The sequence below is a fragment of the Dromiciops gliroides genome, chromosome 2 (genome assembly GCF_019393635.1).
Source record: "Dromiciops gliroides isolate mDroGli1 chromosome 2, mDroGli1.pri, whole genome shotgun sequence".
Lineage (NCBI taxonomy): Eukaryota > Metazoa > Chordata > Mammalia > Microbiotheria > Microbiotheriidae > Dromiciops > Dromiciops gliroides.
This window is the reverse complement of record NC_057862.1, coordinates 395,832,992-395,976,510: the sequence shown is the minus strand read 5'-3', so window position 1 is coordinate 395,976,510 and position 143,519 is coordinate 395,832,992. Positions and strand designations below refer to the sequence as shown.

Sequence of the window (143,519 nt, the reverse complement as noted above, 5' to 3'; positions counted from 1 at the left end):
CCTAAAGTTCTTTGTTCTAAGGTTTTTTCCAGAACTGATGTTTTACATTCTGATCTAATGTTCTATATTCTAAATTTCAAGATTGCTTCCAATGTTAACTTTCTGTGTTCTATATTCTATGTTCTAAGGTTCCCAGGATAGAAGAGCCTAGGACAGGGCACTGAAGTTGGGAGCCAAAAGTCTTAAGTTAGAATTCCAGCTCTGGGGGCAGCTAGGTGACTCAGTGGATAAAGCACTGGCCCTGGATTCAGGAGGACCTGAGTTCAAATCCAGTCTGACACATGATACTTACTAGCTGTGTGACCCTGGACAAGTCACTTAACTCTCATTGCCCCTCCCCTCCCCCCAAAATAGAATTCCAGCTCTGCTACTCATTTGCTTTTGGGATCATGGGCAAATCAGTCTCTTCCAGCCTGTTTCCCCATCTTCAAAACGAGTATAATAGATAATCATTATCCTTGCTTTACAGAGCTGTTGTGGGGAGAGGGCCTTATAAACCGTAATGTGCTATAGCAATGTGAATTGATAGTAATGATGATCCTTTCTGCTCTGATATCCTGAAAAATGGAGACAATAATACCCATCCACTATAATGGAAAAACCACTGGATTTTGATCCAGAAAGTCTGGATTCAAATCCTGGCTCTACCATTTGTTACCTTTGCATCCTTAACCTGAGCCTCAGTTTCCTCATCTGTTAAAAATGAGGAAATTGTATTGGATGATCTCTGGGGTTTGCTTCCAACTCTAATAGTCCTATCTGAATCATAGGATTTATAAGGTCTTCTCTCTCCCTCCATTCTTCCTAGATCCCTTAAATATATCCCTCCCCTGGTCAGTATGTGTGTGAAGAAGGCAATGAAGGTTTAAATGGCTGAGTTAGGCTGATTGAGTTTCTACCAGGTCCCATAGGAATTTGTATAGGACCAGATGAAGAATCCCAATAGGAGAAAACCCCAAAGCAGAGCAGAATCAGGACTACCCCCGCAATTCACCCTCCCCCCCCCCATCCCACTCTGCCCTAGACTGGTTCTATTGTGGGTAAAGCCAGCAGACTTTTTTGTGCCTCAGTTTTCTCAACTGCAAAATGAGTGTCAGACTGGCTGGTGTCTAAGGTCCTTTCCAGCTCTGAAATTTTATGAAAATATGAATCAATGAAACATAGGAAATAGGGCTTTCAGAGGCTGGGAGACAGGGTAGGGACAGCTCCCTGGCCCTGTGCCAACCCAGCCCCAAAACCAGAGGAAAGAATTATAAAAAGAAACTGTCAAATCTCTCAACCCTCCCTACTCTTTTCCTTCCCCCTCCCCACAAAATGAAGCAGGGGACTGGGGTCAAAAGCTCAACAACAGGCTTAGGAAAGGAAGGATCCTGGAAATGGGAAAGGACAGCAGGGAGCTGAGCTGGACTGGGCTGGGGTTGGGGGCGGGGGAGGGGAGGAGCTCAGCCAGGTTTGAGGGACGAGTTAACAGCTCAATTGTTACTTCAATTACACGGATTATTTGAAAACAATGTTATGAATTTCATCACTGACAGTCCCAGGAAACGGCTGCCATGGCAACAGGGGAAAATAACAGGGTCTGGATGGCCAATCAGAAGTTCCCTCCTCAACCCTACCAGGGACTCAGTTTGTAGAAAGTCCTTTAGCATCCATGCCCCCCTCCTTGGGAAAAGCAAGGGTGGGGAGGGGAGAAGGGAGGGGAACATGACCGATATAAGAGAGAAAGAAGAAGGAGGTAAGAGGGAGGCAGGTGATAGATGGGAGGGCTCAGAAGACTTGTGTTTTAAATTCTAGCTCTGACATTGACTTTCTCTGTTAGCTCAGGCAAGTCACTTCCTCTGTCTGAACCTCAGTTTCTCTCCTCTGTAAAATAAGGAAATTTTGCTAGAGAGACCTTGAAGGGAACTTTCAGTTCTAATAATAGCAGAAAGAATGTTAGTCTGTTTTCAGAAAACACAGTTTTTGCCACTTGTTTCCTGTATGACCTTGGACAGCTCACTTACCTCTGATTCTCAGGTGCCTCATATAGGCAAGATGAAAAGGTTGAAACAGATAACTTCCAAAGGTCTCTTCTAGCTCTATTATAAGATTCTATGACCATCCATCCTAAGGTATTTTCCAGCTCTGACATCTTATGTGCTAAATTTTAAGATCCCTTCTAGTTCTTTTTAGAGGAAAAGCTTTGGGAGAGATCCCTGTCGACTGGAATGATCTAGGAAGTCTTCCTTAGGGAAGATTGGCCTTGAACTGGGCCCAGCTACATGGGAAGGATTCTTTGGCAAGGCCAAGGGTGTGGGGGAGAGGAAACTTGGGGCAGGGGTTAAGCAAAGGTGAAAGAACAGGAGTGACCCTAGGAGCATACTGACCTGGACGAAGTGCATACTGTAGACATTTAATAAACATTTACTGAATGAATGGCTGGAGCAGAGGATACGTGTTGAAAGCAGTGGGAGATTAAGTTGGAAAAGAGGAATAGATCTGATGTGGGAAACCATAGGGAGCCATTGCTGGCAGGGGAATCTCTTTCCTCTCCCTTCCACTCTAAACATCCTCTTCCCTCTTTTTCTCACTCACTGCGGTGCAATTTCCCAAAGCATTTTTCCTAATTTGTGATTGTTTTTAACCCAGCGGCAGGCAGCATTTCTGGCATCTCACAGCCCACGAGTGCCACCAACGCGTCCAGTCTCTCTTCCTACAGAGCTCCCCCAGAGTGACAGAATATCAGAGTTGGAAGGGCCCTCAAAGCATAATGTATAGAATGTTACAGTTGGAAGAGACCCCTTTGAAGAGGCTATCTACTCCAACCCCCATCCCTCCTGTTTTTATAAATGGAGAAACAAAGGACAAGAGAAGGGGATCCAAGGTCACATAGTAAGTCAGAGGCATAGACAGGGCACTCAGTTACCATCTCATCACCCGCCATTGTGTTTCCCACCCCCAACCTCGGATGGGTGAACATGGTACCTCACTGTGCCCTGTGTGGAGGACCAAGAGACTGTGTGTGCTCATGGCAGAATGAAAAGAACAATGAATTTAGAGCCAGAGGACTTGGGTTTGAATCCTAGCTCTGCTTCTTATTACCTGTGTGAACTTAGCTAAGTCACACTCTGATCTTCATCTGTGAAATAAGGGATTGGTTAGAGGATCTCTAAGGTCCCCTTTAGTTGTAAATTCTATGCTCCTATGCCTTTGATGCATGTCTTATCCCTACCTGTCTTAGTATACTAATAAAATTGGAAGGAGTCTTTTAAATCTTGGTGTTTGCCAGCTTGAAATCCTAAACCAATGGGCAAGAGTGTGAAGCTAACCACTTATGAAGGGTACTGGAGTCTGCCAGATAGGAGGGGGCAGGGCATGTGTAAGAAGGGGTAGTAAGGGGCATGCATGGGTTCCAACAGAGAAGACAGAAGAGAGAGGAAGAGCAATAGAGTCCCAGGTTTTGTAGGGGAAGGAATTAGATGGCTAGAGACTGGGCAAAAAGATATCTCAACTGTCTGCCTAAATAAAATGAGGGATATTGGAGTACATTATCTCTAGATCCTTTCTAGGACTGCTTCTTTTGACTAAATCAGGGGGAAAGTGGGCAACCTCTTCTACTTTCTGAACCTTATTTTCTCCATCTATAAAAAGGAATGGGGGCAGCTAGATGGCGCAGTGGATAAAGCACTGGCCCTGGATTCAGGAGTACCTGAGTTCAAATCTGGCCTCAGACACTTAACACTTACTAGCTGTGTGACCCTGGGCAAGTCACTTAACCCCCATTGCCTCACCAAAAAAATTTAAAAATTAAAAAAAAAAGGAATGGAAGACAGTGAAAAGAGACTCTGAAGTCAGAAGATCTATGTTCAAATGCTACCTGACATTTCCTCCCTGTTAAACTTTGGGCAAGTCACATAACTTCCCTTGGCCTCAATTACCTCATCTGTAATATGACAGGCCTAGACTGGATGACCTCTGAGACCCCTCTTCCAGCTCTGAATCTAGAATCCTAAGACTATGGATCTCTTGCAGCTCTGGCATTCTATGGTTTTTCTTTTTTCATATATTCAAATTAGGAGTTTCCCTCTCAATTAAGAGTCTTACCCCCAAAGAGGTTTCCTCAAAGGGCTCCCAGCAGACTCACTCAGATCCTCACAGGGACCTGGGCTTACCCCCCTCATCACCCACCCCCCTAGAGGCTCAAGGCCAACTAAGGCTGGGGATCTGGCTGCTCTACTGCTCATTAGCCAAGTTCATTAAGGAAGACAAATGACCCGTGTCCAGCCTCCACGCATCAGCAGCTCCACCTGAGGGTGCGAGGGGGGAGGGATAGGCTGCTTGTAGGAAGTGCTGGAGGCTCTAAATGCCTATGCCTATGTGTGGGCCTGGGATTGGCAGGGGAGAGGACCCCTGGTTCTTTGAACAGAACTCAGTGGCTTGAAACAACAAGGGCAGTATAGACACTGCTATTCAAGTTTGAAAGAAGTAACACTGGGCAGGCTGGAGACAGCTCTCCCAAGTCCTATTAATTTCCACTCCCCTGAGCTGACAACAGGAGGAGCAGTGCCAGGAATTAAGCCAGCTCTTCATAAGTGCCAATAGTCCTCTTCTTTCCTGGCTGGGCTGCTGCCTCCAGGAAGCCCCCCATAATCTGGATGGTCATGTCTGAGGGATGAGCTTTTGGTTGAATCTTAAAAATGCTGTCAGACATAGCTTTAAGCTAGAATGGGCTCCTACCCATCCTGTAGCCCTAGAGACAGAGGAAAGGGAGGAAGAAGGGGTAGGAGAAAGAGGGAGAAGGAAGGAGGAAGAAAGAATAAGAGAAGAGAAAAAGAGAAAAGAAGAAGGAGAAATAAGGGCTGGTGACAGAAAAGGAAGAATGGGCATAAAGTAGGATGGGGAAGGGGAAGGAAAGGGAATAGATCTGGGGTTTCTCAAAGGCATTTTCTTGTTGTTCAGCTATGTCTGATTCTTCATGAGCCCATTTGGGGTTTTCTTGACAAAGAGAAGGAATGGTTTGCCATTTCCTTCTCCAGTTCATTTTACAGATGAGGAAACTGAGACAAACAGGGTTAGGTGACTTGCCCAGGGTCACATAGCTAGCAAGTATCTCAGGTCAGATTTGAATTCAAGAAGATGTCTTCCTGACTACAAACCCAGCACCTCATCTACTGTGCCACCTCGATGCCCTTATCAAAGGCATAAGCCTACCCCTAGAACCTCGCCCTGCAGCACCATGATAGCACCCCTCAGTGTACTTCCAGGATCCATCCTGGGAATAGAGTCTTCATACTCCAGGGTGGGGCTCTCCTCAAAAAGAAGGGATGGAGGGGAAAACATGGCACAGGGAAGAGGGACTTAGGTAGAGAGACAGGAAGCAGAGAGGAAGTCCCCACCCCTCATTTTACAGATGGGGAAACTGAAGTCAAGATAGGTGAAATAATTTGCCCAAGGTTACATAGGCAATAAGTGACAGAGCCAGGACTCTCACTCATAACTCCCAATTTTCTCCTGCTCCTGAAAAAAGGAGATAATAATACTTGCATTACATAGCTTTCAGGTTGTTAGGAGGAAAGGAATTTGTAACCATTATAGGCATGAGTTGTGCCTTTGAGGGCATTTGGGATCATGGGCGACTGGGGATTCTAGGCGATATATACATGGAACACGGGCTGTCTGGTTCTCTTCAAGCAGAGAAATACATATATTCAGATAAGGAACACAAGACAAATCCATTCAATTCTACTAATATTGACTGTGTAAGTCTCAGCAATGGAGACAAAGATGCTTGACAGTCTCTGCCACCAAGATGCCATCCTGCCTTTCTTCCTTCTTTCCTTCCCTCCTTTCCTTTTTCTTCCCTTTCAATCTCTGCTTCTGTCTCTCTGTCTCTGAATCTATCTCTGTAATAATAAGAATAGCATTAAATAGTGCCTACTGTATGCAAAGCATTTTATAAATATTATCTCATTTGCTCCTCACAACAATCATGGAAGGTAGGTATTATTTTTAGCCCCATTTTACAGTTAAGGAAACTGAGGCAGAAGTTAAGAGGTTAAGCTGTCACATAGCTAGTGTCTGGACCTGGATTTGAACTCAGTTCTTCCTGATTCCAGACCCAGTGCTCTATCCACTTCACCACCTAGCTGCCCTGTCTCTTTCTGTCTCTCTGTATCTGTATCTATTTCTATCTATGTATCCATCTCCCCCTTCTTTCCCTCCCTCTCTTTCCCCAGCCCGGGGAAAAACAACTATATCTAACAGCCTTCCCTCATAGATCCACAATTCTCCTATGAAAGGAAAGAGATAGGCAATCTCTTTTCTATAGATGCTCTCTAAGCTTAGGGGTGACATCAACTCCTTCCTCACTTCACCCCACCCCCATCCTCCTTCTTTGACCACGAGTGATGATGTCCATTGTGCAGATTAGAAAACTGAGACCTAGAAGCCTCAGCCAGTAGTCCTCTGATGAGAACGTTCCAGGCTTTCTCAGGAAAACAACACCAACAAGAAGATCCAAAACCAAAAAAAGGGATCCATATATAGACTATCTTACAAATGTTCTGGGTAGCCTAGTGGGATGTGAATAATTGTTTCAGAACCAAGCACTCTCCCTTTCTGGAGGTGGCAGGGGCCAATGGACTAAACTCATGTGAATTTTCTGCTCAGATCTTCTTCTTGCTTCCTGCTTCCCAATTTCCTTTCAAAGCCCCAAATCAGCCCTCTCTGACTCCCCAGCTGTCTGTCGCCCTGAGAGAGCTTTGAGTTCCCAGCCCCGGGGCTGGCATCCCTATGGAGTCATGCTCTCAACAGCACCTGCCAGCCCAACTCCATCATCAATCCCCTCTCCCTGGCCCCAGCTCTGCGTCTGCTGCTGCCTGAGTTATATAAACAGGAATCAGTGACTCTCGGAATACCTGAGGCTGCATTTCTGAAAGGAGCTTCCTGACCAAAACCAAAAAAACAACAACAACAACAACAAAAAACCACAACACATCAGAAAGAGAAAGGAAAGGAATTTAATTGGCCAAGTCCCCTTGCCCATGTGGTAAACAAAGGAGCTCTAAACTTTGCTAACTCTTCTTTTCCATTTTGGAGAAGTGAGCTCTTCCAGAGCCTCTCCCAGCATCCATCTCTCTCAGGGCTTTCAACCAGAACTGGTGGGAGGAAGGGAGAAACGAAAAACCCTAGCTACCATCTCCTGTCGGTCCAGAAGTTATTTCTTCCAATCCCCTGTCTCCACAGTGTGACTGAGTGGAGAGAATGAGGGCCAAAGGGGCTAGGCTTGAGTCCCAGGTCTGCCTTTCATTAGCTGTGTGAGACCTTGGCCAAGCCATAACTCTCTTTAGGCAGCAGTTTCCTTGGCTGGCAAATGAGGAGGTGAGACTGGATTATCTCTAAGGTCCCTCCCAGCTCTTGGATACTATGATTCTCTTTTATGTACCTAAGTAACCAACCACGCCAAACACATCCCCACACATAACCAATCTGGTGTAGTCTTAGTTACGGTTCTCAAGAAGGAAACAAGTATTTATTAAGCACCAGTTATCATGTGCCAGGCACTAGAAGCACTGTTATTAATCCACATTTTACAGTTGAAGAAACTGAGGCAGACGAAGGTAAAGTAACTTGCCCAGGCACACAGTATGTGTCTGAGGCTGGATCTGATCTCAGGTCTTCCTATCTCCAGGCCCAGCACTTTTCCCAATGCACCACCAAACTGCCTCAGATAATAATCACATCGTCCCCATCCATCATTGTCCAACTGCCAGCTAGCCACGGTCAGGTTATTCTTTGTGTCTAACTCAAAATTCCCCTGCTGCAATTCCTCCATGTGGAGAAAAAATATTCCTTTATTAAATCTATTTCAAAAAAGAGAACTACAGGACCTGAGGCAAGAATCAGGAACAGGGCTTCAGTTTGGAATTGCCTAGCCACTGGTCTCTTCTCCCATGGTATTAATGGAAAGTGTTGAATCTGGAATAGAGATCCTGAGTTCAAAACCTAGTTCTCTCATTACAATCTGTGTGACCTTGGGCAAGTCATATTCCCTCCCTGAGTTTATTTCCTCCTCTTTAGCAGAAGGGAATTCAATTAGATGATCTCTAAGGTGCCTTCCAGCTCTAAAGGTCTGGGCCCATGGACTCCACCAGTTCAGCATGCCAGGTGAGAGGGCTAAACTTGAGGCTGTCTCTGGGGCCAGCCTGCAGGAAGGTGCTGAAGCTGCTTGGCCCGAGCCTGTAGTTGGTGGGCAAGCAGCCAAGCTGAGGCTGCTGATAGAGGATCTGTCCCTGCTTTTCACACTCAGCTCGATGGCCCAGGCCCCAGCTTCTGATCCTGAGAGGCCCCTGGGGGCCAGCGTTTGAACTTCTCTAATGGACTTTCTTTCACATTACTAAGGGCAACGAGTCCTCCTGCTCCCCAAAGCAGGACGAATTGAAGAGTCTGCAGGGAAATTTCACATGAAAGGAGGAAGGAGGGCAATAGAGACTGGGAGCAGTAACTAAGGGAAAGGCAAAGGAGCATGGAGGTAGGGCAGAAGTGGGTCAGTGTTAGGGGTAAGGGGTAAATAATGTAGGGAGCATAAGGTAACCACGACCAAAAATGTGACAGTGACTGATAAAGGAAGGATCAGAATGGGATATTAGGGGATGAGTTATACATGTGGGGCTAGAGAAGGAGATTGGTTGTTGGGAGTGGAAGGGTGTTCATTAAAGTGTAGGATGAAGGGAGACTGGTGATAGGTGGAGGTAGTGAAAAGTGTGGGGATAGAAGTGGATGGAGTGATTGCTGGGAGCCAGTGGTTTCAGGACCAAGAGTCCAGAGGGAGGCAGGCAGGCAGGCTCTGAAAGGCTGGAAGTCCTATGAGGCTTCCTTGCTGGGGGAAAAAACCTGGCAGCATCTCCAGATAGACTGGAGAGTGAAAGACCCTAGTGAGGCCAGGTGGAGCTAAGGAGGGGAGGTACTCAGATCCCAAGGGTTTCTCTTCTCTGCCAGAGAAAAGGTGTGCTAGGGAGTCTAGAGTTTAGTACCTGCCTGGCACCAACCCACCTGGGTTTTTGTGGCTATTGATCTAGTCCTTTCTCCATTCTGATTTTGTTCCCTCTTCACTTAATTCTGACCCCATAGAGAGCAAAAGTGTCTCCAAATCAAAGGAGAACACTTGGCCCTCCTCCCTGCAGGTATGGAGTAACACCTAGGCAAACCACTGAGAAGAACGAAAGGCCTGCCCAAAGTCTGGCCTTAGGCCCCTTCCATGGTAGACATTTCCTCACCCCACACTTTTGCAGTCCTGGGGGGAATCAATGGAGATTTGGGGGGGGTTGTGACAAGAAGTTTTGTAGCCATCCTTCCTTTGCCTCCCAGGAAAGGCCACAGCGCCATTCATTGCGTGATATAAGCGGCTTCCCCCAGACAGCTTTGGCCATTTCTGTAGGAAGCCTCCCTCCCTGCATCCCCAACCCCAGACTCTGCCCCAGACCCAACAGTTTTGTCTGTGGGTCAGACAGGCTGAGAACAGGCCGGGCAGGAGAGGGGCAGCACAGGGTCTCTGGGGGCGTCCTTCAGGCGGCAGCTCCAGCCTTAGTTAGTATGAGGGCGTCCTGGCCAGCCTAGACTTGGGGTGTGATGGGCGGGGGCGTGGAGTGGGAGCGGGCTGAGCTGGCAGAGTGCAGGCAGGGCCCAGGGAGCCGGCGATTGCAGCGTTGCAGAGCTGTGGCTGTTAATATTGCTTCCCGTCCCACAGGGCAAAACACAATAACACACACGCACACACACACGCACACACGCCCAGCATTTCCTGGGAACATCTAGCCCCTGCGCTGGCTGTCACCCGACCCCGCCTCTTGAGAGGTTTCCCCATAGCCCGGAGCCCCGGAACCCCAGGTAGCTCGGCGCAGCCACCACCCCCAACCCCCTACTCCCCACCACACACACACCCCGGAAAGGCAACGGGTTTCCAGCCAAGGAGTCCCTTGGATAACCATCCCCTCCTGCCCCGCCTGGGGATGCACCCCCTCCCATCGGGCTCCGGGATGCTTCGCTCTCCCGCCCCCAGCTGTGCAGCGCCCCAAGGCAGCTGGGCTGTGCCGTCCGGTCTCTGCAATTAGGGAGCACTCGTTTCCGTCCGCTTCTCCTTCGGAGCTGGGCGGGGAAAGCATGTTCCCGACCCGGAGAAGGAGGAGGAAGAGGACGAGGCGGAGACTGACGAGCCCCAGGTCGGCTTTGCGCTCTCCGGGAAACGGGGAGCAAAGGAGCAGGGGAAAGTTTGAACCGGGAAAACTCCCTCCCCACTAACGCGGGAGGGCGAAGCGGGAAGGGGGGAGGGGGGAGACAATGGCAGGAGGCTCCCCTTGCCTTGAGATCCCGGGGAGCGGGGGGTTGGATGCGGGGAGATAGACCCGGGAAAGCCGTGTTCCCAGCCCCTCCCCCTGCTAGGAGGTGGCTGCACAGACCACCAGCTCCCTCTGCGCCCCAAACCCTGTCTTTGCCAGCTTTTGCCTTCCAGTCTCTGGTGCCCGCCCCGTCCCGCCCCGTCCCGTCCCATCCCCCCTTTCCCCCGGGGGAGCCCCGAAGTGCTGCAGCTCCTACCTCGGGTGAGAGACCTCGGGACTCCCCCAGTCCTGCAACGCACGAGTTCTACTCTCCCTTCGGATTATCCACTGCCGCGGATCCCCCCCTCCAGCCCCGGCCTGGCTCTCTGCAACTCAGGGCCAGGGAGCTCCGTGCCCTGGGAAACAGAACCTGGCAGGAGAGCGGGCAGCAGAGGCACAGCCTGGCACATGGGATCCCCAGATGGGAGGAGGAGGCTCCAGCCAGACTCTGGAGCCGAGCGCCGGCCGCACCGAGAATACGGAGGGAGAGAGGGAGGGACGGACACTCTGTGTGTGTGTGTGTGTGTGTGTGTGTGTGTGTGTGTGTGTGTGTGTGTGTATGTGTGTGTGTGTGGAGAGAGAGAGAGAGAGAGAGAGAGAGAGAGAGAGAGAGAGAGAGAGAGAGAGAGAGAGGGAGGGAGGGAGGGGGAGAAAGAAAGAGAGAGAGAGAGAGAGAGAGAGAGAGAGAGAGAGAGAGAGAGAGAGAGAGAGTGTGCGTGTCTGACTAGGGGGGATGTGTGTAAGGGACAGATACCTTCCTCCCACCAGCCTCTGCTGGAGACTGTGAGAATACACAGGCAGGTTGGAGTGGCAAACTGGGAGGCGAATGGTACTGACCCCAGGGCCTGTGCTTCTTATGGAATTTAGTACTGGAAGGACTTTAGAGATCATCCAGTGATGTGAACTAGATTCTAGTCCAACCCACTCATTAGATGGAACTAAGAGGCCAAAGAGCAGAAGAGACTTGGCCAGGCTCAAAAAAAGGAGTTAGTTAATGGCAGAACTAGAACTAGAACTAGAACCCAGGTCTTCTTATGCAAAATCCAGGCTCTTTCCACTACATGCTTTGTCTGGCCCCTGTACCCCAAACCTGGTGACACTGGTAACTATCTTCTGAGATCCAGGGTCTAGAGAGAAAACCTAGGTGTACCCCTTGATTCACCCAGCTTTACCTTTCTAAAATGATCCATTTTCCTGACCCTTGAGTATTGAGGGAAGTATGTGGCGGGGACAAGAGGGGATGAGGGAGAGAAGCCCACAGGAGGCTGCATTCTGTTTCAGACCTCCAGCACAGAGCAATCTAATGGGGGAGGGGGTGTGCCACATGAACAGGACAGAAGACCTAGAACAGGGCCCTCTGGACTCCAAAGCATTAGATATCTTCATTGAGTGATTGATAAGGTCTTCACCCTCCCATTCTACAAGAGGACTCTTCTCTGAATGAAGATATTAGAGTGGCAAAGAATGGGTAGACTACTAGAGGGTAACCCTACTCCCCGAGGCTTTGGAACACAGATTAAGAAATCTATGAAAGAAACCCCTTATCCCTATTGATCTAGCCTTCTCCCCCCCCCCCCAAGAATTAGCGATGAGGGTCAGGAGGAGTATGAAAGTCCTAAACCCTACATAGGAGGAGTCTGTATGGTCTCAAGTGGCAATTCCTGCCCCATTCAAGGGAAAAGGTAGAGGAGAGAAAAAAAAAGGCCTAGGAGTTGCTTTAGCAATAAAGAAGCAGGATCAGAGAGGTTAAGTGATTTACCTACAATCATCCAGTTGGCAAAGCTGAGAATATAAACCTAAGTCTTCTGACTACAAATAAGTACTCATGTAGTTTCCTTACACAGCAACATTCATTTATTCATTTAATCTTCCCACAAGTATTTACTGAGTGCTTACTGTGTACAATCCCAGTGCTAGGTAGAGAGGACTCCACCTGTGTGAATCTTTTTCATTTGCAAACTGAGGATAATACTCTCTATCCTGACAATGTCACTGAAGTACTCTGAGGAACCAATGAGATAATAATGTGTTTGGAAGCACTTTATAAAGTGCCATAGAAATAACCAAGGAATTATCATCAGTATGGAAACAAGTCAAAGAAGTGAGGGCTGAGCCTTTAGCTGCTCAGAAACTCTGCTTTAGTGCCATAATGCCTGAAGTATATAGACCATAACCAGAAACACGCATTACCCCCATCCCACCATTTAGTCACCTCTTACAATCTCAGGAACCTTCCACAGGGGTAGATACCAAGGTCTGGGGAACATCTTGACTTCAGGGCATACTTCCCTGAAGACTGATTTCTTTCCACTAGGCCCAGTTTCTTTTTCCTATCCTAGTCCCAGTCTGTATGACTGGTGGAATTGAATCCACAGCCTAGCCTCCCTCTGGAGAGTCTCTGCAGGGAAGAAGACTTTTTGTCTGCCCATAACAGTCTTACATATAATAGTCTTACACAGTAGGATAGCAGGTGCTGAGAAAAATAAGAAATTTCTTTGTTGTTCATTCGTGTCTCAGTCGTGGGGTTTTCTTGGGAAAGATACTGGAGTTGTTTGCCATTTCCTTCTCCAGCTCATTTTACCGATAGGGAAACAGACAAATAGAGTTAAGTGACTTGCCCAGAGTCATAGCTAGTGTCTGAGGCTGGATTTGAACTCACCAGGCTCTGCGCTCTTTCCACTGCGCCACCTAGCTGTCTAATTAAGAATTACTCGCATTTAGATAATATTTTATCAGCTTCTCATTTGATCTTCATAATTGCCCTGGGATATAGTGTATTACCCCCATTTTGCATATGGGGAAACTGAGGCATGCAAAAAAAATAGCTTGCTCAAGAGGTCACATAACAACTTAGGTGATGTACCAGCACTTGAACCTAGATTTCCTGACCCAGTCTTTCCCATCCTCTCCTGCCTTGTCCCCAAAGCTTTCAGCCAATTTATCTCCCCTCATTTTGCCATTCCCCCCCAGGGATGGGAATTTCCTCCCCACCCCACCTTGGCCCCTAAGCTCCCAAGCACACTCCCCACTTTGTTTATTTGCAAGTGGATTCTCTGTCACTGAGGCTCCGTCCTGTCCCCATCCCCTCCCTTGGAGCCCCAATGGGCTCATTCCTTTTCATTGATCTCACCCGCCCTTCTCTTTGTATTTCCCCTCCTTCTGTCAGTCTTTCTCCTCCCTGCTTTTCTCTATTCTTAGCCCTACTCTTTATGCTTGCAGGGACCCGCAGTTCCAGGCTCCACTGGCCCTCCCCCTCCCTCGCTTTCTTCTTCTCCCCAACCCCCACAAACTTACTTGTGCAATTTTCTGACTGCTGTTTCCTCAGTTCTTTCTGGGTCTCTGTCCCTCTGGATCTTTCTCCCTAACTCCACCCCCATCTCCTGAGATCGTTTACTTAGGTGCGCGCTCTCTCTCTCTCTCTCTCTCTCTCTCTCTCTCTCTCTCTCTCTCTCCTCCCCCCTTCCTCTCCCCTTTCTCCTCCTCCTCCTCCCCCTCCAATCTTCTCCCTTTCCTGGGCTCCTGGGTACCCTTTTCTCCAGCCCCTGCCTCTGGTCCCTCTTGCTACGTTTCCGTTTCCTTGGGTCTCTGTCCCTCTAGGATCTCTGTCTCTCCCCCTCTCTCTCCCAATCACTCCCTCCCTCTCTCTCTTTTTCTCTTTCTCCCCTTCCTCCTCTCTTCCATTCCTCTTCCTCTCCTTCCCTCCTCCCTCTCTCCATCTCCCCCTCCCCCTCGTGTCTCCCCATCCCTCTCACATCTCCGCCCCCTCCCTCCCCGTTCCCAGCCATCCCTCCTCTTCCCGAGCCCCCCTCTCTCCCTCCCGCTGCCCATCGCCCCCCCGCGTTGCCTTTGTCTGTAGGAGTTGAAAGTTAAAAGCTTTCCCAAGTTGATCGGGAGTAGCTTTTCCCGGCGCCTTTCATCTCCACAGCACATTTGTAAAACGGCACAGACGGAGGGGCCGTGACATGAACAGCTAAGACACCTCCGAGCCTCGCTGGACCGGGGAAGGGAAGCGCGAGCGCCCACGGCGTCCCGGTCTATTTGAAAATGAACCCCGCCCCCCACCCTCAATAGCCCCCGGGTTCCCACCTTCCCCCCAGCACCCCCAAATCGCTGGAAACTGGGCGTCCACCGCTCCCCGGATCCTGGCCGCCCTCGCGGCCCTAGGGCGCCCCCTGCAGGCCAGAGGTGGCATCCGCCTGTTCGGGGGCGCTCCGGACCTCCCTCCGCCTCCTCTCCACTGGGTAAGCGGCTCCTCCCGGGAGAAGCAATTAGCAGCCTCCTCCCCGGGAGAGCGGACCCGTCACGGAGCTGGTGGGAGGGAGCCAGGCGGGAGCGAAGGAGGCGGAGGAGGGGCTGGGGACAGGGGCTCAGAACAGCAGCTGGGGGCGGGGAGAGAACTAAGATCATCAAACGCCCGGGCTGGGGGAGCCCCCGGATCAGTGAATGTTAGAAAACAGAACATTCGAGCTGGGCGAGCCCTTGGAACCGGGAGTGTTAGAACACAGAATGCCAGAGCGGGGGGAGCCCTTGGAACACGGGAACACAGAACACAGAGCATTAGAGCTGGCAAAGCCTTTGGACCGTGGAGTGTTAGAACACAGAACGCCAGAGCTGAGAGAACCCCTGGAACAATGGAATGTTAGAGCTGGGAGAGCCCTGGGAACCTGAAGTTAGAAAACAGAACATTGGAGCTGGGGGAAGCCTTGGAACGTGGAATGTTAGAACATAGAGTAGGGGGGGCAGCTAGGTGGTGCAGTGGATAGAGCAACGGCCCTGGATTCAGGAGGACCTTAATTCAAATCCGGCCTCAGACACTTAACACTTACTAGCTGTGTGACCCTGGGCAAGTCACTTAACAGCAATTGCCTCACTAAAAAAAAAGAAAAGAAAAAGAACATAGAGTAGAAGACATGCTATCTAATACAAACACCTGGTTCTAGACCTTCCAACTCTCGACACCTAGTGCCGTGAGACCCTAGTCATTCCCCCTCTATGACTGTTCCCTTATCTGGCTTAACAGGCATCTTTGCATTGCCTACTTCAGTGAATTATTGTGGAGAGATGCATTTGTAAATGGTAATAAATAACCGAATGAATGAATGAATGAAGCAAGGTACTTTAGTCTAACCCCCTCATTTTAAAAAAGTTTGATCACTGCCTTTTTGCTTTTAAATCACACTTATTTCTGACCCCTCCTTTTACCCTAACCCAGCTAGGCAGCACAGGATAGAATGCTAGAGATGGACTCAGGAAGATCTGAGTTTGAATCCTACCTCAAACACTTACCAGCTACCAGTACAACCGGGGCAAATAACTGAAATTATCTGCCTCAGAACTGTCATCTGTCAAATGAAGAAAATAATGATGCCTACCTCATAAGGCTGTTAGGAGGATAAGATGAGATAATATGTGTATTATTATTCTTAATCCAACAAGCCTTTTCTTATTAAAAAAAGATTAAAAAACAAATATCTACTATGCTTAATTTAGTAATCCATCTGCCTATCAAAGTCAACCAATGTTTGGTCCTTGTCTGATAGAATATATGCTATTCCACACCTATGAGTCCCATCCACCTCTTTAACAAAAGGAGGGAGAAGCATTTCCTCATTTTGTCTTCTAGGACATGCTTGGTTACTTTACTACTATCATTATAGTATTCATTTTCATTTCAGTCAGTCAGTCAATAAACATTTACCAAGCACCTACTATGTGCCGGGTACTGTGCCTTTAAGCACTGGGCTTAAAAAGACAGGTAAAAGAGAGTCCCTGCTCTCAAGGACCTCAGAGTCTAAATGGGAGAGACCATATGCAAACAGACGATCCACAGAATAAACTGGAAACAAAGGACAAAGGGAAGGCACTAGAATTAAGGGGGATTGGTAAAGGCTTCCTAGGAAAGGGGCGAGGGACTGTTGGAGTCACTGCATACCTTGTTTTTGTGGTTCGGTCTACTTTGCTCTGTGTCAGTTCATAGCAGTCTTCACATTTCTCTGAATTCCTCACGTTTTTGGTGTTGTGTGCATGTTTTACCTGTACTTTAATTTGCCATAATTTTCAAAGATGGCATTTTATAGATAATGAAACTAACAATAACAGCTAACTTCATGTGGCACTTAATGTGTACCAAGCAAGCACTGATGGAAATGCTTAACTCCAGGCCTAGTGCTCTGCATACAATAGCACCACCTAGAGACAAATAGTGACTTACCCAAAGTCACACAGACAGGGATAGCAGAGTCGGAATTCTAACCCAGACTCTCCAGCTCCTAGCCTAGAATTCTTTCCATCCTAGTGGGCAGTGGCTCAAGATCCATGTGAGCCGGAAGGCAGCAGGGTAAAGGGCAAAGAATACAGCTCAGCCATTTACTGCAAGGTGCGACTTTGTAGAAGCTTTGGATGGTGCAATGGATAGAGCACCAGACCTAAAGTCAGGAAGACCTGAGTTCAAATTCAGCCTCTGACATTTCCTAACTGTGTGACCCTGGGCAAGTTACTTACCCTCTGTCTTTAATTTAATAATAATAATAGCACCTACCTCACAGGGTTGTTGTGAGGATCAAATGAGATATATGTAAAGAGCCTGGCACATAGTAGGTGCTTAATAAATATTCGTTCCCTTTCTACTTAGTTTCTCTGGGCTTCAGTTTCCTCATCTGTAATTAGAGGGTTGGCCTAGGTGACCTTTAAGGTCCCTTCCAAATCTATGATTCGGTTATTATTAGAATATAGAAGGTCAGAGATCTTAGAGAAGAGTCTTTAGAAGTCAGGTGACCCTCCTCAATTTCCATTTTACAGTTATGAAAACTTCATGAGGCCCAAAGAAGGGAGATTCCCAAATTAAATCAATGTCAAAGATAGGTCTAGAACCTAAGACTGCAAATTAAATCCTTGGTGGTGGGGGGTGGCTGAGAGATACAATAATGATAGTTCTTGGGCAGATGAAGAAATGTAAGTAGATTCTGGTTCTAATAAATGGGGCTAGGAGGGCAAATAAGTGAGATTTGCACAAAGGAGAAAGGATAGGTTGAAGAGATCATGGGCAGCCAAGTCCCCCTTTCAATGAGGAGAGAAAAGCAGCCTTGAACTCCCATCCCCAACATAGTTGGACAGGAGATCCTACAAACCCTTGGGGATATCACAGGAAGCTGAATCCTTAGCCAAAAACAGTCTCCTCTCCCAACTCCACTCCCCCCAAACCCCAATCTATTCAAGACTGGACTAGTAAGATGGACAGGCCTAGGCTGTATTGGATCCCTCCCCATTTCATTGTCTAGTCTCTGTCTGATCAGCAATCAGGCTGACAGCCAGCCCTTCCAGCTCTGGACTTCCTTGACCTCCAGAAATAATATAATGATTCACATTCCTATAGCACTTCATCCTTTAGAGAGCTCACAACAATTCTATGAGGTGGGTAATGCAAGCAGTCAACCTCATTTCACAGAGAAGAAAACTGAGGTTCAGAGAAGCAACATTATAAATGTCAACTGAAAGAAACCTTAAAACATAGGATGTCACAGCAGAATAGACTTTAGAACACAGGCTGTTCATAGCTGGAAGGCTTCTTAGAACACAGGATGTCACATCTGGAAGGGGTCTTAGAACACAGGATGTCATAGCTAGAGGGCTTCTTAGAATACAGGATGTCAGGGCAGCTAGGTAGCACAGTGGATAGAACACTGGCCCTGGAGTCCGGAGGACCTGAGTTCAGATCTGACCTCAGACACTTGACAACTTACTAGCTGTGTGACCCTGGGCAAATCACTTAACCCCAATTGCCTCACCAAAAAACAAACAAAAAAACAAGAATACAGGATGTCACCACTGGAAGGGTTCTGGAAGGGTTGTTAGAACATAGGATGTCAGAGCCAGAACACCCTTTAGAACATAGGATGTCACAGCTGGAAGAGGCTTTAGAATACAGAATGTCAGCATAAGGAATGTCCTTAGAACACAGGATTTCAGAGCTGGGAAAGTCCCCCCTTCTCCCTTTGTAGATTAGGAAAATGAAACACAGATGGCTAAGGTAACTAAATAAGAGGCTGAGATCACACAGCTAATGAGTGACAGCTGAGTCTTGACCCCAAGTCTATGGTCTTGGCATCCATCACTACATTGTTTTGCTCCAACCATTCATTTTACAAGTGTTTATTAAGCATGAACACAGCCCCGTTTCCCATCTCTTCTTTCTCTGCCCAATTTGGTCCTTTGATCTAGAAGTCATAGGAGTCTCAGTGTGCCCAGAGCCATAACTAGGAATTTTGTGTTGGGGACAAGATAGAAGGGGTTGAGGCAACTAAGGTCTAGGAGGAAGTCAAAGTGAGGAAGGAATGAGGAAGTACATATAAAACTGAATTATAGATGCCCTCTCAATTTAGGTGAGGCTTCACCTCATCTTGCCCATAAGAAGACCTTCATGCTACTTCCCAGCCATCTCTACTCTTTTCCTTTTTATATCCTTTTATCATCACCCCGCCCCCTCCAGCTCCCTTTTCTATGTCATCTTCCTTCATTAGGATGTAAACTCCTGGAAGCAGCTATGTGGCTCAGTGCGTAAAGCATCAGCCCTAGATTCAGGAGGATCTTAGTTCAAATCCAGCCTCAGACACTTGACTCTTACTAGCTGTGTGACTCTGAGCAAGTCACTTAACCCTCATTGCCCCACTCCCCCCAAGAATGTAAACTCCTTGAGGGTACTATTTTGTTTTGTTTGTTTTTCTACCCCTACGGCTTATCACAGTGCCTCAAATACGTGCCCCGCCTCCATATGTGTGTGTGTGTGTGTGTGTATGTGTGTATGTATATATGTATATATGTATATATTTCAGCTTCCTAAACCAAAGCCCTGCTTGCCCTGCCCTAGTTTCAGTTTGGAGTAGGACCTTGGGCAATTGACTCCATTACTCTGGGTCTCAGTTTCCTCATCTATGAAAGGAAGAAGTAGAACTAGGTGGTCTTTAAGATCCCTTTCAGTTCTAAGTCCCATGATCCTGTGATAAGCCAGGAGTTTAGTTTCCCTGAGACTAGGAAGTCACTGGAAAAAATGCTCCAGAGGATCCCTGAGGCTGCCTTCCCCTCTCCCCCATCTGGCCTTTAGCTGAGTTCACCACCTGCCTCCCCTACCTCAATAGATATCGCTGTGGTCGGGGGTCTGTAGACACTGGAACAGAGGTTGGGGGACAGACATGCAGCTTTCTGAGGAAAGTGTCATCACCCCCAGTGAAATGTACTAGAGGTAAGACCAAGCTAGTGATTAACTCCCCCTGCCCCAAGTGGGGTGAGAAGGGTCAAGAGAAGCAGGAAAGAGCAGAGGCAGCCATGTTGTCCCCCATCCCCTTCTCCCCTACCCGGGACTTCAAACACTACACTAGAGCTGAATTATTCACCTGTGGTCCCCAGAGCAGTGGGAAGAGAGCCCTGCTCAGGTGCTGAGAAAAGGAAAAGCAGGCCCATTAAATTTAAACACCTCAGAGAATTGTCAGATGTGAGCTTCTATTCCGAGCGAGGAAGGAGGTGGAGAGAGAGCCTGCCTGAGGGGGTGTTAGGGATTAGGGGGAGAGGGAGGGAGGATCATAAGATTAGAGCTAAATGGGGTCTTATAGATCCACTGTTAGAACCCTTCACTTTACTGAAGGGGAAACTGAGGTACAAAGAAATTAAATGATTTGCCCAAGGTCACACAGTGAGTTAGTTGACAGAGTAGGAAATTGAACGCAGATCCTCTGGCCCCAGTTCCAGGACTCTCTTCTTTATATATGTTGAATTTTTGCAGTGGTTGTTTAGTTGATGACTTGTGTCCAGCTCTTTGTGACCCCATTTGGGGTTTCCTTGGCAGAGATACTGGAGTGGCTTGCCATTTCCTTCTCCAGTTCATTTTATGGGTGAGGAAACTGAGGCAAACAGGGTTAAGTGACTTGCCCAGGGTCATTGAAGTCAGGTTTTTCCTGACTCCAGGTTCACTCAGCAAGCACCCCACTATGCCACCTAATTGCCCATATGTCGAATTAAAGGACAAAAAATCAAGGTGAGAAGCAGGAATGGAGGCAGCAATAGGAACACTAAGGTCTCCCAGAGAGCCCTGCTTTTTTCTCCTAAGAGGCAACTCAAGTAAGCGGCTCTTCAGAGACCCTGGCTTAGTCGGTTAGCAGGAGAATCCCTTCCTCCAGTGGGCTGCTCAAATCAGGCTCATAGAATATCAGAGCTGGGGATTCCGGGGGTCTCAGAGCTTGGCCCATATTAGACCAGACTCTGCAACATTCCTGCCATGATCCAGGCTCTACCAGGAGACTTCCAATAATGGATAGCTGGCTACTTTTCAAGGCCACCAATGCACTTTAGGATGACAACACTGATCATTAGGAAGTATGTCTACGTGGCTTGCCCAAAGTCAGGCAAACTTGTTAATTGCAGAACCCAGGTCTAAGGACTGCCCGTCCAGCATCCTTCCCACAGCCTAGAGCTGCCCTTATATATAGACAAGCAGTGGCATTTCAGGACTTGTCCCCCTGCTCCTTTCTTCCAACCTGTTCACTGAAGCCTGAAATTTCTCTAACAGGGGTGTGAAGTACTTTCTACATTGTCAACCAAATGTCTTCAGGAAGTGTCCAACACTGGGCAAAGCACCAGATTTTCCATATGGAAGCAGTGCCAAGGACTTGCCCTCAACCCCCAAGGCTCCCACCATTTTCAAAACTACAAGTAGGCCCTTTAAAAAAAATGTTTGTTGAATTGTTTAGGATCAAGGGGCATTTTATGGAGCAGATGAGAAAAATTAAGGCCAGAAAGGGCCTTGTTCAGTTGGATTTGCTCAAGGTCACATTAGTCGAAACTAGAAATGCCCAGTCCTCTGACTGTAAATTCTGTGCTTTTTCCATCACATCATCCTCAGCTCCCTGAATTCAGAAATCCATTGTACCTCTACCTGTGCCCAGCTCCTGCCACTGGAAGGAGTTCTTTCCCAGCATTTACCTCCCTCCTTCCCCACTGCGCTGTCCCATCCTATCTCCAAATACTTCAGGTCCCCGAAGAGTTTTTCCCAAGATTTGTTTGCAAAGACGAAGAGAAGATACAAATTCAAACGCAATCCACCAGGGTACAAACTACATATTAAAGAAATCTATCCACTCCTGGACTGTGACTCCTAAGTTTTCCAAACTAAACCTTAATTAAAGTTCCTCAGACCTAGCCTGGGGCTCTAGAATGGCCACTTGCCTGTGATCCAATTCCCATGTGACCCCAGATCAGAAGGGTGCCCTTTCTCCCAGAACCTGTCTCTTACAGGTATCATCCACTGGGACACACTGAAAGAAGGTTGATTCATTTGTTCTGCCATCCCAGGTTTCATCTCAACCAATCAGAAGGTACCCCCATTGCACCAACTCGAACTCATTTGCCTAATTCTACAATCACTCATTAGTTAGGAAGTTGTGCTCATAATCATGTTATCTCTTCCATGAAGCCTTTTCTATTCTTCTTGGTTGGCAAGGATATTCCCCCTTGGACCTCACAGATGATTTTGTTTGCACCTCTCTGATGTATTTAATACAATACAATACCATCATATAATAAATATTATATAATTGATATATTCTATATGATTATATAATAATGTAATATCCTAAACTATCATATCCTTTATGTACAACATAACATACATATACATGTATATACCATATATCATTTGTTATACTTATGTTCTTCCATCATTCCCCTATAATACAACATATATACATATATTTGTGCATGTTATATTATAGATAAATTATATGTAATATATACATATATGTGAATATACACATTCATGTCTACATATACATATATCACATATCATGCTATACTTGCTTATTGCCCTCCATGAGGGCAGGGACCCTGTCTTACCAAAACTTTGTGTCTCCCCTCGTGCCTAATCTAGTGCTCTGCCCACAGTAGGTTCTTAAGGACTGTTTGCTAAATATATAAATATATAAATGAATGAATGAATGAATGAAGCTGGTTTTCCCACTACTTAAAAAAAAAACTCAGAACAATTCAAAGAGAAACACAGGCCACTCCCAAAGGTTCAGTCAAATATCCCCATTACTTGAAGGGGACAAAGTACTTACAACAGCAGAGCTCAGGGAGGGAACTAGTGACCACCATTCACCTTGAGTAGTCAGGTATCTTAGAGCCTTGCTCAGAACAGGCTCGGATTGGGGAGAAGAGGAGGCACTAGAGCCTAGGGAAGGGCACTAGGTTTAATGAGAACAAACTAAAAAGAGGGTGAGGGAGGTTATGGAAAGTATGCTGCACTTAGAATCAAGTGGCCCAACTTCAGAGTCTTCTTCTGCCACTTCCTACCTATGTGAACTTTAGTTTTCTCACCTGTAAAATGAGAAAGTTGGGACAGGTAATTTCTAAAATCCTATGATTCCCACAGTATCTGGTGGAGAAGAGCAGATGTAGGACTCAGGGAAAACCTTGCTTTTAATAATTCTCTATCAGTAAAAACAAAGAACTTTGAAAGCCTTAAGAACTCTACTCGAGGAAATGACCAATTGTGATTCCAGAAATGGTAGAACAAGCCACTTACCTCCTGACAGAAAGGTGATGGATTCAAGATGAAGAATGAGACCTATTTGGGGGCATAGCCGGTGCCAGAATTTGTTTTGCTTGACTGTGCATATTTGCTGCAATGATTTTGTTTTTCTGTTTTTACCCCCAATGGAAGGAGGGTAGGAGGGAGAGAAAAATCTATTTTTATTCATTGAAAGAAAATAAAATTTAATTTAAAATTCAGCATCACTTTCATAACAAAGCACTTTTCTCACAGATGGTGCCGTGAAGACTTTAAAATTTTATCCCCATTTTTTTAAAGAGGCCCAGAGAGAAGTAACTTTGCCCATGATCGTCACATAACTAGTCAGAGCTGCAACTTGAACTTGAAACAAATCACACTGGAGGAACCTAGACTCAGAGTTGGATGGTACCTTAGAGAGATCATCTAGTCCAATCTCCTCATTTAACAGTTGATAAGGATGATAATAAAACTAGTAACAATCATCATAACAACCAGCATTTATATAATACTTTCATATTTGCTTAACATATGTTATCTCATAGGATCCTTAAAACAACCCTGAAGGGGAGATATTGTTATTATTCCCATTTTACAAATGAGGAAACTGAGGTTTAATGACTTGCCCAGGATCACCAAGCTAGTAAGTGTATAAGCCAAGATTCAAATTCAGGTCTTCCTGATTCCACCTCCCACATTCTGTCTACAGATAAGAAAAGGAATTACTGAGAGATTGTCACTCACCCAAGGTCCCAGTGGCAGATGTGGGGTTTTAACCTAAATCTTGCATTTTTTTTTTTTTTTGCTCCACTATGCTTGTCTCTCTTTGCACTATGTAGAATGTATGTTCTTTGAGGGTTGTTGTTTTGTGTCTGACTCTTCATGATCTCATTTGGGGTTTTCTTGGTAAAGACACTGCCATTCCATTCTCCAGCTCATTTTACAGATGAGGACACTGAGGCAAACATGATTAAGTGACTTGCCCAGGGTCACAGAGCCAGTAAGTGTCTGAGACTGGATTTGAACTCATGAAGATGTCTTCCTGATTCAAGCCCAGCACTCTATCCGCCCCTGAACCATCCAGTACTGTGCCACCTAGCTGTTTTTCACTTTTCTCTTTTTCTCCCCAGTCCTTAGGATAATGCTTTACCCATTCTAGGTGTTTGATAAGTTCTCATTGGATTACTGACCTAAATATCACTCCATGTCAAATGCTCTTTCCGAGCATGGGGCTCTAGCCCTTCTGTAGCCCTGAGACTCCACAAGGAGGAAGAACAACCACCCAAAGCACGGAGATTGTGAAGAGGGTTCAGAGAGGGTGGAGACATTACTGTGGGCTAGAAGAGTCCGAGAAGGATTTCTGGAGGAGGTGCCCACTGTGAATTAATTATTGGGTCCTTGAGTGTTATGGTCAAAGATAGTATGATGGGAAGAGGGCAAGCCTAGGATTCAGGACACCTGGGGTGCTATAGGAGATCTGGAGTCCTCCCACATCCTCTTACTGTGCCCTTGGGCTAATCACTTCTGGGGAAATAGGCAGCTAGGGTTAGGGTTAGGACTTGGAGTCGGAAAGACCTAAGTTCTTCCTCAGACACTTATTAGTTGTGTGACCCTGGGCAGATCACTTCACCTCTGTTTGCCTCGGTCTCCTCACATATAAAATGGGAAGAATAATAGCACCTACCTCCTAGGGTCATTGTGAGGATCACCACAAATAAGGTAACAAGTGTAAAGTGCTTTACAAAAATTATATAGAGATGCTAGCCTATTATCTGGGGCCTCCGTTTTTCATCTATAAAATGGGGATAACAATGCCAGCCTTTGCCTAGAGTCATGAAGGTCAGAGGAGATCCAGGTAAATCCAAAGCAGAATGCCACTTTGAGATCTTATTAGTCTGCCCAGGTCCAGCCTTGTCCTCTTTCCAGGACACTATGTTCCAGTCCTTTTCTCTCCCCGCCCCTCCGAATCGTGCTTTTGTAAGAATGACAGAACCGTAGGATTTCAAAATGCTGCAGACTTCAGAAATCACCTGGTCAGAGAATCATAGATTTCGAGCAGGAAGAAATCTCAGAGGTCACATATTCCAACCCCCTCCCTTATTTTACAGATGAGAAAGCTCAGACCCAGAGAGGGGAAGCCACTTCTGCAAGGTCACACAGGCATAGCAAGGAGCAGTGCCAGGGTCTAGACCCTGCTCTGTGCCCTTTTCACCACCCAGCTGCCGCTCCCATGAGTCTGGGGGAGGGATCCAGGAAGCTCCGAGGGGCATCTCTTGTCTCGCTTCTCCAGGCCCTCCCCAGTTTCCCAGACTCTGCTGGGGCCAGACGCAGGACGCAGGCGTGTGCTGCCAGCTTTTTGATCAGCAATTTATCTCCGGGTGCCACAAGCTTCCTGGAGCCGGGCGCTTCCTCCCTGCTCAGTCGGTCTCCCCAGAGCCGCAGAGACAGGTGTGAGGAATTAGCTACAGGGACGAATGCCTTGACAGGAACCGGCAACAAAAGAAGGGGACAGAGTGTAATGTTTATTACGTTTGAAGGAAAACAAACACGCGGCCTATTTATGTATCTATAGAGAATTAATTGGTGAGCGCCAGCAAGAAGCAGATTATAAATTAGAATCATTTTCACCAACTGAAACCCATTCATCTTGTTTCCGAATGGGCCTGTCACCTCCTCCTGACTAATTTTTTGAAAATGGTCTTTCCTTTGCTCTTGTTCCCCTAGCTTGGACCCTCAAACCCTCTCCCAGCTTTGAGGAAGGACCCTTGGTTTCCCAGCCCGGGCCCCCTCCCCACCCCCATTCCCACCCCCAGCACTGGACTCTGGGCTATGTGGTTTTATTTTGTCACTCTCCAAGGGCTCCCTCCCTCCTAACTCATTGTCTCTCTCTCTGAAACCTTCTGGTCGCCACCCTGCTAAGCCTGGAGGTCAAGAAACAGAACTGGGGACCTTCAGCCAATCTTCAGCAAGGTCTTTTTCCCTTTTCCCCTCTCCCAGCAGGTAACCCCTCTCCTCACAAGCTCAAGCTCATTGTTCCCATTCCATTCTTTCCCCACCCCCGATCCCCATCCCCATGCCCATCCCATCCCCTTGGCCTCTTTTCCCCACCACACTCGTGATCGCTTGTTCTCCCACATTCCATCTTCTCCCCCCTGCACCAGCATTCCTGGTCCCCTCTCCCTCCTACAACATCCCTGCTCTCTTCTCCACACCCCCAACCATATGCTGATGCCTTCTTTCCACATCCCAGCCCTTTCTCAACCCATATCTCTGGTCCCTTCTCCTCCAATATCCTACTCCCCTTTCCCCCTTCCCAATTCCTTACTCCTCTCTCTCTCTCTCTCTCTCTCTCTCTCTCTCTCTCTCTCTCTCTCTCTCTCTCTCTCTCTCCCCCTCTTTCCCTCCCCCTGCTCCTTTGTCCCTCTCCTCACTTGTTGATCCCTTCTTTCTCCATATCCTGTCCCCTTCTCTTCTCACATTCCTGTTCCCATCTCCCCTGACATCCCTAATCCCTTCTCTTTTCCTCCCATATCCTTCTCCTTTATCCTCCCTATGCCCTTAAGCCCTCTTCTCCCCACATGAGCTCTCTTCCTCCTATATCCAGCTCCCTTCTCCCCATCCCATCCCATCCCATCCCATCCCATCCCATCCCATCCCATCCCATCCCATCCCACCTTGCCTGCTTGTCACATTTCTTTCTGGTCCCAGGGAGCCTGGGCTAGAGGGAGAAGGAGGCAGTAGCCTGAGGCTATGCAGTCCTGGGGCCCTGGAACTCACTGACTGTACTGCTTTGATTGTGGGCATCTGAGCCAAGGTATCAAAGGGAGGCCTTGTGAGCAGTTCCCTGTGGGCTGGGCTCCCGCTTGGCTGCTGCTTGGCTTCCATCTCACCTGGAGTCCAAAGAGATGAAAGGCAGAGGCAGGTGCAGGAAACTGTCTAAACACAGTGGATTGGGCTCTGTGCCCACCTGAAGCCTGAGGCCCAGGTTAACTCTTTGTTCACTCGAAGCCGTTAAGTGGCTCTCTCTCCTTTCTGGAACTGGTCTTGAAAGGCCCCTGATAATCTGGCTCCAACCTGTCCACGCAGTCTTATCATGTACTACTCTCCTCTGCATAGAAGCCAAACTGGATGATTCTCCAGCCCCCTGTTCTCATCCTGTCCTCTTCTTCCTCCATGCCTCTTTTCATACCATCCCACTATGCCTGGAATAGACCTCTCCTTGTCCTCCACATTCAAATCTATATGTCCATCTGTTGAAGTCCCTTCCTTCTTTTGAGACTCAGTCCAGATGCCACCTACTCCGTGAAGTCTTCCCTGATAGTCCCATCCACCACCCAGGTGAAAATGATCTTAGGGACATAAAACTAGAGCTGGAAATGGACCTTAGAGGCCCTCTAAGTCCAACCCCCTCATTATACAGAGGAGGAAATTGAGAACCATAGAGGTTAGGTAACTTGCCTAAGGTCATACAAGTTGATCAGAAGCTGAATTTGAACTCAGGTGCCAGGACCCCAAATTCTGCATTCTTTCCACTTTGTCATACTGCTTCGTCTTTCCCTCCTCAAATGCTTATATCATACTTTTCTTGGATCTTTCTTTGCCTTTATCCCATTGATGATCACAAATCTGTGATGCACCGGAAGAAATCACTAGGCTTACAGTCAGAATCAGAGAATTTCAGAATTGGAGGAGAGGGGCAGCTAGGTGGCGCAGTGGATAGAGCACCGGCCCTGGATTCAGGAGGACCTGAGTTCAAATCTTGCCTCAGACACTTAACACTTACTAGCTGTGTGACCCTGGGCAAGTCACTTAACCCCAATTGCCTCACTAAAAATTTTAAAAAATTAAATTTTAAAAAAAATTAAAAAAAAGAATTGGAGGAGACTGCTGACCCCAAGTTGCCGAACCCATATCTGAGCAATCCTCCTCAGTACAACCTACTCAACAAGTGGTCATTCAGCCAATTGAAGATCTCAAAGGAGGGGACCTCAGTATTTCCCAGGGCAGGCAACTCTCCTTCCAGACAGTCTAGTTGTCAAGTTATTTCCTGACACCAAACGGAAATTTGACCCTTTGCAACTTTGATTCATTGCTCCTGCTTCCATCTCCTGAAGCCAACCAGAATAGGCTAATTCCTCCTTTCCTGGACAGCCATCCTGTCCCCAGTAATTCTCTTCTCCAGGCTAAACATTCCCAGTTCCCTCAACCATTGCTCACACAGAATGTTCTTGAGGCCTTTCTGCTTGCTTTCTAGAGACTCTCCAGCTTGTCAGGACTGAAATACTAAAATACCATCAACACCCTTCCTAAAAGATGATAATCAGGATTGAACACATTATTTCAGAGGTGGTCTGACCAGGGCAGAACACAATGGGAATATGCCACCTCCCTGCTTCTGGACAACATGCCTCTCATAACACAGACTATCAGTGAAGCTAGGTGGTGCAGTGGATAGAATGCTGGTCCTGGAGTCAGGGAGACCCGAGTTCAAATCTAACCTCAGATACTTAATAGCTGAGTGACCCTGGGTAAGTCATTTAGCCCTGGTTGCCTCAGTTTCCTCATCTGGAAAATGAATTAGGGAAGGAAATGGCAAACCACTCCAGTGTCTTTGCCCAGAAAACCTCAAATGGGGTCATGAAGAGTTGGACATGACTGAACAACAATAAGTCCACATCAACTTTTTGGCTGCCCCACCACACTGTCAACTCATAATTGAGTTTGCCAAAAATCCCAGATGTTTTTGCAGATGAACTCTGTCTAGCTGTGCCTGCCTGACTTCCAACAAGGGGAGCATTCACTCTTTCAAAGAGGAACCCAGTTCCACTGTTGGACAGCTCTAGTTGTTGAGAAGGAATAGAAAGGCTAGGTTATAAAAAGCTTTAAATGTACTCTTGAAGCTCTAAATATACTAGTGAAGGTGGTTTTTTGAACCCAAGTATAAGACTTTGTATTTATTTCTAGAAGATTATATCTTTTTTTTTGCAAGGCAATGAAGGTTAAGTGACTTGCCCAGGGTCACACAGCTAGTAAGTGTCAAGTGTCTGAGGTGGGATTTGACTTAGGTCCTCCTGAATTCAGGTCCAGTGCTTTATCCACTGCACCACCTAGCTGCCCCTAGAAGATTATATCTTATTGGATTCTGCCCAACATTCTAACCTAGTAAGAGCTTTCTTTGGGCATCAAGATGGTACAGTAGATAGAGTACCAGGCCTGGAGTCAGGAAGACCTGAGTTCAAATTCTGCCTCAAACACTAGCTGTGTGACCCTGGCAAAGTCACTTAACCCTATTTGCCTCAGTTTCTGCATCTGTAAAATGAACTAGAGAAAGAAATAGCAAACAACTTGTTATCTTTGCCAAGCAAACCCCAAATGGTGTCTTGAAGAGTCGGAAATGACTTCAAACAACTCCACAACAAAAAGATCTTTGCAGATCCCAACTCAGTCATCCAATATTATTGATCTCTCCTAGCTTTGTGCCATTAGCAAATTTTACCAGTATTCCCTCTGTACTCCAAATCATTGTTAAAGATGTTAGTTATCACAAGGCCAAGCACAGGTCCCTGGGGGTGGGGTGGGGGATCCACTAGAGACCCCCTCACCTGCACTTGAAACTCAATTTTGCTATTCATTACCTGTGTGACCTTGGGCAAAAGACTGAACTGCTCTGGGCTTCATTTTCCTCACACATAAAATGAAAGGGTTAGACAAGGTGATCCCCAAGTTCTGCAGTTATAAATCTTATGATCTTACCTTGCATGATACTTGTTTTCATTTTATGTCCCCCCTGCTAGAGTGCAAGCTCCCCAAGGGCAGGGACTATGACATTTTTCATCCTTGTATCCCCAGAAGACATATATAATAGGCACTTAATAAAGGTTAATTGAATTGAATTGAATTGACTGGCTGGACTTATCCATCACTCTTGGAGAACCTCTTCAGGAAAGTCAGTCTGGCAGGGTCTCACTGGGGGAAATGAAGCTCATATTTGGCCTCTTGGGCAGAGATTGACCAGCTCAAGAGAATGCAGTCCATCCTGTTTGGGTCATTTTTTCCAACTCCCCCAGGATTAAATCCCATTTACTGAGCCTGGCATTCAAGGCCCTTTACAATCTGGCCTTCATTTCTTTTCTTTACTTTATCTCCTACTACTTTCTGAATGATCCTCAAGTGCTATCCAGGCCAATTTCCTCACTGTCCCCTCTGCCTAAACCATTCTCCCTCTACATAAGGCATTTCAACTGACTTCCCCCCTCCCCTAAAAGATTTCTCTGTCCATCTCTGTCCACAGGGATCTTCCTCCCCTTGTCTGTGCCATTCCCAGGAAACAGGAATTGGGTGTCTGGGATTATGAAATCCTGAATCCAGGACTTCCAATTGCTCCTCTGCCATTTTCTCCACCTCCCCAAGATGTGGCTGCTTGGGCATTGCCAACTAACTCACTGTGTGATCTGGGACAAGTCACTTCAGTTTCCTCCTCTCCAAAATAAGAGGTTTGGGACAGATGAACTTTAAGGGCCCTCTCAGGTCTAATGTTCTGTGATTTTTGTGACTGACTCAGGCAATAGCTGATTTGGAAGGAGAAAAAGGAACCGGAGGACTCAGCTAAAGCAAGTGCCCATTCTTGGCAAAATAATGTCCAGGACTGTGGTAATATTCACCCACCCTTACTTTTTGGTCACCAGTTTCTTCCCCTTGTCAGTTTTTTCTGTTCTCCCTGGGAAATGCTAGGGACTGAATTTGCCCCCCACTCCTCACCCCAGGGCTAACTGCATTTTGTTTGTTTTCGGGGCAATAAGGGTTAAGTGACTTGCCCAGGGTCACACAACTAGCAAGTGTCAATTGTCTGAGGCTGGATTTGAACTCAGGCCTCCTGAATCCAGGGCCAGTGCTTTATCCACTGCGCCACCTAGCTGCCCCCAACTGCATTTTAATAGCAATGCAAGGGGAAGGGAATGCTTAACCCGAAGCACTAATGTACTAATGGGGAAATTTAAAAACCAGTTGGAGAGATATCTTTGGGCATGGGAAATGATCCCCAAACTGACATTCACTAGAGAAAGCCCAGGTGAATCATCACAATTATGGTTCACATCTTCAGAGCTTAGCATAGTGTCTGGGATACAGTATGTGCTCAATAAATGCTTATCAACCACTCTAGCAACTTATTCTTTGCAAAGCTCTTTCCCTCCCAACAGTGCAGTGCAGTCAGTAGTGCAAGTGGTGTCAGTTATTCTAATCTGACAGATGAGGAAGCTGAGGGTTAGAGAGTGACTTGCCCAAGATCACACACATGGTCAGTTTGTGAGTTCCAGCCAATGAAAGCGGAAAAGAGAACTGGGCCAGGAGGCAGGAGATCTGGGTTTGAGGGCCAGTTTTGCCAAGTAGCTGTGTGACCCATGAACAAATCATGTTACCTCCCTATATCTCAATTTCCTTGTCTGTAAAATGAGGGAATTGAACTAGATGCTCTCCAAGGTACCTTCTGGCTCTAAATCTATGATGTGATGATCTAAAAAATCCCATAGAGAATTCTGTGTTCTATAACTCTGGCTCCTCAGTCCAGGACTTTTTCCTTGACTTTCTGTAGAACTCTCTCAGCCCTCCCCCCTTCCCATTCCTCTCAAGCACCATCTAGGCAATTTGGGTGGGCACCATGAGTTTAGCCCAAAGGCTTTTCAGTCGTTGATTTTTTTAGCTTTCCACAGTCTGGGTAGAAATTCTTCTCCCTAGCAATATGGGGAAAAGAAGAAGGAAACAGGCTTACTAATTAACAGCATGAGAGAACTTAAAGCATTTGTTTTATGAGTTCCTCAGAGGCTGAGTGGCCTCAGTAGGAAACTTCCCACCCCACCCACCCACCCACTGTCACTAGGAGGCAAGGGAGCAGTCAGGAGGGAGGAATTCAGAGAAAAAACTAACAAGAGACTGAGGGAGAAGGAGAAGGTGGGAGGGAAAGAGCCAAATAAAATGAAATTTAAAGTGGATGAATTATTTACTGCAAGAAACAATCCTGGACTCACTTACTCTCACTGTGAACATCCTAAACTGTAATCTACAGCATTTTTCACGTCTCCCCGGCGTCCTGCCTGATATTCTTTGTGATTGGATACAAGAGACTAGGTAATCTTATAAGGTTCCAAAGCAGATTGGGTTAGTATCGATCCCACCCTGCAACAGGAGTCTACCACCTCCTGCCACCCCTGGACATCAGGCCTCTCTGTCATTATTCCCCAGTAGCCCCCACTTTTGTCCTCAAGCCTGGGCTAAGTTGGCTCTTGGGTAGCCTGCAGGCAGAGCTGGTGGAGCAGAAAGGACCCAGATCAGGTCTCAGGAGGTGTGGGTTCTAGCCCCAGCTCTGTTCCTTGTGATCTGTGGGACCTGGAACAACGAAGTCACTGAACCTTCTCTAAGGCACAGTTTCTCCACTCCCAGTTAAGACACTACCTAAAAAAAAAAAAGACACTACCTGATGCTCTCTAAATTCCTCCTCCATCTAGCATGTTACATCTCCCATTCTAAGGTTCCTCTGACATTCTGTATTCTCTAACCCAACATACTAGGTCCTATGCTCTTGAGATGCCTGTGGTCTAGATGAAAGGAGCCTTGGTGCCAAGAAAACCTGGGCTTAGACCCTGCTTCTGACAGCAATTAGCTGGCCATGGGCAAGCCTCTTAACCTCTCAAAGTCTTCATTTCCTCACCGATAAAAATGGGTATAATGATGATGGTGGTGGTGATGATGATAATCAGTGTAGAACTCACGGGGTTGTCATCATGAAGCTCAAGCGAGATGATTTAGGTAAAGTGCTCTGTAAGATGTAAAGCCCTGGGTAAATGTTAGATATTATCATGCTTAGGTCCCATCCAAATATCAATTCTTAAGGGTCCTAAGGGTGGTTTGTCCATATGTTTTATCCAGGGTTCCAGAAAGTCCCTCTGTCCCCAAGTCCCTCTCCTATCTCCCCATCACAGTGTCTGAAATTCACCATTAGGGATCCAGGACACTGTTCTCTCTGAGATCCTCTTGCAAAGTGAGTTTCTCCCTTCAGGACGAACTTTAAATGCCTGACTCCTCAGTGTCAGAGACATTTTCAAGAACTTTTCTCTCTGATTAGAGGGAGCAGGGAAGAGAAGACCCTGTCTGGGGAAGAAATCCCCACAAAGCAAAGAGATTACCAGAGAGTCTGCAGCAGGGGAGAGAGGTATAAGAAAGCGTTTGTGCCAAGCAGGCACAGGGTTAAGCAATCGGGACAACAAAGGCTATCTCTGAGTACCACTCGCTCAGAGAAAAGTGACTTGTCCAAGGTCACAGGGCAGCCCAGGAGGTGGCCAGAGAACTATTTCAGCACCACCCTTCCCTCCACCCCCACCCTCAGTGATTCATTCCTCCACCTGCAGGCAGGCTTCACCTATGTCTACCTGGACTAACTCAGTACCAGTGTCACTCTTAAAGGTCACCAAAAAAAGGAAACCCATTAACTCCCCCTCATATGTTTCAGTGCTTTTCTATCTGTGGGAAGCTAGAATCAGGAAGCGCCTGAGATCATACAAACCCCCTATTTTACGGAGGGAGAAACCAAGGTCTGGAGAAGGGGAAGTGATCTGCTCTAGATCACCCAGTCAGTCAGTGATAGCACTGAAGCTAGGACCCCAGTATCCCGGCTCCCAGCACAGGCTTCTTTCCACTGCCCTGATCTGGCTCAAGAGGAAGCCATTCAGGCTCACAGCCCCAAGTCAGGCTGGGAATGCTCAGGAAGTGCTCGGCTAGCAGAGCCTTGGAACAGCTGGGGGTGAGGATCAGAGCAGGCTGAGCCCATGAGCTGATGAAGGGGCCAGAGGAATTGACTTACAAGGGGAGATTAAAGCAGCTCAAGCTATTCAAGCAAGCTGGGCGATGGAGGAGCCAGGTGATAACATGTTCAGCACTCTAAGCGCCAGGGGCATTATCTTGCAAAGGGAGAGGAATTATTAAGAATGTCCATATATAGGATGGGGGTAGAAGGAGGGAATGAGGCTGGAGAGAGGGAGGGGGCAGCACAGAGGAAGAATAATAGCTCTTTAAAGTTTACAATGCCCTTTTCTACCCAGCTGCCCACAAGGGAGGCGATACAAGAGTTATCATCTCCATTTTACAGAAGAGGAAATATAGGCTCAGGACAGAAGTGATTTATCTGAGCTAACATTGCCAGTTAAGGATCAGAGCCAGGACTGGAACCAAGGCCTTCTATCTCTATGACCAAGGTTCTGTCCACTATTATGTGCTGTCTGGGACAGGCTGAGAATCTGAGAGCTAAACCTTCCTGAAAGCTGGATAACTCCCCTGGAGGAGATGCATGGTGTGACAAGGGCAGTGGCTAGGAGCTTCCCTCTGAAAGGAAGCTTGGTGTTGTCCTACTTGGGAAACCAGGGAGATAGGTCTTGGAGGGGTCTGGAAGAAGTGGGGTAAGGTTCTATGGGGCTCCCTTGGGCTGTCCCCAGGATCTAGAATTATGGGATATGAAATGAGAAGGGATCTAGTCTTCCCCTCACCCTCTTCATTTTACATACTAGGAAACTGAGGTCTAGAGAAGAAAGGTGACTTGTCCCAGGTCACCTGGGTAGATGAGAGCTAGAATTCAAACCCAGGCCCCTTGACACCACATCTTTTTCCTTCCTCTTTAATTCAGTCCCATAGCCACAGATAAGAAAACTCTACACATTTACCTGGGGATTAACAAGCAGTGATGTGGGGCCTAACCAGCAAATGGGCTTTTAATAATGAATGAACATTTATTGAAATGCAATAATGGGTTTATTGGTCCCCAGAGCCTTGAAGGCCCAGGGCTCCTGGCCCCCTGGTCCCCTAGGAAGCCATTCTACAGCTGAAGATATCGGAAAGTCTGGGGTGGGGGTAGGGGAACAGTAGAGGATCTGGGAGAAGGCTCCAAGTCTAGGCCTCCCCTCTTCCAATACACACACATACACACACACACACAGAGGGTCCCAGGGCTCTCCTCCAATGCTCTCTTAAAGGATCAACTGAGTCTGTAGAGTGTAAAGAAAGTGAATCCAAATATCCCTCAGGAGGAAGTGGTATCCCTACACACAAGGATTGTGTCATTCCAAAACAGGGGTACCCTCCCCTCTTCCTGGATGCAGCAAACACTTAGCTGGTTCAGTGTCTCCCCTGGGCTCCCTTGTCTGTTTCCATCTGATAGCCCCTGGCTACTGTGTGTGTGCTCAGTGATGTCAGGCTAGGAGACTCGTATGATTACACACCTATTACTGTTATTTTCTGTAGACCCAAGCTGTTGGCCAGAGAACCACAGAACATAGAACAGCTGAGCTACAAGGGACCTCCACACATCAACTGTTAGAGCTGTAAAGCACATTAGGGACTCACTGTGCTGCCCACCCCCAGCCCTGTTTTACGTCTCATGAAACTGAGGCTTGACAAGGATTCACGATGGCACCAGCCCTCTCCCCACCCACAGCAGACTCTCCCCTGACCTTTCCCAAAGTTGGGGGAAGCAGCCTTTCAAGGCAACAGCTCTGGGGCAGGGACTGGCCCGACAGCCCAGCAAGGGTTAAGGGAAGGAGTAGGCGGCATAATGGTGAGTTAATGCTGGCCGGCTTTTTATTACAGCCGAGGCATGAAATGCATGAAATTGATGGTTGGTACCAAAGGCCAGAAGTGTCACCTCTCAACAAGATGAAATCTATGTCTTGGGCGGACAGGGGGAAGCCATGAGATTTATCAAAGCCCTGGCAAAATTAACATTTGGACGGGAGTGTGGGGGAATAGGCGCCATGGACTGCCCCCAGCTGCCTCTGGACGGTATCTTGAGGCATTTATTTGGGTTTCTGGCAGCTGGACAAGACCGTTAACAAGGGCAGAAATCTGACCCTGGGCCTTCCTGCCGAACTCTTCAGCCCAGAAGGCCAAGGCCCGGGCCAAAGCTGAGAGGTAGAAGGACAAACAGATACCGGGACGGGGTGAAATATAGGCAAGGAGACCGAGGGTAAGCACAGAGACTGAAAGGCAGAGACAGGGAGACACACAGAGAGAGACAGCTTCACCTTGGCTGGCAGAAAGAGCCCTGGGCTAGAACTCAGGAGACCTGAATTTTGGTCCCAGCTTTGCTGCCAATGAGTGTGTGGCCTATACCAAGTTGCCTTCCCTCTCTGGGTCTCAGTTTCCTTCTTTGTAAAATGAGGAGGTTGGAATAAATGGTCTCTAGGGGCCCTCCCAGTTCTAAGCTCCCATGTAAGGAAGGAAGGAATAGTGGGACAGGGAAAGAGTGACACAGAGATAGTATGAAGTAGACAGAAAAAAAAAGACAAAGAGAGACACAGATAATCAGAGAGCAGCCACTGACAGGGATTTGGGGCTAGAGTTTGGGTCAAGGGCTCCGAAATAGCCAGGGCTAGGAAACAGGGAGGCCAGGGAGACTGACAGCAGGAACGGGCAGTCTAACAGTCCAGGGACAGAGGGGCAGCAATGGAGCACTGGGCTTTGAGTCAGGACCACCAAAGTTCAAATCCTGCCTCAGACACTTACTCGTTCATCATATGACCTTGAACAAATTACTTCAGCTCTCTGGGCCTCACTTTTTCTCATCTGTAAAATGGGGGTGTTGGACAACAGCTTCTAAGGCCCTTTCCAGCTCTAAATCTTGTGAGTGGGACAAACCCGGCATTATGGAGAGTGTCCATTCAGATGGCCAGGTCCCTACTTTTCCCGGAAGGCCTGAGGTCAAGTCTCAGCTCCCCACTGATCAACCTTGGGTTAGCCATAGAATTTAAAGCTTAAGGAAACAATTAGAGGTTGTCTAACCCCCACATTTTATAGATAAGGAAACCGAGACCCAGAGCAGTTAGAGACTTAGCTCAGATTCTGAGCCTTGATTTTCCTCCCCAGTAAAATGGGACTAACAGTGTTTGCACTCCCTGCCTCTCCGGGCTGGTGTGAGCAAAGCATCTCCTAAATCTTAAAAGTGTCATAGAAATGGCTTCCATTTCTAAGCTCCCCCTCCTTGTCCATTTCCCCCTCTCCTACTCCAGCCCTGCATGTCCAAGGGCACCTCTAGGGGGGTGGCTATCATTAGTACTTGGCCATGGGGTACTAGGTATTCCTGGGGTACCTGACACCTGCTGGCAGGAGCAGAGCTGATCTGAGGCAAAAGGCGTGTGATTATCCAGGCAAGCAATTTATCTGAGAATCAATCTGTGCTAATGAGGTGAAGCTCCTGCCCCAGACAGGCCCTAAATCAACAGGCCAGCAGGTGGGCAATTGGGCAAATCCCCACGCTGCTCTGGAGCACGAAGGCATAGCAGAGAGAGAGGAGGGGGGCAGGTGAGAAGAGCAGAAGGAAGGGAAACAGATGGGACCTGGGGAGGGGAATTGGACCCTGGCCACTGGGGAAGTCCCTGGAGCTAGTAGTGGAGGTAACTGGGCAAGAAAAAGGGTTCTGGGGTGCTAGGTAGCACAGTGGATAAAGCACCAGCCCTAGATTCAGGAGGACCTGAGTTCAAATCTGGCCTCAGACACTTGACACTTACTATCTGTGTGACCGTGGGCAAGTCACGTAACCTTCATTGCCCTGCAAAAAAAAAAAAAAAGAAAAGAAAAGAAAAAGAAAAACAGTTCCTCAGCCACTGCCTCCCTGTCCTCCATGACCCAACCATGAGTGAGCATCACAAGTCCTGTGGTGTAGCTGAAGCACCAGTTGGCAGTTAGAACTGGGTTCTAGTGCTGGTCCCACCATCAACTCACTTTGTTATTTTAGTCAAAGATATTTTCCCCTCTCCAGGCAGCTAGGTGCCAAAATATATAGAAGGCCAGGCCTAAAGTCAGGAATACCTGAGTTCAAATCCAGCCTCAGATACTTACTAGTTGTGTGGCCCTGGGAAAGTCACTTAACTCTGCTTGACTCAGTTTCCTTGTCTGTAAAATGAATTAGAGAAATGGCAAACCACTCCAGTATCTGCCAAGAAAACCCCTAATAGGGTCATGAAGAGTTGGAAGTGACTGAACAACAAACATTTCCCTTCTCCAGGCCTTATTTTCCCAATCTATAAAAGGGGGAAACTGAATTTGAACTCTAATTAACTCTAATTAACAACTGAACTCTAATTAAGTCCCATTCCAGCTCTGACATTCTCTGCTCCAGGATGCCCCCAGTTCTATGCACTGAGGTTCCTCCCAGCTCTGACATTCTATATTATTGACAATAGCTCACATTCTTCAAAGATTCTTATCCCCATTTCACAGATGAGGATCCTGTGACTCAAAAGGTGAAGTAATTTGCCTGGTATTATACAACTATTAAGTGTCAATGGTCAGAAGACCTGGGTCCTACTCTCTTTCTCTACTATGATACTCTGGGCCCTTCCAGCTTTGACATTCTATTTTTTATGGCCCTTATAGTTCAGACCTGGAAACCCAGAGAAGATAACATGAATATATGGAGAAAGGAGGGAGGAGGTCACGGATGTCCTACAGACTGATTATAGATAAACACATCCGTGTTCTCAGGGGTTAACAAAAGTCCCCAGTACAGCTAATCCCTTCCTAAGGAACTGGCCTCACTGGGCAGAGTAGCCAAGGACTGAGGCTATGGCTACTCTTCATTGGGGAGGAAGAGGATACCAGAGCAGGGGAGGGTCACACACTCCCCTCCCCAGGTGCCCTGGGACAGGCCCTATCTTTGCTGCCAGGGAGGTCTGGAGATCTCTCCTATGGTCTCTACCCACTCACCTACTAGGATGCCAGGTCAAGTCATTGAAAGAGACGCCTGGAAAATCTTAGAGAGCAGACATTCCAACTGCTTCATTTCAGAAAAGGAGAAAAGAAAGACCTAGAGGAATGGAGGGATCTGCCCTAGGTTAGTGGTATGGCCAGGACTAAAACCCAGATGTCATGACTTTGCCCCCTCCCCCCAGCCTAGGCCACTGAGCTGCAGCCTCTTTTCCTTCCCCCTTCAGCCCGCCCCACCCCCAGGCTCAGCCACCTGCCCGATCCCAGGATTCCCGAGGAGACGATGAATCCAATTAGCCTGTGAGGCAACTTCGGCTCTGAGCCTGGCGCAACGTCGCCCCTTTAATAAAGGCAGAGGAGCTGCAGAGATAAATGGGAAATTAGAATTCTGCTGGGGTCCCGAGGACCAGCCCGGCACTGGGGGCTGCGGCAATTCTCCACGGGAACGGAGCTGTCTGAGCGGTAATGGAGGTGAGGACGCCAGGGCTGGGCAGTGAGGCTCTGGTATCTTGCTCCATCTCCTGTATCTCCCTCCTCTTCCCTTCACCCTCCTTACCTTCCCTTTGGCTCCCCCTAACTTCCCTCCTCCTCCTCCAGGGTCTTTTTTACTATCACCCTCTGCCTTTGGGGGGGGGGACCTCCCAGGCCCTCTTCTACTACCCAGAGCCAGACACTTCTCCAGGTCTACTTCCATTTCCTGGGAGGAACCCAGGCAGAGACCCCCCCTCCTGAAGCCATGTAAGACAGAGGGAGAAAATCATCAAACTGAAAGACTAGAACGTTAGCATGGGAAAGAGCCTTGGAACAGAAGCACAATCATAGTTCACATTTGGTTAACACTTTTAGCACTTTACAATGTGCTTCCCTCATAACAACCCTGCGAGTTAGTGCAAACATTTTATCCCCATTTCACAGATGAGAAAACTGAAGCTTTAAGAGATGATGTAACTTGCCCAGGGTCACACAGCTTAAAAACAAATCTAAAGAAGGTCTCAAATGCAATTCTCCCAATTCCAAGTCTAGCATTCATTTCCATCGTACCATTTGCCTTTCAACAGAATGTCACAAGGGGAAGGCCCCTTAGATATTAACTACCAAGCAATCAATCAATAAGCATTTATTAAGCACTAAATATATGCCAGTCACTGTGCTAAGTGCTCTGGATAAACAGAAAGAGAATAGGAGCCTTACTTTGTCTAGACAAAGCCTTTCATTTTATGGTGGTAGAAACTGAGGTCCAAAGAGGAGAAGGTTATAGTGGATCAGGGAGCAAAACTCAGGATCTATCTCTGCATTCTGAAGCCAAGATGATCTTCCTCTTGATGCTCTTGGACCACAGACTCAGCCTTCCAAGCAGGAACTGAATGGACATCTTGGCCTAGACCTTCCCAGATAGCCCTGCCAGACCCCCAGCTCTTAGCACTTCCTACCTCCTCAAATACCCTTTGAGTACTTTGCTTTCTGCCGGCCCAGAACTTTTTACAGAGTAGCTACTTAATCAGATATTTGTGGAATAAAACTGCATGGGGGGGGCGGGGCAGCTAGGTGGCACAGTGGATAAAGCACCAGCCCTGGATTCAGGAGTACCTGAGTTCAAATCTGGCCTCAGACACTTGACACTTACTAGCTGTGTGACCCTGGGCAAGTCACTGAACCCCCATTGCCCTGCAAAAAAACAACAACAAAACTGCATGGTGGGTGGGTGGCCCTTTGGCACTTCTCTCTCTGCCTCAGTTCCTTTACCTCACTCTCCTCCTGCTTTTTCCAGACCCCACCTCCGTCTCCTACTCTACCCCATTGTTCCATGGGGAAGCCCCCGATCTGGTACCTTCTCCTAATCGGTGACTCTTTGCCCTGGGCCAGGAAAGACCCCAGGGGGACTTCATTCTCTCTGGGACTCCATCTCCTTTTCAGCTGCCGAAATGACTTCTTGTGGGTGCCCTTCTTTCCCACCGCCCTTCCCCCTCCCAATATATGTTGTCTTCTCTCTTAGAATGTAAGCTCCTTGAGGACAAGAACTGCATTGCTTGCTTGTATTTGTATATGCACTGATTAACATAGCTCCTGGGCAGTAAATCCTTGACAGATTCTGTCAATTTCTTCCTCTGTAAAATGGAGGGGGGGGGGGGAGGGTTGGATGGGATGATCTCTAAATTAAATTGGCCTTCAAGGCCCCTTCTAGCCCCAACATTCTTTGGTGTTCTCAGGTCCCTTCTAGTTTGTGAAATCCTACGCTCAAAATAGATTCTAACCTAGAAAGGAAATCGAGCCTTTCTCTTTAGCTAGGGGCAGGAGAGTGAGTCCAAGGACTAGGGCTAGGGGAGCCAACTTCCCTAGGGTTTGGCCCCAGTTATGAGCCTGGGAGCAAGGTAGGATGGGGGCAAGGGCAGCCCAGGGAGGCAGGAGCCTCCGACCTCTGGGGACCATTTGCTGCTGGGAAAGTTAATCCATTACAGTTTAAAGGCTCCGTTCTTGCGCCCGCAGTAAATTACCTGCTTTGCATTTTGCTGCAACAACTTAACGGTATTAATTTATTGTGCTCTGTCTTTAACAAACACCATTATCATATTGCCAGCCGGGATTATGCAAATGAAAGGACAAGAAAACCCCTGCTTCTCGTTCCCAAAGTCACCTTGATTTATTATCTTTGGGCCCCTCAAAAGATGGGGGCCTGGGGAAGATGTGAAGGGCAGCCCCTATGTGTGCATGTCAGGGGTGTCCTATGTTGGGAGAAGATGGAGGCATGATGGGGAGGCAGAAGAAAAGAGGTTCTATCTCAGAGAATTTTGGGAAGGGGGATACTGGGTATAGGAAATTCCCTCTCTTAGCCCTCCCCAGTACACCAACTCTTCCACCCTCCAATAAAGGTCAGGGCTTCCTTTGATAGTGCATCAGATACTAGTGCCCTGACTCCTCAACAAATGGTCATTCCAGAGAGGAGCTGGGGCTGCGTTAGATGGATCCATATCAGGGATGGGCACAGTGAATAGGTAGAGCAGGAAGTACAAAGATGAGCAGGGGAGGAAGTTAGGAACAGAGGGGGAATAGTCAGAGAAGGTAAAGGTGAGGTGGATGGAAAACAGGATGAGCACAGAGAAGAGATGGGCAATGGGGCTAGGCTGGTCAGAGGGGAGACTGGAACACAGGGGAAATGGTTAGAGAAAGAATGGACAATGAGGGGATGAAGACACAGAGGAAACGGTCACCAACGGGCATGGGTATAGAGGTGGGTAGAGAAAAAAGAATGGGCACTGAATAAGATACCAGACGCTGGAGGAGGCTGGGAACAGAAGGGAGATAGGCAATGGACACCAATAAAAATAGAGATAGTAGGACCTGTGCCCCTGTGTGGAAAGATCAGCAGGGGAAAGATAAATAGGGAAGAGGAGGAAGGGACAAGGTCTAGCTAGGTTACTGGTGAGGAAAAAACCGGGGTGGGGGGGTACTGAGCTCAGCCTAGCTGGAGCCCTGCTTGGAGAGAGGAAGGAGGAGAGGAGGTTAATGCTGACCATCATCCATCACTCACTCATCACCGTGCCTTGACTGAACAAGAGGGAGAGCCCCAGACAGGACTGTAGGCAGCTTTTTATTCCCCCTCATATCCTCCCAGACTGAGACTACCCAAGGGGCTACTGACTCGAGGGTCTTCCCAGAGAGCTGGGGCACTATTGGGAGGGGGGACAGAAGAAGAGAGGGGAGGAGAGGGTAAGGGAGGGGAGGGGAAGAGAGATAAATTCTTCCAAGAGCAGGAGCCTTCTGGATTTTTGAGCCCGCCTTGATCTTTCCTTCTTTTGCCTCTCTCCATCTCAGTCTCAAAGCTCCAACTCCCCCCCACCAACACACGAGCTTGAGCGCCACATACACACACAAACCCCTTTCTCCTATAATGTCGGATCCTTGCCTCCTGCCTCTGTGGTTGGAGGTAGGCATATAGTTTGATTACCCAGCTGGTTGTCCCCTTGCCTTCCACCCTGAGCAGACAGAGGATTGCCAGGAACTCAGACTGCCTGGCGCCTGCTGCTTCCAGTCACCCACTGGGCCCTAGGCCCAGGGCCCTGCCCAGGCCACCCCTGCGGCCTCCTGGGGAGCTGAGGCTTTGGGAGGCCTGGAGAAAGGCCAGAAGCAGAGGCGCCGGAAGGGCCCAGCTCAGTGTCCTGATGGGGGGCAGCAGAGGGGGAACAGGTCTCCCTGAGTTTGGTACTGCTCTGACCCCAGGCTGGGAGCTTCCAGGGGCAGGAGGGGGAGAGGGAGAAGGAGAGGGGAAGTGTTGGGGGTAGGGCTGGGAGGCAATTAGATTTTCAGTCTGTCCCAGCAATTCAACCAGGGCACTGTGATAAGAAAACCATTTTCCATCATGGGTTTCTAATCCTCTGTCTCCTGTCTTTCCATTTCCTGAGGCACCAGCTCTGGCCAGGCTGGAGTTGAGGTGGGGAGTGGGGGGTGGGGGAGCTGGGACAGATCCTCAGTCTTCAGATTATGTGCAGGTCCCCCTGACTCTGGTTAACCCTTCTCATTACCTGCCTCTGTGGGAAAGGAGTAGAGGGAATAAATGAACAGTTCATTGGAATGTCAACGCTGGTGGGCAGGGGGCAGGGAGCTGGCTGCAGGGTAGGTACCGATAAGGAGAGAAAGGTCCAGGCGAGGGTGCACAAGGGGAACATCTGAACCACAAGAGTAATGGGTCTTACCCATAGGAGTGTGGCTGGGATAAAAAAGGATGCAGGGGGCAGGGGAGAGTTGAGCACCTGCCTCGATCTCCCCAACATTCTCTGCCTGCATGAGGAAGGATGGGGGCTCGCTCACACTCAACATATTCCTCGACAAGACAGAGAGACCTCTCTGGTCCCAAGCATATGCCAGGATGTGACTAGGGAAGCTGGGTTTTCAGGTCTAAGCTTTGACCCTGGAGAATTCTACTTGTCTCCTGTCTCCAAGCCAGAGATAAAAACAGAGCAGTCTGGCTCCAGCTCCCATAGTTGTTATGTAGTCATTTTAGTCCTGTTCCACTCTTCATGATTCCATTTGGGGTTTTCTTGGCAAACACTGGAGCGGTTTGCCATTTCCTTCTCCAGTTCATTTTACAGATGGGGAAACTGAGGCAAACAGGGTTAAGTGACTTGCTCAGGGTCACATAGCTAATAAGTATCTGAGGCAGGATTTGAACTCGGGTCTCCCTGACTCCAGGCCCAGTGCTCTATCCACTGAGTCATCTAGCTGCCCTGCTCCTACAGAAGGGGAAGATAAAGCTTCAGAGGGTAACCAGTCCTGCTGGTCCTTCCCCACAGACTCTAAGGGACATTCTCTTTTTGTAAGCAGGTGGGTTTAGGGAAACGTGGAAGAAATGGGGAGATGTGCAGGCCAGGTTGGAGAAAGATGCAGGAGAAGGGAGAGAGAGTAACGTGGGGGAAAACATGAATGGGGCAATAGTGGAGAAAGATGAAGGAAAGGTACTTGAATCATAGGATTTAGAACTGGAAGGGAGGGGTGAAGCAGCTAGGTGTCGGGGTAGATAAAGCACCGGCCCTGGATTCAGGAGGACCTGAGTTCAAATCTGGCCTCAGACACTTGATACTAGCTGTTTGACCCTGGGCAAGTCACTTAATCCTCACTGCCCCACCAAAAAAAAAAGTGGAAGGGGCCTTAGACATCAGATGGGAGAATGTAAAATAAGCTGGGGAAGAGATGGAGGGTAAGGGCAGAAGCACAAAGACAAGAAAAATCAGGTAAGATAGGGGAAAGATGGAGGAGTGATGATGGGGAGAACTGGGAGATGAATGAGAGATGGAGGAAGATGTCAGGATCAGAAAAGGGGAAATGAAGGAGAGGAGGGCTGAGAGGTGGTGAGAGTTTAGAAGAAGGCATGGGGAGATCTGGGAACAAAATAGAGTTAAGGTGAAAGAGAATAATGGAGAATCAATGTGATGGGAAAAGACTGAGGAGGAGAGGGTTTGGGGAAAGGTATGGAGAGATATTAGAATGAGATGAAGAAAGATGGTGTTGAAGTGAAGAAGAAACAAAGAAATGGTAGCATGGGGGGACGGGGCGGGGTGGGAATCTTCAGCACTGTGGTAAGAATCTGGCCTGTTGGCCCCACAGTCAGAGGGAGGACTTGGGCAGATGCCATTCTGGGACTGACTGCTTCCTTTTTCCCAGCTTCTTTCTAAAATAGCCCCTGAAGCCCAGGAAAGAGAAGGAAAGGCCAAAGGGGTCCTGGAGGCCCAACAACGCTGTCCTGGAGTCAGGGGGAGCCTAGGGCTCAGGAGCCTCCCCAGCCCCATGGCTGAATTGCTAGGGGAGGCCCTCAGTGAGGGGGCTGTGCTTGAGCAAAGATGAGCTGGGCCCAGCTGAGAGGGAGACAAGCCCCCACCAGAGAAGGGGGGGGTGCTGAAGGCATATGAGCTCAGGCAAGGAGAGGGTGTGTGGCCTGGCTGACGAGTGTGGACTTGCTACAGCACTAAAGCTAATCACATTTATGCTGCAGCCTCCTGAACCAGGTCTGCATATCAAACAGCTACGAGCTTGGGCTTGGGGCTGGGCTTGTGTAAGGCCTAGTGGGGAGTGGGTAGCCTGAGGGCCAGTCCAATGGGAAGAATAGAGAAAGAGCCTCAGATGCCCCCGTTCAGGGGTGAAGGAGTGGGGTATTTATAGGTGTCGTGTGTAAAACGGTGCTGGGTGGGCTTGTCCTCAGGAGATGACAGAGGCTTTATACTTAGGGTTGGACTGAGATCAGGGATTATGGCCAACCTTCCTTCAAGGTCCCCACTGCCCCCTGACCCCTCCATTTCTGGGTGGACACTCAGCACCCTGGAGGCCAGCAGGATCTCCTAAGAGGCTGGGAGATTGCTGGAGCAGAGTCCTGTCAATGGCAAAATTCTGATTGGAGGGGGAGAGGGAGGGAGGAAAGGAGGGGGGTAAGTGGTGTTAGGAGAGAGCTGACAGTGGTTGGGAGTGGGGGGACCTGGAAGAAAGAGAGGGGAGGAAAGGGTCATGGCTGTGACTAGGGAGGTGTGATTCCTGCTTTGTAACCATCAGGACAAAGTGGGTATCTTTCTCCTGCCTTTTCCCCTGCTTCTACAAGCTTCCCTGGGCTTGTCAGACCTAGAAAGGGACCTTGGAATGTAAAGAACACAGAGTATTAGGAATGGGAAGGCCCTAGAACAGAGGATGTTAGAGCTAGAGGGACCTTAGAGATTGTCCAAGCTAATCCCACTATTTTATAGAGGAAACTGAGGGCTAGAGAAGGGGTGTGGCTCACCCCAAGTCATACGGTAAATGCATCGCAGGATCCGGACTGGAACTCAGATCTCTGGCCTCACAGCTCTTCTCATCAACTAACGGTGGAACTGGGAGGCTCAGCTCTCAGCTCGAAAAGAAGCTGACGTGCTTATTCACGTTAAGGGGCTAACGAGGGATAATGGCAGGAATGAAGCTCTAGTGGGAGAATTTTAGGCATTGTAACAAACTGGCAGGAGGCCCTTTAGAGTACATGAATGAATGAATGAGTGAGTGAATGAATGAACAAAAACATTTACTAATCACTTAATGCGCGCAAAACTGCCAAGAGCCCTGGGAATAGCAGTGCCTCCCAGACCAATGAGCCTATGTTGAGCCTGCTTTGGAAGCTTCTAGGGAAGCAACCCCTGTGAGAGAAAGGATCAAACATCTCTACCGGCTACAGCCCAACCGTCGAGGACAAGGGAGGGTGCACCAGCCTAACCAAAGCAGCAAAGCGTCTTGAGGGAGCTACAGGTGCCAGCTAGTGCCAGGCTGCCCCTTAAACCACACAAACTCAGTGGTCTATAAAGGCAGGGAAGGCAGGCCCTGGCTGGCATGGAGTGCTCAAAAGTTGGCAAAGTGTTCCAGGTAGATTTTTTTCAGTTGAGTTCCACAGCTGCCCTGTGACATAAGTCCAACGGGTATAATTGAGGAAAACGAGACTCTAAAATCAAAATAAAATAGACAAGGAGTTAAGATGGAAAGCATGCTGGACTTGGAGTCAAAAAGACCCGAGTTCTAATCTTGCCTCCAGCACTTACTAGCTGTGTGACCCTGGACATGTCATTTAACTTTCTTGAGCCTCTATTTCCTTATCTTTAAAATGAGGGTGTAAGATGTGTAGTATCAACCTACCTCATAAGATTGTTACAAGGCTCAGATGAGATAACAAGTATGAAGTGTGTTGTAAATCTGAAAGCTCTCTATAAATACCAGCTCTTGTTCTTGACCATGGCCATAGCTAGTGTCAGAGGTAGGATTTGAGTCTTCCTGACTCCAAGTCCAACACTCTATCCACTATTCCATTGTGCCTCCGTCATCCTGCAAAACTGCATCACCCTTGGTAGTCACCCCTCATTAGTACTCTCTGAGCAAAGAGCTCCTCCCCAAACCCCATTTAAGGAGGTGGCCCAAGGCAGTCATCTCTTCCTTTCTCACCCAGCTGCACTCCTTACACTCTTCCATCCTGGCCCCAGGAACTTTCCTTCTTCTCCCTCCCTGATTTTCGGCTCCCTTTTGTGTGTTGTCTTCTCTTGTTAGATTGTAAACTCCTTGAGGGCAAAGACAGCCTTTCTTTTTCACAGGTGTATCCCCACCTGGCGGGGAAAAGGATCTTAGTAAATGTTTGCCTGCCTGTCTACTCCCCCCGCCCCTTTACATCACTGAACCTCCACCCCACTGCTCAGATTAGACAATAGCCAAGGGAGCCACAGATCACACCTTTAGCACAGCCCCGAGTTTGAGTCTCCGGGGTCTGCCAGAAGAGCTGGAAAATTAGAAGACACCTATGTTCCCCCAAATTCCCCTACAGGAAAACTCCATGAGAAACAAGTGTGAGGCAAGCACAGAAGAGCCCTGTGAAACAGACCTCCCCGGTGAGTTTTAATTGAGAGATGTCAGGAGGGAGACGGATCAGTTGAGAGTGATGGGGGCCCTATGCTGTGGAAAGAGCCCAAGTCACCCCAGGTTCTGGTCCTGGCTCTGCACTTGCTCTCTGACCTAGGGCTAGTCACTTTCTCCCTGTAGGCAACATTTTCTTCCTCTGAAAGGTAAAGGGATTAAAGACCACATAGGAGCCATAACTAGGCCAGGCAACCAGATGGTTTCTGGAGTCCCTTCCAGACCTGAGGTTTTATGGCTACTCTGAAGGGAGTCAGCGTCACCCGGAGATGCTCCCCTCACTGGAATAAAGCAAATGGTCTACCTTCAACAAACCAGCCTGACTCCTTGTCGTGCCTGAGTTTGGATGCTGAGCTGCGAAGGGGGTAGATGCCAGGGGTAAGGGTGGGAGTGATTGTTGACCCTGACACCAAGGTCCTCAGCTGCCTGGAGGCTGGTCCCAGGGAGGGAGTAGCCATGTACAGGAAGGAGGTCTAAATCCCCTGGGTTGTCTAATTTAATCACAGCTCTGAGCATGGTGACACTATAAATAATTTTTAGTGCGACATAACCATTATTTCACTAATTGCTTCACAAGAACCCCTGGCCTAGGACATAAATTAACATTTGCTGAGTCAACACCTTTTGCGATCCTTGGGGGCACTGAGGAGTGTAACCAGACGGCAGTGCTGATGCCACCCCTCTCTCTGGCTTCCAGGGTAGCAGGGGTCCCTGGAAGTCAGTTTCGTGTCTCTATACAGTAGAGATAGGGACAACAGCCAGGGAGGGAGGGATGGGGAAGAAGGAGGAGAGGGGCCGACACACAGTGAAGCCCGAAGGGGAAGAGGCCTAATGACCCCAGAGAATCCCAGAATGACCCTCAGAGCTGGAAGGAACCTGAGATCACAGAACACAGGGTACAAGAGCTGCAAGGGCAGGCCTGGAAGGGACCCCAGAATAGAAAACCAGAGTTAGAAGAGATCACAGATCATAACACTTCCACCTGTGTGACCTTGGGCAAAACTTTTAGACCTCCTGGGCCTTGGTTTTCTCGCCTGTAAAATGAAAGGGTTGTGGGCAGCTAGGTGGCGCAGTGGATAGAGCACCGGCCCTGGAGTCAGGAGGACCTGAGTTCAGGCCTCAGACACTTAACACTTACTAGCAGTGTGACCCTGGGCAAATCACTTAACCCCAATTGCCTCACTTAAAAAAAAAATGAAAGGGTTGGACCAAAGAGATAGGCTCTGGGGCCCCTTGCAGCAGTAGCAGAGCTGAAATGCTGGAAGAGATCCTAGGGAGATAGAGAAGATACCTCGGTGTGGTCTCTACCCTCCCAGAGTCTAATACATGTAAACAGATCTGGAAGGTCCCTTTAAGGCCCAGGCCAGTAAGCCCCTGAAGCATGATCTCTCATGAAAATAGCTCCCCCTTCACTCGCCCCTCCCCCTTCAAGTCCCCCATTACTTCTTCCCAGAAGTCACCCAGAAGGCCTCTGATGCAAATGCATTTTAATGGTGACATGATGCAGGGCCAGGGCATAGGAGGAAGAGAGATGGGGCTTGGAACTTTCAGAAGAGAGAAACCAAAGGTATTTTGAGTCGTTTTGAAATTGGATGAATGACATGCAAATTATATGCAAAAGAGTATCTATTTTTGAGTCCCTAGTGTGGGTAGTTTGTTTGCTAGGGCTGCAGCCCCAGTTAATGCATGATGACATCATGAGCAGAGGAGGTGAGACCTGGGTGACAGCAGAGGGAGCACACTGAGGTGACAAGAGCTTTGGACTTAGAAGACCTGGGATCGAGTCTTGCCTCTAACATTCACCTGCTTAAATCTGCAGGGCTCTGAGCCTACTTCCTTACCTGTAAAAGAGATAGAGATAGGGGCGGCTAGGTGGCACAGTGGATAAAGCACCCGCCCTGGATTTAGGAGTACCTGAGTTCAAATCTGGCCTCAGAACCTTTACACTTACTAGCTGTGTGACCCTGGGCAAGTCACTTAACCCCAATTGCCTCGCCAAAAAAAAAAAAGAGAGAGAGATGGAGATAGGAACCAGACCTGTGATGTCATTTGCACGGGGAACTCAACTCCTGAATGAGGAAACTCTCCTTTTACTAAAACTGCAACTGAACCTACTTTGCCCCAGAAAGTTGCCTCAGGTCACACAGCTGAAATTTGTCTGAGGTGGAACTTAAACTCAGTTTTCCCCCCAGAATCTCCCAGGGTGTGCTGGGTGAATGTTCACTAAATTTTAGAAAGACCTACTTCTTTATGCATTTCCTCAGTCACCTCGCCATGCCATGGGGTGTTCCCCACCACCACCACCACCACCACCTCCAGCTTTGTATTTGTGAAGCACTTAAAATCTGCTTAACACATGCTTAGCCTATCCATCCATCCAGGTTCCAAGACCAATCCTACCTATATCTACTGTGCCACACAGCCTCTCACCTGTAATATGCAGATTTTAACACTTACACTCCTTATCTTATAGGGTTGTTGTGGGAAAAATTGGTCTGGAAAGTATACACAGTGTTACAGAAATGTGAGTTCTTGTTATCATCAGCCGCAGGCCCACTGTGGGACCATATCCCAGCCCAAGATCTTTAAAAGACACTACCTCTTCTTCCTCCCCTCACAAGCCTTTCCTCCCTCTTACCGAAATCCTGCTGATCCTTCAAAGACCAACTGAGGGAAGAGTGCTGGCCAGAGGCAGGAATCGGCCAGGGCTTAAGAGAGCCATTTGTGTGTAGCCCCTGCTGTGAGCCTGGCCTGGGAGATGGGAGGGGGAGCACTGGACAGGATCTGCCTGGAGGCTTCATGGCTAAGTTCTCACGCAGGTTGTCTTGCTGGCATCTTCAAGGTTGTTGCCACCATGAAAAACTCCCCAACATAAATCCCAGAATGTCTGCTGTGCACTCCCTTCCCCTCCCATGCCCTACTCCCCCTGACTTCTTTGTAAAGAGGGGACCTTGGAATGAACAGGGACTAGCGGTCTCAGAACCTTATTATTCAACACAGACGTTTATGGCTGGAAGGGACCTTAGAACGTAGGTTACTAGGACTGAAAGGGACTGTCTGGTCTAACCCCTCTAGAGAAATGATCCTCTGCCCTCTGGAAAGGTTGGTCCTCACTCCTGCTTGTGTTGACAAAGCACTCAACATGCATTATCTCATCTGACCCTCAGCACAACCCTGTGAGAGTGATGGTGTCCGAGTGGGAAGAGCTGGAGGTCATGGGGACCAACCGAGAGAGGGGACCTGGATTCCAATCCCAGTTCTGCCACTTAGGAGCTGGGAGATTGTAGGCAGGTCACACCCATTCAGTTTCCTCAACCCTTAAAAGGAGGGGATGACAGGGGCAGCTAGGTGGTGAAGTGGATAGAACACTGGCCCTGGATTCAGGAGGACCTGAGTTCAAATCCAGCCTCAGACCCTTGACACTTACTAGCTGTGTGACCCTGGGCAAGTCACTTAACCCCAATTGCGTCACCAAAAAAACACACACTAAAAAAAGGAGGGGATGACACACGATGAATTTTACAATCCCAACATGACCCAGATAGGCAAGTCAATATCACTATTTGAGGCTCAGAGAGGGGAAGGGTGTTGCCTAAGGTGCCTGGGCTAGCAGGTACTGCAACACTTCATTTTGGGGTATTCTGTGTCCAAATCCCAGGCCCATTCTGCCACAGTTGGGCATCTTAAACCATTGCTAGAAAAACCAACATTCTAACAAGCGGAGCCTGGGGTGGGGGGGGAGTGGAGGGGGAGGGAACAGGAACAATGATCTAGCCTGAACCTAGGTCCTGTTTCTTAACTAACGATGTTGTTCCCAATGGTTCCCTATGACCCGAATGGAGGGCAGACAGAGCCGGGCTCTAGAAAGTGTCATCACCCTCGTCTCCTGCCTGTGTGTTTAGACAGCAAGGGACTTCTGAGCCTAGGCTGCTTAAGTACACAGAGCCAAAAAGAAATTGTCTCCTGCAGCAACGCCCCCTGCTCTTCCCACTCCCTCCCCCAGTTCCCCAAGTCCTAGAGTACAGTACTTGCCTTTCCGCAAGGCTCGGTGGGTGTGGGAGGATGCTAAGGAAGGAGAGCACGGGGATCTGGAGGTCACCGGGACCAGCCAGGAGAAAGGACCAACCAGGATGCTCAAAGAATGTGGCCTTTTCAGGGGAAAAAAAACCCCTTTGAAATCCAGCAAGAATAAAACTTTAAACAATAAAGAGCTTCTCTCTCCCCCTCGGCTGTTGCCCAGGCAACGCTAGAGCGCTCAACAACTGTTTAGTTTTTTAAGAAACCAAATCCCCCTCCCTTTGGTCAGCTTAATGGCAGGAAGATGAAGAGATGGAAGCAGGAACCCCTCGCGGCCCATTGTGTGGTAACCTGGGTCAGCTGCCTGCAGCAGTGACATTTAAATCCGATGGTACATATTATATATAAACCCTGAGCCACAGTCCTAAGGCTCAAAGTCCCCTGCACAGGAGACTTGAATCTCTTACTCAGGGACTCTCTTCAGGGTCAGAGGTAGGGATTTCAACCTCTCTTCTGAAGAGGGATGTGTACAATAGGGGGTCAGGGTGATGGACTCAAAGATCTACCCCTCCTAGCCCAGGGGTTGATCAGGAAACTGCTCCGGAGGGCCTCATCAGGGGTCACATAAACTTAGGGCCAGAAGAGACCTCAGAGGTCATCCCTCTCCAATCTCCCTCACTTTACAGGTGAAGAAACTGAGACCCACGAAACTGAAGTGACTTGCCCAAGGTCACACAAGTAATGTGTCAGTCCAGATTTGAACCTAGGTCCTCTGACTCCAAAGTGCCCCTTCCCACTATGCTGTGCTATCATCTAGTTCTTTCCTCTGAATCTAACCTACATGGGCATCAATCTCATTCTGAAAATTTGACAGGAAGAGACCCTCCCTGTTAACACAGGTCAGTGCTTGGCCACTTCACTGCCTTCCCCTGCCCTCAAGATTGCAGCTGGAAGGGACTTTCGGATACCTGAATGTTCTCTGACTCTGTTTCCTCATCTGTAAAAATAGGAATAGTATTTCCCACCCCCCCCAACTTTTCTATGACTGCTGAAGGTAACACCATCCTTCCCATTGCTCAGGCTGCCACTTGTGTCACGGACTCTTCATTTGTACTCACCCCACATAGCCAATCTGTTGTCAAATCTCGTTATTTCTACCTTCACAGTCACCACAGTAGTACAGGCCCTCATCACCTCTCGTCTGGACTATTGCATTAGCCTTGTAATTGGTCTCCCTACCTCTAGTCTATCCCCACAAGTATCTCTTCTCCATTCAGCTGCGAAAGTGGTTTTCCTAAAGTGCTGGTTTGACTCCCTCTACCCTCCCTTACTCATTGAACTCCAGTGGCTCCCTGTTACCTCCAGAATCAAATATAAAATCCTGTTTGGCATTTAAAAACCTTCACAACCGGGGCAGCTAGGTGGCGCAGTGGATAAAGCACTGGCCTTGGATTCAGGGGGACCTGAGTTCAAATCCAGCCTCAGACACTTGACACTAGCTGTGTGACCCTGGGCAAGTCACTTAACCCTCACTGACCTGAAAACAAACAAACAAACAAAACCTTCACAACCTGGCCTCCTCCTGCCTTTTACACTTGATTTTCCAACACACACACACATGTCCGGCTGCACTGGCCTATCTGCTGTTCCTCATACATGATGGAGACTTCATCTTCTGTCTCTGCCTTTGCACCGGCCATTCCCAGGTTTGGAATATTCTCCCTCTTCTCAGATACCCTGTTCTTCGAGAGGCCTTTCCAGGCCTTTTCCACACCCCCACCCTGTCCTGCCTTTCCCATCCATGTTGTATATATAGAGCACTTAGAGCTGTGGCTGACACAAAGCAAGTGCTTAATAAATGTTCACTGATCAAATGAATACTGTATTTACATAATTATCTGTACTGTCTCGCCCATGAAATGGGAGCTCCTTGAGGGCAGGCACTGTTTGTGTATTTCCTCAGTTTGGTGCAGTACCTGGCAGATAGGAAACCCTTGATAGATGTTTGTTGACTGATGGGCCGTGGAGGATCTACCTGGTGCTCCTATTTCTCAAGGTGATGACAAGCCCGACTACTTCCCCCAGAAACAAAAAGATATAGGAAAGTTAAATTTAGAAAAGCCAAGCCAGACTGGCTACCAGGTCACAACCAAGCCTTGACACAACTTAGCAGAAATATTAGGAAAGGAAATTGCCTTTAGCCGAAGCAAAAAGCCAGAAGGGGACGTTTTGACGTTTGTGAAATAAGGAAGGGCGGCAGTGGAAAAGGGAGGGGGGAAAGGGGAAGGGGCAGTTAGCTCAAAAGGAAAAAAGCCCAAGGACCTTTTCCCCATGGGTCGGTTGAAAAGGACCCTGAGAGTGACAAGATGAGGTCGGGTTATCCTCTCTTCTCAAGGTTGAACCCACAGCTCCTTGAGGTGAGGCTCCCCCTCTGTCTCTAAGCCCCAGCGGAAGGCCTCTGGAGGCCTCTGAAATCCCGGCTGCAGCGAGTCACCAGATATGACAGGGAACATGGGACCAGTGACAAGCTGCCAGGCCACAGAAAGAACGTTTCCCAGTCAACACTCTTCTTCCACCCTCCCTCTTTCTTTTCCTCCCTCCCTCCCATTCCTTTTTCTCCCAGGAAACCAGAGGATGCCTAGCCCTCCCTGGCCTCTCCCCCTCCCTTCTCGAGGGTCCCTACCCCCCTTCTCCCCTCACACATCTCATTTAGCACCGAACTAAATGCCAAACCCGGAGGAGCAGCGTCGGAAGGTGCCGGTGTAATGAACTCCCATTGGCTTCTATCACAGGATCACTGCCTTAATTTACGAGGCCTGAGTGAGTCTCATTGCCCCAGTGCGCTGTAAGTAATTAACTATTAATAAAAGCATTACTGAGTTAACCACAGGGGCATGTTTAATTCATGGGCCAAGGAAAGAACAGGACAGGGGCTCCTTCTGCTCAGTAGGGATCCCTCCCAGAGCTAAACATCTCCATCAGTGCTAAATAGCCAGCAGGTACTCAGACACCATCCCCTGCCCCTTCTTTGCCCAGTCCCCTCTAGTGCCAGCCGCTTGCTCAGGCCCCAGGAGGCCCAATCTTAGGTGGATGCTAAATCTAGCTCTCATCGGACCACATGGCCATCAAACGCCGGCCAGTCTGATGGCAAGAAGCCCCTTTCTCCAGTGCCGGCTCCCATTCCTGCTCCCAGGTTGATATTTTCCTAAAAGCAACTTGGTAGCACCTGATTAAGGTATTTGTGTGCTCCTAAGAGAGGCTTAGAAATTGTTCCCTTCCCAAGAAACATCCAAGAGAGTTCTCAAGGAAGCCTGCTTTTCTTCAGTCTTTTGGCTGAAAAAGTGTTTTGAGCCACTTGACTTGTGGGTCAAATTCAGGTTCAAATCCTGGCTCTAAAACTTAGTAGCTTTGTGACCAAGGATGTCAATTAATGTCTCAGAGGGGCAGTTAGGTGGTGCAGTGGATAGAGCACCAGCCCTGGAGTCAGGAGGACCTGAGTTCAAATTCGGACTCAGACACTTAACACTTACTAGCTGTGTGACCTTAGGCAAGTCACTTAACCCTAATTGCCTCACTAAAAAAAAAAATTAATGTCTCAGAGTCTCAGTTTACTCATTTACAAAACTGAGACAATACTTGCTCTATCAACTTCTTACAGAGTTGACTTGAGGAAAAAATTTTGTAAATAGCAGTGATTTAGAAAAGGGAACGCACGCGCGCGCTCTCTCTCTCTCTCTCTCTCTCACACACACACACACACACACACACACACACAGCCCCCCCCATGTATATCATAAAATAAATCCCCATTAATCCAGAAGAGGTATTCTAACATGAAAATGACAAATTCATATTGAAGTGTTCTTTGTTGACCTTCTCCAAAGTGATACTCCATTTCCACCCTCAGCCTCTCCAGTCCCTGTTCTTGGACATGGTCCATTAGCAGACTTCAGGGACTCCCTGTTCTTGGCCCACAGTCACATTTCCATTTCTGTCTTCTCTGGGAGGGCCACCCCATTAAACCAGAAGGGAAAGAGTTTGTTCAATCTCCCCCCTCCAAAAAAAACTGAGCAAAATCTCTAAGAGACCCAGAAATCACAGAATATAGTGCCATGATTTACCTAGAGCAGTGTCTTCTAGGTAAGAGAAAATCTAGGCCCATGGGGGTATAGGGATTTGTCCAGTGACTTGGGTAGTAAGCAGAGTAATGATTTGAACCCACATAATGTTGATTCCAAGTCCAACTTTTTTCTTCACACCACCAAATGGCTAAAATTTGGATTACAGTAAGTTTGCTACTTGCCAAAGAAACTATAAATATAGGAAGTGAAGGGTAAATGGTCAACTACAAAACAGCAGCAAAGGGGACTTGTTGATACCAGGAGAGCTAAGTTTAGAAAGAGGCTCCAAGAGTAGGTGAGGGAAGGGGTCAAGCTAGAGAAGACAGGTAAGAAGTGTTACAGTGTTGTTCTTCAATCAGGGCCAGCATGGGGGAAACGATTTCTTCATTAAGGGTCTAAGTGGCCACTGACCCCCCCATACATAAGTCATCAGTTCTGCCGTTCGCTATGTAACCTATAGGCAAGTTACTTGATCTCTGAGCTGGTTTCTTTCTTCTGTAAAATGAAAGTGTTGGACTAGATGCAGGGGTTTGGTCTACAAACTTAAAAAAAGAATTCGTAAAGTTGCATTTCAAACATAACTGTCTTCCTTTGTAATCCTGTGCACTTTATGAGTCAATAGGTTTACCATAGTATCAATGGGGTCTATGACACACAAAAAGGTTAAGAACCCCCTGGACCAGCTGGTCTCTGGGGTTCCTTTCCAGCTATTAATCTTATGAGCCCATGGGTATTCTTTGGGGAGAGAGTAGGAGTATATGTGTGGATCTATTTCTATCCATCAGAGGACAATACTTGGAAACAGTTTGTGGGATTGTTAGAAGAGTGCTTTATAAACCTTAGAGCAAAGTAGAAATTATTATTCATCCCAGTCTCACAATTTCTCAACATTTCAAAACTAGTGGAATTCCTCCCCCCACCCCCTCACCCCATTCCTATCCCAATTCACACCTTGTCAACTTGGGGGATTTTTCTTTGCTCTGGAACATCCTAACACTTGACAAGTCAGAAAAGCATTATATTTAGAGCTAAAAGAGGCCTTTAGATATGTAATCCAAATTCATTTTAGAGATAAGTAAACAGAGTCTCAAAGATATTGACTTGCCCAAGGTCTTCCTGACTGCAAATCTTGTACTCATTTAATTACACCAGGGTAGTACAGGATCTCTGAGCTAGAAGAAACCTCAGAGGTCATCTAATCAAGGGCTTTTTTATTTTTTGGTGGGGCAATGAGGGTTAAGTGACTTGTGCAGAGTCACATAGCTAGTGTGTCAAGTGTCTGAGGCTGGATTTGAACTTGGGTCCTGAATCCAGGGCCAGTGCTTTACCCACTATGCCACCTAGCTGCTCCTAATCCAGGGCTTCTTAAACTTTTTCCACTCAAGACTCCTTTTCACCGGAGAACTTTTCACTTGACCCCAGGTGTATAGATATATAAAATAGGTCTATAAATCAAACATTTACTGCCAAATTTTTGAGAACCCCACATTTAGTTAATGAGACCCCATATGGGGTTGAGTTTAGGAAGCTTTGCTCTGGTCTAACCTTGTGCCTGAAGCACATATTCCCTTGACCGTATACTTAGCATGTGGTCATTTAGCCTGCTTCAAGGTCTCTAGTAATGGAGACCTCAGTGAAACGGGGTAAGAACTCAGTATCTCTTGGTGCCAAAGGAACCCAGCTCCAAGCTAGAAGAGCAGAGCTGGTGTTTTACAAAGAGGAATGGAAACACAGGATGATTCTCCCTGTCCCCCACTTGAGGCAGAGAAGGGAATGAGAAAGATGTGGGTACACTAAGCATAGCAAACCTGTGATTTCCTGGGGCTCCACCACAGTTCCTTCTCACTGAACCATGCCTGGCCATCCCCACATGCTGAGGGGCCTCAAGCTTCCTTATAGCCCCAGGTGGAGGCAGTAAGGCACAGAATAAGCATTAGACATCCATTTGGAAGGCCTGATCTCCGATTTTTCCTCTGTATTCTGAACAAGTCCCTTCACTTTTCTGGGTCTGTTTCCTCGACTGTAAAATAAAGGGACTGCAATAGATGAACTCCAACGCCCCTTGTAGCTCTAAATCCGAAGAGTCTCTGAAAACAAGGGTCTCATTCTGAAGAATCAAAAGGGGCTTCCAGATAGAGGCAGAGTGTGTTGGGACTTGAACTTGAGAGCCTCGGGGTCCAGTTCTATCACTCTATTCACCAGGCATCCCCGGCACTTGGGCAGGCCTGGGGCAGGATGCTGTGGGTGGATGGGCATTACAGCCCTTGGAGAGACAAGTCACATCCTCAGCTTTCCTCAACCTGTGCAAACATCGAGTTGCCATGGCAATGCTGCAGCCCAAATACTCGGCGGCTGCAAGCGGCATGGGGTGGCTTGCTGAGCTTAATACAGAGTGTGGAGAGTACCTAGTCTGTGTAGTTGGGGGATTGGCTGGACCAGGCAGGGGAAAGGGGAGGAGGGGAAGCCCTCTGGAAAGATGGGCTGGTAATTGCAGCTAAGTGAGGGACTGTCACTGAGCCCAACAAGCACAGAATGAGCCCCACTCTGCACCCTGTAATTACTGCACCAGACAGCTCTGCTCTCCACTGCCATGTGCCTGAGGCGGGGCAGGGGAGGGGGGGGGGCCTCCCAGCAGCAGGGGGAGACAGGAAACTCACATCCACCTGAGACAGCAGGGTTTTGGCAATCTTTCCGAGCACTGAGGTGTGCTGAATCCCAAGCAGGTCTTGGGAAGGGGGAGGCTCTCAACCCCGTCCTCCCCAGTAGGCTCTCCAGCATGACATCCTGGGTGTGTAGGGCACATTTCCTTTAAGAGAACACTTGCTTTAGAGTTAAGAAAACCTAGACACAACAGCTTTGCATGACTTGTGTTGCTTTGAGCAAGTCATTTTCCTTAGTTGAGCCTAATCCTAGTGCTCATCTGCCAAAATCCTCTGAAAGGCAGGGGGAATGGAGCACAGTGGGTACCAAGGCAGAAGGTGGCACAGGGACTAGCTGGGGTGAGCCTCAAACTCCTATGCACAATGAATTGGGGTAACGTTCTCTCACTATCAGTCTTCATTCCCCCACTTTGGACTTGACGAGCACCCAAGTGCCCTTCGTTGAAAATATTTAAACCTTCAAGCTGGAGGCTGAAATCTACAGCTCCCAAGGAGGGGGAGGCAGCCAGGGGCAAGGTGAGGAGGGGAAGCGGTTGTGCTGAGCAGTAGAGCTGGGGGCTGGGGAGCGGCAGCTGTGTGGGGCAAGGGCGACACCTGCTGTGGATCCCTGAAAACACTTCATAGGAGCAAAGGATCTGGAGTGAGGAACATTTGATCCAGCCCAGTGTTTTCGAGAGGGGACAAGGGAGGCCCTGAAGGCTTAAGTGATTTGCCAAGGGTCACAATGGCAACACGCGACAGAGCCAGGACTCAAACCTAGTAAGATGAAGCATCCTGTGTATAGAAACAAGGAATCTGCAACCCCAAGGCCTTCGTCTGAGTCAGTTCTGCCACTTACTATCTGCAAAAGTGTGGGTAAATTACTTCCCTTCTCTGGACCCACTTCCTCATCTCAAAATAGAAACAGAGCAGTCCTGAGGAAAGGGAGTTTTGAAGTAGTAAGAGACCTAGACTGCCTGTCAGGAGGCCTGGGTTACAGCCTGAAGGGTGATAAATGCCCTGTGTGACCACACTAAGTACTTCTCTGCTCAGCCTCTGTCCTCCTCTATGAAATGAGGAGGCTGAACCAGGGCACCTCCAACATCCTCTCCCACTCCAGCCAGGATATTGACCCTGCAATCCTAAGGCCCTTTTACTACACTACCAGACTCCAGGGCTCTCTTCCTGCCCAGCGGTAGAAGCCTGATGGAAAGGCCGATAACAAGTACAGAAGACCAAACTGTTCGCCCTGGGCTGGGCAGAGGAAGAGGCTCCAAGGAAAGAGCAACTGTACTCAGCAAACAGTCCAAACACAGGACTATACCATACCCTAAGGGCCAAGACAACCTTCAGTCCCCAGGAGTCTGTCTGTCCCTCAGCAAACTAGGTCATGGGGTCCAGGCCTCATCTTCTCAATGTCTTCTGCAGTTTAACTTTTAGGATGTTATTTGGCTCAAATCTGTGTGCTGTGTGTGCAGGGTGGGGACGGATGGACAGATGGACACACACACACACACACACACACACACACACACACACACACACACACACACACACACACACACACTGCATAAGATAGGGTGTCTTCTGGTAGCCCTGGGCCTGCAATCTTCTATCCCTGCAAGTCCTTACTGGGTTTACACAAACAGTGGTTTGGAAAAGGGAGTCTCTGTGGCTACTCCCCTTATTCCCAGCCCTTCTGGGATGGATTAAAGCTGGATTCCAAGCAAAGAGAAGTGGTCAGTGGACCAAAAAGCATTTATTTCCAAACTATAAATAAAACTGCTCTCTGAGCAAAGCAACCCTCCAGGTTCTGAGGTCCCAGCCCCTCCACCTTCCCCTAGCTGGGGAATAGTCTATAGTTCACATTTTCTTCCTTTAGTAATCTTCATTATCCCCTGAATTATGACAATTCTTGGTCTAAGAGGTCTTAGGGAACCAATCTAGAGGAACCAGCCCATTCCCATCCTCCAATGTGACCCCTAGCCAAGTCTTGCCTTTCTCAAGGCCTGGTAATAAATCGACTTCACCCTGATGTTCTGTACAGCTCTTATTTGGTCCTGGACACCAAGAACACTGTCATAACAGCCCCTGCGCTCCGACATCTTCCATCCTGATACGTTATATCAGCTGCGTCCCAGGCCGGGCATCATGGAGCCACCACTGCCCATCTCATGAGGCCGGGCGCTTGGGTCTGCCTACATGGTTAGCTACCAATGGCGTGCAAAGAAGAGTCGGAGCAGGAGAGGGATGGGATGGTTCAGGCACTGTCTGCCAGGCAGGTCGCTACTGCCCCTGGGCCGCAAAGTACTTCTCCCCCTCATCCTCATCTTCCTCGTCACCAGGCTCCCTGTTCCGTAGAAGCAGCTCCAGGTCCGAGTTGGAAACAGGGCCCTTGTGGGGCTTGGGGCCACTTTCACCTTTGGAGATACAGGGAGAGAGACAATTACCAAACCTGAGTTGGCCTTTCGACTTCTGTGCATCAACTGCAACAGAGAAAAGCCAAGCGTGTGCTTGCTGAGCCAGAGAGAGATATCCGCCCACTTGTTCTGCAGCGGCTAGTGCTTCCCCCACAGGGGGGAAGTGGAACCAGGAGGCACACTTCCTGCATTTGATGAACAGCTTAAACTAAGAATCTGGGGGCCGCTAAAGCACGATCCAGCAGGGCCTACTTCAGGGAGCCAGGAATGAGCTGTTCCATCCTTACAAGGAGGAAGCGTACTCCAGGGGAAACCTCCTGGGTACAGGGAGGATGCCACTGTGGGGCTAAACAGCCTCCATGGCACTCAGTATTACCTTTGGAGTTGAGGGCTTTGAGGGTGATGTGGAGGGATATTCCGGACAGACAGAGGGCAAAGCCAAGCCAGTTCAGTAGGCTGATCTGGTCTCCCAGCAGATGAGCTGCCAGCAGCAAAGTACAGACTTCCTGGAGGCAGAGAGGCAGGAAGCAAAAATGTGACTGGCAAGAGGAGGTGGCCCCTTTACCCAGAGGCTTCACATCAGGAATTCAAGTCTTTGGAATGGGACAAAAACAGGACTGATAAAAGAAAGGCTACAGAAAAGTACTCATCTTCGGAGTAGAACAATAACTCACATGCATATGTAGCTATACAGAATAAAAAGCACTCTGCTCACAGCAATTCTCTGGGGGCAAAATGTTATTATTGGCATTTTACAGATGACCATATTGAGACCCAAAGGGGCTAAACCACTTGTCTCAACTCATAAGGCTATCAAGTAGCAGAGCCTGGATTTGAACTAAGGCCAAACTTCTTTCAATTACACCAGGGGTCACTCCTATATACATAAAGATCCTTGTGAGCTGCATACTGACTAAGTTTTAAATTGTAATATTATTTGTTTTACTGTATTTTTATTTATTTTGTTAAGTATTTCCCTTACATTTTAATCTAGTTTGGGCTGCACGCAAGAAATCCATCCCTGCCTTCCTTGAATGCCTCTGGTGATTACCATCCACTCAAATCCAATAAATGACATCTTTTTTAAAAGATCCTTTCATGAACCCAAAATGGCAAATGGGAGCCAGAGGTGGAAGGGAGAGATGCAGAACCTTTACATTTGATGCCACTGATAAGACCCTTATGTTCTACATGATTGTTTCAGTGGAAGCCTGAAGATCTAGAAGCTCTTTGATTTTTTTAAAATTTAATTTAATTTTTTTTGGTGGGGCAATTGGGGTTAAATGACTTGCCTAGGGTCGGTCACACAGCTAGTGTTAAGTGTCTGAGCCCGGATTTGGACTCAGGTCCTCCTGACTCCAGGGCCGGTGCTCTATCCACTGTGCCACCTAGCTGCCCCTAGCTCTTTGATATTTTTAACAGAATATTCCACAGGGGAGGCAAACATGGGGCTCTCAGATTAACAGTGAGTGTAAATGTGCCATCTTAACCCATCTGTGAGGAAAAAATGTTCTACACATTCACAACCCTACTGGCTATGAGGTAGCCAGGAATAAAAGAAAAGCAACAGATTTAGAGTCTGAGGACCTGGGTTCAAATTCTAACTCTGCTTCTCAAAAGTGGCACCTTAGGCAAATCACCTAACTCCTCTGACCCTCTGTCTCCTCATTTATTAAAAAACAAAAAAGGCGGGGCAGGGTGGAATTTGTTTAGATGATGAATTTGTCTAGATGAGGTTCTCTCAATTCTATACCCTATAATTTTTGAACACCCCCTCTCCCCCCGCACCCCGCAGTAGTACAGTACTTAAGGGTTTTAGGCCTAGTCTTTGGGCAACTAAGTCCTTGTCTTGGAAGGACTCTCCAAGCTTCTTGGCCTTCTCTTGATGTTGGGAGAGGCAGTGTGGGATATAATAGTGTATTGGGTACAGAGTCAGGAGACATGGGTTCAGATCCCAGATCAAATGCTTCCAAGTTGTGAGGCCTTGGACAAGCCACTTCACCTCTAACCCTCAGTTTCCTACTTTGTAAAACGGGAATAACAATTTTTATGCCACCTATCCCATTATTATTGTGCAAAAAAATGCTCTAATGTTCAAAGTAAACCTCAGTGTCCTCAAACCTAAAATGGAGTCAACAATCCTTGTATTAACTACCTCAAGTGACTGTTGTGAGAAAAATGCTTTGCAAACCTCAAAGGGTTAAATAAGGGTGAGTAATGATGATAGGGCTTGGATCCAGGGATGCAGAGCCTGCTCTCGGCTATGGAGGATGCAGCATGAGATATTTGCAGGGAGACGATCTGGAGGCTCTGGCTCCCAGCTCTACTCCTTACTCCCGATGTGGTTTCTGGCACAGTGAACCCCGTCCCTGGGCCTCAGTTTCTCTGTCTATTGAAGGAGGGAGCTGCTTAAGTCCCCTTCAGCTCAAAATTCTACAACCTACCTTAAAAATCCCAGCAATGGAGAGGGTCAGGCTGGAGGTTCTGGAGACTAAGAGGAACTCTGAAAAGCCCAAGCCAAAGGCAAGGATCCCACCAAAGAAGAGTGTGCCAAGAACGCCCAGAAGGAGCCCTGGGTCCTGAAAACGGAAGATTTTCTCAGATGTAGACAAATGTAGACCTGAAAATGACAAGAAGAAAGACTGTAACACCAAATTCCAGGTGTGTTCATGCTCCTAAGGGGTCTCAGCTGAGATTGGGGGGGAGAGAATAAGAAAGGGGAGGCAAGATATCTGTCAATCCCATACACATCCAGAACGTAAGGTCCCTTAATGGCAGGAACTGACTTTTGTTTTGTCTTTGTCTTCCCTAGCAGGTGGAGAAAGATGCCCTGAACACAGTAGTAGCTTAGTAAATATTTGCAGAGTCGAATGAAATTTAAAGTGAGATTTGCCATCATCAACTGATATTTCCTTAGCATCAGTTGTTGGAATGGGGTTGAATGAGACCCTGGGAAAATAGATCTGAGGCAGCACAGATTGTAAGTTTATAGATTCAGAGCTGGAAGGAGCCTTAAAAGTTGTCCAGCCCAACCCTCGTTTTACAGATGAGGAAAGTGAGGCCCAGAAAAGTTAAATTACTTGCCCAAAGCCACACACGTTCCATGTGGCAGGGCTAGGGTTCAGACCCAGGCTCTCTGACCACAAATCCCATAGTTGGGGAAAAGTGATCACTGAGAGAACCCTAAGATAACGCAGAACAACAACTTAGCCAGAGGCCAAGTTGAGACTAAAGCAGTGAAGGACATTTTAGGGGCTACCTCAGCACTGATGTGGAAAGGAAATGCCCCCCCCCTTAATTTGGAGGTGATGGTCATGTTTGCCCTCTACCTGCTTCAGATAATGCTTTACAGCAATCATGGGAGGTCAAGTGGGAAGAACACTGCATTCACAACCAGAAGAACCAAGACCCAGATGCTAACCCCAGCCCTTCCATATACTGCTACTCTGGGACCCTGGGCAAATTACTTAACCTCTTTAGGCCTCACTTTCCTCAATTCTAAAACAGGATTAATAATACCCATACAACCTACCACATCGGGTAATTGTAAGACTCAATGAGGCAATGTAGAAAACATGTTAAATAAAAGTTAGCAACTTATCTGGTAACCCCATGATCTATTAGATAGCCAGAGATAGTCAAGAGACCTTTGGGCTTAGACTAGTAATACTGCCAACCATGCATTTGGCCTCTCTGAGCCTCTTAGTCCCAAATAAGAATCACAGAATTCAGAGGTGGAAGGAATCTTATGACATCTAGTTCAAGTCTTTTATTTTACTGAAGAGGAAACTGAGCCCTGCGCATCCCCCCAGCTCCCCATAACTCCCTGTCCAAGCCACAAAGGTGGAGAACCCTCTGGTTTCTCTTTCTATTATATCTTCTGTTCCTATTTACCTCCTGTTCAGGAAGGGTGACTTATAGGACACACTCAAAAAATACTTTTTCTGGTGATGTCTGAAATGTGCTTTGAGCTCTCTGGGGCGAAATATTAAAAAAAAAAAAAGCCAAGTAGTGATGGTAACCACAAGCCAATAGACTTCAATGTAGGCCATCAGGCTTGATGCTAGACTCAGCAGTACTGCAAAAGCAGCAGCAAATTGAAGGGAGTTAGGGGGAGAGCATAAGTAACGAAGGCGCTTGGGGGATTAATTTAGCAGAAAAGATTAAAGGAACTAAATCCATGCAGCTTTGCTAAGTGACGACTAAGAGGGGCATTATGATGAGGGTTTGCAGAGATGTGAATGGTGTAAACATCAAGAAAGGGAGGGGGAGCGCTCTGTTCAGTACAAGTCACTGTAATGAAAGAATGGGGAGAGATCTGAAAAGGGAAAATTTTGGTGACATAATAGAAGTTTCCTGAACAACTGGGCTAAGGAATCATTCTGCTATGAGACTGGCAGAATCACAGGCCAACCCACAGCTGAACCAAAACCTGCTCTATGACTTCCCTGCCATGGGGTCATCCAGCTGTTGCTTGAAAACCTCCATGACGGACGGGGACTCGCTACTTCTAGAAGTGCCAGGATATCCTGGACACCTCCAACCCTTAGCCCATTTTTCCTCATGTGGAACTGAAACCAAGCTCCCTGTAGCTTCTCCCCACTGCTCCTGGGTCTGTCCTCAGGGGGCCAAACAGAACAAGTCTAATTGCTTTTCCACATGACAGACCTTGGTATGGACGACAGTGATTATGCCTGCCTCCTTCACCCACCCCAGGTCACCTCTTCTCCAGGCTAAACAGCCATAATTCTTCCATTTTCTCTGAGTCTCAATTTCCTCTTCTGTAAAACAAAGGGGGTGGGACTAGATGGTCCCTAAGTTTTTTCCCAGCTTTAAATTCCATTATTCTTATTTGAACTACCAGAGCTTCTGAGAGACCAAACTACCTGCAGAGAGTTAGTGGCATTGCTAGCTGAAGCTCAAAGGTCTCCTCCCTATCTCTGGCAATCAGCTAATTCATGCAGCAGACAGATACACAACTGACATTTATTTATCAGGTTTAGACAATCCCTTACATAGTTACCTCATTTGAAAATCCTCTAAGGTAAGTAGGACAGGGAGCATGTGCCACACCCTTGTTTTAGAGGTAAAGAAGCCTTTCTTGTCTTCTCCCCACTGCCCAACAGGTTCTAGTTTGTGTCAGTGTCACTGGGAAAGGTGGCAGCCAGAACTGAACGGTGAACCTTCTGGTTTGTGCAGGCCCCCGTGCTTAGAGCACAAATGCATGCAGGACAAATGATTCCCTGCTCAGCCTATGGTGACAGGAATGCTGGCTGAAGAAAGCCCCTAGAATACATCCAGTGGCCCTCAACTAATGGGAAGAGGGAGGAAGCCCTGGTAAATCCCAGGCTACAAAGCACCTTCATTCTCTCTCTCCCCTTGAGAGGACGCAGCTAGAAGGGAAGTGCTCCTTTCTGGATCCTCTCTATGAGACTGCCCAACATACCTTCAAAAACAGCAAAAAGGGGGAAGAGTCCCAGAAACATGAGCGGCTGCAGATGGTACATGGTGTCAATAGGATTTTGGAGACCTGGAGAAGAGAGAGACCCCACGCCAGTGCTGGCTGGTCTTAGCTCCCCATCCAAGCAGCTGTTTTCCAGAGCCACGCTCTCCCTCCCCCAGTATGCTCTGAACATACTGACCTAGTTCAGCTTTCTGCAGCAGGATCTGGGTAAGGGTCCATCGAATCCCTCCAATGAATGAGGCCCCTAGCACCAGGGCAAACCCCTCTCCATTGAACTGTGTGGACTTATAAGTGAACATGAAGAGGCCACCAGCAATAAGCAGGACCACCAGGACTAGTGCTGCCCGCTGTCAGGATGGGAAGACATTGTCTATCATCTTGAAGGACCCAGGTCAGAGAGTAGCAGCAGCAGCAGCAGCAGCAGCAGCAGGAGAAATGGCTCATAGGATTAAGTTCAACCATCTCATTTTACAAAAGAAGAAACTGAGGCCCAGAGAGGTTAACTAATTTGCCAGTGGTCACAAAAATTCACATCAGCTTTCACATAACACTTGAAGGTTTGCAAAGTGCTTTTGCACTTTGAACATAAGAACCCAGAGAAGTAGGTAATACAACTACTTATGTATCCCATTTTTGCAGATGACAAACCAAGACTCAGGAAAATCAAGGTTGCACAGCTTATGAATAATGCAACTGGGACTTGAACCCAAGTTCTCTGATTCCAAATCCACTGCTCTTTCCACTCCATCATAAAAGCTTAACACACTTGGAGATCTTTACTGTAGCCGTCTCCTGAGGCAAGAAATTCTCCTATCTGCCTGTGATCGAGACTCTGGCCCCTCACCCTTTAAAGGAAGAAAGTAGTCTGGAGAGGGTAGAGGGAAGCGTAGTGCTTTGTCCAGGTCTGACCTCATCTACGCCACCCCCAGCCAACCAGCCCCAGCCCACTCTCTCTTTTTTGTCCTAAAACCTGGGGGAGGGACTGCGGAGGACAGAGAGCAAAAGCAAACAGAGCTGAAGGGGAAGCTGAGGCCTCACCAGCTCCTCTAGCTTGAAGATCAGGGAGAAGATCAAAATGAAGAGGACTGCCGAAGACTTGGTCATTGTGTACCTGGAAGTGAAAACTGCAGAGTCATCCGCTGCTTATGAGGCTTCGGCCGAAGCTATGACAAGCGGGCGGGAAGAAGGGGAGGGTGACTGGGTGGGTGAGCTCTGCTCAGGCCAGCAGGGGAGCCTGGGCACAAAGGGTGCCGAGAAGCCAGACCTTGTCCAGACCAGCTGACAAGTGACCTGGGGGAGGGGCTGTGACTAAGTGGCCTGTGACTATTGTCAAGAGGGAAAAGCCGTATTTGACATTGAGGTCTCCTAATTCTAGGATCTCCCTGCAGCTCTGCAAGGGGACCAGGGCTGGGAGGAAATGGAACGAGAGGCAGGGAGGAGGCACAAATTTTGCTCTCCTAAGCAAAGACTGAAGATAAGGAATAACTCTCCCTCTTGTTTCTCCCCCCACTCCCCACTGTGCCCATTCTCCGTAATGCTAATGTAGTCCCATGCATGCCAGTCAGTGAGTCATTTCTCTTCAACTCCCTCTTCTTTCTCATACCATGGCAATGGCCAGTCTGTCTGGGTCCCCTGACTTCCCCACGCCGCCAAGACAGGCAGGCCCCAGGGCTCAGCACCCCGTATGCGCTGGGCTTACGGATGAGGCTGAAGTTTTCCAGGACAGCTGCTGGGGGCCAGAGAGAAGCTGAGAGCAAGGACTGATCCCAGAGTGGTGAGGCAGCGGCCCATCAGTCGGACGTGAAGGCAGCCCGCTGGACAGACACAAAGAGCTCAAAGACGGAAGGGAGGGTGGCGGGGAGCAGGCCGGTACTCACAGTGAGACGGTGATGTACAGGAAGCTCCAGTTAGACAGACCCACGTCAAGTGCCGTTGCCAATGCTACAGAAAAAAGATGACCCATGATCGAGCTTTTCCCTAAAGGCCAAGCTCCCTTCTGCACTGGAGCTCAGGCGTAGAAGGGACTGACAGAGGTAAGAAGCAAGGGGAGTGGAGACCAGTCCTTCCTTGTTTCCAGCCCTCCCACTGGCCCCCAAACAGTAATACTAAGAACAGCTCACAGTAAAGTAATACAACTCCCTGCACAGTGAATGGAAGTGGTACGGCAGTGGAGTCATTATTCCCCAGGGAAGGAACCACATCTGTGGAGCTGATGGGAAATGCTTGCAGAGGAGCACCCGCTCCACAATGGAGACTCTCAGAGAGTTGTCTGAGGTACAATGAGGTAACATCACTGGACCAGGGTCCCACGGCCAGTATGTATCAAAGGTGGGAGACTTAAACCCACCTTGTGTTGACCAAAGTCAACTCTTTAGCTGCACTATGCTATGGCTACCTGTCTGCAACCTCATTTGAGCCCATGACAACTCTGTGGGGGTAGGTCCCACAGGTGCTATTATGCCCAAAAGAGGGAACTGAGGCTCAGAAGTTAAATGACTTGCCCATGGTCATACTGCTCTGAGATTCCAAGCCCAGGTCTAAAGGGAAGGTCAGAGCAGGGGCAGTGACTGTGTCTCCAGGTCTTCTGACTCCCTAGATGGGTCACTAGCTACCCTGGGGCCCACATTGCCTCCGGACGTACCTGTGGGAGCTACTCTCTGGAGGTAGTCAGCCCAGCTCAGCACCACTCGGGGGCGCTGGTGGCAGCATTGTGCCAGTGCTCGGGACAGAGCCGAGAAAAGGAATATCACTACAAGGTGAAGCAGGGTCATGAAGAGAGGGAAGTGGAAACTCTAGGGAGAATTTAAAATAGAACTGACCGTCAGTCTGGGCTCTAGGAAAGCCATTTCTCCTACCTTCCCATCTTTCATGCGCACCTCTACCTTCTTCAGTCTCCCCCCTCCAGCCGACACTCACCTCATCCCCATGCCCTCCAACCTGGAACCCACATCCCAACACCCAACAACCCACAACCAAGAGGGTCCTTGCGTTGAGCATCACAGAGGCCCCAGAATTACCTTCATTAGCCATTTGTTGTAGAAGGTGATGCCAATGGAGAAGCAGTAATAGAGAAGCACCAGCCCCAGAGTCAGCATCACCTTCCAGATGAAGGTCAAGCCGAAGGTCCACCTCCCCATTGGCAGCAACAACAATTCCCCAAACACCTTTTTGTCCACGGGTGAGCGGCAGAGATGGGACTGAGAAGCTACTGCCCTGGCTGGACCCCAGCCCTCTCACTTGAAGCCAGTACACAAAGCAGGAGGTGGCTCTGCTGGACCAAGAACTTCAGTGGAAACATCTCGTATCAGTGGTGGTTCTCTTCCAGCTGAAGGCTTACAAGAGCCATATGATCAGGGAAGCTCTGGGCTATGCTGAGGACTCTCACCTGAGAGGCTGGTGAGCAGCACCTGCCTTCACCATGGCTATCTTGATGCAGAGCTCACAGGATCCTGGGTTTCTTGCTACAAAAAAATAAACAGTAAAGGAGTCTGGGTTCATCCATCAGCAGAACTATACATCTCCCGCAAATGTTCCTCAACTGTGGTGTTTCCAGAGGTATGTTTCACCCCTGAAAGAGTGATAAGACTAGGGGAAGAGCTTATATCAAACACTGCCACAAGCTCCCTGTCAATCTGACTGGGGGAGGAGGTGGGGCAGCTAGGTGGTCCAGTGGCTAGAGCACTGGTCCTGGAGTCAGAAGGACCTGAGTTCAAATCTAGCCTCAGACACTTACTGGCTGTGTGACCCTGGGCAAGTCACTTAATCCTGACTGCCACCCAAAAAAATGTGATATAGGGATCAGTGTACCGTTAATTGGTCCAAAAAAAAAAACAAAAACCCAACCCAACCACATAACCAGTTCTTATTTCTATACTCTATATTTCACAATCTCAAAAAAAATTTTTTTAATGTTTTTAAATCAACCACTCCCAAAGCATGGTGTTCTATCCGCCATGACACTCATTCTTGTTTGTGGATCATAACACAGAGCCTAGACAAAGAGCTGGAAGGGACCTTGGAGGACATCTAGTCCAACGCCCTGATTTTACAGATGAGAAAATCCAGGAATGTTCAGTGATTTGACTAAGGTCACCCAGGTGGTAAGTGAGAGAGCTAAGGCTTGAAACTAGGCCATCTGACTCCAGATCTCATGCTTTTTCTCTCAGTAATAGGCAAAAGAGATGTTACGACCAAGGACTGACTGTCACCTTAACTCTCATCTTGTAGAACTGGATGGCTATGCTCAGGGAACCACAAGATGGGAATGCAGGGAACAAAGAGGGTGGGCCTTCTTATACAGAAGCTACTGGAGACTGGATCTTGCGGATCTTTGTAAAACAGGACTTCTGCAGCCCTATTCCAACAATGAAAATCAGCTGAGAAACAGCAACCAATTGTAGGATTATTGATTTAGATCTGGAAAGGATCTTAGAAGTGATTTAGTCCAATACTTTACAGATAAGGAAAATGAGATCCAGGAGAAGGGACTTCTCCATGTTTACACAGATAAGCAAGCAACTGGAGTTGAGAATTGAATCCAGGTCATTAAACTTCAAACCTAACATACTTTTCAGCACTCTTACTCTGTGCTGTCTCACTTTAAAAACAAAGCAAAACAAAACAAAAAAACCCAGACTGGGCCAGGGGATCATAAAGCTAAACTACCTTCCCTTGAAGAGGATCCTCTCCCACTATTCCCTCATATGAATCCTCCCTTACAAGTTCTTATACCTTTACTCAGTTTCTACTTTCTCACTTCCTAAGCTTTTTCCCTCCTAACTATTCAAATCTTAATTGTGTTTCAAGAGTCAGCTCAAATCCCACCTCCACAAAACCTTCCCTGGCTCCCCTAGTTTCTGGACTCCTCAGTTGTTTTTTGCACATTCATTGAACATTCCTTGAAGTCACAGCACCATCAAATAAGAGCACTGGTAGAAATACAGTACAACTAGATCATCTAAGGAAAGAGAACATGAAAAAAGAAGATGAACTGTCCAAAGTTACACAGTGACCTGGAAGTAGAGGCCAAATCTCCTGATTCCCAATCCTCAGCAAGTTGTCAAAGTAGAAGGAAATAGAATGGGGGACATAATGCCAGAATGGCAAAGTTGGAAACAATTTCATTAAGAGACTAGTCCAATCTCCTCATTTTACAAAAGATTAAACAGCCCAGAGAATGGAAATTACTTGTCCAACGTCCCACGGGTCTTAAATCATCTTTTCCTGCAGGAGCTGGTTGTTGTTTTGTTTGGTTTTTGTCTCCTCACCTACATTGACAGCGTCCTTGGGTCATGAATTCTAAACTCTTTCCATCATCTTTCTCAAAATCTAGTACACAATAAACACTAAATAAATATTCGCTGAGGCAACACTAAATAAACATTTGTGAACTGATAAAACCAGCCTGGGTAGTGCTGAAAGCACTAGACTTGGAAAGAGAAGATTTAGTTGGTTCTGGGTAATTTACTTTCTAACCTTAGGTAGGTAGGTCATTTCTCCTCTCTAAGGCCTGGAGTTCGCCATTTGTACAATTTAAGGCCTGGCCTCGATGATCCCAGGGGGCGAGTCAAGTCAAGAAGCATTTATTAAGCACCTACTAGATGCCAGGCCCTGTGCTACGTGCCGGTGATTCAAGGCCAGGAAAAAACAGTCCCTGCCCTGAGGGGCTTACAGTCTAATACTCCTGGGATGCTACCAAAAGTGATCCGGTGGGTGGAGAATTGGAAGAGACCATATTCTGGAACACCTGCTTATCTGACAGAGGAGGAAACTGAGGTGCGCTGGGGGGTGGGGGAGGTGAGGCCATGCCCCGAGCTTCGGGAGCTCCCCAGGTTTGGGGGTGGGGGCGGGAAGAGCCGGGAGGGGGCACTCAGGTACAGCACAAACCTGAGGGACCCTGGGAGCTGTTTACTCCCGGCTTGGGGGGAGCGGGCTCCGGAGGCCTCCCAAGAGGTGGCGGCCCCGTGCCAAGGGTAGGACCGGGAAGCTGGAGGCGCTTCCTTCTAGCCACGGGCTATGCCTGCGGTGACGCCGGACTCTCGGCTCCCCGCCCGGCCCCGCCACGCCCTCGGGCTCCCCGCAGCCGCCGCCCGGACTGGGGCTGAAGCCAGGACGCCGCCCTCTCCTTCCCTTCCCTTCCCTTCCTCCCCGTTCCCTCGGGCCCACGGCAGTTGCCTCGGCCCGGGCCCCGGCCCCAGCTCACCTGCGGCCAGGCAGCTCTAGACGTGGCTCCTCCTGCCGGAAGTGCGAACCCGGCTCCTGCAGCCGCCATATTGGGAAGGCGGGGAGAGCACTTCCGGCGGAAGCGGCGCCTGCCCTAGTGCTGGTTCGTTCCCTCCCCAGGAGCCCTTGGGGTCGAGCCGGCTTAGGACCTGGACCGGGTCGGGGAGGGAGCCTGGGGGCGGGCCTGGTTCGGAGCCAGACTCAGCCAGGATTGCCTGGCGCCTTCATGGTGCTTATCTCTCAGCTCTAGACTAGGAGCTCCCTGAGGGCAAGGTCGTGTCTCAGCCTACTCAAAGCCGGGATCTCATTTATTTGTAGGTTCCCTCCAAAGATGCTGATCGCACCCCATCCATGCCTGTGCGCTCCCATCTATGACCTCCCAAAAGCTGCCCTCCACAGAAGCAGGAAATCTAGCCAGTTTTCTCTGACCACCCCTTCTTCTCTTCCTAGCAGACCATTCCTTTATGATAGAAATCAGCTGCCAGACTCTCCCTAAAGTGACCTCATAACGTCCCTATTCAGTAAATGCCAGCGGCATCCCATTAGCTCTAGAATCAAATACAAAATCGCCTGTTTGGCTCCCTTGGTAACCTGTCCCCTTCTTACCTTTCCAGTCTTTTCCCCTTTACTCCTCCCCACATGTTCTGCCATCTAGTGACCCTTGGCCAGCTCCCTGTTCTTCAGACAAGAGCTCCATCTCCTGACTGAGCCTGAGGCCGTCTCCCCAAGCCTCCTCTGGTATACCCTCACCCTCATCTCCTCCTCCTGGCTTCCTTCAAGCCTCAGCGAAGGTCCCACCTTCTGCAAGAAACGGTTCCCCGTCCTTAGTCTTAGTGCCGTCCCTCTGAGACTACCATCTATCCCGCCTCTGGTTTGGATGTAGTTGTGTGCAAGCCAAGTCCAGCGGTACACTGTGGGCTCCTGGAGATCAGCACCTGTTTGATTTTGAAAACCTTTTTGTCTCCAGTGCCAGGCACATAGTAGGCACTTAATAAATGTTAGTTGACTGATACTTTTTGGCTCCTCCATGGCCCTCTGTGTGCAATTCCTTCCTGTATCCCACACTTCACTGCCATTCGATTTTCACTGATTTCAACATGAATAATAACAGCATTTATATAGCATTTTAAGGTTTACAAAGCACTTTATACTTGGCATGTCATTTGATCTTCACAGCAGCCCTGTGACATAGGTACTCTTATTTCCCCCTTTTTATTGATGAAGACACTGAAACTGGCAGAGGTTTGTCCCTTCCCCAGGGGGAACACAGCAAGTACTCATTTGTAGCACGATTCTTCCTGTTCAGATTCACTACCCCATGTTCAGCACTCAATCTACTAGGCCACCTAGCTGCCAGAATAATAATAGTAATAGTGTAACCGTGTAACCGTGTAACTGTGACTACCCTGACTCCCACTGCCCATGTTACATTTCCCCTCTCCTCCAGGGTTCTTTGATCCTGACCAAGGTTAGGAGGTGTCTAATCTCTCACCATGGCTCTGCCTCCACTGATTGTGTTCCCTCAATTTTAGGGAGTCCAAGTACCCCAGTTCCATTTAACCACTTAGCAGATTAGCTTTTGCAAAGGAATGTTTACTTCAAAGTTAGAGCAAGAACAAATCTTTCCCCCAACAACTGGGGGCATGACCACTCTATACTTGGTTTCCAGGAGGGGAGGGGGAATCAGCTCACAGCTTAGCTCAGTTCCTACAGAGCACTAGTTCCACCAATATCCAAGTCCAAAGTCCTCCATACCTTCCCGGGGTTTCTCTGCTGAGTTGTAATCAACATCTGCCCTGTAATCTTGGGTCTACAGTCCCCAGGGCTTGAATTCCCAAGGTCATGGACTCTGCCTATAACTGAAGAGGACAAGCCAAAGAGACCAAAACCCCAAGCCCATTTCTTGGGGACACAGGGCAAAGAGTGAAGGGGAAAGGTGACTCTGACTCTCTCTCTCTCTCTCTCTCTCTCTCTCTCTCTCTCTCTCTCTCTCTCTCTCTCTCTCTCTCTCACACACACACACACACACACACACACACTCCCAGTGTACATGTTGTAGGTAAAAGGGACCTTCATAGTCATGGACATCAGTGGAGAGTGCTCCACTGTGCCTCAGGGAGATTTAGAGTTGGCAGACTGTCGGTGGTAGGGGAATGCAGGATATCTCCTCTCAGAAGCTGGGGGACCGCAAGAGGCTGGATCAAATGAGATGAACATGTGAAGAATTTTGTAAACCTTAAAGCGCTACATTAGGATGTAAAGCTCCCATTAGGATGTAAGTAGATTTTCCCATTTTTCTCTTGTATCCCCAGTGCCTAGTGCATTAGTGGGTGATTGATTGGTAATGGTTCACATTTCTATAGCACTCCAAGGTTTACTGAATGCTTTCCTTTTCACCCAAGGTGGGTATTGCAAATATTATTTCTGTCTTACAAATGAGAAAGTTGAAGCTTGGAGAGGGGAATAAGAAATAGGGCTTACTCTGTGCCAAGCACTGTGCTAACAGGCACCTTACAAATATTATCTTATACTCACCTCTGTGAGGTCTGCCCACAATCATGTAAGTCCTGCAGTGGCTACGAGGTCACTGTCATATAGGTAGCTTAAATCATATGCTTTTTCATGTATGGACTGGGGTTTCTCTGCTTCATGGGAGAGGTGGCTTTTAAGGTGATGCTTGAAGATGAGTAGAATTTCAATAGGATAGGAATAGAGTCTGGGCTTGTGATATCGTTGGAATGTTGTTGTTCAGTCACTACAACTCCAGTTCACTTTACAAATGAGGGACTGAGGCAAACAGGGTGAAATGACTTGCCCAGGGTCACACAACTAGTGTCTGAGTACAGAATGGAACTCACAAAGAGGAGTCTTCTCGATTCCCAGCCCTGTGCTCTAGCCACTGCACCAGAGAGCTGCCTCTGTTGGTATAGTGAACTCCTAGTTAAAGAAATCCCTTCCCACAGTGCAGAACAGAACCTTGAAGTTACTGAGAAGTGACTTGCCCCAGGGTCACACTGCCCATGTCAGAGACAGGATTCCACCTATGTCTTCCTAGCTGTGAGGCCGGCTCTCTATTCATTACACCACAGAAGGTAGGATTTCAATAAGGGGAAAAGAGAACAAGCATTTAAGTACCTACTATGTGCCAGGCACCATGCTAGGGCTTTACAAATATCTTTTTTGATCCTGACAGCCCTGGGAGGTAGGTGTTATCACTATCTTCATTTAACAGTTGAGGATACGGGGGCAGCCAGGTTCAGTGACTTGGCAGGATCACACAGTAGGATGTATCTGAGGTAAAATTTGAACTCAAGTCTTCCTGACTCCAGGTCCAGCGTTCTAGCCACTGTAGTGCCACCTAGCAGATAGAAATGGCAGGAAGGGCATTCCAGGAAGCTTGACTGATAGAAACACGGGAGGAAGGAAGATGGCCAGTTTGCATGAAACAAGATGATTTTTAGGGAAATAGCAGGCAATAAAGCTGGAAAACTATTTTGAGGTCACACTGTAGGGAGCCTTGATTGCAAGGCTTTGAAGAACTGGAGCCTTGTCCCAGAAGTAATGTTAAGCCCTTGAAGGCTCAAAGAGCCAGGGAGAGATGTGATCAGCATGATGCTTGACTGAACTAGTGGGGCAAGATGGATTGGAATTGGAGACCAGTTAGGAGGCTGTTGTGGTTGTTGAGGTTGACTAGAACAGGCCAAATTTGGGGGCTTCTTCCCTGACCCCAATCCCCCCTCACCCCAAACCTGAAATGAAGAAGAAACTCCAGTTCACACTCGATGACTTACTGCAAGCTCAAATCAGGGCCCAAAGAGGCTGAAGGTGAGCTGCTTTCAGCTGCTGGTTGTCACCATGCATCTGTATCCAAGGTCCCGAGCTCTATTCAGTCCTCAAGGTCTGCTTTCCATGACTACTGGAAGAACTTCTGCCACCCCCCCATCCCCCTTGAAACAGCAAGAGCAGGCACCCGTTTCCATCAACACCATCATCTCCTCCCCACCCCCAGCCTGTTCAGCTTTTGAGCAACAGCCTTAAAACACCATCTGGAAGATCAGATCCATGTTGCCTTCAGTGCTCACAGATTTGGGCGGCTCATTGAAAGAATCAGGAGGTGGAGGCATAGTGAAGAATCATGTGTATGCAAAGGGGTGGATCTTCCTCTGCTGTACCCCTTGAGTCTCTGCAGAAAATAAAAGCCGGCACAGCAATTTCCCCAAGCATAATTAGCCAGGAAAGTGTGGAGGGGAAGAGAGTGAGGGGTTCCTGGGAGACAGCTAAGTACTGAATCAGGAGCATTCAAGTCTTTCCAACACATTGGAATAAATGATTGTCAAGGTGAAATCGTCCCCTTTGGGCAAGAAGTAAATAGAGAAACATCTGTTAACGACAACTGCAATCCATACATGAGAGTATTTATTGAAAACACAGTTACTGACAGGACGTTCCTCTCCTGCCCTCCTGAGTTCTCTTACGTTACAATCTTGGCTCAGAGCTCATCTTGTTTTTCCTTCTCTTCCCAATTTCATTTTTTCACAAAACATTCCATCCTAGAATGGGTGGATCTTATATAAATATAAATATTTATATATATATATATGTATATATATACACGTCTGTATAAGTATGGCCTATAGTAGAGAAAATATATAGTACAATCTTCATTGGACCAGTGCCTACCACATGAAACTACCACGATCAAATGCAGCTGTGTTCAAGTGGTGATGCCTGGGGACATAATGTGGTAAGCCAGGAAAGTCCCATCTGCACAGCTACAACCTCAGACCAGCTCCCTGAAAACAAGGCAGGAGGTAAAAGCCAAGCGAGGGGATTGCAAGGCAGACTTCCCAGGGTCTGGAGACCAAAAGGAAATTGGAAACAAGTCTTGGGGCTGAAAGAGGCTGACCTTTCAGTTCAGGTTACCAGGACTGGGTTTGTCTGGGTTACCAGGAAGGGATGAGGAGGGTTAAAGTTCAGCTGCCTTCAAATACCTGAAGGCTTGCCCGGTGGATTAGACCTATCCTGCTTCGCCTCAGAGGGTAAAAGGAGGGCCAGGGGGTAAAAGTGACATGAAGATAGAATAAGGCCCAACATAAAAAAGAACTTCTTAACAATAAGAGCTGTCCCAAATGGAATGGGCTGTCTCTAGAGGTAGTGAGCTCCCCACTACTGCAAGTCAGCAAGCAGAAGCTAGATGACTACTGATTAGGGATGCCATAAAGAAGGAATTGAATTCATGCTTCAGGTAGGAGTCACTCGATTACAGGCCTCTAAGGTCCCTTCTGTCTCCAACATTCTATGTGCTAAGGTCCTTTCCGGCTCTGACTTAGATACTGTGAAATTAAGTGATGTCACCCATCGCCAAAAAATAAGAATGCCATGGTTTGTCTCATTCTCTCCAGCCTCTAAGAGGCAAAGCTACTTCTGACAGAGAAGGGAGGGAGCAGCCGTATGGCTTTTCCACTGCAAGGAATCCAGATGGAGTGCCGTGTGGTAGAAACCTCTTGCTGCCCTGCCAGCTGTTGGGTAGGAGAGATGTAGCAGTTTCAGAATTTAGAGAAACATCAGAGTTGAACTTCCACAAGAAGAGCAGCAATGTCTTGGCACCATGTAGGGAGATGGGCACCAAAGGAGTCCTCAACACCAGAGGAGATGAGATTCGGTGCTTCCCTCTCTATACACAGTGCAGGTGTGCCACCGCCTTGGGGCTGTCCTTCCTCCAGTCCTCTGCCCCCCACCCGCCCCACTGCAAGAGCTCTGCTGGGCTGCCTCCACTTTGTCCAGGGGCCAGCCACCTCAGCAGAAGCATACGCATTGTCTGTGCCAGCCAGCTAAGGGCCACCCTGGCCGGAGAGCGGAAGAGATGCCGCCTGCTCCCTAGCGTTCCAGCCTTCCCACAGTGTTCCCTTTCCAGGCCCCCGAGTCTGATCCACAGTGGAAAGAAGGGAGGCCACAGAGGCCCCACTTCCCTACTTTTAGCTGACTGGAATCAACAGGAAGCTTTGGGGGCTAAGACATGGGGTTGAGGAATAAGTGGCATTGGCCTGGTCACCACAGTCACCATGGATTCTATACAAGCAAAGGACAAGGCCTCAACGTCTAAGCCCCTCCCTCGTGGGCCCAATCCCCCCTCCTGGTACAGCAACTCAGCCATAGTGGTAGACAAAGTCATAGCTGCTGGGCTCCTTGGGGACGGGGGGAGGGGCCTCGGGGATCTGGATGTTCTCCAGGTCTAGCAGCCGAAGCTTCATCTCCATGCTCAGCAGCGTGTCCAGGTCACTTTTGGTCAGCTCACTGGACATGTCTTTCCCGAGGAGGGCACTGAGGCCATCGATCCAGATACAGTACTGTGGAGAGTAACAACAACTCACACTTCTCTACTGGACGGTTTGCAAAGAGCTTTTCACATTAGCCCTGTGAAACAGGGAAGGTATGAGCCCCACTTTATAGATAAGCCACTGAGGCTCAGAGAATGAAGTGGCCATGCCCCAAGCCACACAGCTATGAAGTGGTAAGAGGCATGGTCTGAATCCTGGGCTCGTGAAGACAAGCCCATCAGCTTTTTACCCCAAGAGATCCCTCTTCTGCATGTGCTCCATGACAACAATAATAACAGCTAATATTTATACAGCCCCTATTATGTTATCAGGCACATCAGGCACTGTGGTTTTTTTGTTGTTGGTTTTTTGGGGTTTTTTTTGGTTTTTTTGGTGAGGCATTTGGGGTTAAGTGACTTACCCAAGGTCACACAGCTAGTAAGTGTCAAGTGTCTGAGGCCAGATTTGAACTCAGGTCCTCCTGACCCCAGGGCCGGTGCTCTATCCACTGCACCACCTAGCTGCCCCAAGGCACAGTGTTTAATGCTTGATAAATATTATCTTATTTGATCCTCACATCAACCCTGGGAGATTATAAACTCTGTTATTATCCCCATTTTACAGATGGGGACACTGGGGCAGACAGGTTAAGTGACTCATTCAAGGTCACACAGCTAGTAACTGAGGCCAGATTTCAATTCAGGTCTTCGTGACTCCAGGCCTGATGTTCAGCTTAGTATGGGTGTACTTTGCTTTAAGCAACTTTCATCTATGAAAATCTAAGTTCATAATAAAGATAAATTAAGCAGTGACTGTATACTTTACAAAAGGATCTTTCCCCTCTCACTTTAAAAAAAAAAGGTTCAGGATAGAATTCCTTTAAATGGTAAACTTTTCTAATGCCTTTAAAACAAGAACCAATTTACAAAAGTTCAATTTCCACACACCTTTCTGGAACTCATTTATAATATAAAGTGAGGTATGCCTCTAATTACATTTGATGTACAGTTCATCACCTACTTGTGTTGTATGGCCTCAGCAGCCAAGCCTAGAAAAATGAAACATTATGAGTACCTAAACTGATGGTAAATTAAGGAGGATTCATTGGAGGGGAAGCATCTCCTGGGCCCCCAAATATTGAGGACCAGCTCCAATGTCACTTCCTTTTGAGCTTCCCAACAAAAACTCTCTGAGGTGCCCAGCTCACTCTGCTGTGTATTCCTGTGTACGCTCCTGTCTGACCCCAACAGCTCGAGTGGCCGTGTGTGCAGTTCGTGCCTGAGGAAAGTGCTGAGTGGCAAGTAGCCTTCTGCACACTCCTGCCTCCCTGCCTTTCTCACACTGCTCTTTCATCTGAAATGTCCTTTACTCGTTTCTCCACTAGACAAATCCTACCTATCCTTCAAGGCCCAACTGCAGGTCCATCTCCTCCAGGAGGAACACCTCCAGCTTTGTACCCACACAACAATTTGGTTTTTTGGTTTTGGGTTTTGGGTTTTTTGGGTTTTTTGGGTGAGGCAATTGGGGTCAAGTGACTTGCCCAGGGTCACACAGCTAGTAAGTGTCAAGGGTCTGAGGTTGGATTTGAACTCAGGTCCTCCTGAATCCAGGGCCAGTGCTCTGTCCACTGCACCACCTAGCTGCCCCAACAATTTGTTTTTAACCCAATGCTCTAAAGGAAACAGGGTAGGTCTTAGAGTCAGGAAGACCTGGGTTCAAGTTCTGCTAGTTCTGTGACTAATGCCAACAAGAGGCCCAAGGGCCTAGTAGAGTAGGCCTCAAGAACCCTTCTCTTTTCCTGCTTCAGCCCCCCAGTTCCCACCTGGTGCTGGATGCCCTGTCCTGGCTAGGTGCTGACCTCCTCCTTCCCCTTTTCTCTACCACAAGGAAGCACCCCAGGGCCCTCTTCCACTCAGACTCTTGGTCCCACTAGCCCCTTCCCAATAGCCAACCACTGGTCTGTACGGCACCAGGGCCTAATCATCTGCCCTGATGCTGAACTTTCCTGGAGGGCTGCTGTCTACCTAATCAGAATAAGAGAAAGGACAGGCTCTCTTTTCTCCTGCTACTTCAGCACCTCGAAGTACCAGGACCTAGATGGTGCTTGAGAAGGGCTCTTCTATTCCACTTCATGAAACCTCCCCAGGCAGCTCTCTAAGATTCCACATTAGAGCCAAGGGGCAGTGTGCGTCAGTAGAGGTAGTTTCCACACACACAGAGTTCCCTGCACTGATGAAATCATATAAAATGTAATCATATTTCATGATGAAGTAATGAAATCACTGGTTAAGAGTGTACTTATAGTCTTCTATATATAATCCGCTGATTTCTTATCCTCTGCTAACCTGGAGTCCATGAGGACCAGAGCCAAGCCTCAGCTTCGTATCAATTCCTGAATTAATAGTTTATAAGAAGACTCACTCGCCTTCATTTCCCCCAGTTCTTGCCCCAACATGTGAAGGTGGGAGCAGTGATGTGGGTAGGAACTGTGCTCATTTTACAAATGCGCACAACATCCCCAGTGATAAAAGACTACCCTCCATGTTTGGGTGGGTCCCAATGAGGAGGTGCTTTGTCCCTCAAGACAATCCCTTGGGGCTCCACTCTTTGGTACACAGCCTCCTCCTCTACCTACCCCACCCCACCCCACTCCAATGGTGCAGGCACATGGAACCAAATGAAGCTACCCTGGGGGCTGACCCTACACCACCAGCTGAGTTCACCCTTTTCTTCCCCCACTCTAAAGAGCCACAAAGCACCCTCTTCCCTACAACCCAGGAAGCAGTACAAGTGTCATCCCCATTCTGCGAACTGAGGCTCAGAAACAAGAACTGATTGTGCTGTGGCTAGTGAGAGGGGGCTGGGAATCTGGCTTCTCAACTCCCAGCCCAATGCTTTCCCCATTACATGATATTACACAAGAGGCCCTTCCCTCTCCCAAGGGCAGCGCTATGCTCACCTCATACTTATTAGGAGCGATGAAGTTTAAGGTCTCATCAGGATCATACAGGATGGAGAAGGCTAATTCCAATACTTCCTGAGAGGGAAATCACAGTATCACAGAATGTGAAAGTTGGGGAGGACCTTAGAATATAAGAAGTCAGAGCTGGAAGGACTCTTTAACCAGAGGATGTAGAAGCTTGGAGATGATCTTGCCCACCCCCTCAATTTCTGGATGCAGTCCTCTAGCTCTTATTTGCGGCTCTCTCCAGTATTCCACACTGCTGCTGGGGAGAGCAGGCATTCTCAGCATACGAGAGATGAGAACTCTGAGCCCCAGCAAAGAGATGTGACTTGGCCAAAGTCACACACCAAGTTAATGAAAGACCTAAATTGGAACCCAGTTATTCAGTTGAAATCCTTTCTCCATGTATAGTTAATCTGAAGCATTAGAAGAACCTTATCTTTTCTCAGAGGCTTTCACAGATTCTGAACAATTTACCTTCTTGTTTCAATTCTATGCCAATCAAAGGCCCCAGGTAGGGCTATCAAGGAAATAGATGGTACACAAAATGAGGCATGTCTCTAATCAAACAACTCACCCACATTAATGTTTTGCCTATGCCCTACTTAGCTCCCTAGTCTTCAGCTAACGACACAGGATCCTACCAGCAACTCCTTCCTAACTCACCTTGTTCTGCTTGAGAGCACTTTTCTCTTTCATATGAGGACAGTCCTTTCCAGTGACAATGGCCTTGATATCTGCAACAGGAACTAAAAAGGAAAATGGTCATATGGGAGGGCAGTTTGACTCTTCCTGAAAGCTTGAAACTACAATTTGGCCTCTAGGCAAGGTTGTTTGATTTGTTAAAAATTAATAAACAGGCAGTTTTCAAAAGAAGAAATGTAGGCTATCAACAATCACATGAAAGAATGTTCTAAATCACTAATAATATAAGAAATACAAATTAAGGCAACACTAACATTTTACCCCACATTCATCATTCTGACAAAAATGACAAAAAAATGAAAATTGTAAAGGTTGTAGGGACTGTGGGAAGATGGGTACTTTGATACACTATTGACAGGGCCATAAATTGGTCTAACTGTTCTGGAAAATAATTTGGAATTACGCTGAAGTCATTAAATTGTACATATCCTTTGACCCAGAAATAACAATACAAAGCATATACTTTAGGGGGGTCAAAAATAGAGTGGTCCCACAGATACAAAAAAAAACCCAACCTATAGTAGCATTTTTTTGTGCTAGCAAAAAACTGGAAACAAAAGTGTGCCATTACTTGGGCAGTGACTGAACAAACAGGTCTGTAATGGAATATTATTGTACCGTAAGAATGACAAATGAAAAGAATTTAGAAAAACTAAAAATTTTTATGAACAGATGCAGAATAAAGTAGAACTAAAAATATAATTTACTCAATGACCACAATTATGTAAAGAAAGTTACACTGAGAGTCTTCAGAACTCTAATCAGTGCAATAAACAATTACTATGGAAAAGCGGAAACTTATTTCTCTCTTCCAGTCAAATAGGTGGTAAAATATGGGTATAAAATGAGACAGATAACTGCCAGAGGAGAACAATGTTGTGGTTTATTTTACTTAACTTCTTTGTTAAAATGTAAAGTTCTATTTGGGGACAGGAGGTTATTGGGAAGTGACAATGATGGGGTTTTTTAAGCATCAACAAAGCATTCGCTAAAATAGAAAATGGATTGTCCAAGGGGTCTGGACTCACAAATGGCACCACACCAGAGGACAAGATAGCTATGTGGGGGTACTCCATCACTGTTCCTACTTTCTGATTACTGTCTAGGTGCAAATCCTAGTTACTAGCTATGTGATCACAGGCAAATCATTTAACTTCTCTGAGCCTCAGTTTCCTAATTTGCAAAATGGCTAACATACTACTTGCCCTACTTACCTTAAAGGACTGATTGACCAATGGCCCCTGCCAGGCCTATCATAAGGTTAACAGAATTAACTGAAGGTTTCAAGGCCTTGAAATTCTAGAATCATCTTTTATTCTTCCTCCTCTGCCCCAGCTCACCCCATATCAATCAACAAGTATTTAAGTACTTACTAGAGGAGATATCAATACCAAAAAAAAAAGCAAAAACTGCTCAGGTCCTTATACAAATGGGAGAGATAACATTATCTAAATGAGAATGTATGGGTTAAGTCCCTTAGAAGGGACAGAACTAGTGGCTGAGGAGACAAGGAAAGATCTCCTAGAGGAAGTGGCACCTGAGCTGACTCCTGAAGTCTGTTCCCTCTGCTCCATGGATAAGGCCGTCATTCCAGTTCTGGCTCTTATCAGGGGGTGTTTTTAATCTTTGTATTCACAGCCCCTAGCACACTGATTTGTGCACAGCAAATGATTAATGTCTGCTGAATAAATGAAAGGTGAAAGCGCTATGGGACAACAACCCATCTGTCTCAGGGATTTCTTCCAGGCGCAGGCCCTCACAACCATTCAACAATAATTATAATAATATCACCAACACTTTAGACTCAGAGAGCATTTTATATTTTCTAAAGCACCTTCACATTCATCTGTTCCTTACAGCAACCACAAGGAGTAGGTAAAAAGCACCGGCCCTGGATTCAGGAGTACCTGAGTTCAAATCCGGCCTTGGACACTTGGCACTTACTAGCTGTGTGACCCTGGGCAAGTCACTTAACCCCCACTGCCCCGCAAAAAAAAAAAAAAAAAAAAAAACAGCTCCAAATTCTATACTGCTTTACACTTTACAAAGCATTTTTGCCGTAGGAGCCCTCTAAGACAAGGATGGCAAGTATCATTATTCCTGTTTTAAAAATGAAGAAACTGGGGGCAGCTAGGTGGCACAATGGATAGAGCACCGGCCCTGGAGTCAGGAGTACCTGAGTTCAAATCTGGCCTCAGACACTTAACACTTACTAGCTGTGTGACCCTGGGCAAGTCACTTAACCCCAATTGCCTCACTAAAAACAAAAACAAAAACAAAAAATGAAGAAACCAAGACTCAGAGATTGAACTAACTTGTCTAGGGTTATGTAGCTAATTTACAGCTAAGCCAGGACTTGAACGCATGCCTTCTGACCCCAAGTCTGGTGCTCTTTCCATTATCACACTGCCTCTAGATAGGGCACAATTTATTTTCCCCATTTTACAGATAAGGAAACTAAGGCCCTGAGAGGAGAATTCACGCAATAAATTAGGATCAGAGCCAATAGTATGACACAAGTTTCTGGTCTGTGCTCTTTCCATTACCCATCAAGAGAGAAACAAAGCTGCACCTACTTTTCTCCTGCAGGGATTCAAAGGTCACCTCCCCCTGAGGGTTGTCATCCAGATCTCCATAGTGCAGAACCTTGTGGTTCAGGGCCAAGCGGCAGTACCAGAACCGCTCTGAAACACACAGGTAATAATCATAAGTCACCACAGCTCAGATTTCTAAAGTGTGGCCAGCTTTGTAAAATACTTAACTCACAACAATCCTGTGAGATGTGTTGTCCCAGCTTCTCCCTCCTTTATTCGGAGATCCAGCCAAAATGGCCTTTCTCTCTGCTGCATGAACACAACACTCCCATCTCCTCTCTCTATGCATTTGCTCTGGATGTGCCCACACCCAGAATGCCCTCCCTCTTCACCTCTGCCCCACGCAATCCCCCTCCATTCTCCAAGATGGAGCTCAATGCACACTGAAGCATTCTTTTTCCATTTTCTTTATCTTTCTGCTCCCCTGCCCCCTCCTCCACCTTTTTGGTGATATTGCTAATGTGGAAATATTTTGCATGACTTTATATGTATAATCAATATCATATTGCTTAACTTCTCAATGGGTGGGAGAGGGGCTGGAAGGAGAGAGAAAATCTGCAACTCACACAATTCCTTCTAAATGAATCCTTTCCCAAGTCCTCCAAATGCTAGTCCCTCACAAACCACCTCGAATTTAACTACCTTGCATTTAACTACCTTGTATCTTTCCCCCATTAGAATATAACCTCCATAAAAAATATCCCAATAAGCCTCATTTTTTTAAAAAGAGAAGGCAATCTTCTGTTCAGAAGGGATTGCTTCATCCATTGAATTTGCATCCCTAGTGCCCAGTACAATGCCTAACGTATAACAGGCACTTAAAAAATGCTTGTTGATTAACTGAAGTAGGAGGCCGAAATATGGTCCCAATTTTTCTGATGAGCAATCAGTGGCTGAGGAAGAACTGACTTGCCCAGGGTCATAAATCTAGTAATGCCTGACCCCAGGCAGGTCAGGGGAAGCAGCTCTGGAAAAGCCCCAGGAAGAGCAGAAGAAAGTTTGTTCTAAGTGTTTCCCTGTACCAGGTATGAGGTGTGTTGGTCCCACACCAGAGACTTCTGTGAAGAAGGAGCGGAACGGGCTGGAGCCACCCTCAACCTCACCTTGCCGCCGCCGATTGCCAATTTTCCGGAAGCTGCTCCCCTCACAGAGCCGATTGAGCCGCTGCTGCTTAATGAGTTCCAGGATCTCTGGCTGGATCTTTTCCCTTAACTCTCTGGGGAAGGATACACAGCAGAATAAGGACCGGCTCATGGAGGCAGCTGAACCTCTCCAAGGGAGGTAGAGCTGGCAGCTGCTTCCTCTTCTATGTCCCACAAGACTTACACAATTGGTGGGGACTGGAAATCATCCTGACTCATCCTCTCCGACTGGCGCAATCTCAGAATCTCTGAGTAGCTCAGGCTCCGAAGTTTGCTCTTGAACTGATCTAAAGAGTTGGGCTTAGAGGGCAAAGCCCGGGTGATCTGTTCTCGTACCACTTGCATAACCTGAGAGAAAAAGATGATGAGCTTCGCTGCTGTGATGGCACTGGGCAGGGAGAGCTGGGCTCCAGGCCTGTCTCTGCCACTAACCCTGTGGAGTCCAAGGAAACTCACTTTAATGTAATCAATTCAACAAATGTTCGTAAAGCACTTACTACATACCAAGACCTATGCTAGTCAAAGTGACTACAAAGACTAAACGGCCTTCTTTTGCCGAGGGATGCAACATGTACAAGAATAAATATAGAGGAAGGAGAGAACACTTACAACTGAGATCAGGGAAGGCTTCGAGTAAGAAAGAACACTTGAGATGAGCTTTGAAGGAAGGCTAAGGATTGAGAAGTGGAAATAAGTGACATTAAATCTAGGCATGTAGAAGGCAAATGGAAGGCTTGTATAAATGTGTGGAGGTGGAAAAGGAAATATCAGGCTTGTGGAATGGCAAGTAATCAGGATGACTGGAGTATAGAGTCTGTGAAGGGGAGTAGTATGTAATAGAAATGGAAAGGTAGGGGGGAGCCAAATTGTGCAGGACTTCAAATGTCAAACTAATTAAAAGAGTTTTTTATTTTATAGGCAATAGGGAGCCACTAAAGGTTTATGAGTGGGGGAGCTACACAATCAGGCCAATGCTTCAGGAGATTATTTTTGAGGTTTGCAACAGTCACTGAGTGAGGTAGAGTAGAATCAATCAAAGAAGAATGAACATTTGGCCATGCTATCAGTGAGGGCCTTACTGAAATAATCATTCCCCTCTCTAATTCTCACTTTCCTCCTTTGTAAAATGGCAAGAGTTTGGGCTAGATTGTCTCTAAGGTCCCTTCCAAATCTGACATTCTGTAAGTCTATGAGGATTTAATGATCTCTTTTAGCACCCAGAGGGCTTTCCAAATAAAATCTACTTTTTCATAGATTCTACAAAGTGTTTTCCTCAAAAGAACCCTGTGGGACAGACAATGGAAATCCTTATTTCCATTCTACAGGTGAGGAAGCTGAGGCTCCAAGAGGGGAGGGGCCGTGACCTGAATGCTTGAGAAGTATTTGCATGATGATTGAATAAATATGCCCTGGTGTTTCAACCCTGGAAAATGCTATGAGATGTGTTTAGATTGAAAGTAGTTTACTTGCCCAAAGCCACAACTGCTGTTAAAGTTTCTGAATCAATTACCTTCAATGACTACTTTCACCTTTATGTGGAGACCCATGATTCAAATATGATTCTATCTAGGTGCTAAAAACTGTAAATTTCCTGCCCAGGTCAAAGCCCTGACTAAATTGTCCTAGTTACAGCTCTGTGAGTTGCTGCTAATACATTTGAGCTTACTGTGACAATTCACACCAAACCTAATGTAGCCTGCAGCACTGTGCAATCTGACAGTAACAACAATTACAGGTAAGGCATTCTGCTCCCCAAGTCTGGCTTAAAAGAAGAGTGGAATGGAAGAGTGAGAAAAAAGCACTGGGCTGGCAGTCAGGAGAGCTGGCTTTGCCCTCACTAGCCCTGCACCTCTAGGCCAAGAGGCTTCATTTCTCCAAATCCCAGTTTCTTCCTCTGTAACTGGATATAACGGTATCTGCCCTGCTTGCTTCACAACATACTGGTGAAGCTGTGTGAATCCTATGGCACGCTAGCCATGGGCAATGTTATTATCATTATCTGACCAGTCATGTACACTCATCTCCCAATTCTGTGACTCTTGGGCCTCAGCTGGAATCAAAGTGTGTTTGGCTCTTTCTGCCCTGGGCAGGTTCCCCAGCATGACAATGACCTTGTTGAAATCTTCTGCTGTTGCCCTCATCTCCTTCCAAGTCTTGTTCAGCAGCTGGATGCAGATTCCAAAGAGCTCCTCAAATGCTCGGTCATGAGTGAAGAACATCGGGTGATAGTCATTCCGGCCTTCGTTGGCTGTGGGGAAAAAGGACATGGGAAAAGGATAAGGGCCCCGCCCTAGGACCCAAGTCTAAGGTCTCTGTTGCTTCAAAGGCAGGAGAGAAATGTGGCCAAGAGCCCCAGGAAATGGCTGTGAAATGGGCCTGAGTTCTTGCATCTTGGAAGGCAGGTTTCTCCCCCTTCCTGACCACCCCACCTGCTTCCTGATACAAGACAGGATGCAGAGCCATCAGCTGCAGAGAGGTGCTTCGTTCTTAGGCCACCAGTCAGAAGTGCTCACTCAATAGCTTTGATATCAGCTGATATCTTTGCCAGTTGATTTTTCTTCCCAAGAACAGGGTAGAGTCTCTCAACACACATAGGGGTCTAGCCCTTGATGCTCCTTGGGACTGTGGAATGCTTCCCTGACCTACGCTTAGGTCCTGCTTTTCCTTCTTGCTTCCATGGGGATAAGAGAATAGGTGAGTTAATGTCAAAGCAGGCCAATCTCATCTCAACCAGGGCTAAAGTCTTAGGAATGGCAATGGGGACACTAGTAAAGAGTCAGAAGCCCTGAGTTAGAGACCCACCTCTGTTCTTTACCAGCTGTGTGGCCTTGGGCAGAACTCCCACAATTTCTCTGAAGCTGAGACTCCTCATCTATGAAAGAATCGCTCTCCCATTTTTACTGCATTTTAAGGGTAGAGAGAGTTTTCCCAACAATAGCTCTGAGAGAGAGATTCCCATTCTGCGGGTCACCCCACTAACAGCAAAGTGGAAGAACTGTGATTCTGTTAAGGTCTAAAATTCTAGCTGAACTGTCTAAAATATCTAATGAGTGGTCGCCAATAAATTATAAGCTTTAGCAAGAGTTAGACTTTTAAGCATTTATTAAGGAGAATAAGAATTTGGTAAAGAGAGAAAGAAAGGCCTAGATTCCTATCTATTAAAGGGAGAGCACATTTCTAGCTCCGCTCTCCACCAGAGTCCAGAGGAAAGAGCCCGAGACTGAGCCAGTCTCTTCCTTCCTCCTCCCACTAGTCCGCGTCACTTCCTGATGCCAAAGAAAAGACTCCTGGTCTTGCCCTCAAAGGCCTTCGCTTCATGGGCAGAACTCTTCTACAGTAAGTCTCCAGCAGGTGGCGTTATTCCAATCGTTACAATTCTAACTCTGGACTCCTGAGACTTGGGCCACACTGACTCTTCAGGAGGCAGTGACAAGGCCTCTCACATGGCCACTATGCTGGGGTGTGAGTAGCCCAAAGAGCACTGGATTTAGAATCCAAAAGCGTGGATTTGAATCCTGACTCTCATTCCTTAGCTTTATAACTAAGCAAATTTCTTACCCTTTCTATCCTCAGTTTTCTAATGTGTAAAATGGAGATAATACTGGTACAACCTGCCTAGCAAAAGTGTTGTGAAAGCAAATTGAATATACATAAAGCATTCCGACATGTGACTAGGAAGTACATTGTTACTCTTATCACAATGAAGGGCAGATGAAGGCAGCAGTGCCAGAAAGACTTACGCAGCTCCCCAACTTGCAGGATCTCACACAGCATTTTGGTGAGTTCAATGGCACTTCGACCAAAGGGACATTCGTGCTTGTCCTCCCGACTGCTGTTCTCCAGGACAATCTGCCAAGAAAGAGAAAAAATTAGGGTGCCAAGAAAGACAAAAGCCTGGCTGGGATGTGCTCAAGAACCAGGGACCAGGGCAAGCCTTTTTTGCCTTTACCCGGATATAAGTATCCTGATGGACTTTGGCCAAGTAGAGCATGTTGTCCAGAGCCAGCATCCCTGGAGGAGTCTGGGTAAAGTCCATTGCTGGGTTGATATGGTTCTATCAGAAAAAAGAAACGTGGCATGAACATTAACCCCTCTCAGTGTGCATCCTCTTCCAAAGGGAAAAGCTCCTTTGAACAATCCTGTGAAACCACTGTCCCCAGGCCCTAAAGACTGGGCTCAGCTAACCATGCCAACCTTCTTATGACTAGGGTGGTATCACGGTGTAATGACTCCTCATTTAAAAGTTGTGTAACCTTGGGCAAGCCACTTTACCTCTGTAAAATGGGAATAATAATCCTGGTACTACCTCTTAATGAGCATCAAAGGATATTGCATGTACAGACTCTAATCTTAACATGCAATGTCAATGTTAGCTATGATTCATTTGTGAAAGGGCAAATGGACTCAATAATGGAGCTCAGGTTTTTTTTTAATTTTTAATTTTTTTTGCAGGGCAATTGGGGTTAAGTAACTTGCCCGGGGTCACAAAGCTAGTAAGTGTCAAGTGTCTGAGGCCGGATTTGAACTCAGGTACTCCTGACTCCAGGGCCGGTGCTCTATCCACTGAGTCACCTAGCTGCCCTGGGGCTCAAGTTTTACGTATGATCTAGCAAACTCCCAGGAACCTGAGGCTTGTAGTTATGTAGCCCAGGGTATAAGAGAGACAAAGCTGGAGGCATGGGCAAGAGAGGGCCACTAGAGGTACATACAGTGAATCCCAGCATCTTGTAGTCCTTGGTGTACATGGCTTTTCGTTTCTCTGTCCCGCTGCCAGTGACGCTTGTAGGGTCAGTCTCTGCATCAAATGCAATTCGTCTTAATTCAAATATGATATCTCTTTGTGCCTGTGGAGAAGCAAATATAATTGTTCAGATATCTAAGGTATTCTTGGGAAAATAAATAGCAGCTCAGCCTCTTTGGGAATTCATTCTGGTCCCAAATTGTGTCATTGTTGGCACGATCTCTCTTTTTTGTTTTAAAATTTTCTAAATCTTTTGTTTTTATGTCACCTTCAATTGCCAATATATCCCTTCCCCGCCCAGAGAACCATTCCTTAAAACAAAGAATAAAAAAAGAAATATAGAATAAGTTCAGCAAAAGTAACCAATACAACAACCAAATCTGACATTATATATGCTGTGTTCACCACCCACTGTCCTCCCACCTCTGAAAAAAAAAGGGGAAGAGTGCTACTACCACTTTTCCAGTACAGAAAAGAAAAAAAGACATGGAAAAGTGACCTCTTTGTTCTTGTTCAATCAATAAGGTGTGTTAGTACCATCTCTGAAAGTTTCCAGGGTTAGGTAAACTATGTCCTAGAGGAGATTTCACTGGCTATGAAGGGTCACAAATAGATCATCTCTCACAAAAAGCACGGGATTTACTTGGGATTTCTCATTTCCCTGGTGGGAAGACAAAGAACAGTAGCATCACGCCTAGCATTAACCTGATCATTAGGGTCCATCTTGGTCATCATCCTCTCTTCAAGAAGGTTAAAGGTCAGGACTTGAAGTACATAGAGCTGATGCGCCATCTCAGTTTTGATTGGGCGGTTACCTCGAATTACATGCTGAAAAATCCAAAGGGCAAGAAAGAGAGGACTGAATGAAAGGATCTATTCCAGAAGTCTTTTATTCTTCCTTGAGTATTCTGTGTTGCATTCTTCGGAGAACTTGCACCAAAACTGCTCTTCTTAAGACACCTAAAGCTGCATCATACCCCACCCCTCTGAGCAGAAAACCGTGACACTTTATCAAGAAAGCAGAGACTCTTAATTCAAAAATCTGGATCACCTCGACATTATCTTCCCTTCTCTCCTCCTCAGCTCTGCTCTTGTCAGAAGAGATGGCCTTTTCCCTTGCCAATGCTGAGCCCTTTAACCTATTCATTGCCTTTCATCTCTAAAGGAGCTTCCCCTTCAATAAACCCCTTTACTCTCCCTAATTTTCTTTTTAAAAACTGTATTCTTTGTTATTATGAACTTAAACACCAACCATCATGAACATTTTCATATAAAAGAACAGAAACGAGAGGAGGGTATATAAAATAGTGAATTTCTATTATATGCAGCACATAAACTCACCAAGCTATCCTGCTTATCTGTATCTCCCTCTGGACTGTCTTCTGTTCTCTTCAGAGCATTTTTAAAATGTTTCAATGATGCTTTTCTTTTTGTGGGCATCATCACTAGCCTCCTCCCCTTCCAATTTTCTCTCCTCCCCCACCAAATAAAAAATAAAAATCCCCACTCTTTTAACAAATATGCATTATCAAGTAAAAGAAATCCACCCACTGGCCATCTCCATAAATATATAACTCATTCTACACCTTTATTCTATCACCTCTCTGTTAGGAAGAGAGAATATGCTTCACTAGGAGATGGGTGGTCTAGCAGATGGGGGGCTGGATTTAGGGTCAGGAAGACCTAAATTCTAATACTCCCTCCAACACTTACTAGCTGAGTGACCTTGAACAAGGGACTTAACCCCTGGCAGCCTCAGTTTTCTTATCTGTAAAATAGGAGTTAATAACAGCACCTCCCTCACAAGGCTATTGTGAGAACCAAACAAAATACAAATAATACATTACACATTTTGTAAGCCTTAAAGTACTCTAGAATTGTCAGTTATTATTAACATCATCATCATCAGTCCTCTGGAGTCACAGGTGGTCACTGAATTCAGCAAAGTTCTTAAGTCTTACAAAACTGTTTTTCTTTACCATTTAGTCACGATATAAATTGTTCTCCTGGTTCTGTTCACTTCATTCTGTATCATTTCATGTAAGTCTTCCCATGTTTCTATAAGTACATCCCTTTTGTCATTTCTTGGGGTGTGATAATATTCCATGATATTCACATGCCATTATTTTCTCAGTCATTCCCCAATTAATGGACACTTCCTAAATCTCCATTGTTTGCTACAACAAAAAAAGAGTGCTTCTCTAAATATATGGATCCTTTCCCTTTTTCTTTTAACGCTCTGGGCTGTCTATTTACTGGTGGTATTGCTGGAGTAGACAGTATGCACAGTGCAGTGACAGTTTAGGTAGCGTCCCAAATTGTTTTCCAGAATATCTTGCCCAATTCTCAGCTATACCAATAGTGCATTACTGTGCCTGTCCTCTCATACCCCTCCCAAAATGGTCATTTTCCCTTTTTTGCCATCTTTACCATTCTGATGGTAGAGACATCAACTGGTCTAATCATTGTGTAAAACAATTTGGAATTACATAAGAGGGAACAAAAATGTACATAGCCTTTGATCCAGAGTTCCAATTGTTGGCATCTGCCCTAAGTAGGTTCAAGACAGAAAGAATGCTCCCAAAGATACCAAACTATTTATAGAAGTATTTTTTAGCATCAAGAAAAAAACCAGAAACAAAGTAGGTGCCCATCAACTGGGGAATTGCTGGGGAATCAACTCATCAACTCAAAATGTAAACCACTGTACTGTCTTCAAATTGTGGGGCAGCTAGGTGGTGCAGTCGATAAAGCACTGGCCTTGGATTCGGGAGTACCCAAGTTCAAATCCAGCCTCAGACACTTGACACTTAACTAGCTGTGTGACCCTGGGCAAGTCACTTAACCCTCATTGCCCTGCAAAAATTAAAAAAAAACAAACAAAAAACAAATTGTGGTACATATATGTAATAGACTATTACTGAACCATAAGAAATGATAGATATGAAGGGATCAGAAAACCATAAGAAAACTGAGATGAACTGATGCAATGCAAAGTACCAAGAACCAGGAAAATGATGTGTGAGGACCACAACAAACTCAATGAAAAGAACATTAAAATGGAACTGAACACAATGTAATTATATGTGGCTAAGCTCTGGCCCAGAGAAGGAATGACAATGTGTACCTCTTCCTTTTCACTGGACGTGGGGAAGAACAGCTGGGGTATGTGGCATGAGCCATTAGACACAGTCATTGTGTCTGCTCATTGGTTTTGTTGAACTACCTTTAAAAATCTTTGGTAAAAGGGGAGATTTTCTGGGGAGCAGAGGGGGACAACACTACATTCAGAAATGACTGTGATATAAAAACAAAAGGCATTAATAAACTACAAAATAAATATTTGTTGAACAGAAGAGTCATATCTGACTAAGAACTATAATAACTTCTATAGCACTTCAAAGTTTGCAAAGTACTTTCCTCACGACAATCCTATGAGATAGTTCAAGTATTACTATCCCTGTTTTCCAGATGAGGAAACTGAGGCTCAGAGTGGTTAAGTAACTTGCTCAGGGTCACACAACCAGCAGGACAGAGCCAGGATTCAAACCTCACCTTCTGTACTGCTCTTCAATTAGACAGAGAGTTTTAAGGGTCAGTTTCTCTTCTGTGGACAAAGACTTTCTCTCCCCTAAGAGATGACCATAGCTCTTTCATACAAATTCTTCACAGAATCTTCCGTTCCTTTCTGTGTAAAATCCCACGGGAAGGCCCCAAGACCACTTACCCCACTAAGGATAGGCCTAGGCACTTCACCACTTCATGGAGACAGTTCCTGAGCCCCTCACTTTTGGTTGACAGAGTTTTGTGTTTCCAAAGTCTTTCATACACACTGTTGTCCCTCTCCCCCAAAACAATAGTTATGCATCACAAACTTACATTCAAGATGATGTTCCGAAGGTGCTTCTGTGCAAATGCATTGGCCATATCCTGTTGAGAAACCCAAGGTAAGCATGAGGTGAAAGAGATGGACCCATGCAGACCAAGTTGAAGATCATAGATTTGGTGCTGGATGGGACCTTACAAGTCATCCTGGGGGGAGGCTAGGTGGCGCAGTGGATAAAGCACCAGCCCTGGATTCAGGAGGACCAGGGTTCAAATCCGGCCTCAGACACTTGACACTTACTAGCTGCGTGACCCTGGGCAAGTCACTTAACCCCCATTGCCCCGCAAAAAAAAAAAAAAAAATCACAAGTCATCCTGTCCTATCCTCTCATTTTACAAATGAGGAAATGGGCCAAGAGAGTGTAAGTGATTTGCTAACGGTCAGCGGTAGCAAGCAGCAGAAGCAACCCCTAAGCCCAGGTCTCCAGATCTGAAATCCATTACTCTTTCCACTATTCCATGCTGCTACCTCCTTCTATGCACCCCATCCCACCCCATTAACTCCTAAGAGGGTGAAAACATCATGTGGATCATACATGCATCTTGATTCTTACTCTTGCTTTCATTTTCAAGTTTTTCTGTTAATGTGGAAATAAGAATATGTGGTAAAAATGAAAATTCAGTTGGTTATTTATAGCCAAAAAACAACTCCATTTTTATTTCCCAAACATTTTTTGTGCAAGTCCAAATAATTCATAATATAAACCAGTGTATTGTCTTCAAAGAGAAATGGGGGATTGGTTCAGTCTGAGAAAGATGTTATGAGGAAATCAAATGGACACTTCACACAGAGAACAGATGGCAAGCAGACAGCACTGCTCCCTAAGCTACGACGGACACACAGGACTGTGGCTACAGGAGTTCCCGGCCAAATGCTGCTCCTCAAAGCACTGAAAGAGAATGTCCTTCTGGTCCATGTCCTACTCCCTATGAATCCTACCCAGATCATTCATGCTTCCTTAGTGCTTTACACCTGTCCTCCCCAAAGCACCACAAGGAAGACATTGGAAGTAGTTTTGTTCCTATTCTCCAAAGAAGAAAATTTAATTCTAGTGGAGGAGGGAGGACAAGAAGCGGAAGACACCACCAAGAACATCAGATATTCACAAAGTAATTTCTACTCTGATCTGAAATCACTGATCTTAGGAGTAAAGAGACCTAAGGAATCCAGGAGTGACAGACCTGGGCATCTCTATCACTTCACCTCTCCAGGACACAATTTCCTCATCTGTAAACTGGAAACAATACGTAGCACAAAGGAGTGTTGTGAGCAGAGATCTTTGCATCTATGAGACCTTTGTTTGTTTTTACCTGGCCTGGGTTAGGCACCCCCTAGATACTGCAGAATGGTAGGCTCTCTGCATCTCAATTGCCTTAGAGCCACAGAGGCAGGGAACACAAGGACTGGCATGAGAGGGCCAGGGACTCCCTGAGGGTCATGTGACCAGAACAGCAGAGGCGGGGTTTCAGTTCAGATATCCTTAGTCTCCCAAATGAATTTGATTCTCATCTAGTACAATCCCTTTTTACAGAGAAGGGAACTGAGGCCTAAGGAGAGGAAATGACTTCCCAAAGTCATGCTGGGTTCACACCTACAGGTAGAAATAAGGCCAGAAGCTTGCTGAAGGTTCCGACCCCTTGTCCAGGGAGCTACTCCTGCCTTACAGCTTTTCCCCCAACAGATTTACCATCCTAACTGCATTCGGTTCCTATGAATGGGCTAACATTGTGGGGCATGAACATAACTGGATTTTCAGGTAATTGAAATTTTCTCCTTTTACATGCCAAGATTTTTTTTTTAATTTTAGCTCACTCTGCCACCTCAAAGATGCAATTTTTCTTAAACTCATCACACATCTCTGCCTTCTCACACCTAGCACAATGAAAGTGATATATAACCTTTTCTTAGGGGCTCCTGGTTTTCACTGTGATCACCAGTTATTATTTGGGGCCTTAACAGTGATGCCTTTTCAGGTTTTGCTACTGGGCCTTGCTGGGTTTTTTGTCCCTGCACTTAATAATCCCAGAAAGCCACGTTTTACAGTTCTGTCTATCATTCTTTTGACTTCTCTTTCCTGCTCTCAGGATGGCTTCAATGCTTCTAATCTGCTACCTTATTTTAGATCCAATTCTAAATGAATGAACACAAAGCTGCCTCTGCACCTCACCTATGAAGTACACTCAGGTGCCCCTTCTGAGAGGCTGTCAGGTACTATGAAAAGAAAGTTCAGAAGAGATCAGTTGGATGCAGCCACCTCCAGGCAACTGAAGCCTCTCACAAAAATGGCTCAGTGATTAGTTGGCTCACACTTGTATAGCACTTGAAAATCACAAAGTGCTTTACGTCTATTATCTGTAAGCAATCTGAAGGACCATGTCATTTTCTGTCTTTGTATCCCCAGCACCAGGTCCTGGGCTGAACTTTTTAAGTACATATTTGTTAGATGGAAATGAATTTTATTGATCCTCCCAATAGTCCTGGAAGGTAGCTGTATGAAGACTGTTATACCCATTTTATAGATGAAGAAATTGAGGCTAAGAAAGGCTATGGGGCTTGAACATGGTCGCAATGATAGTATATGGAAAAGCAGGGACTCCAAACTAGGCCTTCCTGCTCCAAACTCAATGCTCTTCTCAAGCTTGCTGCCAACTCTAGTAAAGTAGAAAAGAAACCGTTTATTACTTCTGACCCTGATCTTTCCAAGCTGATCCCTGGAGCCAGTATAAAGGCACATGCTGACTGAGTGTGGAGACATGGAAACAATGAGCAGTCCCTCGGGCACCCAGACAGCACAGCACACATCCCCTCCTTGACAGTCAGCAGGGGCCTCCCCACCCAAAAGCAGAGACTGTATCTTGGGGGAGGTGGAGCAGGGTCCTTCCAATGTGGCAAAGCTACTTACAGTAACAGGTAGGTCTAGAGGATTTAGGAGCTTGTCCTGCTGGCAGAGAGCAGAGAGCACAGAGAGAGGCAGACAGGAATTAGCTTTCAGCTTAGAAGCAAAACAAGTACTGGGAAGGAAGAGGTTAACACAGCAAAGCCATACAACAAGGACTGACACAGACAGATGCATTGACACCCCCAGTCCTCCAGCCAAGAGTGTATCAAAGGGTTTGGATAATCCCATGTAGATTTGGACTGGCACAATTATGAGAATGAATGATAAAAACAACTTGGTATTTGGATAACACTTGAACCTAATACCCTCTAGTGCTTTTACATCTATTATTTAATTCCATCCTCATTAACAGCTTTGAGGCATAGGCAGGACAGACATTATTACATATGTCCTCATTTTACAGATGTGGAAACTGAGGCTCAAAGAGAGCTAGTTATTGGTAGGTCACCAAAGGAGCCTCAAGCAAACTCCCTGAAAGTCCTCTACTTCCGCCTTTCCATGAAAGACTCTAAGGTCCCCACTTTATGGTCCCAGTTCTTGAAATCTGAAGGCCTGACACTATCCCATGTGTTGCTTCTAGGATAAACAAGTTCTTCAGAAGAGGTATAGAGCCATAGGCTGTTGGTGCTAGAAAGGAAAACCTAAACCCCACATTTTGTACTGGGGGAGTTGAGCCCCAGCCAGGATATGTGAGTCCCTCTTGTTATCCAAAGGAGCTTCACAGCCTCCTTTCCCCTTGACATGAAGATGTTCCCTAGAACCTGGAGCACAGAACAGGAATAAGGCAGGACACATAGAGGATCACAAGACTTTAGAGCTGGGAGACCTTCGAGATTATCTGGTCCAACCACCTCTCCTTTGACAGATGAGGAAATGGAGTCCAGAGAGGGAAATCATTTGCCGGAAGTCATCCAGACAGAGCCAGGATTCAAACCCAGCTCCTTTGACTCCAAATCCATTACTTTTTCATTACTCCAGCTGTCTCAACATATGGGATGAATTCTGGCTCTTTCCTTTGCAGGGGAAAATTCTCTCAAGAGCCCATATGTTTCAGTAGCCACTGACCCAGTTGTGACAGTAGCCACTGACCCAAGAGAGTGAAAAGGCTATTTAAAAAAGGCAGCAAAAAATAAATAAAATAAATGAAAGGCAGCTACATACCTGTCTCTTGTCCTCAGGTGCCTTCAGGAAAAGTGCATTAATTAGTGCGATGGCATAAGTTTGGATCTCCTGATTAGAGCTGTGGGAAGATAGAAGAAAGCAGAGGGTGATTACCAAATTCTATGGGGCAGGATGATATCTAGGGAAGATTTTTTTTAATTATTTCATTTCATTAAATATTTTCCAATTCCATGTGAAAAAAAATTTTAACAATCATTTAAAAAAATTTTTGAATTTCAAATTCTCTCCCTCCTTCCTGTCCCCTCACTCCTTGAGAAGGCAATCTGATTTGAATTATACATGTGAAGTCATGCAAAACATTTCCATATTAGCCATGTTGCCAAAGAAAACCCAAGCAAAATAAAACAATAAAAATAAAGTTTTATAAAAGTATGCTTCATCAGTCCTCTCTCTGAAGGTGGATAACATTTTTCATCATTGGTCCTTCGGAATTGTGTTGGATCATAGGTTTGATCAGAGTAGCTAAGTTTTTCACAGCTGATCATCATTATAATATTGCTGTTACTATTACTGTTCTCCTAGTTCTGCTCACTTCACATTGCATCAGTTCATTTAAGTCTTGCCAGGTTTTTCTGAAACCATCCTGCTTGTCCTATCTTATAGCACAATAGTATTCCATCACAATCATATTCCTCAACTAAAGGGCATCCCCTCAATTTCCAATTCTTTGCCATCACAAAAAGTGCTGCTATAAATATATTTGTATATATAGGTCCTTTTCCCATTTCTCTGTTCTATTTGGGATATAGACGTAGTGCTATTGCTAGGTCAAAGAGTATTCACAGTATTATAGCACTCTGTGCATAATTCCAGATTGTTCTCCAGAACGGTTGGACTAGTTCACAACTCCACCAACAGTGCATTAAGTGTCCCAATTTTTCCACATCCCCTCCAATTTTGGCATTTTCCTTTTCTGTCATGTTAGTCAATCTGATAAGTATGAAATGGTATCTCAGAGTTGCTTTAATTTGCATTTCTCTAATCAGTAGTGATTTAAAACGCTTTTTCATGTGGCCATTGATAGCTTTGATTTCTTCCGAAAACTGCCTGCTCATATCCTTTGACCATTTATCAACTGGGGAATGGCTCTAATTTTTATTAATTTGGCTTGGTTCCCTACATATCTGAGAAATGACGCCTTTATCAAAGGATCTTGATGCAATTCCCCCCACCCTCCAGTTTCCTGTTTTCCTTCTAATTTTGGCTACATTAGTTTTGTTTGTGCAAATATCATGTAATCAAAAATATCTTTTACTTCTCATAATCCACTCTCTCTTGTTTGGTCATAAACTCTTTGGGGAAGATTTTTTTTAAAGGATAAAAAAAACACCATTCCAATAAAACAACCCTAACCTAACTCCTGCTGCTGACCAAACTACAGGTTTTGTCATGCATACTGGATACTGGATGCCATTTTTCTCTGAGAAGGTTCTAGGCCAAGCCTGACCTGGGCCAGTTTGGTGATTCAGACTGATTATTAGAATGAAATAAGACATTGGTAGAACATCTAATTCAAGAGAAAAGATGTTTGCTTAACTATGGATCATGGAAAGGATATTCAGCAAGGACACAGTACTAATTGTCTCTAGAGAGAAATGCTTCTGGTCAGAATGGTGTGTTGACTAATAGCAGTGGGATAGCCATCAAGTCTGAGGGGTTTCTACTTCTTCTAGACTGGTTTTTTTATCCTTTAGGTCACCAAGACACCAAGTTTGCAACTAAAACCTTAGTTTGTTGAACCATTCAAACTTCAAGGACAGCTTAAAGAAAAACTAGACCAGCCTACATGGAAGGACACCAAGTAGATGTTGTAGGACCACAGATGAGGTGGTGTCTCCTGGGTCAGATCGTAGGCACAGAACAAGAGAAATACAGCTATTTTCTATGATAGCCTTCAGCTCAACCTCACAAATTCTTCAAATGTCAAAACTGCAAGGGGTTTTAAAGTTGGAAAACATAGTAAGATCCTTAATTTATAAGTGGGAAAACAAGCCTAAAGAGATAATGTGACTCACCCAAGGTCATACAGCTAATTACTAGTAAAGTCAGAACCTGAACACAGGTCTCCTGGCTCTTAGAACAGTGCTCTTGCCAGCACGTTATGCTGCCTTCTAATGGGAAAGGGGAGAGGAAAAGTTTAAGTATTTATTAAGTACCAATATGTGCCAAGCACTTTATATACTATCTAAAAAAGACCCACATGAATCTGAATGCAGATTGAACCATACTGTTTTTATTTTGGTTTTTTTTCTTTTTTGAGGTTTTTCCCTTTTGTTCGGATTCTTCTTTCACAACATGATTAATGCAGAAATATGTTTAATTTGATTGTACATATATAATCTATATCAGATTGTTTTCTGTTTTGTGTAAAGAATTAATTGTTATTGGAGGTTTTTATGCCTCTGTGCGCACTGGCCTGGGGCTCTCCGCAAACTGCACAGTGCTCCACCCACTGGTTGTAGCCGTTGCCATGGTGTTGGCACCTCATGTCATCACCATTCGCCGATGCCTACGTGGGCCTGGCAAAATAATAATGATTGGAAGCCTAGTGAGGGCAGTCATGTGACTGTCAGAGCAGCCAGACGGTTGGGGGCTGTGTGGGGTTTCTGGGAACGGCGAGAGGTCATCATTCTAGCTGGAAGCTGGAAGGCAACAGGAGCGGGGCTGTGTATTCTCAGCTGATTCCTGGGCGGTGGTATTTTTTCAGGTTGTATAATTTCCCTTTCCCCATTTTATTTCCTTTCCCTTGATTCTACTGATCTTATTTGTGGGTTGTTTTTTTTTAAGTTTGTTCTTGTTAAAATAAATCCTGTTCTGTTTTGAGGGAAGCTGCCGGTCTCCTTCCTTGCTCCAATATTGTGGGGAGCCGCTTAGCTAACACTCCCCAATTAAAAATCGGTCCCCACAGTTTTTGGCGAGTCAACCAGGAGTTGATTAACCTAGTGAATTTCTTTAACCCACCCCCCCCCTTAAAAACTGTGGGGACCAATTTTTAATTGGGGAGTGTTAGCTAAATGGCTCGCCACAATATTGGGGTAAGGAAGGAGACCGGCAGCCTCCCTCAAAACAGAACAGGATTTATTTTAACAAGAACAAACTAAAAAAAAAAAAAAAAACACAAACAGGATCAGCAGGATCAAGGGAAAGGAAATAAAATGGGGAAAGGGAAATTATACAACCTGAAAAAATACCACCGCCCAGGAATCAGCTGAGAATACACAGCCCCGCTCCTGTTGCCTTCCAGCTTCCAGCTAGAATGATGACCTCTCGCCGTTCCCAGAAACCCCACACAGCCCCCAACCGTCTGGCTGCTCTGACAGTCACATGACTGCCCTCACTAGGCTTCCAATCATTATAATTTTGCCAGACCCAAGTAGGTGTCGGCGAGTGGTGATGACGTGAGGTGCCAGCGCCATGGCAATGGCTACAACCAGTGGGTGGAGCACCGTGCAGTTTGTGGAGCCCCAGGCCAGTGCGCACAGAGGCATAAAAACCTCGAATAACAATTAATTCTTTACACTTGGGGAGGGGGAGCAGGAGACAAATTTGGAACTAAAGATCTTATAAAAACAAATATTGAAAACTATCTTTACATGTAACTGAAAAACAAAATATTTTTATGATTTAAAAAAGACCCATATGTACAAAAATATTTATGGCAATTCTTTTTTGTGGAGGCAAAAAATTGGAAATTGAGGGAATGCCCATTAATTGGGGAACAGCTGAACAAGTTGTGGTATATGAATGTAATGGAATACTATTGTGCTGTAAGAAATTACGAGAAGGGGGCAGCTAGGCGGCACTGTGGATAGAGCACCAGCCCTGGATTCAGGAGGACCTGAGTTCAAATCTGGCCTCAGACACTTGACATTTATTAGCTGTGTGACCGTGGGCAAGTCACTTAACCCTCATTGCCCTGCAAAAAGAAAGAAGGAAAGGAAGGAAAGGAAGGAAAGGAAGGAAGGAAGGAAGGAAGGAAGGAAGGAAGGAAGGAAGGAAGGAAGGAAGGAAGGAAGGAAGGAAGGAAGGAGGGAAGGAAGGAAGGAAGGAAGGAAGGAAGGAAGGAAGGAAGGAAGTGCAGACGGATTTCAAACAAACTGATGCTGAGTGAAATGAGTAGAACCAGGAGAACATTGTACACAGTAACAACAACATTATTTGTTGAGCCACTGAGATAGATTTAGCTCTTCTAATCAATACAATGATCCAAGAGAATGCCAAAAGACTCATGATGGAAAGTGCTCTCCACATCCAGAGAAAGAACTATGGAGTCTAAATGTAGATTGAAGCATACTATTTTTACTTTTGTTGGTTTTTTTGTTTGTTTGTTTCTTCTTTCTTGGGTTTTCTTCCTTTTGTTCTGATTCTTCTATCACAACATGACTAATGTGGAAATATGTTTAACATGATTGCTTTCTGGCTTCAGGAGTGGGGAGGGGAGGGGGGGAGAAAAATTTGGAACTCAAAATCTTACAAAAATGGATGTTGAAAACTATCTTTACATGTAATCGGGAAAAAATAAAATTAAATACTATTTTTTTTTAAAAGGGAAAGGAAACAAAAAAACTGAATAAATAAATAAGTGTGTACTATCTCATTTGATCCTCATAACAATCTTGAGAGGAAGGTACCATTATTACGCCCATTTTGCAGGTTAGGAAACTGAGACAGACAGAAGTTATGTGACTTTCCAAGGGTCACAGAATTACACTGAGAACCTAAGCCTTCTTAAGGATTAGCAGTTAAATCAACAAAAAGGAAAAAGGACCCATATGTACAGAAATATTTATAGTAGTTTTTTCTGTGATGGCAAAGAATTGGAAAATAAGGGGGTACCCAGCCATGGGGGAATGGCTAAACAAATTATGGTACATGAATATAACTAAATACCACTGTGCTGTTAATTAATGATGAAAGCAACAGTTTCAAAGAAAATGGCAAAAGACCTGTATGAATTAATGCAGAGAAAGGTAAGCAGAACCAGGAGAACAAAGTATATACCAACATTATACAAGTGAGTAACTTTGAAAAACTTAAGATGCTGAAGAATTCAATGACCAATCATGATCTTAGAGGACCAATGATGAGGCCTGCTATTACCCTCCCACAGAGAGGTGATGGCCTCAAGATGCAGAATGAGAGACATGTTTTTGACATGGCCTATGTGGGAAATTGTTGTGGCTGACTGTATGTATTTGTTCTAAAGGTTTTCTTTTTCTTTTTTCTCCTTCTCAGTGGGGGACAGGCAGGTTAAGGAGATGGAAAGGGAAAATAAAAGTTTGTTAACTGAAAACAATTTAATTTTAAAAAGGATTAGCAGTGGGGAAGCTAGGTGGTGCAGTGGATAGAGCACTGGCCCTGGAGTCAGGAGGACCTGAGTTCAAATCTGGCCTCAGACACTTAACACTTACTAGCTGTGTGATCCTGGGCAAGTCACTTAACCCCAATTGCCTCACCAAAAAAAAAGAAAAAAAAGGATTAGCAGTTAACATTTATCCAGCTATCTTTGTTTCCACTATTACTAGTCAGGCTACTGGCCTAGTCTCACTTTACAAAAGAATGTGAAAGCGAAGATTATTCATGTGGTATGAGGCTCTAAGAGTTATAATTCTCATTTGTACAGCATTTTATAGTTTAAAGAATGCTTTCCTCATGAGCCTGTTCAGGAGGTAGTACAAGGATTGCTATCTCCATTTTACTGATGAAAAAATTCAGGCTCAGGATGGCTATGGGGCTTGTCCATAGTTGTGTGGCCAGGACAGGTGTTTTGCCTCTTTCCACTACACCATGGCTACCTCAGAACACCTCAGGGTGGATTCACCGGTCTATTGCTTAACCCAATGAATCTGCTTGCCTGTTTGCTCTGCAAATTCTGGAAAAACATCCAATGCCGGGTTAACAGGCAGAGATGGGAGCTACAAAGAATACAAACAAGGCATGCTTCCTTGTACAGGTTGAAAGTACAGTCAAGGGGGCAGCTAGGTGGTGCAGTGGATAAAGGACTGGCCCTGGATTCAAGAGGACCTGAGTTCAAATCCAGCTGCAGACACTTGACACTTACTAGCTGTGTGACCCTGGGCGAGTCACTTAACCCTCATTGCCCCTCACAAAAAACAAAACAAAACAAAACAAAATGGAAAGTACAGTCAAGAAGGCCCATACACTGCTGCCCACAATCCTCTGGAGACCCTGCTTTATCAGGATCCTGGCAATGGTGACTATGCCAGTGTGGATGGAGCAAGGATCAGGAAAGAATCATTAATGGGTAAGTGTTGATTTGCAGACCAGCTGCACATGAATAAAAGAGGAAGCAATAATGGTAGTGTTCCCAGGCGTTCACCTGTTCCATTTCCTGGGAGAAATATTTATAGAATGTAACAATAGTTACTACTTATATAGTAGTTACTTCTTACAGAGTGTTTTACGGAATTAGCTCCTTTGAGTCTTAACAACAGCCCTTAAATACACAGTGCACCAACATCCCTGTTTTACTGATGAGGAAACTGAGCCTCAGACACTCACTGGCTGTGTGAACCTGAGCAAGTCACTTAGCTGGTCTGCCTCAGTTTCCTCAACTGTATAATGTTGATAATAATAGCACCTACTTCTCAGGACTGTTTTAAGGGCCAAATGACATAATATTTGTAATAGTCATACAAAGTACAGTGTCTGGCCCATAGTAAACATTTCATAAATGCTTGTTTCCTTCTTCATTCAGAGGAGATTTGATAATATGTGCAAGAGCTAGGACTTGAACTTGGGTTCTCTAATTCCCAATCTATTGCTCTCTTTACTCCAACACTTTTCTGCTACATTAACCAGCCTGAACCTCAGTTTCCTCACAGGGCTGTTGTAAGGAAAACATACTATGAAATGTAAAGCACCAGATGAGTTGGGGCCACTGCTGTGGTTACTGCACCACAGCTGCTTCTTGGCAGTAAGTCCCCTCAGAGAAAGTCCTGGGTACACCAGCTTCCTCTTACCCTATGCCCTTTGCAGAGGACTGGGGAAAGGGGTGTGGGGGCAGTGCACGCTCTGGACAAATATTATTCTGAACAAGCCAACAAGCCAGAAGCTTAAGGCCTTCCCAAAGGAGAGATGGAAATGAGAAACCTGAAAGCCAAAACAGGAAAAGGCAGTGTTTCTTACTCACACCTGGAGGTGAGAGATGAGCTGGCCGACAGTGATCTCCTCAGCTATCTTCTGGTACAGGCTCTGGCTGTTCAGGACCATGCTCTCCAGAATGGCTAGTGACCGCTGCAGGATGGACACATCTACCATGGGCTGGCTCACATACCCAGCAATCTAAACCCAGAGAGAAATAAGCAAACTCATCCACAGGTTCAGAAGGTGGTGTGCTGGGGCATTACTGACACTTGACAGGTTTGGGTTTATGAGACTAGAATTCCAGAAGCTGCTTCTTTTCTCCCAGGCATCAGGGCTGCAGTCTAGGTATGCTGCTATCTGCCCCATGGTTCAAACTGACAGACTTTCTTTCTCCAGATACGGATTATCAAGTCTCAGATAAAACCCAAGATCTTACCAAGCAGGCAAGCATGCACTCTTCTCAGCTCTAACTCTTTGAAAGCAAAATCCCAGGTTTCATAATAGGAGCTAAAGTATAAATAACCAAGTAGAACAACTGGGGAAAGGTCAGTGAAATGTGATATGAAGATTAAAGGCCTCAATTTAAAAAGCAAATGAAAAGAAAGGTAAAGAAAGGGGATTTTACATTACTGGAGGCTCTTTCACCCACTGAACCAGTCCAGCCCAAACACATCCTTTCTTAACATGTATCACCTCTCTGTACCTCTATCACCCAGACATCTTCATAGATATCTTGAGAGTGGGAAGGAGCCCCACAGATCATCCAATTCATTATCTCCTGATAGCCAATGAAGATATTCTCTCTACTAGTCACTTAACCTTGCTAGGCCTCACCCTCCTCATCTGTCAAATAAGAGGGTTGGAGTGGATTGTTCCTGCCTGCTCTAGATCTAGGATCTGGTGAAGATCCCAGCTGAAAACTCCTAATGATGACAAGCAGCCTGTTCCCTTGTTGGACAGCTCTAGGCTGAGAGAAAATCTGCCACTTCTCAGCAACTTCGTTATTTTAGTTTTAATTCTGTCCTCTAGTGCTAATACCAAACAGAACAAGTCTCATCCCTTTTCCAGAAGACAGACATTTTGTTCCATCTTGTCAATGTCCCTCCTAAAATCTGATGCTAGGAATAGGGACCCTGTCTACGTCCTCGGCTGGCACGGGCACATGCACATGCACACAGACACTGCATTCACCCATAAACCAATATGTTCCCAAAACACAAACACTTAAAACTATATTCACATTTCAAGTTTCTGCTCTTCAATGGAAGTGCTCCAGTGTTTCAACAGCCATTCCAAAAATGCAGCTACCAGATATGAATGCTATTCTCCAGGAATGACAAAACCAAATTTGGTAAAAATGCTTTCTAAGTCCTAGTCAAGTCACTGATAAAAACAGGCTGATGCTCTTGGATCTATCTGCCTTTATGGGAACCTTCCCTAGGCAGAAAGAACATCCTCTCAGTATCAGGGCACACAATAAGCAGGAGGTGGTAAGGGCTTAGGAGGTGAAGGCACCAAGCAGGAGGGTCCTCACCTGCTTAATGAAAGTGATCGAAACCATGTCCCAGGAGACAATACCATGGTCCATAAGTTCCAGGAAGGCAGTCAGGGTGAATGCCAGCATCTCACTGTAACTGAGTAGAGTGAGAAACATACACAAATGTTCAGAATAGAGAGCCAAGCAAGAAGGCAAATTTTACAAAGTTTTACACCACAATCTTTTCCCCTCTAATCCTCCTGCCACTCCCCACCCCCCAATCTTGACCCCTTCCTTCAACTTCCCTATTCTGCGAATGGGAACATTATTTGTTCTGAATATGCCCCTTTGTGGCTACCTTTCCCCCAACTTTCTGGCACCTTTTTGTGTACTGTTTTCCCTCAGTAGAGAATAAATTCCTTGAGGGCAGGGACTGTCTTTCTTTTTGCTTATATTTATATCCCCAGGGCTTAGTAATTAAGTACTTAATAAATGCCTCTTTGGGGCAGCTAGGTGTCGAAGTGAATAGAGCACTGGCCCTGGATTCAGGAGGACCTGAGTTTAAATCCGGCCTCAGACACTTAACACTTACTAGCTGTGTGACCCTGAGCAAGTCACTTAACTCCAATTGCCTCACTCCCCCCCCCCCCCAATAAATAAATAATAAATAAATAAATGCCTGTTTCCTTTAAAATGTTACGGAAGTTAGTTACAATTACTTTGCCCAACCACTTTGTTTTTTATTTTTTTGGTGAGGCAATTGGGGTTAAGTGACTTGCCCAGGGTCACACAGCTAGTAAACCAATCACTTTATTTTATAGATGAAGCAACTAAGGGTCAGAGGGAAGTACAAACTATAGGATTTAGAAGTGGAAGTCTTTTTTAGAAGTCTTTTCCAGTGGCAACATGGTCAAAATAGATGAACAAACAGTTCTCAAAGGAAGAACTGCAAACTATAAAGTCATATAAAAGACTGCTCCAAATAACTAATAATAAGAGAACTATAAATCAAAACAACTCTGAGGTTTCATTTCACACCCTGCGGATTAGCAAAGGTGACCAAAGATGGGGGGAGGGAAGGTGTGGAAAGACAGGCACACTTATACACCATCAGTGGATTTGTATATTGGTCCAACCATTCTGGAAAGTAATTTAGAATTATGCTAAGAAAGTGATTAAAATGCTCATAGACTTTGACTCAGAGATTTCACCACTAGGTATGTACCCCAAGATGTCAAAGATAAAAAGGACTCCTAAATAACAAAATATTTATTTAGAGAAGCACTTTTTGTAATTGTGAAGAATTGGAAGCAAAATATTCCTTGGCTAAATAAATTGTGGTACATAGATGTAATGGAATATTGCTAAATTGTAAGAAACAAAATATTAAGACTACAGAGAAATAATACATATGAACAGATGCAAAATGAAGTCAGCAAAACAAAGAAAACACTATACACAATGACTAACTACAACAATGTAAAAGAAAGGTAAAAATAATGAAGCAATACTGAATCAATATAATAAATAAGTTTGGCTCCGAAGATGAGAACTCCCCCCTCCCCTCCCAAAGGCTGCTTAATACAGGTGTGGAACCCTGAGCAAACTGAAAGATTTGACTGATTGAGGGATTGGCTAGTTTAGTTGAACTACCTTTTTACCTCCTTCTTTTTGATTCTTTGTTACAAGGGACTGCTCTCTGTGAAGGGGTGTGTTCAGAAAGGAAGGTGACATAAAAACAAGATGCCTAAACTTTTCCTAAACAGAAATCAGTGAGTCTAAACTCCTCACTTTATTAAGGCCCAGAGAAAAGGTGAAAGAGTGAGTTACTGGTAGAGCTAAGAATAGGACCCAGGCTCGTACTTTTTCCACTGCCTTCACAAGCCTAGGGAACTCCTGACCCATGTGACTCCAAAGCCCAAAGGATACACAGACAGAACCCAATCCTTCCATAAGCAGCAGACTGCAAAACCTTGGTGATAACAACTACTGAGGCTTGCCAAGACCTCAGGGCTAACATGCCCAAGGATTCCCTTTCTGTAGCTACGGCCCCAGAGAATCCCTTTAGGCAGCAAGATTTAAAACATGCACCATCTAAGTGTTAAGCTTAGTGGCAAATTTCAGTGGGTGAGCCAGTGTCATCTAGAACTCTCAAATAAAACATTCCACTATTTCTCAGGGCAGCCAAACCTGAAAGAAGACTTCTGACCTTAACATTTATAAGTTAAGGTCCCTAAAGCCTTCAAATGAAGGATGTGAGAGCAGATTGGGCTGATGATATTCTAGGGTGCCATTTCCTGACTTGTTCACATTGACACTGAGAAATTGTAAAGACACTGTATAGTGGCAGAGGAACATACTGTGTTTCTTCATCTTAGACAGTTTTTAGCTAGGAGGTGCAAGCTAGGGGTAGTGACAATCATGATGGAGGGAGAAGGATGTGTATGAGTGAAGAGATGGCTGGACCAATGGATAATCTGGCAACACGGGTATCAGATGAGAGTTTACAAGCCCTTGTTCTCCACCTCCTCTCTCACTTCTGTGTCCCAGCAAATTAACAGGTATGTTCTTTAATATCACTGAATTCCTACAGTACTTGTCTGTGCCACCCACTTGACTCAGCATCACATTTTATCTCTTAAACTTATGAGCTGTGTGATGACACCAAATCACTTAACTCTAAACCTCAGTCATAAAATAGTCATTGTAAACTAAGACGCATTATATTAATGGGACAAGGCTTGTGACACACTTACTGGGACAAAAGCTTAGTGCCACTCTCCACCAGCCTTGTTAACACCACAATTCCCTCCATGTTGATGAATTCAGTGGCAAAGGTCACATCAGCAGAAAGTTTGGCCAGTTCCTTCATAGCATCCAGCCGAGTCTCCATGTTAGATGACTGTGTCCTCTCCATAAGCTGGCGTGCCGCCCGGGACTACAAAACCAGAAAATAAGGGGGTTACCAGCCCTGCCAACTCTTCCCTCATCTGCTCCTTGTGACAGATCCCTGAGCTGGGGACAAATCTTGGGGGCCTTAACTGACCCAGGCTAAAGCAGAGCTGTCTTTCCATTAATTCCATTTGAGACAGGTCAACAAACTTTATCAATGGCCTACTCTGTGTAAGGCCTGAGGATTACCAAATCAAAACAACACAAGAATTGTCCTCAAGGAGTTTACAATCTAGTAAGGGGGAAATGACATGGACAAATAAGTATTATACAAGGAAGAATGCAACAGGGACAAAGAAGAGGCCTAAGGAAAATGGTACAAGAAATCTGGAGAAGAAAAATAATCATATCTAGCTAGGAAAACAGACAAAGCTCCATGGAGGAGACAGCACTTCAATCAGCCCTTAACAAAAGGGAATTTCAACAGGAACTGCACTCCAGGTGTCAGTGACACCTTGAGCAGCACAGACTCAAGAGGGGGGAAAATATGGGATAAGACTGGAAGAGACTATGGGACAAAGTAGTAGTCCAATATTGCTGGAATGGAAAACCTGTGAAGGGGAGTAGGACAAAATAAGATTTAAAAGGTAAGCTAGAGCTTGGATGTGGAAAACTTTAAATTCCAGGCTAAGGAAGAGTTATTTTATCCTACTGGTGACACGAAGCCACTCAATTTTTGAGCTGGGGAGTGACTTGGTCAGACTTTCCCTCTAGCATGCTTATTTTGGTAGGGAGTGAGGTGAGTTCAATAGTCCAGATGAGAAGTGATAAGGGCCTTAAAGGCTGTGGGACTGGAAAGGAAGGAGCTGGATAGAGGGAGCATATTGTGATCTGCCCCTTTCTCACTGCCCTCCTCACACTCTTTGATACTGCCATATTGGCCTACTTGCTCTTCTGTAAAAGTGACACTCCTTCTCCCATCCTGACACCTTTGCATTGACTTTGCCCTATACTCAGAGAACACTCCTTCTTCACCTCCACCTCTGAATCCCTGATTTCCTTCAAGACTCTGCTTATGTTGGAGCAGCTAGGTGGCACAGTAGATAAGGCATGGGCTCTGGATTCAGGAGGACCCGAGTTCAAATCCGGCCTCAGACACTTGACACATATTAGCTGTGTGACCCTGGGCAAGTCACTTAACCTTCACTGTGCCCCCCCCCCAAAAGACTCTGCTTATGTTCCACCTTGTACACAAAGAATTTCTAGATTCTCCTAGCTGCTATCCTCCAGCTTAACTTCCCAAAACTACCTTGTATTAATTTTGTACACATTACGTATACACTTAGAGACAACTAGGTGGCACAATGAATAGAGTTCTGGGCCTGGTGTCAGGAACACTTATCTTCCTGAGTTCAGATCTGGACTCAGATATTTCCTAGCTATGTGACCCTAAGCAAGTCACTTAACCTTGTTTGCTTTAGTTTCCTCATCTGTAAAGTACACTGAAGAAGGAAATGGCAAACCACTCCAGTATCTTTGCCAAGAAAACCCTAAATAGGGTCATGAACAATTGGATATGACTGGACAACAACAATGTATATACTTATTTATGTTCATGTCATTTCCCCCGTAGGACAGAAGCTATTTGAAGGCAGTGACTGTTTCACTTTTGTCATTGTATCACCTTCTCTTAGGATGGTTCTTGGCACATAATAAGTGCTTAATAAATACTTGTTGATTCACTGAAGAGATCAAAAACCCATCAAAATATGTACCAGGTCTTGTGCTTCACACTGGTGATATAAAGAAGATATAAGAAAGTCCTTGTCTTCAAAGAATGTACTGTCTGATCAAGGGCATATGATATGTATAAAAATAAATAAGCTCAAATGTGATCACAGCAAAGGAAACATCCAGACAAAGTGCTCTAGGAAACTATTTCCTACTATGCCAGCACAATACAAAACACGTAACAAGTCCTTCGATATTTGATGAATCCAGGACTCACTGTGTGTTCATCACCTCCACTTCCATAGTCTTTCCTCCCATAAATAAGGATCTCACTAACTCTTTTCCTCTTTCAAGTACGGGGATCCCCTAATTCTTTTTGTAATTCTGTTTTAAGGTGGAGAAGTACTGGTCCTTAAGATGGAGGTGGTGGGAAAAGGTTGTTACTGGATGAAAAAGTTTGAGAACCATCAAACCATGTATGCAGAAGCTCAACACCATGCAAGTCAAATTTCCATCATTTGCCTCTCAAGCCAAAACTACTGCAGTATTTTCTACTTCAGAAAATTGACTTTAACAAAGAATCCTGAAAAATGCTCCATTTGTTATAGAAAAATATCCGATACCCAGTTTACATTCAGTCAGGACAATTCAAGAGAGATGGAGCCTTCCACTACTGGATTGATCTAAGAACTTATGATGACAAACAGGAAGATTACCTACCGGTGAGATGGCCAGCTGCAAAATCGTCCCATTTTTTATGTCGCTGCGGGTCTGAGCACAATTAAAGAAGAGAAGTAACAAATAAGAATGTAATGTGGAAAGTTTTCAAGCTAACAGGGCCAACAAGGGCATGCTTTGTTAAAGAATGATGTAATAGACTTTGGCAAATCTCTTTGCACAGCACAATGGGCTGCTACTGTCCCTGCTAAGGCCCACTGAACTGGGAAGAAAAGATTTCCAACAAACAGGGACAGACAGAGTCAGTATGGTATAACAGTGCCAACAATGGACTGCGAGTTAGGAGACCTAGGCTCCAGTTCCAGCTCTGACACTGACTTGCCCCATGACCTTGGACAAATCACTATCCCTCCCTCTCCAGGCTTCAGTTTCCTTAATGATAGAATGAGGAGAAATGAACTAGATGATCTTTAGAGTCTCTGCAAGTTCTGACAGGCTATGGGCCAATGTCCCTTCTAGCACTGACACTCCAAGTTCATAAAATCATTCTATGCTCTGTGACCTAAGAGCACTTCCATCTCTAGCCTATGATTACTACTTACAGATCAGACATGCTGTGGTCTATGGTTGAAGGTATAGCACCACCCAATCAGAAAAGAATTTTGTACCACTATATGGAAGCTCCAAGCACTGGGCAGCACACGGTTCCCTTCAGAGCACAGGCCCAAACTCCCTGTCTGCTCCTTCTCCAGTACCAACCTGCTCAGTGATGTAGAGCTGGGGGCCATCTGCATACCGGAGAGTGTAGTACTCAGGGTTTGGTAGTGACCACCTGGTTAAGAGAACAAACACACACACACACACACACACATACATATAGGACCAGCATCTGCCCCACAGAGCAGGACCTTACTTGTTCCACTAGCTGCAGCTCTTAAAAAAAAAAAACTGTTTCCAAACCCAATTCCCATGCATAGTACGTATTAATGAATGTTTACTAAACTGAATCACATCATGCTGTAAATGCACCAAGTCTACCTTCTGTATTTTTTTTTTTGCCACCTAGTTATGGGCTGTTTGACTACTTGTGCCCATGATCCAGAGTGCAAAAACATAAAGAGTATCTGAGTGAAGTAGAGGGAAAACCTGAAGCAATTTTGTCATATTAAAGACCACCTGGACAGAAGTAATAGATGAGGATTTCAGGGAGCTCATCACAAACTTGACAGAGACATACTATGGTAGAGATGGGAAATTTCAATTATACAGACATCCCCTGGAGCCCTCCCTCTGGCAAAAGAAGAGCAGCTAATAACTTCTTGATTTACTTTGATAATCCTCTCCATTCCAAAATATTCTCTTATTCCAGAATAGAGCTCCACTTTTGAAGAATGAAATTATGCTAAGAGGCAGAAACTGGTTGTTGGAATAGAAATGATGAAAACCTTGAGGGAAGTACCCACTCCCCCCTAATGTTTGTAATGGAGAAGCAGCAGAAAGCCAGTCCTAAGTCTGCCACAGACCCTAGACTTAGGAAAAGCAGATTTTAAAGGGTTTGAAGAAAGGCTACTTAGAATCTCATTCACCAAAATTCCATTGGGGAAGTCAGTCCAGAAGGGGTAAGAAACTTGTAAGAATGAAATTCTGAAGACATAAAGGGAAACAATTCTAGTGAGAAGGAAGAACCTGAAGACTTATGTGGATAGAGAACTTATCAGTCAACTTAGATTTTTTTTAAAAAAGAAACTAATAGAGAATGCATCTGTAAGCAGATAAAGGAGGATGAATAAAGAACCTAGCCCAATCTTGTAAAAACATCAGAAATAGCTGAGGTTGGAAGAAAGCTAAGGAAAACAAAAAGTTGGGTTTTTAAAAAATGAATATTAGGAGCTAGGAGGACCAAAGGCAGCATGAGACCATTGCCTACAGAGGAGAGGACAATGATAACTGACAAGAGAGAGAAAGCAGAATTTCTTACTTCTTATTTTGCTTAGTTTCTCTAAGGATGCTCTTTGTAATGGCTGGAAATGACAAACCAGAAATAGCAAACTGGAACTGATCCCTAAGATATAGTAAGAAAATCCCCAGTGCACTTGATAAAATCAGGTTGCCTAGCCCAGGTAAACCATATCATCTGTACTGAAAAAGCTGGAAGATATGACTGCTAGGGGACAAAGGTACAGTCATCATCAGTGATGTCTGAAAGCTTTTGAAAAAGGAAGAGCTGGATAAACACTGACCCTGGATTCAGGAGTACCTGAGTTCAAATCCGGCCTCAGACACTTGACACTTACTAGCTATGTGACCCTGGGCAAGTCACTTAACCCCCATTGCCCTGCCAAAAACCAAAAAAGAAAAAAAAAGAAAAAAAAAAGAAAAAGGAAGAGCTGATCCCCAACTAATCAAGATCAAATGTTGTCACAATCTTACAAAAGAGAAGAAAGTACAAATTACAGACCACTGACTTTGACTTTGATTCCTACAAAAATGCTATAAAGAAATGGTTAGTGAGTATCCAGGAAACAATGATTTCAAAAATCAACTGTGGTTTCACCACGAACAAGTCAAGTCAGACAAATCTTAATTTCATTTCAAACTGGGTCACTAAACTAGTAGATAGGGAAACTCTGTATGTGTGTATGTGTGTGTGTGTGTGTGTGTGTGTGTGTGTGTGTGTGTGTGTGTGTGTATTTCACCTAAGCATCTGTTAAACTATCTCATATTATTCTTGAAGAAAAGATAAAGAGATGGAGGATAGATAGAGTGCTCCAAGGATCTGTGCTTGGCCTAATATGATGAAGCTTTCTACCAGTGGTATACATAGCATGATTATGAAATGTGCAGGTGACACAAAACTGTAGGGATAGCTAACACATTGAGGGAGAGAGTGAGGATCCAAGAACTTCTTTTTTTTGGACAGGATCTATGATATTATTGTTACAGAGAATTCCCAATAAGAAAGTCTCTTTCCAATGAAAATCGGTTATCTGCAATTGGTACCTACTTTATAACTTAGACTCTTTTAAAGAACTGCCTAGGGTGTTGAGAAGTTAAAAAAAAAGAAGTTAAACAAATTGACTAGGGTTACACAGCCAGTATGTGTCATAAGGAGATCTTGAAGTCTTCCTAACTCCAAGGTCAGCCCTCTATCCACTATGCTATCCTACCTAAGAAGCTGAATTTTTTTTTTCCTTTGGTGAGGCAATTGGGGTTAAGTGACTTGCCCAGGGTCACACAGCTAGTAAGTGTTAAGTGTCTGAGGCCGGATTTGAACTCAGGTACTCCTGAATCCAGGGCCCGTGCTCTATCCACTGCACCACCTAGCCACCCCAGAAGCTGAAATTTAATGGACATAACTGTAAAGATATACACCACATTTAAAAACAATCAACTTCACAAGTACAGGATGAGGGAGGCATGATCAGACAGTAGCAGCTTGTGTGAAAAAGTCCTATGGGTTTAAGAAGACTTCAAGCTCAATATGAATTGGTGATGCAGTTTGCCAAAGAGGCTAATGGAATCTCAGGATGCATTAGGAGCACAGCTTCCATGATAATTCTAGGTTCTGAAGTTTAGGAAGGACATTGATAAACTCAAGAGATTCCAAAAATGCCCAACAAGGATGATTAAGGCTCTTGAATCTATATCATATGATGATGGGTCAAAAGAACTAGCTGGGGAAGAGCAGATGTGGGGGATTTTCGTAACTGTATTCAAATATCTGAAAGGCTCTCATGTGAAAGAGGAATTAGACTTGTTCTGTTTAGCCATAGGAAGCAGAAAAAGGACAAATGTATAGAAGTTGCAAAGAAATAAATGTATGCTTGATGTCAATAATAATAAGAAATAGCTAGCATTTACATAGCAGCTACTATCTGTCAGGCACTGTGCAAAGTGCTTCACAAATGTTATTCCATCTAATCCTCACAAGAATCCTGGGAGGTAGATGCTATCATTATTCTCATTTTACAGTTAAGGAAACTGAGGAAAACAAAGGGAAAGTGACTTGTCCAGGGTCACACAGCTAGTAAATGTCTGAGCCATAGTTGAATTCATGTCTTTCTGACTCCAGGCCCAATGTACCACCTAACTGCCTTCAGGAAAAGCTTCCTAATAATTAAGCTATACCAAAGTGGAATGGGCTGCCTTGGGAGGTAGTAGGGTTCTTCTCATTGGAGGTCTTCAAGTAGAGACTGTCTGACTTTTGTGGGACATGTTATAGGGGGGGCCTCCTTTCAAGTACAGGTTGAACCAGAAGGCTGATGAAATTCTTTTCCAATTTGAAAGTTCTGTGATTCTTTGATTTTAGAGAAGTCACTTCATTTCTCTGGCCTCAGTTTCCTCTGCTATAAAATGAGGTGGTTGGACTAGGTGATATTTAAGCTCTAATATTACATAACTCCCAGAATATTTTGGTAGAAAACACAGGAGACGTAGATTTTAGTGTAAACTGTCACTAACTTGTGTGAGTTTGAGCAAGAAAGCTCTCCTCTCTGGAAACTGGAATTTGTTTTTTATTGAATATACATATGTTACGAGGGTCTTGTTTTTCTTTCTTTTTAAATTAGGGGTGGGAGGCAGAGAGAAGGAAGAAAAAATCTAATTAAATTTTTTAAAAGGGGGGATAATAAGCAGTCTTGAGCTTAACATTGTATTTTATGGGTTATCAATCACTCACTTGGTATGCAAACCTTTATAAAAATTTACAGCAAGGGGCAGAAAAGTGTTACCAGAGGTCTTGAAACTCTGGCTAATCCACTATATCTCCTTAAGGTTCAGAAAGACTGTTATATCTGGTCTGCTGCCAATTCCCTAGTAGGGCCCCAGTGCAAACCTCTCTGCCAAATAAATCCTTATCAAGACCCATTAGTGTTTCAGTCTTTGGGGAGCAGCCATGAGGGACTGAGGAATCTTTTAGTGGATCAAACTTACCCATCACAAACCTCCTTGATAATGGATGCCAGGGGCCGTTTCTGTAAAAAAAAAAAAAGACAGAATTCCTCACGGGTGATCACCTTCTAGTCATACCAAGGCTGTTAATGGAGTCGATGCTAAGTAGGACTATCTCAAGAGAGAGGAGTAGAATGCCTGCCTTTGTTAAAGAGGAAGCAGCAAGCTTCCTTGCTACAAGCTACCCTGATCCATCTCTGGAACATCAGAGCACAACTACCAGACAAGATCCCAAGAGTTGAGGCTTATTCCTAACTCCAGGACCCCTGGAGTGCGCGCGCGCACGCACGCATGCACGCGCACACACACACGCACGCACACACACACACACACACACACTCTTATGGCATCTCAAACTCTACCTGGTCGATTTCCAGCAGCTGGGCATTAGCACCTGGCCACTCAATTGCCACTTTGACAATGTCAGATGGGGGAGGCATTTTCATCAATGGACCTGCCTTCCTCCAATGCAGGAAGCAAGGGAGGATCCCTGGTTATATACAAACATATACACCCAGTTCAGTTGCCTGTGGAGAGAGGGTCAGACAGAAAGGAAAAGTCACCAGGCATAATAATCTTGTTTTTTACTTATCTTATTATGCACAGTTCAAAGAAGGGTTGTTCAATATATGTGATATAAATGTAAGAAACTACCTAGGCTGAAAAAACAAAACAAAACCCCTACCTAGGCTGAATGATCTTCAACCCACCCCACAACTGTTGTCAGTGGTGACTTAAGGCTATTGGAGTAACCGTTTTCCTGTCTTAGGGCAGGAGGTGTCATAAACATCAGAGGCAAGTAGCCCTGGAGAGAAATGTCCACTTTTAACAACACTTTGAAGTCACAGAAGGCATGCTTATCAAATTGGTCATGCCAAGTTTGAAATATGCTCAGTTCTGTCATATTTTAAGTAGGTTGACATATAGTATCACACCCAAAGAAGGGTGACCAACGTGAAAAGGGAGCTTGAAACTATGTCATATGAGAACCTGTTGAAGAATCAAGATTTGTTCTGGAGAAGAGAAGACTTTAAGAGGAGAGGGAGAGCAGATCAATAGGATGAACTGATAATTAATTTATGGAATTATGAAATGGGGGCAGGCATGCCCAGTTGTTTGGATACTCTCCAGGAAAGACCATGATTGGCAGCTGGAAACAGAGCAGCAATCACCTTTTTTTTTTATTTTATTTATTTTATTATTTTTTTTTAAGTGAGGCAATTGGGGTTAAGTGACTTGCCCAGGGTCACACAGCTAGTAGGTATTAAGTGTCTGAGGCCAGATTTGAACTCAGGTACTCCTGAATCCAGGGCCGGTGCTTTATCCACTGCGCCACCTAGCTGCCCCAGCAATCACCTTTAAATATATACAAGGAAATTGAGGGCCAACAACAGAAAAAATAACAAGACAAGCAGCAAAAAGTGAAGAGGGATACAGAGATGGCATACGAACAGGGAGTAGGGTTGTAGAAGGAGGCAAATAGTGTGAGGGAAGAGGCTGGGGAGGGGGAGAGGCAGAGAAATATGACTCACACAACCATTATTAGATTAGATTAGATGTGAGCGCTTAGTAGCAAAGACCCTTAGGACATGGAAGTGCCGGGAAGGTGGGGGAAGGTGAAGAGCAAAAGTTTGAGGTCTCATTTTACAGAATTTGGGGGAGAAACAGATCAACTTGTATCTCTGCCACCTTGTGGTTAGTTTGTTAACATAACTAAATGACCTCAAAGTTATAGGTAAGATTTCACAGTAGTCATCACAAAGCTGTCAGCACCTTTTTGATGTTCTGCTAGTCTGGAGCTGTGAAGATCTGGAATTTGTCTGGAATTTACATGTCATAGGACCAGAACCCTGACAGAAACACCTAGACAGCTTCTGCTGATTCATCACATAGTTTCAAGATGTGAGTTTTGGCTAATATAATTTGTAACTTATGCTCACCAGATCTTTGGGACTCTTTATAAGTGACTTTCAGGTTCCCCTTTGAAATTTAATTTCCTGCTATTGCTATTGCTATATACTAGCTATTTATAAACTTCCTTACTATACTGACTAGAAAGGGAAGGATGATCAGGAGGACCAAGCAAGATACAATTTTTTTTTTTTTGCGGGGCTATGGGGGTTAAGTGACTTGCCCAGGGAAGATACAATTTTAACACACGCAATAATGACTTTCAATCTTCTGAATAGAGTCCATGTAGAAAAAAGAGCAAACTTGCTATATATCCACAGCCCCAGGGAGCTAGAACCACTGAGAAGAATCAGGGAGACATTTTATAGAGTATTCAAATTCAAGTCAATTCTATTGAATATTTATTTATTAAGCATCTATCAGCAAAAACCCTTATTCAGAGGCAGAACCTCAGCTGAGTCTTGAAGGGAGTGAGCAATTTTCAGGAAGCTAAGCATTCCAAGAGGTGGAAGTGAGGAGAAAGCACCTTCTGGGTACCTGGGACCACCTATGCAAAAGCATGGAAGTGGAAGATGAAACATCATGTATGGGGAAAAAACATGTGAAGAGCTTTCAAGGCTTTCAATGAGTAGTTTACGTTTTATCCTAGAAGCAATAGAGAGCCACTGAAAGTTTTTGAGCAGGGAAGTGACATGGTTAGACCTGTGATTTAGGGCTATCAATTTGGCAGCTATAAGGAGGATGAACTAGAAAGAGGAGAGAAGAGGAGAAAAACCACTTGGGAAGACAGAGCAATAACCCAGGGGAGAAGTAATGAGGACCTGCCTGAATTAGGGTGGTAGCTATGTGAGTGGAGGAAAATTACTTCAAGAGACAGGGAAGAATTGCTAGGAGTGAGGGAAAGGAGAGTCAAATGACTTTGATAAAGAATCAAAGATTTTAAGGTTGTGAACCTGGGAGCCTAAGTTTAGGGAAAAAGGTACTGAATTTTATTTTGGACATGCTGAGTGTGAGATGTCTACGGAAAATTCTAGTGGAGCTCTCCAGCAGGCAGTTCATAATAGAAGACTAGGAATCTAGAGAAGAAACGAGAGCTATGGGAGTTATCTATGTAAAAATGATAGTTGAGGGGGGTGGCTAGGTGGCGCAGTGGATAAAGCACCGGCCCTGAATTCAGGAGTACCTGAGTTCAAATCCGGTCTCAGATACTTGACACTTACTAGCTGTGTGACCCTGGGCAAGTCACTTTACCCCCATTGCCCCGCAAAAACAAAAAAAAACAAAAAAAAATGATAGTTGAACTCATGAGAGCTAATGAGATCATGAAAAAAAGAATATAAAAAAAAGAGTCAATGATAGATCTCAGGGGCACATGCAAACATAATAGGCAAACATGGATAATGATCCAGCCAAGGAGACTAAGAATGGAATGGAATCCTTGTAAGGCAGTGAGCTCCTTGTCTTCCAGAGCACTCAAGGAAAGACTAGATGATCACTTGTCAGAGAAGTTATACTGTCTATCAAGAGCTACTGAATGGCTAATATAAAAGAAAATGTTTTGTATGGCTCCACATGTATCATGGGTTTAATACTGCTTGCTTTTTAAATGAGTGGGGGATAGGCTGGAAGTAGGAAGAGAACTTGGAAGTCAAAATTTTAAAATGTTAAAAAATAAACTTTTTTTTAAAAAGAGGTGTTGGGGGGGGGGGCTAGGTGGCGCAGTGGATAAAGCACCAGCCCTGGATTCAGGAGTACCTGAGTTCAAATCCGGCCTCAGACACTTGACACTTACTAGCTGTGTGACCCTGGGCAAGTCACTTAACCCCCATTGCCCCGCAAAAAAAAAGAAAGAAAAGAAAAAAGAGGTGTTTGGCTAGATGACCTCTGAGGCCTTAGAAAGAGCTCTGGATCTGGAATCAGAAGGCCTACTTTCAAATCCCAGCTCCACCACTTACTACCTATGTGACCCTAGGTAAGTCATCTCACTTTTCTGGGATCCAGTAACCCTCTGTAAAAAGCGGGGGGCCAGGGGCAGCTAGATGGCACAGTGGATAGAGCACCGGCCCTGGATTCAGAAGTACCTGAGTTCAAATTCGGCCTCAGACACTTAATAGCTAGCTGTGTGACCCTGGGCAAGTTGCTTAACCCCAATCGCCTCACTTAAAAAAAAAAAGCGGGGGGCAAGGTGCAGCTAGGTGGCACAGTGGATAAAGCACTAGCCTTGGAGTCAAGAGGACCTGAATTTAAATCCGGCCTCAGATGCTTGACACTTACTAGCTGTGTGACCCTGGGCAAGTCACTTAATCCTCATTTCGCCCCCCCCCCCAAAAAAAAAGAGGGAGTGGGACTTGCAACTCTAAAATCCTATGACCTTACTCTCAAATCAAATTTTTTGGATCATAATGCAATCTCCCTTTGAGCTTTCATAGCTTCAGATCAAAGCAACAAAAACAAGATCAAGTTAGGAGCAACATATAGCTGTACACAGCACCACTTCTTGAAAAATATACAAGCTTTCAAAAGGAAAAATTCCCCTTTAAAAGAAGGGGGAAAAAAAGAATCCCAATTTGAGCAAGGCTAGAAGGTGGGCCATGTGACTGGTATCCTAGGCAACTAAGTCGGCCTTAGTGGTACTCTAAATGGTAGCTATAGCATCCTCTCCCTCAAGGTCTGATTAAGGGTAGTCACCAGGCTGATGGATGACTTCATTGGACATTTGCACATAGTCCCCTCCCAGTCTACAGATCTGCAAAAAGCCCTGCTACTTTGAAAAGCCTTTTTTTGGCTAATTCTCCATACTTATCCATCCAGCCAGTTAGCAACTGAGGCCCCCACAGTGGTTGCCAGCTCCTCCTGGCATACCATCGCGAGAAGAGGCAGCTTGGTATAAGGGAAAAAGCATAGGGCTAGGAATCAGGGACCCAAGTCCTAGTCCCAACTTTGCCACTGATAAGCAGAATAATCTTAAACAAGTTAAATCCCCTTTCTGGGTTTCAATTTCTTCATCTGTAAAATGAAGGGTTGGACCAGTAGGTCTCTATAAGGGCTCTTCTAACTCTAAAAGTCTTATGTTCATGCTGTCCTGAGAAGCAGCAAGTTGTACTGGCAAGAGGGCTCACAAATCACAAAACTTCTCATCACCCTCAGAAACTTTCTGTGTTTGTACATCACAGAACAGCTGCCAATCTGCGTCAGTGCAGCTAGGTTCCATGCATGAAGTTCCTAACACTGATGAAATTACAGAGTCAGATCATATCAAGAAAACCTCTAAGATCTAATACTCCAGGGGGCAGCTGGGTGGCGCAGTGGACAGAGCACCAGCCGTGGAGTCAGGAGGACCTGAGTTCAAATCCAGCCTCAGACACCTGACACTTACTAGCTGTGTGACCCTGGGCAAGTCACTTAACCCCAATTGCTTCACCCCAAAAGAAACAAAAAACAAACAAAAGATCTAATACTCCATGTCTTAAGGTCCCTCTTAATTCTAACCATCTTTTTGTTTTGTCTCTTTTTCCCCTAACATGGTTAAGTTGCCAAGCTGTCATTGAGAGCTCTATTGGTCTGTTAAGTACAGACTGACTGTCAGAGTCCAGCAATAGGGAATTCTCAGGGTTACCTATCAGTTGCTTAAAAGCAGAACCTTTTTCTCCCCATAAATTCACAAGCCTCAGGAAGAGGGAAATCATAACTACCACCTGCTACCAAGTTGTGGGTGTTCTGAGTGGGATAGGGTGCGTCAGACCAAACTGCTAAGACACCAACACCCCCAGAACCCACCCAATGAATGGGAGGTAGAAACTGCTAACCCTTATCCTCCAAGACATGGGGGAGAACAGCCTCAGTCTGGTCTGAGGGCCCCAGAAATCTGCCTTGCCATTTATGGCTTCTTTGTGCATGGATTCACAAAAGGTGCCCAAAATGGATCTGGCCATCATTACACACCTGCAACTTTCTCGGATATAAATCTTCTGTCTCAATGGTATAACTGGATCTAGGAGGATTTGAACACAACAAAGAGATTGAATTCCAAAGCTGACCCTGACTCACCAAGAACCTACAATTTAATTTCTTTAGGCCTCTTCACCCATAAAAATTGGTCTAACTAGAAGGTAACTATTGTAACAAGACTGACTTTCAAATATATGTAAGCAGCACAGTGCAGTTGAAAGAACACTGGACAGAGTTAGGAGACTTGGGGTTTCATCCCAGCTCTGCCACTACCTAGGTCTATGAACATGGCCATAGAATCACAGAATATTAGTGATAGAAGGGTCCTTGGAGATCATTTAGTTCAACCCTCTTATTTCAGAGAGACAAAAGGGTGGGGCAGAGAGGAAGTCACTCGAGATCTCACTGAAGTAACTGGCAGAGCTAAGGCTAGAACCCAAGTCTGTTCTCAATCCAGTGCTTCTCGCATTCAGTTTCCTAATCTATAAAGTGAGTCTGATGAAATGCTATTTGTCATTCTTTTTGGTTCTTAAAACTCTATAAAAATCTTACAACTCTATGTAAGAACTTCTACATTGAAAAGAGTACTGTCTTCTTCAAAAGTCCCCTTGGGAAGCTACATATTTATTCCATCAATGATGGCATTGTGCAACATTTGGAACGCCTCTTTGGGAACTGCTTTCTGGGCTTTTTCACAAGTTGGACAAGAGACTAGCTTCATTACTTTCCAGAGTAATTTTTGACCCCAAACAGCACCAACCAGCTTGACCAACCACCTTATTCTCCCAACTTGAATCTGAATGACTCTGGGACATTTCCAAAAATCAAATCTATTGTCAGGCAACAAAGATAGGCCAGCACTATGGAAAGGCTACAGCTGGGACTGTGGATTCTGAAGGCCCTTCTCAAAGGACTGAAAGAGATGAGCAATAGCAGCATTGTGGGATTAAGCACAAGGTCTCTCAAGGGAATGGTTTTGAAGGGAACAGCACCTGTTTGAATGAAGAAATTCCAGTCTGTTAAAAACCAGTCATAAGACATCTATGGGATATGATGGAAACTGAAAATTTAAATCATATGAGAGACAGCGCTCCTATACCAAATCACTATTACTATACCTATGTTGGCTTATGGCTTCTAAGGTAAAAGAAACTGACTAATAATTTTCAGAGTTACCTGGTGGTTGTTCTCTCCCTAAGCACACAACAAGAGTCATTCCATGTTAAAACATTTCTCTAAATCTAATTCAACATCAAAGAATATCACAGGCACAAAGGACCCTAGAATGGTCTTATCTAAACCATCTGAAGCACAAGTCCCTCTACAAGTGATCATTAGGCCTTCAAGCCATCTTCAGAAGCAGGGAACTGTCTTTCACTTTATTGAATAGATTAGATTGTGAGGAAAGTCTTTTATATATTGAGCTGAAATAAGCTTCATTATCATTTCTACCTACTGATGTGAGCTTTTCCAGATAAGGCCAAGAAACTGGGTCTTTTGACCCAGAGGACCAAATGCTGGTCCCTAAGCAGGGAGAAAAAGAATCCCACCTGATCAAGTTTATAATTCAACATGGTACAGATTAGGAATGTTTTCTCATGTGAAAATGGCTGGGGCAGCAAGATGGCACAGTGGTTAAAGCACTGGCCCTGGATTCAGGAGTACCTGAGTTCAAATCCGACCTCAGACACTTGACACTTACTGTGTGACCGTGGGCAAGTCACTTAACCCACATTGCCTAAAAAAAAAAAAGAAAAGAAAAGAAAAAAGAAAATGGGTGTGTGTGTGTGTGTAGGACACTAAGACTGGGTGGTGTTCTCTCCTCAGATGAGTCCTCTCAACAGAGCACCCATGCTTGCTCATTTTCTTCATTTTCATTTTCGAAAGGAAGTAGAAATCAAGATGAAGTAATTCAACTACCACTGCAAAATTCACAGGGTTATAAATAGCCTCTCTCACTCTTCCACTCAGCAGTAGTGCAGAGTTCAGGAGAAATTAGCCAGGGATAGCTGAGCTGTGTCTCTCAGTCCAGCCCCAGGAGGACAAAGAAGTAATTTGCCCATTCTGAATAAAATGACTCTTCTCCCACCCTTTCAGCATCGGGTATAAAAGAAAATCTTTGAAAACTCAAATCACAAGCAAATTGGGAAAGAAGCCCTCTGACATGTACTGATCCAAGGAAGATAATTTGGCTACATATTAGGAAGAACTAAAACCCAGGTTTCAAAGACAAAGCCACAGTGAGAAGAATGGGCAACACAGTGTGTCTCAAATGGAGCATTCTTTAAGTGGATTTTGAAAGATGTGCTTATAGACTCATCATTATTACAAAAACTCCTTGACACTTTTATAAATCATGTAAGTATAGTGATTGCTCCACAGGGTTGGATTATGATGGTGGTGCTACACAGCACATCTTAAGAAAGGAAGTGAAAAATGACTGCCCCATTACCAAGGAATTAGGGAACGAGAGGAAGGCACTATAAAGGTGAACCCCCTAGTCTTTTAATGAACAATTCTATAAAAATCTCACCAGGAGACAGTCAGAGTGTAGTAGAAAGCACTTGGGAGTCCTGAGACTTAGATTCAAAACCTGTTTCTGCCACTACTTTGCTGAGTGATCTCAGATTAAGTTACTCCACTTTGCTGGGACTCAGTTTTCCATCTGTAAAATGAGGGGTTAGACCAAATAAGGCACTTAAAAGTCTCTTTTGGGGGGCGGCTAGGTGGTACAGTGGATAAAGCACTGGCCCTGGATTCAGGAGTACCTGAGTTCAAATCTGGCCTCAGACACTTGACACTTACTAGCTGTGTGACCCTGGGCAAGTCACTTAACCCTCACTGCCCCACAAAAAAAACCAAACAAACAAAAAGTCCCTTTTGAATTCCACCATTCTGTGTTCTAACATTCTTCCTTTCATTCTAACCTTCAGTATTCTAAGTTCCCTTCCATCTCTGACATTACATGATTCTAGGAGACATAGCACCAGGAGAGAAACTTGAGGGCACGCCCATTACTTAATCAACAATACCATCTCTAGTACCTCTGGCTTTCCCCAGCAATCTCTCCATCTGAGCACTGACTCAGCTTCCCCACTCAGACCACAATGAGCCTGTTAGTACAGAGTAGAGTAGGATCTGATTAACCAACACATTCAGGTTCTGACACATTGCTGGAAGCATCAGCAGATACCCCAACACAAGCAAAAGGCAACTCAGGTGTCTGTTACTATTTAGTCAAAATTGGTCAGAAGTAGAAATCCACCCCAAAAGTGGACTCACAATCCACAGCCAACAACAGATGGACAAAGTGGAGAATGGGTGGAGGGAAGAAGTTGATAATGAAGTTGGTGGAGTTCTCTTAGCCAACCCTGGCTCTGAGATCACTTCTCTCCTTCTATTCCAAAGACAGCCTGTATTGAACCCCACAGTTGACAAACAGAAAATTCGAATTTGAGCCTGTCTTTAGGAGAAAACAAAAACATCACTGGCTGATACAGCTGAATATAGATGATGCCCACAACCTCCCAGATCCTTAACCAAGAACAGTGGCAAAGTGGTTCCTTGACTGGTGGTAGAGTTAGCAGAAGTCTGCCCATAGAACCACCTCCCTCAATACTTGGGGCTGCCAAGAAAGAAAAGAAAATAGAACATGGGGTAAAAAGTATACCTGGGGCTTTAGAACAAGAATTCCCCTTTGACAAACTAATTCGACTGTGTGAGAAGTCCAAGATACTCAGACAGGACCCTGTGCATGCTGGCAGTGAGGTGTAGGGAACAGAGGTCTTGGCTGAGAATTGAGGAGACTGCTATTACCAGCAGCACAGTATAATGGTAGCAGGTATCGTGAGACTCCTGGGCCATCATCCCTAAGCAGTTTGCCACCAACCAGCTATATGACCTTAAATAAGTCACTTCTTTCTGAGCCTCCACTTTCCCATCTTGTAAAATGAGAGTTGGTTCAAAGGCAAGTAAACCTCAGTTCCCTCAGCTGTAAAGTGCCCCACTAAATATTCACATGAGTGCTTTAAAGCTTACTTGGCAACTTCCTCACAAGTGTGTAGTTAGTAGTTTCCCCATTTTACAGACGATTAAATTAAGGTTGAGAGGTTAAGTGTCTTGCCTAGAGTCACACAGACACTAAGTGTCAAAGTCAGGATTTGAACACAGGTCTCCTGACTCCAAGTTCATTGCTTTTTACTCCACGGTTGCCTGTCGGAAATGTGGTAAAAACAGGAGACAAAAGAGGTGAAGGGGATTTGGAAAAATAAAACAAGCAACAAAACCCAAAAACCCACTAGAAGGCGGCACAGTGGTATCATCATTCTTCCTTTCCTGAAGGCCTGTATAAGTCTGAGTCAGGTCCAGAGCTGCCTTTCAAGTTCGCATCTGTTCTTCTCCACTTGCTGCTCTAAAACCAAACTGGCACTTACTGTCTGCACCACCCACTATTCACTTAATCATACTGAACACTGCTTTCTAATGGCATCTGCTGCCACTGTGGACTGGATTCCAACAAAACGGAGATCCCTGAGGATAAGTATTGTCCTATAGGTCTGTAATTCCATTCTTCTCTATGTCCTAGTACCATGCCCTGGTTCAGTGTCCAAGCACATAGTAAATGGTCTGTAAATTCTTGTCATTTGGAAGCTAATCAACAAATAGAACCCTGAGTGTATCTAGACACCAAATTTAAGAGAGTGGCATAAGAGATACTCTGCTAAGTTTGGAATTAGATGTCCTCAAATCTTGGTTCAGATTTGGGCAAGTCATTTCCTTTCCCTGGACCTCAGTTTCCTCATCTGCAAAATGAAGAGGTTTAAAAGATCAGATTTAGAATTGGAAAGGAACACAGGGCTCCTCTAATCCAACCCTCTCATTCTGGACATGGAAAGGAACACAGGGCTCCTCTAATCCAACCCTCTCATTCTGGACATGGAAAGGAACACAGGGCTCCTCTAATCCAAACCTCTCATTCTGGACATGGAAAGGAACACAGGGCTCCTCTAATCCAAACCTCTCATTCTGGACATGGAAAGGAACACAGGGCTCCTCTAATCCAACCCTCTCATTCTGGACATGGAAAGGAACACAGGGCTCCTCTAATCCAAACCTCTCATTCTGGACATGGAAAGGAACACAGGGCTCCTCTAATCCAAACCTCTCATTCTGGACATGGAAAGGAACACAGGGCTCCTCTAATCCAACCCTCTCATTCTGGACATGGAAAGGAACACAGGGCTCCTCTAATCCAAACCTCTCATTCTGGACATGGAAAGGAACACAGGGCTCCTCTAATCCAAACCTCTCATTCTGGACATGGAAAGGAACACAGGGCTCCTCTAATCCAACCCTCTCATTCTGGACATGGAAAGGAACACAGGGCTCCTCTAATCCAACCCTCTCATTCTGGACATGGAAACAGACCTCGAGAAGTTAAATCACATGCAAAATCACATTAGGTAGAGAAGTATAGCAGAGCTGGGTTAAAAGCCACGCTTTCAGACTTTACTACATGCTTTCCTTAGATGAACGATGATCTCCAGGTTTCCCTCCAGCACAAAACGCTCTGATCCCATGACCACCAGGTGTTTTAGGTAGGGAGCATCCTCAGACTAACGCCTGGGTTTGCTTAAACTGTTCTTACACAAGAAGGGTTGGCACGTAAGACCTGCCACCGACTGGGGATGGGTTCTAAGCTAAATAGCTAACAAAGTATCTTGTATAATCTTCAACATCATCACTGGGTGTTCTTGTCCTATGCATGTCTCTCAAGACAGTTGAAAGTAGGGTTGGAGAAGTAGTATCAACTCCTAGAGACACATCAGCTCTATAGGAGTTAAGTAAGTCATGTGTACCAATCACATGATGCTGTCTTCAAGAAGTTTTGATTTACCACCATTACCTTCAAAGCCCTAGGATACCTTATTATGAATAAGGTTGGAAGCAGACCACCCTGGCACAGCAGGGCCTGAATCTGAGAACAGGCTTCAGACACCTGGACTCATGAGTGTGGATTCAAATCCCAAGAAGGTTTTGTAATTTGGGCACTTGATAAAGATTAGTCAAATATTGCTCTGTCATTTACTACCCCTGTGATATTGGGCAAATCACTTAACCTCTCTGAAGTCCATTAATCAATCAACAAACATCAGTTAAGTGCTTATCTGCTAGACCCTGTACTAAAAGCTAGGGACAAGAATACAAAAAGGTAAAGACCGTCCCTGCCCTCACGGAGCTTTTTAAAAGTCTGGCTAGGTGGGCTAGGTGATCTCTAAAGTCCTTCCAGGTTTTTAATCCAAGGTATGATCCTATGAACCTTGGAGTCTTAAATGCTCCATGTTCTAATAAGACTAACCAGCACTCTCTGCTCTCTGCCAACCTTCCCCCCATCCTCCCCCATTCTCTGCCATCTAGTCCCTATTCTCCCTCCTCTTCAGTCATCTATTCCTCCCAATTTCAATCCTCCCCAGCCATTCATTCTTCCCATCTCCCCCCTGCTCCTGACATCCTTTCCCTTATTCTCCCCCTCCCCAGATATCCCTTCCTCCATTCTTCCCCTTCCATCCCCCACCCCCGACAACCTTTCCCCCCCATCATCCCCCTCCCTAGAGATCCTTCCCCCCAATTTTCCCTCTTCCCCAGACATCCTTTCCCCCATGCTTCTCCCTCCCCAGGCATCTCTTCATTCTCCTCCCCCCTCCCTAAACGTCCTTTCACCCCATTACCCCCTCTGCAGACATCCTTTCTCTGCCATTCTCCCTCCTTCCCGTGTATTCTTTACCCCATCCTCCCCCAATAAATCCCCTTTCCTCATTGCTCCCCTCCCCAGGCATCCCGTTCTCCATTCTCCCCTCTCCCTAGAAATCCTTTCTCCCCATTGTCCCCCTCTCCAGACATCCTCCCCACCCCCATTCTCCCTCCTCTCCAGGCATCCTTTACCCCCATTGCCCCCCTCCCCAGGCATCCTTTACCCCCATTTCCCCCTCCCCTCTTTAACCCCCCTCCGCTCCACGCGCCCCCGCGTTCCATTCCTCCAATCCCCTCCCCCCCAGCTCCCTAGGACCCCTCCCCTCCCCCGCCCCGCTTCCACAGCCCTTCCAGTCTGGGCGCCCAGCCCTGTAGCTCTGGCCTCCTCCGTCTCCGCATCCCCCAGGAGGACCCAGCCGGGAACTTCATCCTCCCCAGCCCCACAGCCGGCTCCAGCCCCGGCCCTGCCGACCGTTACTCACTGGGGTCCACAGCTTGGGCCCTGCCGTTGCGCCCAGGGTTCCGCCGCTGCCGCTCAGCCAGGCGGACTCCTCGGCCCAGCCTAGTAAAGCCCCGCCTCCGTGGAGGCTGTCCCGCGCCCCCATTGCGCCGCAGCCGACACCCTCTCCTTCTATTGGGCCATTCGCTTGTCGATGAGGAGGAGGGTGAAGCTGTTACCCGGCTGGCGGGGAAGCCCGGGACACTGTTGGGGGACCCCGCCCATTAGAGCTGGAATTTAAAGGGACCGGACGCTCTCTTTTTTTCCTTTTTCTTCTTTTCTTTTTTTTCTTGGGACCTGGGATCTAAGGACCTCTTTCTTTGCAGGAGAGAGAGGCTCCAGCCTGACTTTTTAACTTGATGGGATTAAGGTTGGAATTGTGAAGAGAACCCCCCCCCAATCTTTGCGACACTTTCTAGGTTGTGAAGATGGGGACCTCTTCCTATACGAATGCACAGCAGAGCAGAGCAGTACACAACCAAGTAGCCCGCAGCAACCACAATAATAATAGTATTGGGGGACCGGAGAGTGGGAAGTGACAGCCTGTGTCAGAGTCTCATTGCTCCCTACCATAATTGCACTAATGATACCCATAGCCCAGAGCTGACCGTGGGCGCGGAGCAGTCACTGACTGCGGGATGCAGCTGGGTTGGTGATGCTAGAGGAGGTGTGGGAGGCAGCTTTTGTCACGGGAACTTCTAAAGGAGTGAGCCAAGAACTAGGCTCTGCCATTCACTGAACATGTGACCGTGCCTAAGTCATTTCTCTTCTCTGGGCCTCTAGAAAATTAGGACTTTCAGATTAAATCGGTATTAAATTCCCTTCCAGTTCTGACATTCTATGTTCTGAGTTCTAAGTCCCCTTCCGGCTCTGGCAATTTATGATTGCCTATTGAATCTTATCTCCCACAACTCCCCAACATACCCCCTCAGTCTGTGAGGAGCCCATTTCATAGAAACCCTCCTCCACATTTCCAAATATTTGTCACATCCTTGCCTGTGGAGTCAGTACTGGGATCTACTTCAAAGTCATCTATTTCTGGTCACGATTATCTACAATTAGCAAATAAAAGAAAGGCTTTATACCACTTCAATTAGGGGAACAAGGTTATGCTAAGTTAGAACAAGAGAATGAATTATCTACTCCCTTAAGAAATATTCCCTGTCCCAAATGGAAAGGGACATGAGAAGAAAAATAATTAAAACAATTGGCAGAAATGTGGTGAATGAATGAATAAAGCATTTGTTCAGTGTTTTCTGTGCGCAATAGAAAACTACTAGCATGTGCTCCTCTCTCTATGCTCCTTCCTGGCCCAGTTCCTTACCTTTCAATGGCTCTGGTCAGGATATGGTCTGGATTCTGCCCCCGACTTTCTATGTGTATGGAGGCAACTTATTTTCACTCTAGCAGCCTTCCTTTCATCTGTAAAATTAGGGAATGGAGTAGATGACCTCAGAATTCCATGATTCTACAGCATATGAATGCTGTATGTAGGGTGTATGCTTCCCTCCTTTCTTTATAGTGGTGACTGGTTGGAGGGGACTGTGGTGTTGAATATGGCATATTCTGTCAGACTTCTAGGTTTATGTTTTGGTCAGTCCTGCTAAACCACTTTTTTTCTTTTTTGTTGCAAGGGATAGCTTACTGGGGAGAGAAGAAGGAAGGATATATTCAGAAATGATGGTGATATACAAATAAAATATGTCAATAAACATTTAAATAATAAGGCACCATAATGTAATGGGGAAAATACTGAGGCCAAAAGATCTGGGTTCTAATGCTCTCTGTCCCTAATTATCTATATGATCAAAGGCAAATCCATTCTTCTCTCTAAACCTCAGTTTCCTTAGCTGTAAAATCATAAAGTTGGATTACATGATTATCTTAATGTTTTGTTGTTTAGTCATCTTCAGTCATGTCTTTGTGACCCCATTTAGGGTTTTCTTGACAAAGATACAGGAGTAGTTTGCCATTTCCTTCTCCAGCTCATTTTACAATTGAGGAAACTGAGGCAAACAGAACCAGGGTCCCACAGCTAGTAACTGTCTGAGGCCACATTTGAACTCGGGTTTTCCTGACTACAGGTCCAGTGCTCTATCTCCTGAGCCACCTGGCTACCAATTATCTTAACAGGTAACATTAATATAGTACATCAAAGTTTGCAAAGCACTTTACATAAATCAGCCGATCTGAACTTCACGGTAACCATGTGAGCTAGGTTCTCTGAGGACCTATAAGCCCCATTTTACAGATGAAGAAACTGAGGCACCAAGTCAAATTTATAAGAATGCAAGTCATTCCCCAGTTGAGAAATGGTCAAAGGATATGAACAGGCAGTTTTCAGTTGAAGAAATCAAAGCTATCTATTGTCATATGAAAAAATGCTCTAAATCACTACTGATTGGAGAAATGCAAATTAAAACAACTCTGAGGTACCATCTCACATCTATCAGATTGACTAATATGACTAAAAAAAAAGGAAAATAATAAATGTTAGAGAAGCTGTGGAAAAATTGGAACACTAATGCATTGTTGGTGGAGCTGTGAACTGATCCAACCATTTTGGAGAACAATTTGGAACTGTGCCCAAAAGGCTATAAAACTGTGTATACACTTTGACCCAGCAATACCACTATTAGGTCTTTATCACAAAAAGGTCATAAAAAAGGGGAAAGGACCCACATGTACAAAAATATTTATGGCTGCTCTTTTTGTGGTGGCAAAGAATTGGAAATTGAGGGAATGCCCATCAATTGGGGAAGGGCTGAACAAGTTGTGGTATATGAATGTAATAGAATACTATTGTGCTGTAAGAAATAATGAACAGGCAGATTTCAGAAAAACCTGGAAAGACTTACATGAACTGATGCTGAGTGAAATAAGCAGAACCAGGAGAACACTATACACAGTATCAACAACATTGTGTGATGATCAACTGTGACGAACTTAACTCTTCTCAGCAGTACAATGATCCAAGACAATTCCAAAGGACTCAAGATGGAAAATGCTCTCCACACACAGAAAAAAGAACTGTAGAATCTAGATGCAGATCGAACCATACAGTTTCAACTTTTTTTTTCTTTTTCTTTTTTCTTTTTCTTTTCTTTTTGGTGAGGCAATTGGGGTTAAGTGACTTGCCCAGGGTCACACAGCTAGTAAGTGTTAAATGTCTGAGGTTAGATTTGAACTCAGGTCCCCCTGACTCCAGGGCCGGTGCTCTATCCACTGCACCACCTAGCTGCCCCTTCTTTTTTCTTTTTTAATGTTTTTCCCTTTTGTTCTGATTCTTCTTTCACAACATGGCTAATGCAGAAATATGTTTAATGTGATTGTACATATATAACCTATACCAGATTTCTTGCTGTCTTGGGGAGGAAGGAGGGAAGAGAGGGAAAAAAAATTTGGAACTAGAAATCTTATAAAAAACAAGTGTTGAAAACTCTCTAAATGTAACTAGAAAATAATAAAATACTTTTATGATTTAAAAAAAAAGCTGAGGCACACATAGGTTAAATGATTTAAGTGACAATGGGATTCAAATTTAGCTCAAGAATGATGAGGCAAAAAAAGACAGAGACAACATCGCCCAGTGGATAGCATACTGTGTTTTAAGTCGGGGAGACCTGAGTTCAAATTCTGCCTCAGACACTGACTGGCTATTACCATGAGCAAGTCAGTAAAGTTCTCTCAGCCTCATTTTCCATATCCATAAAATGGCTTCTAAGGGTCTCTTCCAGCTCTAAATCTGTTAATGCAATGGATTAAAGAGTCAGGAAGACATGACTTCAAATCCATGCTCAGGCAGTAGTTGTGTGACCTTGGGTAGGTCATTTAACTCCTGTTTGCTTCAGTTTCCCCATCTGCAAAATGAGAATAATAATAGTACCTACCTTCCAGGATTGTTGTATCAAATGAAATAATATTTGTAAAGCGCCTAGCACAGTTCCTGGCATACAGTAAACACTATATAAATGCTAACTATTATCATTATCATTATTATTAAAGCTCTTCACACATTGCCTGGCTCATAATAGTTGGCATTTATTAAATGCTTGTTCCCTTTCTCCATGAACTGCTTCTCCTTGACTAGGAGTTCTTACAGGACTACAATCCCCAGAAGGCATTGCAGTCATCCCAGGAATCGAAACAAATCCTATGGCTTGATTCTGTTAATCACAGGACAGAAAGTGTCCTCCAGCTAGGCTTGACTTCACCCCCATTACATTGAATCTCCAGCGTGAGAAAAAGCTTTGAACTTGAAAAGAAAGCACATTTTTAGTTTGGTTTCAGATACATTATAAATTGCTTAAGGGAGACTTCCGTTTGGTTTTGGTTTGCCTTTTGTTGATGGCTTTGTGGTTAATAACTTGCTGTGAGGCCAGGGACTAGCATTCCTTTGTGCAAAACTTTCCATAGTCTTTTCCCTCCCGTTTATGAACGGAAATGACAAATTTGCAAGAAATTTCTGGTCCCTAGGTCATTCTGTAAAACTGATGAGAGAAGTTTTCTCCCAACATCTGCCCCCACTGATCTCTCCCTTCTCTTAACTGCTTTTGCATGTATTTTAATTAGCATGTAGCAGGCAAATAAATAAAAGCAAAAGAGTCCCTGATTCTACATTCCTTCTGGGGGAAAATAGCATATAAAATGAAATGAAAAGTGTGTGCATGGGAGGATTGGAGGGAGGTAGAGAGAAAGCATCAGTCCATGGTGGAAGAAGTTCATAGAATCACAAGCAAAGCCAATCAACAAACATTTATTAAACACCTACTATATGTCTGGCACTGTGCTAAGTGCTAGGAATACAAAAAGAGGCAAAAAATAAGCCCTTCCCTCAAAGAGCTCACAATCTAATGGAAGACTAAAGCATGGTCATCCTGGGCCATCTTTGAAACAGTGATCCCAGAAGGAGCTCATTAGTAAGAGAAGTGGATTATAGGGCCAGCATGGTGGAGAAGTCCAAGGTGAGAAGACTGAAAGAACCCAGAAATATCCTGGGTGAGGAGGCAGCTGAGGTGGGGAGGCAGAGTATATAATTAATTAAATAGGTTCATTTAATTAGCAAGTAGCACTTCATATTACTGTACCACCACACTAGTTGTAAAAGACCTTTCTAAACTGCTATTATATTCATAATTAGAGGCTAAGCCACTCAGGAGAGCAAGTTGGAACTTCATTTCTAAGCTCTTTGATTCAGTGATAACAAACTAGGCCCATACCCCAAAAGATCAAAAAGGACTCATGTCTATAAAAAATATTTATAGTAGCTCTTTTTCTGGCAGCAAAGAACTGGACACTGAGGGATGGTCATTGACTGAGGAATGGCAGAACAAATTAGAGCATATGAATGTCATAGTTGAGACTCTAAAAGTAACCTGTTTCAGGGCCATTCCTTTAGATTCATATGGGATATAATAGAATGAGGTATATAGCATGTTCAGGGAGGACCACTCTGGTGTGAAGGCTGCTGAGTCCTTTTCAGGGCTGCTCATCTACCTTTGGTGTCCACCTGTTCCCCCAACTCTTACCTGTGGCTCCAAGAAGCTGTAGCATGTACAATTAAACCATCTCTGCAGACAGGCTAAACTAGGTTGGGGGTAACCAATAGGCCTCTGACCCATTGATGAGGTAAGGGGATGTCTACCCAAACATATGAAGATCCGGTGGAATGGGTGAATGAGAACAGTTTGTTCCAACTGCCATGAAGGAGGCTGAAGAAGGTGCAGTGGAATGTTTAGAGCCTGGTCAGACACTGAAGACACCAAGGTCATCCCTGAATCCTGACCATCAGAAGTCGTCCTGACTTTTGTCCTGCCGCTGGACTTGGAGGACTCTGGAAAAGAGTGAGGCTAACAACTGTGCACAACTCTGCCTCACTTAAACCCAATTCCCATGCAAATCAAGACATCACCCCATGATTTCATTAGTCCTTTTTTTTTTCAGGGCAATGAGGGTTAAGTGACTTGCCCAGGGTCACACAGCCAGTAGGTGTCAAGTGTCTGAGGGCAGATTTGAACTCAGGTCCTCCTGAATCCAAGGCCAGTGCTTTATCCACTGCACCACCTAGCTGCCCCATTAGTCCTTTTTGAAAAAGAAAGATAATCATCGTTGTCGTCATTGTCATTGTCGTCATCATCAACAACAAAGGAATACCCTCCGATCTTGCAATAAGTTTTTTCTTAGTATTACATAGGCCATCGAACACATACAGAGCTGCTGTTTCATCTCCTGAGAAACCATGTGTGACTCAAAGCTGAAAAGCTTGTGCTTTGAGATGAGAAAATAATCCCCTTGCTGGCTGGCCACTAACTCAATGGATCTTTAAAGCAATGACCTGCCCTTGCACTCTGTCTTCTCTTTCCAGATGTTTATTATTTCAAGACTATTCCTAGCTCTGTGAGAGTTTAGATGAAGGGCTACCCTTCCCCTACCTCAGTAGCATGGCAAACGACTCCCATGTGGTAGCTAGGGCAGAAATACCCAACTAGGTGATCTTGAGTCTGGAGCTCTGGATGCCTTTTCTGCTTATGTTAGGTGGCTTAACTGCAATCCTGAGATGGAGCTATATAACCTTGGAGGCAATCTTTTGAGTTTGAGAGGCTGGAGATCCTTCATTGATGAGGAAGAGATGATTGGTGACAAGAGGAGCTTCTTCATCAGAGAAAGTGATTACTATTGAAAGGATCAGCCCAAGCCCTGGCTTGCCAGAAGACATGAACTTGGAAGTAATTGTTTGGACAGTGTAGAGTCAAGTCTATTCAGCAGTTCTGCCAAATGCTGTATGTTTTGATGGTCAATCAGTCAACAGGCATATTTATTAAGTACTTATACTAAGCACTGTGCTAAGTACTGGTAATACTAAGAAGGGCAAAACCAATTCTGATGCTTAAGGAGCTTACATTCTTTCTTTCTTTCTTTCTTTCTTTCTTTCTTTCTTTCTTTCTTTCTTTCTTTCTTTCTTTCTTTCTTTCTTTCTTTCTTTCTTTCTTTCTTTCCTTTGGTGAGGCAATTGGGGTTAAGTGACTTGCCCAGGGTCACACAGCTAGTAAAGTGTTAAGTGTCTGAGGCCGGATTTGAACTCAGGTACTCCTGACTCCAGGGCTGGTGCTCTATCCACTGTGACACCTAGCTGCCCCAGGAGCTTGCATTCTAAAGGAGGAGACAACATGCAAACAATTATGTACAAATAAGATATATGCAGGTACATTGGAGGTAATCTCTGAGGGAAGGCACAAACATTAGGGGGAGCTGGAAAAGGCTTCTTGCAGAGGGTGGAATTTCAGCTGAGATTTGAAGGAGGGAAATAAAGTTTAGAAAGATTGGAAAAGTAATGAGGTTAATGAGATATTTTTTGTTTGTTTTTGTGGAGCAATGAGGGTTAAGTGACTCACCCAGGGTCACACAGCTAGTGTCAAGTGTCTGAGGCAGGATTTGAACTCAGATCCTCCTGAATCCAGGGCTGGTGCTTTATACACTGCGCCACCTAGCTGCCCTGGAAAGGTAATAAGGGACAAATTTATGGTTTTAAAAGCCAAACAGATGGTTTTATATTTGATCCTGGGAGCCACACAAGTAAGATCTGTACTTTAGGAAGATCACATCATTAATTGAGTGGAGGCTGGACTGATGTGGGAAGAGACTTGATTCAGGATGGCTATTGCAACAATCCAGGTGAGGGGTGATGAAGGCTTGTAGCAGGTGATGGTGGTACCAGTATTGGAGGACAAAAGGGAGTGGGTGTATATGAGAGATACTGTGAAAGTAGAATAGACAGGACTTGTGAACAGATTGGATATAGGGCTTGAGAAAAAGTGAGGCGATTAAGCCATTGTTCACCTGGGTAGCCAGGAGGATAATAATGCCCTTAAAAATAAAAGGGAGGGGGCAGTTAGGTGGCACAGTGGATAGACCACCGGCCCTGGAGTCAGGAGGACCTGAGTTCAAATCCGACCTTAAACACTTGACACATACAAGCTGTGTGACCCTAGGCAAGTCACTTAGCCCCAACTGCCTCACCAATAAAAATGAAATAAAATAAAATAAAGGGAGGGGCAGCTAGGTGGCACAGTAGATAAAGCACCAGCCCTGGATTCAGGAGGACCTGAGTTCAAATCCAGCCTCAGACACTTGACATTTACTAGCTGTGTGACCTGGGGCAAGTCACTTAACTCTCATTGCCCCACCCCCCAAAATAAATAAATAAAGGGGAAATTAAGCAAGAGGGGAGGGTTTGGAGGAAAAAGTAATGACTTTCATTTTAGATATATTGAGTTTAAGATGTTAAACAGGTAGTTGAAGATGCAAGCCTGGAGATCAGAAAAGACGTTAGAGTTGGGTAACTAGATCTGAGAATCATCTGCACAGAGATAACAACTGAATCCATGTAAGCTGACATCACCAAACAAACTAGGAAGAAAAGAGAGGAGGGTGCAGGACAGAGCCTTTGGGGACATCCATGGTTAATGAATAAGACTTGGATGAAGATCTAGCAAAGGATACTGAAAAGGGGCAATCAGACAGGTAGAGAGAACCAAGAAAGAGCAGCAGTGTTATGAAAACCTAGAGAGAAAAGATCATTAAGGAGAAGTGGGTGATCAGCAGCGTCAAAAGCTGCAGAGAGCTCAAGATGGATGAGGATGGAGAAAAGGCTATTAGATTAGGCGATGAAGAGATCATTAGTTTTTTGTTTATTTTTTAGAGAAAGTGGGTCCTGTTGAATGATGAGGACAAAAGCCAGACTGCAGAGGGCTAAGAAAAGAATGAGAGGGAAAAAATGGGGCTAATGATTAGAGACGGTATTCTCACGGAGTTTAGCTGCAAAAGGGAGGAAAAATAAGGGACAATAGCTAGCCGGAATGGAAGAATCAAATGAGGATGGGAGACATATGGGCATGTTTGTAGGCAACGGAGAAGCAGCCAATAAATGGGAAGAGACTGATTAAGGAGAAAGTGGGGATGATAGAGGGGACAATATGTTGGAGAAGACAGGATGGAATGGGATCAAGGGTGTAGGAAAAAGGATTTGCCTGGTGAAGAAGGACTACCTCTTCATTTAAGAGAGAGCTGAAGGAGAAGATAGGAGTGTAAGACTCTTGAGCCATGTGAGATGAGGAGAAGAGGAAAGGAGGGCAATGGTCTCTTGGGAAACGGTCTCAGTTTTTGTTTTGTTTTGTTTTGTTTTGTCTGTTTTTTTTTTAGTGAAAAATGAGGCAAGGTTCTCAGTTAAGAGGCTGAATGAAAGAATGAAACATTAAGATTTTCCTCCATACAAAGTCCTTTACTAAACGCTAAAGGTACATATAGAAAAGTAAGACAGTCCCTGCTCTCAAAGAGTTCATATTCTCTTGGAGGAGACAACACATATGGGAGGTTTCAGGGGCAAGTCAGATGGAAAGGTCCCATGGTTCTTAGATTATAGCGGTAAATCAGATTATAATGCCTTTTGTTTTGTGGAATTTCCATTGATAAAATCATATCTGTTTCTGATGTTGAACCATTTGATATTGTGAAGGACTTTGGTGGTAAGAACTTTTCTTTCTGGGTCTTCAGCATGTGTGTCTGTAGCACTTGCAAGAGTAGTTCCCAGGTTGCATCTCCATAGAAGTTGCTTCCCAGGATGATGCCTGTGGGCAGTGTCCTGGAAACATTTTAGTCCCAAAGTTCTTTTTAAAAAGTATTTTATTATTTTCTAGTTACGTATAAGAATAGTTTTCAACATTTGTTTTCACAGGATTTTTAGTTCCAAATTTTTCTCCCACTCTCCCTTCCCTCCCTCCTCCCCAAGATGGAAAGCAGTCTGATATAGGCTGTATATGTACAATCACACTAAACATATTTCTACATTAGTCATCTTGTGAAAGAAGAATCAGAGCACAAGGGAAAAAACTCAAAAAAGAAGGAAAAAAACCAGCCCCAAAGTGGAAAGAGTATGATTCAATCTGCATTCATAATTCACAGTTCTTTTCTCTGGATGTTGAGAACATTTTCCATCATGAGTTCTTTGAAACTGTTTTGGATAGTCGCACTGCTAAGAAGAGCCATGTCTATCACCATTGTTCATCACACAAAGTTACAGTTACTGTGTACAATGTTCTCCTGCCCAAAGCTCTTGAAAAGGGTTCTGGGATGTCTCTATCTAGGTCTGAAGGGAGATGGTGGTCAATGTGGTGGTAGTTCTTTGACTTGCCTGGTACATGCTACCTCCTGTCTCTCCCTCAGGGTGTTAGGCTGGCTTGCCATCTCTATGGGGGGTGAGACACAGAAGCTTTGAGGAGGGATGAAAAGGTTTGGGAAAACTGCTGTGGTGAGTGTGAAAGCAAATAGATTAAAGAGATAGAAATTTTTGAAATGTAAAAATGCAAAAAAACCACGATTGTCTTGTTGCAGTAAGGGCCCACTTGGATGTTTGGTTTTTAACTCTCAACCTTCTAGAAGAGTATAACAGTAGTTATAGACTACCAAATATTATTTTAAATCTTTCTGTCAATGTAAGCATGTGGGTCTTGTGTGTGTAGAGGAAATAAAGGCCTATCTATACCTGATTTATATTGTTCATTGAATACCTTTCTATTTACTCTCCACTTTGAGAAGACACGAGTCAAACCTAAAATATATGGAATTTTCCCTGGAGTGCCAATATGGAAACATAAGGAGTGAAAGAATGAGAAAAGAAGAGCCCAACTTTACTTTTAGTTGGTTAGACTTCCCCAGGATTGAAGCTGGTCTGTGGGTGCCTATATCTAGAGCTTTGTGTAGAGGCCCCACAGCATTGCAGATTATTAGACCTGATTTTCCTAAAAACAACTTGCAGATTTATGGCTTTTTTTAACAAGCACAGAATTGCTTTCTTGTGCCTTTGCCTCAACTGCAGGGATTATGTCTTATACTTCTTTTGAGTCCTTTGGCACATATATGACCTCTTATAAATACTTGATGATAAGTCATTCAGTTCAACATTTATTGACACTGGGTACAGGATCCTTCAGATTACACCACTTGTTGGGTACAAGCAGGGGCTCAGATGAATACCTCCTTCATACCCCCTAGATAACAGCTGGATACCAGAGAAAGTTGCTGGCAGCTCTAGGGTTAAAGAGATAGAATTTATTTAAAGGAGACTTACTTACAGGGGAGTCAGTGTCCTGGGTGGTCCTGTCTCACTCCTCTGCAACCTTTCCTGATAGTTATACATATAAGCATACCTGGCAGAAAACCTTCTTTAGGGCAGCTAGGTGGCACAGTGGATAGAGCACCGGCCCTGGATTCAGGAGTACCTGAGTTCAAATCCGGCCTCAGACACTTAACATTTACTAGCTGTGTGACCCTGGGCAAGTCACTTAACTCCAATTGCCTCACTAAAAAAAAAAAAAAAGAAAGAAAGCCTTCTTTGACTATGCAAGCGTGAATCAGAGGTATAGGGGCACAAGTGCAAGAGGTTGATTGATCAAAAGTTTGCCTGACTTCCCCCTGCTTGGCTAGCTCATAATATGTACCTTAAGTGTAGCACAGAAGTCTCTCCCTTATTTTCATGTTCCATTCTGCATGTCTTGGATGCCACACTCCAACTATTGATAAGAAAGTCTCTAAGACTGTCAAAGACAGGCTAATGATTTGACAGTGTGCCTGAAAGATTCGAATGCACGAGTATCTCCCCTTAGGTGGGGTGAATAAGAGGTCAGATTTTTCCTTGTGAGATCCAGCCATACAGTTAAAGCCATGGTACCCTACAACTGAACATTAAGTCAAGCTCCTGGGCTAGGCAATGAGGAAAGGACAAAAATAAATCAGTCTCTGCCCTGAGGGAGCTTATATTCTGAACTATAAAAATAAGTAAATGCAATCATTTTGAAGACAGAGCACCAAGAGTTGGAAAAATAAGGGAAGATTTCACAGAGGAGGTAGCAATTTAGGTAAGCTTAAGGAATTTGAGAAGCACTAATGAAGAAATGATGTCTTCATAGACATCATGGGGGTTACTGATGAACACTGCATTTCAGTGCTTGTGGACGGCTTATTAGCATGGAGATCTAGGCCAGAGATAGAATGTGGAGATCAGGGAACACTTAGCAGTCCTGTCTGTCTATCACAAAGAATGTGTGAAGGAGGAATATAGTGAAAGGAAGTTTAAAATGTTTGGACTAAACTATGCCCAAAGGGCTATAATACTGTGCATACCCTTTGACCCAGCAATACCATTACTAGGTCTGTATCCCAAAGAGATCAAAGAAGAAGGAAAAGGAATTCTATGTACAAAAATATTTATGGCAGCTCTTTTAGTGGTAGCAAAGAATAGGAAATTGAGGGGATGCCCATCAATTGGAGAATGAATATTATTATTTCTGAAAGAAAAACCTGGAGAGATTTATGTGAACTGATGCAAAGTTAAGTGAGCAGAACTAGAACATTGTACACAGTAACAGCAATGTTTATGATTGACTGTGAATGACTTAGCTATTCTTATTCATACAAAGATTCAAGACGATTCTGAAGGACATGATAAAAAATGTGATTGACCTGCAAAGAGAGAACTGATGAAGTTCAAATGCAGATTGAAGCATAATTTTTTCACTTCTTAAGGTTTTTTCTTTTTTTTTTTTTTAGCAAGATAGCTTAATATGGAAATATGTTTTGCATGATTTCACATGTATAATCGATCTAATTTCCTGCCTTCTCAATGGGTGGGGGAAGGGCAGGAGGGAGTGTATTCAGAACTCATATTTTA

General features: G+C 45.6%; 2 protein-coding genes across 8 annotated transcripts; both read right to left on the bottom strand.

The window, feature by feature from the left end:
* Nucleotides 1-60,057: 60,057 nt before the first annotated feature.
* SLC35C2 (solute carrier family 35 member C2) lies at nucleotides 60,058-72,542 on the bottom strand. Of its 5 annotated transcripts, XM_043987167.1 has the most exons (10): nucleotides 72,405-72,542; nucleotides 69,220-69,663; nucleotides 68,844-68,994; nucleotides 68,080-68,143; nucleotides 67,241-67,313; nucleotides 66,381-66,549; nucleotides 66,185-66,268; nucleotides 63,183-63,358; nucleotides 61,115-61,244; nucleotides 60,058-60,738 (listed from the first exon to the last, which is right to left on the bottom strand). In XM_043987167.1, the coding sequence occupies exons 2-10, from the start codon at nucleotides 69,337-69,339 to the stop codon at nucleotides 60,605-60,607; spliced, it is 1,101 nt and encodes a 366-aa protein (XP_043843102.1). In that variant the 5' UTR covers nucleotides 69,340-69,663; nucleotides 72,405-72,542; the 3' UTR covers nucleotides 60,058-60,604. The 5 variants fall into 5 exon arrangements, with proteins under 5 accessions (XP_043843102.1, XP_043843103.1, XP_043843105.1 ...); XM_043987168.1 differs by lacking the exon at nucleotides 66,185-66,268; XM_043987170.1 differs by lacking the exon at nucleotides 68,844-68,994.
* Nucleotides 72,543-76,823: 4,281 nt separating this feature from the next.
* Nucleotides 76,824-130,908, bottom strand: ELMO2 (engulfment and cell motility 2). Of its 3 annotated transcripts, XM_043985350.1 has the most exons (23): nucleotides 130,782-130,908; nucleotides 127,588-127,761; nucleotides 118,053-118,217; nucleotides 117,673-117,713; nucleotides 113,500-113,572; nucleotides 112,783-112,833; nucleotides 110,196-110,377; nucleotides 107,497-107,596; nucleotides 106,009-106,160; nucleotides 98,835-98,913; nucleotides 97,677-97,712; nucleotides 94,768-94,818; nucleotides 91,594-91,716; nucleotides 90,857-90,991; nucleotides 90,097-90,201; nucleotides 89,888-89,996; nucleotides 88,259-88,395; nucleotides 86,332-86,495; nucleotides 86,109-86,221; nucleotides 84,988-85,095; nucleotides 82,373-82,455; nucleotides 81,701-81,778; nucleotides 76,824-78,771 (listed from the first exon to the last, which is right to left on the bottom strand). In XM_043985350.1, the coding sequence occupies exons 3-23, from the start codon at nucleotides 118,134-118,136 to the stop codon at nucleotides 78,571-78,573; spliced, it is 2,205 nt and encodes a 734-aa protein (XP_043841285.1). In that variant the 5' UTR covers nucleotides 118,137-118,217; nucleotides 127,588-127,761; nucleotides 130,782-130,908; the 3' UTR covers nucleotides 76,824-78,570. The 3 variants fall into 3 exon arrangements, with proteins under 3 accessions (XP_043841285.1, XP_043841287.1, XP_043841286.1); XM_043985352.1 differs by lacking the exon at nucleotides 97,677-97,712; XM_043985351.1 differs by lacking the exon at nucleotides 127,588-127,761 and having other exon boundaries at nucleotides 130,782-130,891.
* Nucleotides 130,909-143,519: the final 12,611 nt, after the last annotated feature.

Bases quoted from the DNA above. Each gene is read 5' to 3' on its own strand.
- SLC35C2 (XM_043987167.1), bottom strand. From the start codon at position 69,339: ATGGGGAGGTGGACCTTCGGCTTGACCTTCATCTGGAAGGTGATGCTG. The intron at 68,144-68,843 runs GTACGTCCGGAG...TTTTTTCTGTAG, and splicing joins CCAGAGAGTAGCTCCCACAG to CATTGGCAACGGCACTTGAC. The intron at 66,269-66,380 runs GTCAGTATGTTC...TCTCTTCTCCAG, and splicing joins GCTGCAGAAAGCTGAACTAG to GTCTCCAAAATCCTATTGAC.
- ELMO2 (XM_043985350.1), bottom strand. From the start codon at position 118,136: ATGAAAATGCCTCCCCCATCTGACATTGTCAAAGTGGCAATTGAGTGG. The intron at 107,597-110,195 runs GTAAGTGTGTCA...CACTCTACTCAG, and splicing joins GGCACTAAGCTTTTGTCCCA to TTACAGTGAGATGCTGGCAT. The intron at 86,496-88,258 runs GTCATTGTCATG...TTTTTCTCTCAG, and splicing joins CAGCAGAAGATTTCAACAAG to GTTATGCAAGTGGTACGAGA.